Consider the following 144,179-nt stretch of genomic DNA (forward strand, 5'->3'; position numbering starts at 1 on the left):
ACAGACGCCCCTTGTCTGATTTTTACTAAGGGGAGGGGGTGGTCTGTACACAGGCTAACAGGGATGTCGTTAAGAGCTGGCTGCCAGCTAGTTCAACCAGCTGAAAAAGAGCTTACCACCAGCTGAATTTGCAAACCAAACCAAAGACATAGGGAAATTTTAGAGATGCAGTAGAGCAAAAAAGCCGGCTTGACCTTTAACAAAACCTGCTTATCCATATATTTCATTAACGAATCGATTATTTTAAAAATAATGATATCCTTTTGAGTGGTTTGCATCATCAAAACCATTGTTTTATTATTTAAGGATGGATCAAATATTCTACATGAACTCTTGACATGATTCTGCTGTTAATTTTGTTTAGATATTGCTGCATTTCAATATTCATTGTATCACTGTGCTTACAAGATGGATCTGATGGCTGAGGCAACAACAGTGATCATGGGTAAGATTTACATTTTTTTGTTATTGTAACACAACAACTTTAGTTTTCACGTAAATGATTTGTCTTGTACAGCTGTTCATTTGCTATTAGCTAAAATAAACATCTGTATTGGCCTTGAAAATGAGCTTTTTTTATTTCATTGAAACTTGTCCAAACTAAGTAGGATGGAACCCTTGAAATTTGTTGTTCATTTTCAATGGTGAAATTTGGTACGTCATGATTGTAGCCTGGAGAGGAGATACAGTACATGTATTCCAGATGTTTTTTTTGTATTGCAATGACACTTTTTTGTCATTAATGGCCTTATTTACACTGTAGTACACCATACTAAAGTGCAGTCATGTTAAAATGCAGACTGCAGACTGTGCAGACTGAAGATTTTTTTTTAAATAAGCCCTGAGAATAGTAATTAACAGTTAATGAATGAGGCTGAGTATCTTATGAAGAATAATGGAGATCGAGGAGGGCCGAGGCGGATAACACCCTCCAAGATCTCCATAATTCTTCATATGATATGAAAGCCGAATTCAATAACTGTTTTATTGTTCATTCAAAGTAATTCCAAGTTTAAAAACATAGCTAAAACATGCTTACCTCCATCGATCCATCGATGTTCAGTTCATCTTCGATAGTGTGCGTTTAGGTTTGTCCAGCTCCGCAAATATTCTCCAAATAGCAGATGTCGCCCTTCAAGTTGTCTTCTTGCTGTTCTTGCCGTGTTTTTAGCTATTTTTTTGCCTAGTTCTTACTCTTGAAACGAGTGAAATGTCCGCCATTTTTTTAAGTTCACAACGAAAACAACTCAACCTCGTCCCCAGGTCTTCTCGGTTAACGGTGCCTTAACCTGCGAAAACGCTGCATTTTTGACGTCATTTCCTCGTTAAAGTCAAAATTCTTCCAAATTTGGTCATCAGTAACTGGTTATGGTGAATTAAACGTGTGCTTTTAGCCAATCAGAATTGGGGAAATATTTTGAATGAATAATAATTAGGGTTAAGCACTGACTTGAAAAACGGTTAGCTTTTATTTAGGGTTAGGGTTGTTGCTACATGCATATAGCTTCAATTTAACCAGCCAACAAATCCTCAGTGATGTATTTGATTTAACAGTCGAGAGTAGTTTAAGACTAAATTTTCATGGTAGCCATGTCTTTGTCTTTCCCATGAAAAATAAGAGAGGACCATAATTCATGGGTAATGAAAATGTCATCAAAAGCCATTTCATTTTTTCATGACCATTAATATTCGACCGTTCACGGAAAAATCATGGTTTTTTTATGGGGCATGAATTTAACAACCCCATGAAAAACTCATAAATTCCGACACCATGAAAAAAGAGCTTTTTAATTCATGGCTTTTTCATTACCATTAAAAAGCCATGGAAAAAAAAAGCGGGTTTCATTCTATTTCATGGCATTTTCATGGGATTTTTGTTTGTTAAAGTTTTTTCATGGGCCATGAAGCGTTGAATTTTAAGGGGTTTTTTCACGCTTTTTTCATGAGATTTTCATGGCATGTTCCCCGTGAAAAACCAATGAAAATTTTCCATCAAAATCTCCTGAAAAACCTGTGAAAAACATGTGAAATTACCATGAAAAATTTCACTGGATTTTCATGGGTTTTAATTTCATAGTGTTAACCCGCTTGCTGGGTAACCCTAGCGCAAGGGTAACCGTTTCTCCTCGTAAACAGGCCCTTAGAAAACATCAACACGCAGAACATGCTGCTATTCAAACCTCATTTAATATTCTTAATTCCTGGTGATGTTAATTAACGTATGGGTTGTCAGTTCGCAACGGTCACCCGAAGAAAATTTCGCCCCTCCCACCAAACCCTACCTTTTCTGTAGAGCACGGTTCAGTAAGGAACCGGCGTGCTATTCCTTTGTCATTTTTCGACTGGGAGGGGCTATAGCTAGGGCTATATCTTAATGCTAAGAGGGATATTGAACAGTTAGGGTTTGTAAAGAGAAGAGTTCTTAAATGCATAAATGAAGCATATTATCTAAAAAAAACTCGCCAATGTAAGAAATGAACATTTATTGGCTTGAAAAGAGGGGATACAAGAAGATCAGGTTTATAATTTAACCCAAACTGGTTAAACCTGATATTCCCGGATTTTTGAGCTAAAATCCGACAATCTACCAGAAGGGTCCTCGCGCGTGGGAGGGGTTTGCAAAGTCTTTCATTTTAAACCTTCATGATCGGGCTTCGTCATCTTCTCTTCCCAACTTACAGCATTGTGGTCAAAACTATCTGAAAACAGTTTCAATTTTCGAAAACGAATTTAGCTTGAACGTTTTCTTCGCAACAAAAAAAAAAAATAAACAGAAGAAGATGGGGTGTCTTCTACTTTTGGCTTACTGTATGCCGTTTTCTAGTATTTATAGAGATTATTTTGTGGTCGCAGCTAAGTCTATGCAAGAATATTCTCGTAAACGCATTAAATAACTGGAACTCTTAAAACTGGGCGCAAAGTACTTGTTCTTTTACCACCCACTTTCCAATACCCAATTCTCGTTTCTCTCCTTATATCTCATCTTGCCCCTGTATATGTGTGTTTGCCACGTAGGCAGAAAACAGCAGCCAATGGAGAAAGGTTAAGCAGCGTTTTTTCAGAAACTAAACCGAGAGTAAGTTTTTTTATTCACCGTGACGAGAAAAGTGTCCGCTTGGCTGACTTCCGAACGCTCGCCGAGATATTATGATTTTAGTGCAGTGAGACAGGCCATCGCGTGATGCATAGAGGTTTAACTAACAATTTTTAATCAATTCTGGTGCTTCTTGTGTCTTTGCAAAAAAAATCAAGAAGTGCTGCACACTAAATCTGCTTACTATTACAAAAATATCATTTTTTCATAGGTTTAATGCAAGCCAATAATTAAACCAACTCGTGACGGGAATATCTCGGTGAGCATTCGGAAGTCAGCCAAGCATGGTCATTGCACGCGTGCTGAACAAGAATGCTGTATAATGACAGACTAGAAACAATAGACAACTCCCAAAGCACAAACTCAGCCAAAACGCTAAAAATCTTCAATGTTTACTCAAGTTTGGGCTTATAGAAGATAATGTCACAGTTTTTCAATGACCATGAAATTCAGTGTCCGGGTAGTTGGTTAATCAATTGTGGCCCTGAAAAAATTGGAAGGAAAAAAAACTACGAATTTTTTTAAAAAATGCTTTTTTCGTGAGAAGGACTCTTAAACGCTGACAAACGTCAACAAATAGCGAAAACTATAATTTCTATATGTTTGCTTTGCTCGAAATCGCGCGCATTTACAAGGCCCTAAAGCGTTTTGCTGAGTTGCAAGGACCCATCTGCTATAACGATGCCCAAAATAAAGGGATGAATCTCTTGGTTTATTAGATATAATCCGTGTAAAGTTATCATTTTCGCATAAATTATGACCTAAATTTGGAAACCGCTGCATTTCTCGAATTGGGTCTTTGCGATTTTGGTGAAACTCTGTTCAGCGAAAGGCACTAATGCGCACTATGTGTAGCTGAGAGATTTTCACAAAAAAATGCCGGCAACAGCCGATTTTCGACTCAGACCTCAAAGGGGCGTGGCATTATAACCACGTGACATTTACTCCGATCGCCAAAAATTTTATGTTATATTGTAGATTGATCTATATGTTATCCATTCTATGTGTTAGACTTACGATAAAAGTAAAGGTGGGGATACCAGAGAGCTTCAAAATAGGTTGGTACCCCCCAAAAAATCTGGGTCGAGTCACCTTAAACATCTATTTATGGTTAAAATGATGTAAATATTTACTTTACAGAATATTTAAATATGCATACCCTATTTTACGACAATAGTAAAAAGATATAAAAGATGAATTTCGGTCGAACTTATCCTCAAATGCCATAATGGGGGGAAGAGAATAAATGTTGAGTTACCTTATTAGGTAGTCGCAATTGTAAAAAATTTTAAACAGGGGTGAATGAATTCACCGGAAAAAAAAAACAAAGGTGGCTCTTAAGGGCAGCTTGCCACTCCTCATAGACTATTTTTCCTTACATTGTCGAGCACATAGGGGCTGTTTACATAGTGGGAGAAAGATCCTAACACCAACTGAGGAAGTTCTAACAAGGCGGATCATCCTAGCGCCGTAAGTTTTCTACAGTTTACATGACAAAGGTTGTACTTGTCCTCTCTAGCGCAAGGATCTTCGTAGCTGGGAGGTACAAGAAATAGCATAGCACGAGGAAGACCCTAGCACCATGTCAGCTGCTTTTTCTAGGAAGATCCTAGTAGTAGCTATAAGGGACAAACCAGAAAAAAGTTGTGATCACTTTAATTAAAATTGTGATAATTCAGCTGAAAGGTAGTTACATGCTAGGAAAGAGAGCAGAAGAGCCCAAATATTAAATTGCATGTTGGTTATTGTCACTCGCCGTCTTTAATTCCTTCACTTTTTTGGTAACCACATGGACTGAAAAATCATCATGTAAACCGAACGAAAAGATGTCTTACCTTCTAGGATCTTCCTCCCTCTACGAAGCCAGTCCCTTACTGTAAACGCTGGTCAGACGGTTTTAAATATAGCAAGTGTAACCTGGGGAAGAGTATCAAATCTACCAACCCAACCCCTCGAGATGCATACATTTGAAACCAATATGGCCACCCGTTTGAGAAAGCACCCGATCTTGACGATCTTACGGGACTGTAAACAGACAATGTGCCCGTTGTTGAAAGATGGTCGTTGGTATAGGTTCGACAGTAATTTATCAGTTTTGTTTCGGTCTTATGGATCATCGACCAAAATATACAAATCAAACAAGAGCCATAATGGCTCTTGAAGCAAATTAATATTTATTTAAGTCTTTACATTAATTTATTATGTTTTCTTCGTGGTGTACCGTATCTACTAGTTTACTTTGACTTTAGTGACGACTGTTTCCTTTTCCTGACACTTTGAACCATTGTCTTAAAAGAAAAGAAAATATACTGGTTAAAACTTAAGTTAGCTAAAGAGCCAATTATTGATTAAGTTCTCATAATGACATACCGTAAAATTCCAAAAATAAGCCCCGGGGCTTATATTTTTCAAAGACCCTTTTTGATGGGCTTATTTTTGGAGTGCCTTGTATTCGAAGGGGATTATCTATGGAGGGAAATTTGCGTTTTAAAATTGATTGGGCTAGCCTTATAGTTGGAAGGAAATTTACCGTTTTTGCTTTGTTTTACTTTGTATTTCAGGGCAATTTTCAAGTACAAGCCCCTGGGCTGGGCGGGGGGCTTATATTTAGAGGAGCGATTTAACAGAGGGTTTTGCGTTACGAGTTTGGGGGGCTTATACATGGAGGGGCTTCTTTTCTGAATTTTACGGTAACCAAATGGAACCCGATTAACGGTTAAGGGATGGCAGATACCATGACAACAAAAATGAAACGATTTTCCTGATTTTACATGAAGTGTCTGTGTCCGCTATCCATGGTTGAACATTTTGGAAGGGACTCGAATAAAGGGAAAGTCGATTAAATTCAAAACACAGTCGTTTCAGCGGTATCGGAAGCTTCAGACAACATACCGTTTCGAGTTTAAAGTATAAGCATATGGCCATATAGCGTCTATACAAAGTTGATGTTTAATCAGAGTAAAGCACTTCATCGTTAAAACATGTCAAATATCTAATTTTGGAAAATCGCAAGAACTGTTAATCTATGAATAAACATACTAACAACTCAAAAGTAGGTTGAGTTTGATCGTCCGGGTGAACGTAGTCCTGAATAGGACCAGTAGGACTGCGGTTGTTGACATTGACTGTGCGGTAGTCATCTTCAGAGTCAAAGTGGGTTGGATCACGTCAGTTGATAGTATTATACTCTGGTTATTGATCTGATCGGTCAATTACGTCGCGATGTTATTGGTCGTCTGTCAGTTAAGCCGTGATGTTATTGTCTATGAAGACTCGTAATCAGTAATTGGTGCGTTTCGATCCGCCTATTGTCACATTTAAACAGTCGTCTATTGTTAGTCAAATTGTCAGTTCTACAGTCGTTCTCTCGTAATTTTGCTTGATCTCGTAAATAAGTCGTTTGTACGGTGCTGGTAACTTTTGGCTACGACTCTACGACATGTATTACGTATTCTACAGACTACTATCAACGACTTACTTTAGAAAGCTGGTTTCCTAACTTATAGAACAAACGCCACTGTTTATATTAATTTTTCACCTTTATTTTTGCTGAGGATTATCACTGGTGTTTGCCCCTCTGGTGTTCAGATGTTGATTGACCTGCACATATGTTGATTGGATCTCACTTGTTGCTTGCGCCTCGGGTTTTACTGCGGAAACTATTTTTGCTGGGACATCCTCAGGTGTTGATGGGAAAACACGTGTTGCTTGCACTATGGGTGTTACTGAGGAAACTGTTGTTGCTTGGTCCTGCACAGAGATTGGTGGGACCACATGTGTTGCTGGGGCCTCAGATGTTGCTGGCACCAGGGTTGTTTTGTAATGTGGTGTTTTGGAGGTTTGTTCTAAACCAAATGATGGAAAGAAAAAAAAATATGTCATAGGGTTGTCACAAACCACAAAAACTTTCCTTAGTGGCCACAGTAAAACTCAGATCTGTCGCTGTAAACCATAGATGAGGTGATTTAAGGCCCGCGCTTTTCGCTACTAGTGGGCTATAACATATAGCCTAGCAGTAGCTCAACCAATCAGAACGCAGCATTGATAATAGACCCACTAGTTGTATTTTACTAATAACCCTTATGTAACGGCTACTAAGTTCATCATGTAACGTCCCGTTTAATTCTTTTATTCCACTATAAACTTTTGAAACTATGTGTAACAGGTTATAACCCCTGTTGATAATTTGAATCTTAAAACCATGTATGGGGGCTACATATACAGTGCAATTAAACGACAGCATCGTTTGTTTTTTTTAATCGAATCGTGCTATGTATTTGTTTCACCGTATTTACGTCTACAAATTAGTCACACCTAAGTAGTGAAAAGTTGGACATCACACCCTTCCACTATTTAAATAACCTATTCAAGTGACATTCACATGGCCATCCTAGTAAGATATTGAGGTCTCTGTAGTCTCTGTGGTTTTTTTTTTTTCGGTTTTTGTTCATTGAAAACCACAGGGTCACCAGCATAAATTTTGCTGTGAAACCAGGGAAGTCACATCGTTTAAACTTGCAGTTCCATATATTTACAGCTACATCGTTCTCCTACTTACGTACACTTGTGTAAACGACTTATATAGTGTGAAATAAAGAAAGATTGAAAGATTGAAAGATTTGGCTCTGAATTTCGTTTCTTACTTGAACTAGTGGTAGTACTGTAACCACCAGTGACAATAAGACTCAGTTCCTTATAAGTGCATCCCCCTCGGTTAACTGCCTGGCAGAAATATCTCCCACGGTCATCTGGCTGTACTTTACCCAAATTCAGAATGCAGGTTTTATTCGGGCTGGGTTTTTCGTAAGTGCAGATACGCATCTCCAGATACGTTGAGTTGACAAACCAGTTCATTTCATACGGATAGTAGTAGTGCGAGATTGCCCACACAGATGGCTCTTTCGGCCCCTTTGGAGTGCATGTCAAGGTAACATTGGAGTCCTTTTGCACCAGAATATCGTTGTAAAAACGTTGTGGATTTTCTGAAAGCGAACTGTCACCATGAACAGTGGCAAAGAAGTCCACTTGTGGGGCGTCTTACATATATTTAAAAGAAAAAGGTATTTAATAGGATAATTCTTATCAATAATACAATGTCTTAAACAATTTTTTATGTATTCTCCACCCACCCCACACCGCAAGATCAAGCCAACAAATCATCAAGGCCGAATCGAGGAAGCGGTGCGAACGCCAAAAGGTGAGATTATCCCATCCATAAGTCAGTGCTGCTTTTGGGTAAAGAAGGGGTTTGGAATTTTTCGTCTACTTTGTTCTTAATTGTAGCTTCAGGAATTTTAATTAATTAATAGACTGCGAGAGTGTTATATTTAGTTTTCTTTTCCAAGTTACTGGTGTGGGACGCGTTACACATACACGCGAGCGGTGAAACAACGATCTTCATGCGAAGAAGTCGTATATATAATGCCGATAAGAAAAAAGCAGTCTGAAGTTGAACTAACGTGAACGAGGTGACCGCCGATTGCAGACGGCTATTGCCTGTGAGATCGTAGATGGATCACCTTCAGTGTAGCCGCGTCCCAAGAATCTGCCCTTTTTAGAAATGCCATGTTTAGATGCCAAAATAAAATCTCATTGGTTCCTAGGGACCGGTCATTATTTATCGCCTGGGGAAGGGGAGAAGGAGGATTTTGGGGGGATCACTTGATTTTTAGGAGAACAAAAGGGGGGATCAGTCGTAATTGAGAACCCAACAGGGGAGATCACTGAAAACTTTGGAAGGATCATTATAGAGGGGGAACCAATCAAATTTGCTTGGATGGATTTATGAAAAAGAAAGGTCAATTACGTCGCGATGTTATTGGTCGTCTGTCAGATAAGCAGTGATGTTATTTCCTATGAAGACTCGTAATCAGTAATTGGTGCGTTTCGATCCGTCTCCTGTCACATTTAAACAGTCGTCTATTGTTAGTCAAATTGTCGGTTCTGCAGTCGTTCTCTCTTATTCTTGCTTGCTCTCGTAAATAAGTAGTTTGTACGGTGCTGGTAACTTTTGGCTATGACGCTACGACATGTATTACGTATTCTACAGACTACTATAAACGACTTACTTGAAAAAGCTGGTTTGCTAACTTATAGAACAAACGCCAATGTTTATATTTACCTTTATTATTGCTGAGGACTAACACTGGTGTTTGCGCCTGTGGTGTTACTGATGAAACTGATATTGCTGAGACCTGCACAGATGTTGATTGGATCTCACTTGTTCCTTGCGCCTCGGGTGTTCCTGCGGAAACTATTATTGCTTGGACATTCTCAGGTGTTGATGAGAAAACACGTGTTGCTTGCACTATGGGTGTTACTGAGGAAACTGTTGTTGCTTGGCCCTGCACAGAAGTTGGTGAGACCACATGTGTTGCTGGTACCAGGGTCGTTTCGTAATGTGGTGTTTTGGAGGTTTGTTCTAAACCAAATGATGGAAAGAAAAAAAAATGTCATAGGATTGTCACAAACCACAAAAACTTTCCTTAGTGGCCACAGTAAAACTCACATCTGTCACTGTAAACCATAGATGAGGTGATTTAGGAATAGCGAATTACAGTAAATATTAATTTACAATACGTTAGTAGGGCTAATAACCCCTATGTAACGGCTACTAAGTCCATCATGTAACGTCCCGTTTAATTCTTTTATTCCACTGTAACTTTTGGAACAATGTGTAACAGGTTATAACCCCTGCCGATAATTTGAATCTTAAGACCATGTACGAGGGCTACATATACAGTGCAATTAATCGTAAATAAGTAGATTGTACGGTACTGGTAACTTTTGGCTATGACGCTACGACATGTATTACGTATTCTACAGACTACTATCAACGACTTAATTTAAAAAGCTGGTTCACTAACTTACAGAACAAACGCCACTGTTTATATTTACCTTTATTATTGCTGAGGACGACAACTGGTGTTAGCGCCTCTGGTGTTACTGATGAAACTGATGTTGCTGAGACCTGCACAGATGTTGATTGGATCTCACTTGTTGCTTGCGCCTCGGGTGTTACTGGGGAAACTATTCTTGCTTGGACATCCTCAGGTGTTGATGAGAAAATACGTGTTGCTTGCACTATGGGTGGTACTGAGAAAACTGTTATTGCTTGGTCCTGCACAGAAGTTGGTGGGACCACATGTGTTACTGGGGCCTCAGTTGTTGCTGGCACCAGGGTCGTTTCGTGATGTGGTGTTTGGGAGGTTTGTTCTAAACGAAATGATGGAAAGAAAAAAAAATGTCATAGGGTTGTCACAAACAACAAAAAACTTTCCTTAGTGGCCACAGTAAAACTCACATCTGTCACTGCAAACCATAGATGAGGTGATTTAGGAACAGCGAATTACACTAAATATTAATTTACAATACGTCAATACGGCTAATAACCCCTATGTAACGCCTACTAAGTCCTTCATGTAATGTCCCGTTTAATTCTTTTATTCCACTGTAACCTTTGGAACAATGTGTAACAGGTTTTAACCCCTGCTGATAATTTGAGTCTTAAGACCCTGTATGAGGGCTACATATACAGTGCAATTAATCGTAAATAAGTAGATTGTACGGTACTGGTAACTTTTGGCTATGACGCTACGACATGTATTACGTATACAACATGTATTACATGTATTACGTATTCTACAGACTACTATCAACGACTTACTTTAAAAAGCTGGTTTACTAACTTACAGAAAAAACGCCACTGTTTATATTTACCTTTATTATTGCTGAGGACGACAACTGGTGTTTGCGCCTCTGGTGTTACTGATGAAACTGATGTTGCTGAGACCTGCACAGATGTTGATTGGATCCCACTTGTTGCTTGCGCCTCGGGTGTTACTGGGAAAAATTTTCTTGCTTGGACTTCCTTAGGTGCTGATGAGAAAGCACGTGTTGCTTGCACTATGGGTGTTACTGAGAAAACTGTTGTTGCTTGGTCCTGCACAGACGTTGGTGGGACCACATGTGTTGCTGGGGCCTCAGATGTTGCTGGCACCAGGGTCGTTTCGTAATGTGGTGTTTGGGAGGTTTGTTCTAAACCAAATGATGGAAAGAAAAAAAAATGTCATAGGGTTGTCACAAACAACAAAAAACTTTCCTTAGTGGCCACAGTAAAACTCACATCTGTCACTGCAAACCATAGATGAGGTGATTTAGGAACAGAGAATTACACTAAATATTAATTTACAATACGTCAGTACGGCTAATAACCCCTATGTAACGCCTACTAAGTCCTTCATGTAATGTCCCGTTTAATTCTTTTATTCCACTGTAACCTTTGGAACAATGTGTAACAGGTTTTAACCCTTGCTGATAATTTCAATCTTAAGACCATGTACGAGGGCTACATATACAGTGCAATTAATCGTAAATAAGTAGATTGTACGGCACTGGTAACTTTTGGCTATGACGCTACGACATGTATTACGTATTCTACAGACTACTATCAACGACTTAATTTAAAAAGCTGGTTCACTAACTTACACAACAAACGCCACTGTTTATATTTACCTTTATTATTGCTGAGGACGACAACTGGTGTTTGCGCCTCTGGTGTTACTGATGAAACTGATATTGCTGAGACCTGCACAGATGTTGATTGGATCTTACTTGTTTCTTGCGCCTCGGGTGTTCCTTCGGAAACTATTATTGCTTGGACATTTTTAGGTGTTGATGAGAAAACACGTGTTGCTTGCACTATGGGTGTTACTGAGGAAACTGTTGTTGCTTGGCCCTGCACAGAAGTTGGTGAGACCACATGTGTTGCTGGTACCAGGGTCGTTTCGTAATGTGGTGTTTTGGAGGTTTGTTCTAAACCAAATGATGGAAAGGAAAAAAAATGTCATAGGGTTGTCACAAACCACAAAAACTTTCCTTAGTGGCCACAGTAAAACTCACATCTGTCACTGTAAACCATAGATGAGGTGATTTAGGAATAGCGAATTACAGTAAATATTAATTTACAATACGTTAGTAGGGCTAATAACCCCTATTTAACGGCTACTAAGTCCATCATGTAACGTCCCGTTTAATTCTTTTATTCCACTGTAACTTTTGGAACAATGTGTAACAGGTTATAACCCCTGCCGATAATTTGAATCTTAAGACCATGTACGAGGGCTACATATACAGTGCAATTAATCGTAAATAAGTAGATTGTACGGTACTGGTAACTTTTGGCTATGACGCTACGACATGTATTACGTATCCTACAGACTACTATCAACGACTTAATTTAAAAAGCTGGTTCACTAACTTACAGAACAAACGCCACTGTTTATATTTACCTTTATTATTGCTGAGGACTACAACTGGTGTTTGCGCCTCTGGTGTTACTGATGAAACTGATGTTGCTGAGACTTGCACAGATGTTGATTGTATCTCACTTGTTGCTTGCCCCTCGGGTGTTACTGGGGAAACTATTCTTGCTTCGACATCTTCAGGTGTTGATGAGAAAACACGTGTTGCTTGAACTATGGGTGTTACTGAGAAAACTGTTATTGCTTGGTCCTGCACAGAAGTTGGTGGGACCACATGTGTTGCTGGGGCCTCAGTTGTTGCTGGCACCAGGGTCGTTTCGTAATGTGGTGTTTGGGAGGTTTGTTCTAAACCAAATGATGGAAAGAAAAAAAAATGTCATAGGGTTGTCACAAACCACAAAAAACTTTCCTTAGTGGCCACAGTAAAACTCACATCTGTCGCTGCAAACCATAGATGAGGTGATTTACGAACAGAGAATTACACTAAATATTAATTTACAATACGTCAGTACGGCTAATAACCCCTATGTAACGCCTACTAAGTCCTTCATGTAATGTCCCGTTTAATTCTTTTATTCCACTGTAACCTTTGGAACAATGTGTAACAGGTTTTAACCCTTGCCGATAATTTGAATCTTAAGACCATGTACGAGGGCTACATATACAGTGCAATTAATCGTAAATAAGTAGATTGTACGGTACTGGTAACGTTTGGCTATGACGCTACGACATGTATTACGTATTCTACAGACTACTATCAACGACTTAATTTAAAAAGCTGGTTCACTAACTTACACAACAAACGCCACTGTTTATATTTACCTTTATTATTGCTGAGGACGACAACTGGTGTTTGCGCCTCTGGTGTTACTGATGAAACTGATATTGCTGAGACCTGCACAGATGTTGATTGGATCTTACTTGTTTCTTGCGCCTCGGGTGTTCCTTCGGAAACTATTATTGCTTGGACATTTTTAGGTGTTGATGAGAAAACACGTGTTGCTTGCACTATGGGTGTTACTGAGGAAACTGTTGTTGCTTGGCCCTGCACAGAAGTTGGTGAGACCACATGTGTTGCTGGTACCAGGGTCGTTTCGTAATGTGGTGTTTTGGAGGTTTGTTCTAAACCAAATGATGGAAAGGAAAAAAAATGTCATAGGGTTGTCACAAACCACAAAAACTTTCCTTAGTGGCCACAGTAAAACTCACATCTGTCACTGTAAACCATAGATGAGGTGATTTAGGAATAGCGAATTACAGTAAATATTAATTTACAATACGTTAGTAGGGCTAATAACCCCTATTTAACGGCTACTAAGTCCATCATGTAACGTCCCGTTTAATTCTTTTATTCCACTGTAACTTTTGGAACAATGTGTAACAGGTTATAACCCCTGCCGATAATTTGAATCTTAAGACCATGTACGAGGGCTACATATACAGTGCAATTAATCGTAAATAAGTAGATTGTACGGTACTGGTAACTTTTGGCTATGACGCTACGACATGTATTACGTATCCTACAGACTACTATCAACGACTTAATTTAAAAAGCTGGTTCACTAACTTACAGAACAAACGCCACTGTTTATATTTACCTTTATTATTGCTGAAGACTACAACTGGTGTTTGCGCCTGTGGTGTTACTGATGAAACTGATGTTGCTGAGACCTGCACAGATGTTAATTGGATCTCACTTGTTGCTTGCGCCTCGGGTGTTACTGGGGAAACTATTCTTGCTTGGACATCCTCAGGTGTTGATGAGAAAACACGTGTTGCTTGCACTATGGGTGTTACTGAGAAAACTGTTATTGCTTGGTCCTGCACAGAAGTTGGTGGGACCACATGTGTTGCTGGGGCCTCAGTTGTTGCTGGCACCAGGGTCGTTTCGTCATGTGGTGTTTTGGAGGTTTGTTCTAAACCAAATGATGGAAAGAAAAAAAAATGTCATAGGGTTGTCACAAACAACAAAAAACTTTCCTTAGTGGCCACAGTAAAACTCACATCTGTCACTGCAAACCATAGATGAGGTGATTTAGGAACAGCGAATTACACTAAATATTAATTTACAATACGTCAGTACGGCTAATAACCCCTATGTAACGCCTACTAAGTCCTTCATGTAATGTCCCGTTTAATTCTTTTATTCCACTGTAACCTTTGGAACAATGTGTAACAGGTTTTAACCCCTGCTGATAATTTGAGTCTTAAGACCCTGTATGAGGGCTACATATACAGTGCAATTAATCGTAAATAAGTAGATTGTACGGTACTGGTAACTTTTGGCTATGACGCTACGACATGTATTACGTATACAACATGTATTACATGTATTACGTAATCTACAGACTACTATCAACGACTTACTTTAAAAAGCTGGTTTACTAAGTTACAGAAAAAACGCCACTGTTTATATTTACCTTTATTATTGCCGAGGACGACAACTGGTGTTTGCGCCTCTGGTGTTACTGATGAAACTGATGTTGCTGAGACCTGCACAGATGTTGATTGGATCCCACTTGTTGCTTGCGCCTCGGGTGTTACTGGGAAAACTTTTCTTGCTTGGACTTCCTTAGGTGCTGATAAGAAAGCACGTGTTGCTTGCACTATGGGTGTTACTGAGAAAACTGTTGTTGCTTGGTCCTGCACAGAAGTTGGTGGGACCACATGTGTTGCTGGGGCCTCAGATGTTGCTGGCACCAGGATCGTTTCGTAATGTGGTGTTTGGGAGGTTTTTTCTAAACCAAATGATGGAAAGAAAAAAAAATGTCATAGGGTTGTCACAAACAACAAAAAACTTTCCTTAGTGGCCACAGTAAAACTCACATCTGTCACTGCAAACCATAGATGAGGTGATTTAGGAACAGAGAATTACACTAAATATTAATTTACAATACGTCAGTACGGCTAATAACCCCTATGTAACGCCTACTAAGTCCTTCATGTAATGTCCCGTTTAATTCTTTTATTCCACTGTAACCTTTGGAACAATGTGTAACAGGTTTTAACCCTTGCCGATAATTTGAATCTTAAGACCATGTACGAGGGCTACATATACAGTGCAATTAATCGTAAATAAGTAGATTGTACGGTACTGGTAACTTTTGGCTATGACGCTACGACATGTATTACGTATTCTACAGACTACTATCAACGACTTAATTTAAAAAGCTGGTTCACTAACTTACAGAACAAACGCCACTGTTTATATTTACCTTTATTGTTGCTGAGGACTACAACTGGTGTTTGCGCCTCCGGTGTTACTGATGAAACTGATGTTGCTGAGACCTGCACAGATGTTGATTGGATCTCACTTGTTGCTTGCGCCTCGGGTGTTACTGGGGAAACTATTCTTGCTTGGACATTCTCAGGTGTTGATGAGAAAACACGTGTTGCTTGCACTATGGGTGTTACTGAGAAAACTGTTATTGCTTGGTCCTGCACAGAAGTTGGTGGGACCGCATGTGTTGCTGGGGCCTCAGATGTTGCTGGCACCAGGGCCGTTTCGTAATGTGGTGTTTTGGATGTTTGTTCTAAACCAAATGATGGAAAGAAAAAAAAATGTCATAGGGTTTTGCACAAACCACAAAAACTTTCCTTATTGGCCACAGTAAAACTCACATCTGTCCCTGCAAACCATACATGAGGTGATTTAGGAATAGCGAATTACACTAAACATTAATTTACAATACGTTAGTAGGGCTAATAACCCCTATGTAACGCTTACTAAGTCCATCATGTAACGTCCCATTTAATTCTTTTATTCCACTGTAACGTTTGGAACAATGTGTAACAGGTTATAACCCCTGCCGATAATTTGAATCTTAAGACCATGTACGACGGCTACATATACAGTGCAATTAATCGTAAATAAGTAGATTGTACGGTACTGGTAACGTTTGGCTATGACGCTACGACATGTATTACGTATTCTACAGACTACTATCAACGACTTAATTTAAAAAGCTGGTTCACTAACTTACAGAACAAACGCCACTGTTTATATTTACCTTTGTTATTGCAGAGGACGACAACTGGTGTTTGCGCCTGTGGTGTTACTGATGAAACTGATGTTGCTGAGACCTGCACAGATGTTGATTGGATCCCACTTGTTGCTTGCGCCTCGGGTGTTACTGGGAAAACTTTTCTTGCTTGGACTTCCTTAGGTGCTGATGAGAAAGCACGTGTTGCTTGCACTATGGGTGTTACTGAGGAAACTGTTGTTGCTTGGTCCTGCACAGAAGTTGGTGGGACCACATGTGTTGCTGGGGCTTCAGATGTTGCTGGCACCAGGGCCGTTTCGTAATATGGTGTTTGGGAGGTTTGTTCTAAACCAAATGATGGAAAGAAAAAAAAACTTTCATAGGGTTGTCACCAACCATAAAAACTTTCCTTAGTGGCCACAGTAAAACTCACATCTGTCACTGCAAACCATAGATGAGGTGATTTAGGAACAGCGAATTACACTAAATATGAATTTACAATAGGTCAGTACGGCTAATAACCCCTATGTACCGGCTACTAAGTCCTTCATGTAACGTCCCGTTGAATACTTTTATTCCACTGTAACTTTTGGAGCAATGTGTAACAGGTTTTAACCCCTGCTGATAATTTGAGTCTTAAGACCCTGTATGAGGGCTACATATACAGTGCAATTAATCGTAAATGAGTAGATTGTACGGTACTGGTAACTTTTGGCTATGACGCTACGACATGTGTTACGTACACAACATGTATTACATGTATTACGTATTCTACAGACTACTATCAACGACTTACTTTAAAAAGCTGGTTTACTAAGTTACAGAAAAAACGCCACTGTTTATATTTACCTTTATTATTGCTGAGGACGACAACTGGTGTTTGCGCCTCTGGTGTTACTGATGAAACTGATGTTGCTGAGACCTGCACAGATGATGATTGGATCTCACTTGTTGCTTGCGCCTCGGGTGTTACTGGGAAAACTTTTCTTCCTTGGGCATCCTCAGGTGTTGATGAGAAAACACGTGTTGCTTGCACTATGGGTGTTACTGAGAAAACTGTTCTTGCTTGGGCCTGCACAGAAGTTGGTGGGACCACATGTGTTGCTGTGGCCTCAGATGTTGCTGGCACCAGGGTCGTTTCGTAATGTGGTGTTTTGGAGGTTTGTTCTAAACCAAATGATGGAAAGAAAAAAAAATGTCACAGGGTTTGCACAAACCACAAAAACTTTCCTTAGTGGCCACAGTAAAACTCACATCTGTCCCTGCAAACCATAGATGAGGTTATTTAGGAATAGCGAATTACACTAAACATTAATTTACAATACGTTAGTAGGGCTAATAACCCCTATGTAACGCTTACTAAGTCCATCATGTAACGTCCCGTTTAATTCTTTTATTCCACTGTAACGTTTGGAACAATGTGTAACAGGTTATAACCCCTGCCGATAATTTGAATCTTAAGACCATGTACGAGGGCTACATATACAGTGCAATTAATCGTAAATAAGTAGATTGTACGGTACTGGTAACTTTTGGCTATGACGCCACGACATGTATTACGTATTCTACAGACTACTATCAACGACTTAATTTAAAAAGCTGGTTCACTAACTTACAGAACAAATGCCACTGTTTATATTTACCTTTATTATTGCTGAGGACTACAACTGGTGTTTGCGCCTCTGGTGTTACTGATGAAACTGATGTTGCTGAGACCTGCACAGATGTTGATTGGATCTCACTTGTTGCTTGCGCCTCGGGTGTTACTGAGGAAACTATTCTTGCTTGGAGATCCTCAGGTGTTGATGAAAAAACACGTGTTGCTTGCACTATGGGTGTTACTGAGACAACTGTTATTGCTTGGTCCTGCACAGAAGTTGGTGGGACCACATGTGTTGCTGGGGCTTCAGGTGTTCCTGGCACCAGGGTCGTTTCGTAATGTGGTGTTTGGGAGGTTTGTTCTAAACCAAATGATGGAAAGAAAAAAAAATGTCATAGGGTTGTCACAAACCACAAAAACTTTCCTTGGTGGCCACAGTAAAACTCACATCTGTCACTGCAAACCATAGATGAGTTGATTTAGGAACAGAGAATTACACTTAATATTAATTTACAATACGTCAGTACGGCTAATAACCTCTATGTAACGGCTACTAAGTCCTTCATGTAATGTCCTGTTTAATTCTTTTATTCCACTGTAACTTTTGGAACTATGTGTAACAGGTTATAACCCCTGTTGATAATTTGTATCTTAGGACCATGTAGGAGGCTACATATACAGTGCAGTTAAACGACAGCATTGTTTTTTTTTTTTTAATCGACTCATGCTATGTATTTGTTTCACTGTATACATTAGTCACACCTAAGTAGTGAAAGTTTGGATATCAAACCCTTCCACTATTTAAATAACCTATTCAAGTGACATTCACATGGCCATCCTAGTTTGATATTGAGGTCTCTGTAGTCTCTGTTTCTTTTTTTAAGCATTTTTTGCCGCGAAACCAGGGAAGTGACATCGCTTAACTTGCATACAAATTATTGTCAGTTCCAATATATTTACAGCTACATCGATCTCCTACCTACGTACATTTTTGTAAATGCCTTATATAGTGTGAAATAAAGAAAGATTGAAAGATTGAAAGATTTGGCTCTGAATTTCGTTACTTACTTGAACCAGTGGTAGTACTGTAACCACCAGTGACAATAAGATTCAGTTCCTTATAAGTGCATCCCCCTCGGTTAACTGCCTGGCAGAAATATCTCCCACGGTCATCTGGCTGTACTTTACCCAAATTCAGAATGCAGGTTTTATTCGGGCTGGGTTTTTTGTAAGTGCAGATAGGCATCTCCAGATACGTTAAGTTGACAAACCAGTTCATTTCATACGGATAGTAGTAGTGGGAGCTTGCCCACACAGATGGCTCTTTCGGCCCCTTTGCAGTGCATGTCAAGGTAACATTGGAGTCCTTTTGCACCAGAATATTGTTGTAAAAATTTTGTGGATTTTCTGAAAGCGAACTGTCACCATGAACAGTGGCAAAGAAGTCCACTTGTGGGGCGTCTTACATATATTTAAAAGAAAAAGGTATTTAATAGGGCAATTCTTATCAATAATACAGTATCTTAAATAATTTTCTATGTACTCTCCACCCACCCCACACCGCAAGATCAAGCCAACAAATCAACAAAGCCGAATCGAGGAAGCGTTGCGAACGCCAAAAGGTGAAATTTTCCCGTCCATAAGTGAGTGCTGATTCGGGGTGAAGAAGGGGTTTGGAATTTTTCGTCTACTTTGTCCATTATTTTAGCTACAGGAATTTTAATTAGTTAATAGACTGCGAGAGCCGTTTATATTTAGTTTTCTTTTCCAAGTTACTGGTGTGGGACGCGTTACACATACACGCGAGCGGTGAACCAACGATCTCCATGCGACGAAGTCGTATATATAATGTCGATAAGAAAAAAGCAATCTGAAGTTGAGCTAACGTGAACGAGGTGATCGTCGATAGCAGAAGGTTATTGCCAGTGAGATCGTAGATGAATCACCTTCAGTGTAACCGTGTAACAAGAATCTGCCCTTTTTAGAAATGCCATGTTTAGATGCCAAAATAAAATCTCATTGGTTCCTAGGGACCGGTCATTATTTATCGCCTGGGGGAGGGGGGAAGGAGGATTTTGGGGGGGATCACTTGATTTTTAGGAGAAAAAAAGGGGGGATCAGTCGTAACTGAGAACCCAACAGGGGAGATCACTGAAAACTTTGGAAGGATCATGATAGAGGGTCAACCAATCAAATTTGCTTGGATGGATTTATGAAAAAGAAAGGTCCGATAACTGAAAGTTATTCTTTTTAATCAGTTGCATTGTTCAAACTAAAACTTTATACATGATGTTTTCTTGATTCGATGCATGCAGAGGTGACAAATTTATTGAAGAAAATTTCGTCACGTTCGTTTTCAAAAATTCGGCAAGACGAATTAAATTATTAAAATCTAAAATTACATTAAATTGAATTTACTTCATGGCCTTATGTACACGTATCTTGATATTTTTGATAATGGAGATATTTTTCTCCGTTTTAGCCTTCCGTCCACACTTTGTGGTGTGTGCACTACTTACATTTGTACTGCCGCAATTTTAAATTATTCCATAACACCTCATTGAGATTTATTCAACTTACTTGGTTCACATCAAAAACATATTGAATGGTACCCTACAACCAAAGGTGATGACGTCGAAATAATAATATTAATAATAACAGTCACTTTTAAGGGTTGTAACTCCTTCTTATTATCTTTTAGAAAGAGTCGGAGAAAGATTCTGCAAAAGAGAATAATTCAAAAACAAGAACGCTCTTTGTAGCGTTGAGTCTCCGCGAGCGGTCGACGTCCTTCTTTCCTCACAGCCAAGCGCGGTGAGTGAGAAAGTAAAATTATGCTCTCGATCTACTATGACATAAAAGAAAAGCAAGAGACTGCTCGCAGTCTAGCAGGCAATCAATTCTACACGAAACAGGATTTCCTCGCTAGGAGTTTTTCAATTCCTACTTTATCAACGGTCAAGCATTCTTCATGATATTTACTTTTTATATCGTATTCGATGATTTGTTTCTGAATTGATAAGTAAACGAAAATCATTGTGATATTTCAATCATCGCCGAAAATATATAAACCGTATGCTCATCACAAGAATCATTTGCAAACAATAAAAGTATACAACACCCGACTAGTTGGCCTTACTTGTATGCAGTTTGGGTGAAGGTGAGCCGCCAAGACCTTGGAACCCTTGACCCTGTCTAAGATTGTAGCCCATGCGCTATTTAAGAGGATGTTTTCTTTTCGGATAGTAAATACGAAACAAAATGGGATAAGCGTTCTCAGTTATAAATACTCATCAATCACCAAAGACCTTGGTCACGTGGCCTATGTAAAAAGGACCATCACATAATTATCCTGCATGACAGGCGCTTTATAAGGCGATTTAACAGAGGGTTTTTGCGTTACGAGTTTGGGGGGCTTATATTTGGAGGGGCTTATTTTCTGAATTTTACGGTAACCAAATGGAATCCTATTAACGGTTTAGGGATGGCAGATACCATCACAACAAAAACGAAACGATTTACCTGATTTTACACAAAGTGTCTGTGTCTGTTATCCATGGTTGAACATTTTGGAAGGGACTTGAATAAAGGGGAAGTCGATTAAATTCAAAACACAATCGTTTAAGCCGTATCGGAAGCTTGAGACGACATACCGTCTCGGGTTTAAAGTATAAGCATATGGCCATTTAGCGTCTATACAAAGTTGATGTTTAATCAGAGTAAAGCACTTCATCGTTAAAACATGTCAAATATCTAATTTTGGAAACTCGCAAGAACTGTTAATCTATGAATAAACATACTAACAACTCAAAAGTAGGTTGAGTTTGATCGTCCGGGCGAACGTAGTCCTGAATAGGACCAGTAGGACTGCTGTTGTTGACATTGACTGTGCGGTAGTCATCTTCAAAGTCAAAGTGAGTTGGATCACGTCAGTTGATAGTATTATACTCTGGTTAATGATCTGATTGGTCAATTACGACGCGATGTTATTGGTCGTCTGTCAGTTAAGCCGTGATGTTATTGTTTATGAAGACTCGTAATCAGTAATTGGTGCGTTTCGCTCCATCTCTTGTCGCATTTAAAGAGTCGTCTATTGTTATTCAAATTGTCAGTTCTCCAGTTGTTCTCTCTTATTCTTGCTTGATCTCGTAAATAAGTAGTGTGTACGGTGCTGGTAACTTTTGGCTATGACGCTACGACATGTATTACGTATTCTACAGATTACTATCAACGACTTACTTTAAAAAGCTAGTTGACTAACTTACAGAACAAACGCCACTGTTTATATTTACCTTTATTATTGCTGAGGACTACAACTGGTGTTTGCGCCTCTGGTGTTACTGATGAAACTGATATTGCTGAGACCTGCACAGATGTTGATTGGATCTCACTTGTTGCTTGCGCCTCGGGTGTTACTGGGGAAACTATTCTTGCTTGGACATCCTCAGGTGTTGATGAGAAAACACGTGTTGCTTGCACTATGGGTGTTACTGAGAAAACTGTTGTTGCTTGGTCCTGCACAGAAGTTGGTGGGACCACATGTGTTGCTGGAGCCTCAGATGTTGCTGGCACCAGGGTCATTTCGTAATGTGGTGTTTTGGAGGTTTGTTCTAAACCGAATGATGGAAAGAAAAAAAAAATGTCATAGGGTTGTCAAAAACCACATAAACTTTCCTTAGTACCCACAGTAAAACTCACATCTGTCACTGTAAACCATAGATAAGGTGATTTAGGAATAGCGAATTACACTAAATATTAATGTACAATACGTCAGTACGGCGGGGGGGGGGCACCTGGGTATTTTTTGGTGGGTATGTGCCGCCCGGGACTCCAAATTGGCACCCCGTTCTAGAAAAATTTTTCCCCTAAAATTGATACCCCGTTCTAAAAATGGGCCAATTTTTTATACCCCGCTCTAGTATTCACCCTAAAACTGATACCCCGTTCTAGAAATGGGCCAATTTTTTATACTCCGTTCTGGGGTGCAACAAGAGTACAACAGTTTGCTTGTTAACGCATTGAACCGTACAGTTTTTAAAAGCAATCTGTCCTTGAATACTTTCAAATGGCTGCTTACAAAAGTGGAGCTTTCGTGCGTTCGAAATTTTTATACCCCGTTCTAGAAAACGCCTCTGAAATGGATACCCCGTTCTCAATCAGGAGCTTCAAAATCACGACCCCTTTGGGCGGCACATACCCGTATAGGTAATGTATGGGAGTGCCCCCCCCCCCCCCGGGTAATAACCCCTATTTAAAGGCTACTAAGTCTATCATGTAACGTCCCGTTTAATTCTTTTATTCCACTGTAACTTTTGGAACTATGTGTGACAGGTTATAACCCCTGTTGATAATTTGAATCTTAGGCTATGTATGGGGGCTACATTTACAGTGCAATTAAACGACAGCATTGTTGTTTTTTTTTAATCGACTCATGCTATGTATTTGTTTCACTGTATTTAGGCGTATACATTAGTCACACCTGAGTAGTGAAAATTTGGACATCAAACCCTTCCTCTATTTAAATAACCTATTCAAGTGACATTCACATGGCCATCTTAGTACGATATTGAGGTCTCTGTAGTCTCTGTGGTTCTTTTTTTTGTTTTTGTTCATTGAAAACCACAGGGTCACCAGCATTTTTTGCCGTGAAACCAGGGAAGTCACATCACATAACTTGCATACAAATTATTGTCAGTTCCAATAAATTTCAGCTACATCGTTCTCCTTCTTACGTACACTTGTGTGAATGCCGTATATAGTGTGAAATAAAGAAAGATTGAAAGATTTGGCTCTGAATTTCGTTACTTACTTGAACCAGTAGTAGTATTGTAACCACCAGTGACAATAAGATTCAGTTCCTTATAAGTGCATCCCCCTCGGTTAACTGCCTGGCAGAAATATCTCCCACGGTCATCTGGCTGTACTTTACCCAAATTCAGAATACAGGTTTTATTCGGCGGGTAGGGTTTTTTGTAAGTGCAGTTAGGCATCTCCTGATACGTTGACTTGACAAACCAGTTCATTTCATACGGATAGTAGTAGTGGGAGCTTGCCCACACAGATGGCTCTTTCGGCCCCTTTGCAGTGCATGTCAAGGTAACATTGGAGTCCTTTTGCACCAGAATATTGTTGTAAAAGTGTTGTGGATTTTCTGAAAGCGAACTGTCACCATGAACAGTGGCAAAGAAGTCCACTTGTGGGGCGTCTTACAAATATTTAAAAGAAAAAGGTATTTAATAGGACAATTCTTATCAATAATACAATGTCTTAAATTATTTTTTTTTATGTACTCCCCACCCACCCCTACACCGCAAAATCAAGCTGACAAATCAACAAGGATGAATCATGGAAGCGGTGCGAACGCCAAAAGGTGAAATTTTCCTATCCTTAAGCCAGTGCCGATTCGGGGTGAAGAAGGGGTTTGGAATTTTTGTCTACTTTGTCCATAATTGTAGCTACAGGAACTTTAGTCAATAGACTGCGACAGTGTTGTATTTAGTTTTCTTTTCCAAGTTACTGGCGTGGGACGCGTTATACATACACGCGAGCGGTCACCCAACGATCTTCATGCGAACAAGTCGTATAATGCCGATAAGAAAAAAGCAGTCTGAAGTTGAGCTAACGTGAACGAGGTGATCGTCGAGAACAGAAGGCTATTGCCAGTGAGATCGTAGATTAATCACCTTCAGTGTAACCGCGTACCAAGAATCTGCCCTTTTTAGCGGTGCCATGTTTAGATGCCAAAATATAATCTCACTGGTTCCTACAGGCTGGTCATTATTTATCGCCTGGGTGAAGCGGAGGATTTTGGAAGGGGTGGGTGGATCACTTGATTTTTAGGAGAACAAAAGGGGGGATCAGTCGTAACTGAGAACCCAAAAGGGGAGATCACTGAAAACTTTGGAAGGATCAAGGCAGAGGGGGAAACGCTCAAATTGGGTGGGGGGATCGTAAAAGTCATCAAATGTTATTAGGGAGATCACAGTCAGTGAAGTAACACTGAAACGGGGGATGTTTGTCGTCACCCACCAATTCTAAACCAGGATAGAATATTTTGAGGAGAATCCGCCTAAATTTTCCATAAGTAGACGAACTTTTTCCCAAGATTCAGCAGCACCACCAGTATATCAAGCTGAGTCGAGAGTCTAGCTGAAGGCGGGTGGAGGTTGCGATATATTTAGTTTCAAAAACAAAGCACTCTCTCTCCGTTTTATTTGGGAAACTGATCGAAGCTAATATGCATGTATTCTGGAGCTGAAGAGGAAGCTTTTTAACTTTCCAGCTCCGCTTTTAGACTACCGAGTATCTAGCCTGTGTGAAATCGTGCCCGTGAGTCACGCGCTGCTACTCATGAAAATTTTTTGAAAGTGTCGAAATAGCGTCGACTCCGCTCTATACCCAACAAATCGCAAACGCTCAGCTGCGAAGCCAGTTTTGTTTACCTGATCGCTTGGTTATTCTAAATTAAGAAAGAATACTACTGTCAAACAATTAGAAGAAAGGATTTTGCAAAAATTCCTAAAAATTCTCTGACTGATGGGCATTTAGTTTTTTATATGACCCTTCTCTGCTGCCGAGTATATAGCCACAGCGTATATACATACAACAAAGTAAATCTATCTAACCGTAGAGTTCAGTAATTGCACCAATAGAGAGCTTAAACAACGAATTTTAACGTTGATCGCGATTTCTTAGCCGTCGTTGTACGACTACAACGTGAAAATGGAGAAAATTACATCATTGCCAAACAGCGAACACAGACGTGATCAACTTAATGCCCTGATTTCAGTCATTGCCGAAGATTACACGAGACTCATTTGCATACAATGAAAGTCGTGACGATTCTTATCCCCAGCCTTTACGGTCTCCGCTAGAAATGTCTCGGAGTATATAGCTTACCATTTGCGTCGGTCACACGAAAAAAAAAACAGAAAAAAAGAAAAGCCTGCATTTTTAGAATCTCGCTCACTTACGGCAAGCTTATCAATTAATCAGTTCTCTTACTTCCATATGCTTTTTTCCCACAGTGCTGTCCCCAACTTTCCAATACGCTCCACCATACCACGAAAATTACCAAGAACGTGGTAGAATGCAATCTTCGAGAAGTAGCCATTTTACATCAAACTCAAAAAAAACTCAAAAATTCAGTAGTACAAATTACTCGTTATAACATTTCAATTCCTTGCTTTAGAAAAGTTCAATATTTTTATAGCTTGTTTATCCATCATATGTTTTTTCCAAATAGTGACTTAATAATAATAATCATAATCATAACATATTTTAACAGAATGATTAATAAGATATAAAAATAACAATAATAATATTATAATATCAACATGGGTCCTGACTTCACCCTTACCTATTACTCAACGGATATTTTTTCCCCTTTTGAATCGCGTCATGCCTTTCTTTTTTTAATTTGCGGACGAGAATCCTCATATCACTTTCGGAGAGTAAGCAAGGACTTGCTGCGGTTGACCTTGTTATAATACAAACCTCTTTCCTTTCTTATGGAAATTATGTAACCTGAGATCAGTCTCAGTTTTCGTTTCGCTCTGTAAATAACATTTTGCCGGGGAAGGCGAAACGAAAAGAGAGCCTGATACAAACCTTCTACGAAACGTCTGCGCCCACTTTTTTGATTGATTGACATTTGCTGAATCAGCCAACCAAAATTATTTCCGTTGCTTGTTTTTTAGTATGCAAATTTTTCATACGTGGGAAAACTGCAAACTGGCTGCGATAAAGAATAGCTTAATTACCTACTAGACATAAAACAGTCAGCACAATTGACCACCCCAGAAAGTACCATAACATACCTAATGCTCTTTGTTTGTCACCCCAAAATTTTGCATAAGCATTGTTTTCAGTTTCTCTTGGGGCCATTTTAACTCCCAAGAGAAACTGAAGACAATGCATATGCAAAATTTTCGGGCGACAAGAGCATTATGGTATGTTATGGTATTTTCTAGAGTGGTCAATCCCATTTAACTTCTTGGGAGATTAAAGGAGATGTCGAAGGTTATTTCTGTTGGGGGCGTAGAAGGCAAAAAGTTTTCGAAAAGACGGCGACACGATGTTCTAGTTTTAATATTTTAGCTAGGCGCGCTCGAATTTAAAATACTGAAATTTCTATTTTTCTGTTGCCTTTATATTTTCCTCTGCACTTTTCTCCTATTTTCGGTACATAAATCCTTCAAAATCTTGGAGAAATAATTCGTGAACTTTATTTTTCAAAGACTGTACAAATGTCTCAGAACAAACCAAACGAGTGCATTTAGTCCCGTGAGTCACTTGCAATTTGCGAATTTTCTAGAGAAACAAACGTCTAAAAAAGTATTTTTTTATATATAAATCCAGGTAAATATTATCTGCCAATTTGGAAAGACGAAACGACACTACCAAAAATGCATGCTCAACTCACCTATAAATAAAACGAAAAACAGTATTAGAAACTGACACTTTGTAGTTCTCTTTAGTCATCTGTTTAGTTGTGCCTACAAAAATTCGGCTTGAACAGCGATGCGATATTTTTGGTCTAATGCGTCACAGTGGTGATTGAGGTTTCTTTCGCAGTAAGCCTCCGCTTGCGCACCGCGTTCAGAGGAGTGATTCCCGGCTAAACTTTCAAATGAAACTATTTTTAAGATGAACAGTGTTTTGATTGCACTCGTTTATTGGTAAATACAAAGGTACATTGTTTGCGGTCAACAACTTAAAATAGAGATTTCAACTCTGCGATACACTCACATTTATAGTTCCGTAAATAAAGCAAATCCTGAGAAGACATGAACAAGCATCTGAACTTTCTGAACTTCCATATCACATATAAAGGTATATTTTCCTACTACAAGACCATAAAAAAATAAAAAAAGGCACCAAAAACGATCCTCAACTCCGCCGACGGCTGATCATTCGTGAAAACAACCACGCCAGGAATAACCGCTTTCAACTTCGGTTGATTCCAACAGCCAATCCGATCTTGTGGCATTGTTCTAACAGCCACTCAGCGTTGCGGCCAAAATCTGGCCGCAGTGAGCACAAACTTGTGAGAGTTTGTATCAGGCTCGCCCAACTTTTAGCGGTAGCCGTTTGAGAGAATGTATGAGGGCCTGATGTCAGGTTAGAAATTATGCCGAAAAAATATAGTTACCTTATTTACACAATATGGCAGGAAGGTGTTGTATCACAAACAAGGTCAACTCCAGCCTCGTTTCCACCTGTAACTGTTCCTATCATTTTGGGGGAATTGTCATTCTTTTTGAAAGGGGTGTTTGTTACAGGGGGTCGAGGGGCCTAATACGCACTTAAAGACATAAGAGGGGTGCGTTACTTACTAGACAGGGGGCGTTTATTTGAGAGCGGGCTTCTATTGTATCATTTAAAGTAAGCAAACCAACTCCATAAATTTACAAATTTCATTTCTGTGACGTCATCATTTTCTTTTTCTATTAAATGTATAAAAAAAGCAAGTGCAAACCAACTCTCCAGATTAAATTTGTCTTAGGATAAACAGCGCTTGAGGGTTTGCATTTGGATGCTTAGAGGCCTGCATCCCATCCACTAACATAACCATGCCAGTGCTATCATATCCCAAGAACTTTGTGTTGTCCAACGAGTAGCGGAAAAAGGTGAAGCTCCAGTAATAATCGAAGTTAAAGCGAGAATTGGGAGGATATGGTCCAGATACATAAAGCTGGAATTTATGCAGAGAAAGAATACAATTATTGATACTGTACATAATTTAAATTGGCTAACGGAATCAGTTGAGTTGACTAAGGATATTAAACGAAGCTAATGCAAACTTTCGATCGACTCCTTCTGGAGCCGTGGTCTTATGAATCATCATAATAATAATTTTCATACTCTACAATCGAGGGCTTTCTGGCTTTGTTACCAACTGGCAGTATATTCCTATGCATTGGACAGGTGGTAATGCAGACAGAAAAAATGTCATTGATTTCTTTGAATGTGGATGGCTTCCTTGGTTCCCTGATTTGACTATCCTTAACCTTCAAATAATTAAACGTTCTCTACCTCCCACACGCAATTATTGAGCTGTCCCCTGCGAGTATGAGGACCTGTGGTAGCATAAAAACACCATAGGCCCAATTTCCGCCGTCTCCCGAGTCCGGTCTATGATCCTCTCCGAGGTTTTAATTCGGGGGGATGTTTTCCTGAACATTGGCTAGTAACCCGTGGCACTGTCTCTCTTATTTCTTACTTGGACTGCCGGATGGAGGGTAGATAGGTACCCAATAGTAGACAGATGTAAACAATTCAGATTCTGGGTAAAAGGACGTTCTAAAAGTAGTAAGTGGGGCGTTTGGGGGTGGGGGAGGGGGGGAGGGAGAAGAGGAGAAATATTACACAAGTGATCAAAGGAACTGTAGAAAAGAGATGCAAACTAAGCTAATTATAAAGTGATTAGCACCAAGACGCCAAAACGCAAAGTAAAGTAATTAATCAATGAGAGGGAATACAAAATAAAGAAAGATCAAAAAGTGACCCTGAATAAATTAATAAAGTTAAACCTTCAGCGGCCACCTATTAAGTGGCTACCCCCTATTTAGCGACCAGTATTCAAAGTCCCCAAATAATTGAGTAAAGTATGGAGAATTAAACCTAAGTATCTTAAGCGACAACCTTTGGCAGTCCGAACGAGAGTTCTTCCATTAATTTTATCTCTATTAAGCGGCCATCATGCAAGAGCTTGATACACTTAGTTTGGCTTTATTTCAAGAATGTGATGAAGGAAAATAAAGTTTGAGATACTGAAGGTGGCGAGCAGTTCTGGTCCAGTTATGCTGCTCACTTCGCGTATTTGTTTCAAAAATAATGAAGTGATGTTTCTGCTAATTATGCTAACTTATGACGAAACCTTTTTTGAGCGGCCTACCAGGTACCCCAAGGGTGGCCACTTGATGGAGGTTTAACGGAAGAAGATTAATTATGAAAATATACATTTATTATATCGAAGGACCCCCTATCCAAAACACAAAAATTTTTCCAGTTACAGCCCTATCATTAGAACCTTTCATTAATGAACCTGAGTTGAAGAACCTCCCAAATTAAGCGGCCGCACCCACGTGGGACCGGCCAGTGGCCGCTTGATGCAGGATGGCCTCTCATTAGGGGTTCGTCAGGGCATAATCTTTTGAAGAAACATCACTTTATTTTTAAACAAATTAAATACTCGACGACTGCTTTAACTTAAAGGTTCTACTGCACTTTAATGGCTCTGACTGTGAGTCTTGATTATATGTTTTACAAGATAATTATTGCAAGTGGGTGAATGGGAGGGTAACCCTAGTGCTAGGATAGCTCGCACATTTCTTCTTTCTTTACACGACGTGTTTACAAGGCAGGTAATCCTACCTAAATCGTAAATGCTCTGCTAGGGATAACTCGCCTACCCGGGACAACTTTCCTCCGTCATGCGTGACCAGCTTAAAACGGAATTATCCAATTTCTAAAATTAAATTAAATTAAATTAATTTAATTCATTAAATTACAAAATTTCTGAACGATCTAAGATATTGATCATGACTGCATACGATGATAATATTTTCACGTTTTTTTCGTGAATGTAACATGTTTTCCATAGAGACCTTCAAGTTTTATTTCAAATCTTGGACGTTACAAGGAATGTCACAGTAAAGGCGATAAAGTTGACCCGGGTGATAGAGTAACCCTACCTGTGAAATTTGCTTGTAAACAAGAGCTAACTTTAACCCGCTTGCTGGGTAACCCTAGCGCAAGGGTAACCCTTTCTCCTCGTAAACAGGCCCTTAGAAAACATCAACACGCAGAACATGCTGCTATTCAAACCTCATTTAATATTCTTAATTCCTGATGATGTTAATTAACGTATGGGTTGTCAGTTCGCAACGGTCACCCGAAGAAAATTTCGCCCCTCCCACCAAACCCTACCTTTTCTGTAGAGCACGGTTCAGTAAGGCACCGGCGTGCTATTCCTTTGTCATTTTTCGACTGGGAGGGGCTATAGCTATAGCTAGGGCTATATCTTAATGCTAATAGAGATATTGAACAGTTAGGGTTTGTAAAGAAAAGAGTTCTTAAATGCATAAATGAAGCATATTATCTAAAAAAAAAAACTCGCCAATGTGCGAAATGAACATTTACTGGCTTCAAAAGAGCGGATACAAGAAGATCAGGTTTACAATTTAACCCAAACTGGTTAAACCTGATATTCCCGGATTTTTGAGCTAAAATCCGACAATCTACCAGAAGGGTCCTCGCGCGCGGGAGGGGTTTGCAAAGTCTTTCATTTTAAACCTTCATGATCGGGCTTTGTCATCTTCTCTTCCCAACTTACAGCATTGTGGTCAAAACTATCTGAAAACAGTTTCAATTTTCGAAAACGAATTTAGCTTGAACGTTTTCTTCGCAACAAAAATAAAACAGAAGAAGATGGGGTGTCTTCTACTTTTGGTTTACGGCATGCTGTTTTCTAGTATTTACAGAGATTATTTTGTGGTCGCAACTAAGTCTATGCAAGAATATTCTCGTAAACGCTTTAAATAACTGGAACTCTTAAAACTGGGCGCAAAGTACTTGTTCTTTTACCACCCACATTCTAATACCCAATTCTCGTTTCTCTGCTTATCTCGTCTTGCCCCTGTATATGTGTGTTTGCCACGTAGGCAGAAAACAGCAGCCAATGGAGAAAGGTTAAGCAGCCTTTTTTCAGAAACTAAACCGAGAGTAAGTTTTTTTGTTCACCGTGACGAGAAAAGTGTCCGTTGCAGCAAGTTGGGCGGTCAGCTAGCAGAGTTTACGACGGTATATAATATATTATAAAATTATATCAAATCAACTCAATTAATAAACGAGTAGAAGTCATTATTAACAGAAGTTTATTGGACACCTGTAACTTCAATTCTTTTCTAGACCAGTAGCCATTATTTCAATAATTGCTTGTCAGTTTTTATTGCTTAACAGAGAAAACTCATGGATCTAGACATTTTCTGTTTTATACCAGTTAAAACATCTATTTATGGTTAAAATGATATAAATATTTACTTTAGAGAATATTTAAATATGCATACCCTATTTTACGACAATAGTAAAAAGATATAAAAGATGAATTTCGGTCGAACTTATCCTCAAATGCCATAATGGGGGGAAGAGAATAAACGTAGAGTTACCTTGTGGGGAAGTCACAATTGTAAAAAATTTTAAACAGGGGTGAATGAATTCACCGGAAAAAACAAAGGTGGCTCTTAAGGGCAGCTTGCCACTCCTCATAGACTATTTTTCCTTACATTGTCGAGCACATAGGGGCTGTTTACATAGTGGGAGAAAGATCCTAACACCAACTGAGGAAGTTCTAACAAGGCGGATCATCCTAGCGCCGTAAGTTTTCTACAGTTTACATGACAAAGGTTGTACTTGTCCTCTCTAGCGCAAGGATCTTCGTAGCTGGGAGGTACAAGAAATAGCATAGCACGAGGAAGACCCTAGCACCATGTCAGCTGCTTTTTCTAGGAAGATCCTAGTAGTAGCTATAAGGGACAAACCAGAAAAAAGTTGTCATCACTTTAATTAAAATTGTGATAATTCAGCTGAAAGGTAGTTACATGCTAGGAAAGAGAGCAGAAGAGCCCAAATATTAAATTGCATGTTGGTTATTGTCACTCGCCATCTTTAATTCCTTCACTTTTTTGGTAACCACATGGACTGAAAAATCATCATGTAAACCGAGCGAAAAGATGTCTCGCCTTCTAGGATCTTCCTCCCTCTACGAAGGCAGTCCCTTACTGTAAACGCTGGTCAGACGGTTTTAAATATAGCAAGTGTAACCTGGGGAAGAGTATTAAATCTACCAACCTAACCCCTCGGGATGCATACATTTGAAACCAATATGGCCACCCGTTTGAGTAAGCACCCGATCTTGACGATCTTACGGGACTGTAAACAGACAATGTGCCCGTTGTTGAAAGATGGTCGTTGGTATAAGTTCGACAGTAATTTATTTTGTCTTACGGATCATTGACCAATATACAAATCAAACAAGGGCCATAATGGCTCTTGAAGCAAATTAATATTTATTTAAGTCTTTGCATTAATTTATTATGTTTTCCTCGTGGTGTACCGTATCTACTAGTTTACTTTGACTTTAGTGACGACTGTTTCCTTTTCCTGACCTTTTGAACCACTGCCTTAAAAGAAAAGAAAATATACTGTTTAAAACGTAAGTTAGCTAAAGAGCCAATTATTGACTAAGTTCTTATAATGACACACCGTAAAATTCCGAAAATAAGCCCCGGGGCTTACATTTTTCAAAGACCCTTTTTGAGGCGCTTATTTTTGGAGGGGCTTGTATTCGGAGGGGATTATCTATGGAGGGAAATTTGCGTTTTAAAATTGATTGGGCTAGCCTTATAGTTGGAAGGAAATTTACCGTTTTTGCTTTGTTTTACTTTGTATTTGAGGGCAATTTCCAAGTACAAGCCCCTGGGCTGGGCGGGGGGCTTATATTTATATTAGAGGGGCGATTTAACAGAGGGTTTTGCGTTACGAGTTTGGGGGGCTTATACATGAAGGGGCTTATTTTCTGAATTTTACGGTAACCAAATGGAACCCGATTAACGCTTTAGGGATGGCAGATACCATGACAACAAAAACGAAACGATTTACCTGATTTTACATGAAGTGTCTGTGTCCGCTATCCATGGTTGAACATTTTGGAGGGGACTTGAATAAAGGGGAAGTCGATTAAATCCAAAACACAGTCGTTTCAGCCGTATCGGAAGCTTGAGACGACATACCGTCTCGGGTTTAAAGTATAAGCATATGGCCATTTAGCGTCTATACAAAGTTGATGTTTAATCAGAGTAAAGCACTTCATCGTTAAAACATGTCAAATATCTAATTTTGGAAACTCGCAAGAACTGTTAATCTATGAATAAACATAGTAACAACTCAAAAGTAGGTTGAGTTTGATCGTCCGGGTGAACGTAGTCCTGAATAGGACCAGTAGGACTGCGTTGTTGATATTGACTATGCGGTAGTCATCTTCAGAGTCAAAGTGGGTTGGATCACGTCAGTTCATAGTATTATACTCTGGTTATTGATCTGATTGGTCAATTACGTCGCGATGTTATTGGTCGTCTGTCAGTTAAGCCGTGATGTTATTGTTTATGAAGACTCGTAATCAGTAATTGGTGCGTTTCGATCCGTCTATTGTCACATTTAAACAGTCGTCTATTGTTAGTCAAATTGTCAGTTCTCCAGTCGTTCTCTCGTAATTTTGCTTGATCTCGTAAATAAGTCGTTTGTACGGTGCTGGTAACTTTTGGCTACGACTCTACGACATGTATTACGTATTCTACAGACTACTATCAACGACTTACTTTAGAAAGCTGGTTTCCTAACTTATAGAACAAACGCCACTGTTTATATTAATTTTTTACCTTTATTTTTGCCGAGGATTACAACTGGTGTTTGCGCCTCTGGTGTTCAGATGTTGAGTGACCTGCACAGATGTTGATTGGATCTTACTTGTTGCTTGCGCCTCGGGTGTTACTGGGGAAACTATTCTTGCTTGAACATCCTCAAGTGTTGATGGGAAAACACGTGTTGCTTGCACTATGGGTGTTATTATTATTATTATTATTATTATTATTATTATTATTATTATTATTATTACAGAGGAAACTGTTGTTGCTTGGTCCTGCACAGAAGTTGGTGGGACCATATGTGTTGCTGGGGCCTCAGATGTTGCTGGCACCAGGGTTGTTTTGTAATGTGGTGTTTTGGAGGTTTGTTCTAAACCAAATGATGGAAAGAAAAAAAAAATATGTCATAGGGTTGTCACAAACCACAAAGACTTTCCTTAGTGGCCACAGAAAAACTCAGATCTGTCGCTGTAAACCATAGATGAGGTGATTTAAGGCCCGCGCTTTTCGCTACTAGTGGGCTATATCATATAGCCTAGCAGTAGCTCAACCAATCAGAACGCAGCATTGATAATGGACCCACTAGTTGTATTTTACTAATAACCCTTATGTAACGGCTACTAAGTCAATCATGTAAAGTCTCGTTTAATTCTTTTATTCCACTGTAACTTTTGAAACTATGTTTTAAAGGTAATAACCCCTGTTGATAATTTGAATCTTAAAACCATGTATGGGGGCTACATATACAGTTCAATTAAACGACAGCATTGTTTGTTTTTTTTTAATCGAATCGTGCTATGTATTTGTTTTATCGTATTTACGTCTACAAATTAGTCACACCTAAGTAGTGAAAAGTTGGACATCACACCCTTCCACTATTTAAATAACCTATTCAAGTGACATTCACATGGCCCTCCTAGTAAGATATTGAGGTCTCTGTAGTCTCTGTGGTATTTTTTTTTTCGGTTTTTTTTCATTGAAAACCACAGGGTCACCAGCATATATTTTGCTGTGAAACCAGGGAAGTCACATCGTTTAAACTTGAATACAAATTATTGTCAGTTCCATATATTTAGAGCTACATCGTTCTCCTACTTACGTACACTTGTGTAGACGACTTATATAGTGTGAAATAAAGAAAGATTGAAAGATTGAAAGATTTGGCTCTGAATTTCGTTACTTACTTGAACTAGTGGTAGTACTGTAACCACCAGTGACAATAAGATTCAGTTCCTTATAAGTGCATCCCCCTCGGTTAACTGCCTGGCAGAAATATCTTCCACGGTCATCTGGCTGTACTTTACCCAAATTCAGAATACAAGTTTCATTCGGGATGGGTTTTTCGTAAGTGCAGATACGCATCTCCGGATACGTTGAGTTGACAAACCAGTTCATTTCATACGGATAGTAGTAGTGCGAGATTGCCCACACAGATGGCTCTTTCGGCCCCTTTGCAGGGCATGTTGAGGTAACATTGGAGTCCTTTTTCACCAGAATATCCTTGTAAAGACGTTGTGGATTTTCTGAAAGCGAACTGTCACCATGGACAGTGGCAAAGAAGTCCACTTGTGGGGCGTCTTACATATATTTAAAAGAAAAAGGTATTTAATAGGACAATTCTTATCAATAATACAATATCTTAAATAATTTTTTATGTACTCTCCACCCACCCCACACCGCAAGATCAAACCAACAAATCATCAAGGCCGAATCGAGCAAGCGGTGCGAACGCCAAACGGTGAAATTTTCCCATCCTTAAGTCAGTGCCGATTCGGGGTGAAGAAGGGGTTTGGAATTTTTCGTCTACTTTTGTCCATAATTGTAGCTACAGGAATTTTAATTAGTTAATAGATTGCTAGAGGGTTATATTCAGTCTTCTTTTCCAAGTTAATGGTGTGGGACGCGTTACACATATACGCGGTGAACCAACGATCTTCATGGGAAGAAGTCGTATATATAATGCCCATAAGAAAAAAGCAGTCTGAAGTTGAGGTGACGTGAACGAGGAGATCGTCGATAGCAGAAGGCTATTGCCAGTGAGATCGTAGATGAATCACCTTCAGTGTAACCGCGTACCAAGAATCCGCCCTTTTTAGCAATGCCATGTTTAGATGACAAAATATAATCTCATTGGTTCCTAGGGACCGGTTATTACATATCGCCTCGGGGGGAGGAGGATTATGAAGGAGATCACTTGATTTTTAGGAGAACAAAACGGGGGATCAGTCGAAACCGAGAACCCAAAAGGGGAGATCACTGAAAACTTTGGAAGGATCACGGCAGAGGCGGAACCGCTCAAATTTGCTTGGAAAATGAAGACATTGGGTGGGGGGATCGCGAAAGTCATCAAATGTTATTAGGGTGGATCACTTAAGGGAAGCAACACTCAAAGGGGGGATGTTTCTCGTCACCCACCAATTCAAAACCAGCACATAATATTTTAAGGACAATTCGCGTAAATTTTCCATAATTAGAGGAACCTTTTCCTAAGATTCAGCAGCACCACCAGTATATCAAGCTGTGTCGAGAGTCTAGCTGAAGGCGGGTGGAGGTTGCGATATATTTAGTTTCAAAAACAAAGCACTCTCTCTCCGTTTTATTTGGGAAACTGATCGAAGCTAATATGCATGTATTCTGGAGCTGAAGAGGAAGCTTTTTAACTTTCCAGCTCCGCTTTTAGACTACCGAGTATCTAGCCTGTGTGAAATCGTGCCCGTGAGTCACGCGCTGCTACTCATGAAAATTTTTTGAAAGTGTCGAAATAGCGTCGACTCCGCTCTATACCCAACAAATCGCAAACGCTCAGCTGCGAAGCCAGTTTTGTTTACCTGATCGCTTGGTTATTCTAAATTAAGAAAGAATACTACTGTCAAACAATTAGAAAAAAGGATTTTGCAAAAATTCCTTAAAATTCTCTGACTGATGGGCATTTAGTTTTTTATATGACCCTTCTCGGCTGCCGAGTATATAGCCACAGCGTATATACATACAACAAAGTGAATCTATCTAACCGTAGAGTTCAGTAATTGCACCAATAGAGAGCTTAAACAACAACTTTTAACGTTGATCGCGATTTCTTAGCCGTCGTTGTACGACTACAACGTGAAAATGGGGAAAATTACATCATTACATCATTGGCAAACAGCGAACACAGACGTGATCAACTTAATGCCCTGATTTCAGTCATCGCCGAAGATTACACGAGACTCATTTGCATACAATGAAAGTCGGGCCGATTCTTATCCCCAGCCTCCACGGTCTACGCTAGAAATGTCTCGGAGTATATAGCCTACCATTTGCGTTGGTTACACGAAAAAAAAAAAAAGAAAAAAAGAAAAGCTTGCATTTTTAGAATCTCGCTCGCTTACGGCAACCTTATCAATTAATCAGTTCTCTTACTTCCATATGCTATTTTCCCACAGTGCTGTCCCCAACTTTCCAATACGCTCCACCATACCACGAAAATTACCAAGAACGTGGTAGAATGCAATCTTCGAGAAGTAGCCATTTTACATCAAACTCAAAAAAACTCAAAAATTCAGCAGTACTAATTACTCGTTATAACATTTCAATTCCTTGCTTTAGAAAAGTTCAATATTTTTATAGCTTTTTTATCCATCATATGTTTTTTTTTAATCATAATCATAACATATTTTAAGAGAATGAAAAATAAGATATAGAACAACTATAATAATAGTATATTCGTGGAACGACCCATTCAGAAAACGCTCGACATCTTTTAGTGTGGGTATACTACGAATGGTGTATGGATTTGTAAGTGACATCACCATAATATAATGCTTCAATCCTTCCAAATTTTTCTTCTCAAAAGATAGCATTCTGAAAATTGTACGTTGTTTTCAAACCGTGCAGATGAAGAGAGCATCGTGCCGATTTTCACCCCAGATTCTGCGCTACCATGACTAGTCATAACCAAATTACCATAAGATCAAATTTAAAAGTAGCTCTCTAAAGAGAGCACGTGTACAGTTTTTACTTTTAGTTATGTCTATTTTGCACTTGCAAATTTATCGCCTTGTTATGTCACAAAAGCATGAAACGTAACCTGTTTTGCCGAAAAAAAATGAAGCGTGGTTTCTAATGCATAGAAGAAAACATTTTGCCAAAAAACTAAAACGTGATAGACATTTCGCGTTATTTCAATCATCGCCAAAATTAAACCACACACTGATCACAAGAATCATTCGCATACAATGAAAGCCGTCACCATTCTTATTCTTACTTCGATATGCTGTTTTCCTACCTAACTGTCCCTAACTTTCCAATACGCTCGACCAACCCACAAAAATTTATACCAAGAACGTGGTAGAATACAATCTACGAGAAGTAGCCATTTTGCATAAACTCAATCTTCAAAAATTCAGCAGTATTCATTACTCATTGTAAAACTTTAATTCCTTGCTTAAAAAAAGGTATTTTAATATTTTTATTTTTATTCATCATATGTCTTTTTCCAAGTAGTTACTTAATCATCATCATCACCATCATCATCATCATCATCGTCATCATCATAACATATTTCAACACGATGTCCATTTCAGTTATAATGTGATTGATTTGCCATACCTCTCGCTAGGAGACCTAGAACAAAATGAATTTTTCCCCAAAAGTAAATCTTGAGGATTTCTTGTGCCTTAATTAAGGGTCTGAATGGGGCTTAGTGTTTAGTGTTATTTGCCCAAAATTTTTAGTGTTTGCTGTTGAATTGGCCAATTTTTAATGTTTACTGTTTCCGGAGAAAATACTGTTAAGTGTTTTGGAGGGTTTTTTGTGAAAAGCCCATAGGGTGGGTTAATTAAACGAAATCTAAGTTAGACCGCGGTTTAGGAAATCTTTGGACCTCCAAATCTCTTCTTCAGTGGTTATTTCAAGCGTACAAATGCTTTTCTAGTCTACGCCATATGCTTTCATTAAATTTTTCACGATAAGTGGTGTTTACATAAAAGCGTTCGGCAAACTGAAAATGGCTTAGAACGCGGTTTTGTTAAACACTGGCTAAACTCCGTTTAAATAACTGGCCCATAATCTTTTAGCATTGTCACCTTTCGATCTTATCTGCTCTTGGAAAATCGGTAATAAAATCACTCATGAAGTTTGAACTTCTGCTCAGAGAGGCTGTAATCTGTCTTTTCGACCCATTTTCTGGGCTGGGGAGTACTGTTGACCATCCCGTATCAAGTGTCACGATCCTTTGGTCAGCGTCAGGGCGAAGTCGAATCACGGTAGCATCGACAGGATTTCCCTCCGGTGTTGTTTAAGTTCTAGTGAGCTTTCAGGTATAAGAGGGGAGAATTTCTCTTACTGTTGGCCGGTTTTGAGGGTATTCAGCTTTTTAGCGATGGGGAGGGAAAAGCCCCCTGTTATGAAAGTTTGGTTTCCATAAAAGCGAAAATGGCGAAATATTTTATTCGGCAGTCAGAGTCAAAGGTTATATTAGCGTTTTGGTTAGCGGGTTTTCTAAATCGAGAAATTTAAAGTTTTCGTTCTTTCAAACTGGCGAATTACTCAATTTTCGAAAACCCAATCTTCTACCAAAATATTATCTATTATCGGAGATTAAGACTTTCAGTTTTCCTCGCATCGTGCGATACTGATATATGTTTCGAAAGAATAATAGGAAAATGAAACATGCCAGCGATAGCATTGAAAACAACGTCAAGTTTGCCAATAACTACATTTATTTTTTTTAGTAGTAAGACATGTTTTTCAAATCAAACTTCATTTAAATCATCTTAAGGTTAATGCGCAGCCGTAGATAGATATGAACTGTCTGATAAAAAAAAATGCAGTAAATTCAGATCGTCTGTAAAGCAATGACTTATTTTTTCTTGCGTGACTTTCTGAAATGAAACTTTGTTACCCACAATGACGATAAGTTATTTAAAGTTTGTTAGGAAGAATATCCAACCACATGCATGTGATGAGGCGTCCATTTGTCTCACATCTCGCTCTCTCCAATCACATAAATCTTTCGTTTCTTCCTATAAAAGCTGATTTGTTATACGTTGTAATTAAGTAATTGTCAATGCGGAGGAGATCGAGCCACTCTAAGGTAAGGTTTTACCTTCAAGTGAAATTGCTTTTTTGAAGAGGCATAAAATTGTAGGCTTTCTGATAGTGACAACTATTTTAAAGCAGATTGTAGTGAATTTAAAAAACTACAGCTTTATCTAGTTAAAATGTTATAATAGAAACAATTTTTAAAGCAAGCTTTTTACTTTGATGTCATTTTTAACATCATTTCTCAAATTTATTAATAATTCACATTAAAAAAACAAACAGGATATAAGTTAACGTTTAACGAGCGTTTGGAATTAAATGCAAGACTCCTCATTCCTTTGTCCCAACAGATTCTAGCCGTTTAGTCTTTGTTTCACCACGCAACGTTCTGCCGCGAGGTTCTGCTCTTTACACTTTTTATGAAACATTTTCTGCAAAAGAAGTACCCCCTTTCTTACACCATTCACTGAAATTAAAATGGTGCCTTTTTGACATAGCTAGCAACATGAAGTCTTTTTTTTCTTTGTTCCCCTTTCGGGCGGAGCCTCCCAAGGTATAATTTTGTCCGCAACGGAACGCCATACCCAAGAGAGGCCATTAAAGGAAATCCCCCATCCTCAGTGAGAAACACTCAAGTCTCATGCTTGATATAATTATTATTTCCGTCATCATTCATTATCAACAGGGCAAACGCGCAGTAACAAGATGGAAAAAGTGCATCGGGTGTGGTCACTAAGTAGTCAACGTTTCTTGGAGTTACAGATCAATACTTCAAATACAGGTAACCAAGCACCCAGTAATTAACAAGTATTTTCGTTTCCTTTTATATCTTTTAATTAGTCAAATCCACGTTCAATATACTGACTAAATACAGCTGTCGATAAAGAAACGAGGGGAAAATTCCTATAAACAAATTTGCTCTGGTCAATCCGCACTTAACTACGCTGTGGAAATCTTGAAGGGTGAGGTTGTCACATTCAAAATCTCACGCATGCTCTTTGATTCTTGTGTTGTTAAAATTGCCTTTTGTTATCTTTAATCTTTCTTGCACCAGGCCCCGTCCACACGAATCAGGATACTTTTGAAAACGCATTTTTAGACGGAAGTGCCTTCCGTTCACATGAAACCAGTGAATCTGCACTTAATTCGTGTAATTGTTGTTTCAAAAACAACCGGATTCTTGTTGAAGGGACATCATTCGACGGTTTTTTTGTTGCATGTGTAATACCCACGGTATCAGCGCTATATTGCTTCCGCCTCGACAGCCTCACTTCTTCTCCCACCTAACTCGTTGCCGATAACGGATGGTATTAACCCCGCCACCTCCCAGAAAAAGGGCACAAACAGCCCTTTAATTTAATTTTTTATTATCATTATTTTTGTGCGCTTGGTTGTTTTTTTGTGTGTGTTCCATTCATCAAACTTTATATACATAAATCCACATAACATCTATTCAGACCTTGCAGAAGTCAAGTCGAGCAAAAAAGAGGGGGAAGGAAATTTGGGTGAGAGACACTTATGATGTTATTTATTTATTTATTGTTCATTTAATATTTCTATAATATAGATCTTTATTATCTTTTTATACACTTAATATTTAGTTTGATTTTCCAAATCCAGAATATTTAATATACTGTAAAACTAGCCTGTTAAATTCAGTTAGTCAAAAGACAAATTTTTCAGCACTTTTAGTTTAATTTTGTTAATGATACTAGTCAAGAAAAAAGAGTACAAAATACAGAATAAAATGAAATTTTAACCCAAGTTTGACAGGGTTTTTTTTGCTTCCTGCAACCGGGGGGAGTTGGGGGCCTCCAGAGGCTCCCCTTTATAACTTCAAAACCTCTCATGCTACGGCCACCAAAATAACACAGAACAAATAACTCGCCATTTCCAACTTCCGGGTATATCTTGATTGGCACAGTAACGTAATCTGGCGTCATTATGACGTAATATGGTTGGATTTATTGCCAGAATCCACATTTTCCCTAAATTAAACATGAAGCGGAAAATACTTTAATAAATCGAGAAGTTGGCTTACATATAAATAACCTTGAATAATGGCACTGATGTCATGATGATGTCATTTACTACTAAATAAAAAGTGGAAGCATCCGCTATCTTGGATCCGCCATTTTGAATTATTTAAATGTATTTCATTTTACTTAAAACCGCTATAAATCGATGAATTTTTAATAGAAAACTTGATCCGAGTATAAAGCGATGCTCAGGAAGCCAAAAATCTGCAGAATATGCAATTCCGAGAAAAAATGAAAACTGTTGAAAATTAAACTCACATCTGCCATTTGATGTTAAATCATTTTTTTTCCTAATAAAACTAGTCACAAAAAGGCTTGGATTTCATCAACAGTGACAATAACTTTAATTAAATAACAGTATATTTAAGAGTGATATAACAATTCCATAAATAATTGTAGATACTATTATTTTTAATCGAAATGAACAGGAGCCTATGAAATGAAATGACTTGTAAATAGTGCTTTGACAAATTTTTTATTTTTCTTCAGCGAAATTAATTGTAAATAGGTTTTAGTACAGTGAAACCTGTATTAAGCGGACACCGTCGGGGAATGCTGTAGTGTCCGCATAACACAGGGTGTCAGCCTAATACAGTTTTCGATATGTAACGTCAGATGAGGTGTCATATGCCATACAAATGAACAGTGGAAACGTTTAGAATACTCCCAGAGACTATGACGATATACGTTTGCATTAATTTCTTTATCGAAGTGGACCAATTGATTATACTACCATAAAAATAGATTACAACTCAAATTTGAAGAAATCAATAGTGAAACAATCTCTAAACAATCAAAACGAAATAGAAAACGATACTGTACTGTGCCGCTAATCAAGTAAGTTCGTCAAGTCACGTGTTTTAATGAATCGAAAAATTTGTGGGTTGCAATTCGAGGCAATCTTTCGCATTTCCGGTGTCTGGCATGTTGGTTGGTGGAATTTAATCACAAGTGTCTGTCTAATACAGGTTGGCAACAATAAAAATGACCATTTCAGGTACTTTTTAGGTGTCCACATCCGCTTAATAGAGGTGTCCGCTTCATAAAGGTTTCATTTAAAAAAAATAAGGGAAATAAATTTGGGGACTTCGGCTACTGTCCGCTTAATACAGGTTTCACTTTAGTTAGCTTTGTTGTTAATAAAAGGTTATAATTATTAAAAATAATAATAATAATAATAATAATAATAATAATTCCATAGGTAAAAATAGAATTTAAACCTATTTTTGAGAAACAAGTGCAAATTTTGAAAAACATGGCTGCCAAAACGTGGTTGCCATGGTAACACCAAGGTTGACGTACACGTGACGATGACGTTAAAATGATCCCAGTTAATTTTTAGGGAAAGTCGCTAAGGTTCGCGATGGGGGCTCCAAAAGCCTGAATCAGGTTAAATAAATTAAAGAAGTACAGATTTAGTGGTCTATTCGTTTGACGATTCATTGGTGAATTCATGTTGTGCAATCAAAGGCTTGTTTCCTCGTATATTTCCATCAATGAGAACTCGGTGTTAGTATGTAGAAGTAATATTTGAAGCTGTTGATATCAGCCGTCTGACATTGTAACATTGTTTTGGTAAGTTGTTACACTCAGTCAAACTTCAACAGTGTCTTTATCTAGAAAGCACGGCATTTATTTATTTTACTCTTTGATTAAGGTAAAATAACCTTCACAAAGAGGTCACCGGAGAAGGTATCATATCACTTGGTATTTGAAGAGGCAACAAATGATCGTAATTACAGCCTTGAAATGGATGACAGCGACAATTTATCAGTGAAGGTTAGAAACAATTTCTTCCAAATAGTTCGTTTTGAAAAAATTCTTCGAAAGCACACCTACTCTTTTAAAATAGAAAAATATAGTACACTAACTAGTATAAGTAATTAAAGTTACTGTCTTTGAGAACATACAGGGAAGATAAATTGTTCTAATAAAAGAGAACATGCCAGTACACTCTAGGACGAATTTTCACCTGTCTCTTAATAGCTGTCTCTAATCAACTTAATGACTAAGAATTCAACTTCAGGTAAATTCATTTACATCTGATAAATCAAACAAGTTGGAATAATCGTCATAATCTCAATGACAGAATGCGAAATCACTTTAATCATAAAATTTCCGATGCAGTCACCGGGTTCTGGACGGCTACAGTTAGAAATTCTTCACTGACTATAAAATGCTCAAGCAAGCCACCATGGGCTCTGATCTACTGGGCAAATTACTCAAATTGAAATTAGATGTTTTTTTCTCAACAGGGTTGGCAGAAGGGCAAGCCTCCTAATCCCCCTTTAGAATTTCAACCCGATTCAAAAAACAGTGGACCTTTCACCAAGCTTATTGCATTGAAGCCATCTTGGACAAAAGAAACAGCCAAAGAAAATTCATTCTTCCTTGCTTCGAGAAGCGATGGGACGTTGTCACTGAGACCATATCATCCTTTGGATGAGCATCACCCGGATGAGCTCTTTCTTCTAACATATGTCTAGATAGAACGTTTAAATCAACTATACAAGCTTAAAACTCATTTATGACTGGCGCGTAAACAGCAAATTTGACCATTGACCACACATTTTAAAAAAATTATATCTCCACTGTTATTTACCATAGCTTAAAAAGTTATACCTCATTTGATAGGGCATACAATAACCTTTTCCCCAAAAAATATTTTACCTTCTGAGAGCCAATAATACCTCACTGATAAAATTTACAAGATACATTTTCTTATTATTTATGCAAAAATTCAAATATAAAATGTGATTTTGCAATAATAATACTTGGATTGAGCTTAAAGTTTTAAAAAAAAAATTTCGCTAGTTATCTAGCAAAACAGACCACCAATCAGCTAAAAATATTGAAGGATGCAGAATTTTTTCTTAATGTTTTCCCGTAGCCTGCGAAAACATCCGTTTCTCCTCGCTCTTCGCCGCTGGGGACGTTTCGCGCGGAGAAGCGTCTGCGACTCAGCGACAGAAATTCCATACTGATGACGTAAAATCTGTCCGGAATCCGGTCAGAAGCGCTGATTGGTGGACGGAGTAGTTACATTGTTTTAGCTATTGTTTAAGAATGACAGACAAAATTCAAAAGGCCACAAAGGTCAAATGCAAACGCGAAGAATCTCTAACAAAAACAGCCGATGTTTGTGGAACATAGTCTTCTCTAGGAGAAGCATTTGAGTTTTGCTGGAGCGCGTTGGCAGATAAACACAACACTTTACCGAAATCGACCAGAAGACACTTAAAATTGGACAAATTTATTTTTGGAACCCCATGACTACTGAATTGATTATGTTAACAATGATTTGCGTCATCAGTATGGAATTTCTTTCGCTGAGTCGCAAACTTTCCTCCGCGCGAAACGTCCCCAGCGGCGAAGAGCGAGGAGAAACATGTTTTCGCAGGCTATGTTTTCCCGTTGGTTCCCTATTATGCAAATTAGGCTTTTAGCTTAATTTGCATACTTCAGCGTCACCACGTACTGAGTGATTAGTCACAGAAAAAGTCTGTTATCTTCCTGTTTTCATCTATAAATCAAGCTAAAATAAACAAATACGAATTCGAACACTTTTAATATTTAAAAGCAAGGCCTTGACGGTATTAACCCAAACTAAGAAGCATTTTACCGAATTTGATGAACATGTGTGGCTGAATGAACTCACGGCGAAAAGAACGCTACGGTTATAAACCTTTTCTTACCTCGACTTTTGCATCTATTTACCAGTTTATGATCCAAAGGAAGGACATATTTGGTTGAAATTCATCGCCACAAGTATTTCTTGATGGCTAAAGCTGCCACAAATTCTTTAGCGCGTCGCCATCCATTTTTGTGTGATTTCGTGAAGCCCCGGGCGTGAAGCATATCACTGTGTTAGGGACTGAAACTAGCCCTGTAATTGGTTTCAGCTTTCTACAATTTGGCGGTGATCGGTTTTTACGAACTTTTCGATCATAAGGCCACACGGCCCTCTTTTCACAAGGGCTGTCAAAAATGAGTTAAAATAGAGAATAAAAGCTTAATTATTAAAATAAAAACTTCATTAATGATTATATGTACACACTAAGGTATAAAAACTGAAAAGCTATGTTGTGAACTTTTATATCTAAATGAATACCAGCCAATTAGAGAAGCGATTTTCTTCAGATGTAAGGAAAAACAGTTCGTCAGATCAAAATCGCGTCCTCCTTTAAGATAAAAATTATTATCAAGTATGTGCTTAATAACATAGAAAATATCTTGGAATCTAATAAAAGTAGACACAAGGTTAATAAAGTATTGCCTGGAAATGTTACTATGAACAATAACGCTTTTACTGCTTAGATCAGACACTGCCTAGATCCAACGCGTGCATGCCAAGCAAGGGTTTTCATCGCACCAAATTAAACCCCCAAGATTTCGCATTGGTCCCCGAAATTTGTCAAGCGGTCTGCTTTCCTCCATCGATCCAGCCTATGAAATATTTTCTTATTGTATTACGAACGTACTATAAAGTTATCTAATGTTAAAACGTTGCCATTTTGCGATATCATTTTAAAAAAAGGATGGCACGTCTATCATTACGTTGGCAGTAGACAAAGTGGAAGTTGTGATTCATTTTACTTGGATTTCTCAATTTCCTTCGGACAGAAACCATTTTAGTGGCACAACTGGGCTCCTTATAAGTGCACCTTACCTTTGGTTTCGAAAGGTCGTCTAGTCGTACTTTAACCAAAGGCAGGTTTTAACCGAGCTCAGGGGTTTTCTTATGATTATACAGTTGATAGCTAGAAACACTTTTAAGGTTGCAGAGTTTTTTTGTCCAATAACATTTCAGTCCAGTTTTCTCTTCAAAGACAATGCCAGCCATTGTTGAGAGGGTCTGTGGGAGGTCTTGAGCGGAGTGAAGGCCTATAAGTGGTTAGGTGTTTTGGACTCCGTATCAAGAGGTCCAAGTTCAGACTGTGTCGAGGTCATTAGGACCATTTATTCGAAAGATGAGACGAATTCTTACCTAAGACGCGCCATTTCTTAAAGGCTCAGTTGACACAACAAAACAAAACAAAAAAATGGGGCTCTAAAAATAACGCATGTGTATTATGCGTTTCGGCTTACCATATTTCTTAGAATAATCGTCCCTCGAATAATCGCTCCCACCCCACCTCTTTTGTCATCTCTTCTCTCTTTTATCCTCTCCCTGTTAAGTTAAAGTGGAATCTGATCAAAAAAAAATTGATGAGTGACGATTCAAGCTCTGAAAAATGGTCAAGGAACTAAATTTAAACGATTAAAAAGCCCATGTTCATTTTATTTGATGTGATAATTTTTTGATTTAATAGGATAATAAAACAAGTTACTGGGCGCGACTTCCAGTGAGCAATATTTGAAGTAAACGCCTTCCATCAAATAATCATCCACGGCTATTATTCGAGAAAATAAGGAATGTCACAAGTAATATAAAGGTTATTTTTACGAGGTTTTCTGCGCCTTAGGGTTGATTTTCACAGTCGCATAATTTTTCACGTGCTTAAATACAATAGAGACGATGTATAAAAGGTCGCAGGCGGCGCGTAAACGCAAGAAGTTGAAATACTTTGATGAAGGAGAAGTGGGTTTAGTTTAGAAGGATGAACAATCCTGCGATTTCTAGGGTAATACGCCTTGTAAAAGGGTTTTTTTACGATGCATTCAAATGCAGCCATGTCAGTCAGCAGCCATTATTTTACCAGTAAAATAGTCTTGTTTTGCGGGATCAGGTAGGAATTGAATTTACCATTATTTTATTATGCAGGAGTAACTTGACATCCGAAATAGTTACTGTTCGGGACAAATCTAACTTAAGAAAATCGGACATGAAAATTATCCGAAAACTGTCAGGTTTTTTGATAGGGACATGAGCACTGGTCACGTGACTTCTTTTTCCATGTGACTAGTGTGTTGATCTGTGATAGTTGTTGCGTTGTTTGTATGGTAGAGAGAGCACAGAACTTGTAAGTATTTGGTTCGTTTTTCAGTTCTATTTTGCTCTCTACCTACATGTTTTGTATTTTTATTCTAGTTTTCATCGTTTGAGTCGAAGAAATCTGTGCTTATCCCCAACAGTTACCTTTATTTGATACTTACTGCTTACATATATAACGAAAAAGAAAAAGGCAAAAAACGAATAGAAATTTACGCATTTATTTATTTATTTATTTATTTATTTTCCACCCTTGTTCTTTTTGCCCGCTTTCTTGGCTTTGTTGCGCATAAGCCTCCTAAACTGGTATCCTCGCCAAACTGCTTGTATGGCTGCAGCAGCTTTGTTTTGCTTTCTTTCTTCTTCCAACTTTCTCGCTTTGGCTTCTTCTAAGAGTCTTCTTTCCTCTATGATCGCATTATATTTCCTCTCTAAAATGTCAAAGCGAGCTTGCAGCTGCGATAGTTCAGCTTTATCGGCGTCGTACATTCGTGTATATAGATCGTATTCGTCCTGAGAAGTCAATAAATACACCTCCTTCTTCAAAATCCTTACTCAAATAAAAAATCTGCAATACGTTCAAAAAAATCCACACACTGTTCTTTAAGAACAGAGGACTGAGTCTATGTGTGTGTAGTGCTATAGCATAGCTAACAATAAGTACAGTGCTCGCTCGACTAGTAAAATGAAGTCACTGTCAAGACAGAGGTATATATTCACAGACAAATTGCATTTCTATCTTGATCCTTATATAACTTCCATGTCTGTCATCACTAAATCAGTGAGTAGGTTCACTTTTTTGGCGGAAAAGGCTTTGAAAAGCAGGGGCGGATCCAGAATTTTTTTTTTTTTTTAGGAGGGGGTGCACTCGTCTCTTGCTCTACTTCAACACCAATAAACCACATAGTTTTTGCAGAATACCAGTTGTATTAGAAAACCGCAGGTCATCTCAGGGGGGGGGGGTGCGCACCCCCTGCACCCTCCCCCTAGATCCGCCCCTGAAAAGGATCCCATTCCCCTCCGCGGTTGGCTAAAAACTATTTACTAGTTAAAAGCTATTTTGTTCTTGTCACTGACCTGTCTGGTATCTAGGTCTGCATCATACTTCTGTACCCAGTTATACACCTCGGTAGCCATCTTGAATGTTCGCTGGTGGTCAAAGACGATAACAAACAGTAACCATTGGCGTTTCCGCGAGATTCGCTATAGCCAATTTATGATTGTGGGACAAAAAATGGAGATCTTGATACCGCCTCTAGCTATATAGGTACGTGCGGCGCCAAACGGTATGAATTTCGGTTTTTAAAATTTAAAAAAAAAAACTAAATATTTTGAAAAGATAACCATTACTATTAAATGAAAATCCCACCAACTGAAACCAAGAAAAAAAATGTCCATAGACATTGACCGTGAAAGGGACCGACGAACTACCGTCAGACTCGGAGGACGTTTATATCCACCTCGGGCTTCAGCCTCGGAGGATAACATCCTCCTCGATATGCATAATATTATTCTTCACATCCTACATAGCCTCATTCAATGATTGCTATTATCAAACCTTTCTAAGGTAGGTTTCATTCTCTCGATGACTTTTCCTGTCTTCTTGAATCTTTTTTCTACAGGCAAAGATGTCTTCATAAAACCTGGCCTCTCTAGCGTTTGAGGCCTTGTTATCATGGGATGTTTGTTTGAGAGCTTCTGTCAAGGTTCTCGTCTGTTGCTCAGTGTTTATTTTTTCGATGAGTTGTAATTCGTTCTGCAGTTGAATGGTTATGGCATCTCTCTTTGCGATCTAGAAACATGTTAAGCTAAATTATTAACAAAAAAAATAATATATATATGCGCTTGCAGTCGAAAAAACCGGTTTGACGAGTAGAAAGAAGATTGACTCGTCAAGAATTTTGTATTGCGGCGACTTCAAAGGCTAGACCCCAATCAGGAAGAGCATCCTTTTCTCTTCCTCGCTCAAGAAGACAAAAGGAAGCTCTGCTCACAGGAAGTGTTTATTTCAAATTGCTTTTTCCAATTCTGTGGAAAATCCACACATTTCCTTAGGAGAATTTGTTTTCTTTAGGTGATCATTTTATTAATTCTCATAACCCATTCTCTTGATTGTGTATTGGTATTGTTAGGAGAAATTTGATGTTGGTCACTTTAGGAACTTGAGAAGTTTAACTTCAAGGCCCAGTTGTTAGAAGGCCGATTAGCGCTTAACCCACGGTTAAATTTAACCCGGGTTTCTTTTTCTTGTGTTCAAAAGCATTTTCTCGGATAATTTTCTCTGTTATTTTTAAAGGCATCCAATCAACAACTTGCTGACAGAAAGAATTAAATTGAATTTACTTTTTGAGCTTTCAAATAAGACTTCAAATTTCGCACTAACCCTGGGTTATCTTAACCCAGCTTTGAACAACTCGGCCCAGATTTTATGAAATCGACAGAAAAATAGATACCTCTACATCTTTGCCCTTAACGGCTGCATTGTATTTTAGCTCGAGTTTTTCCCGAATGGCATTTGTTTTCTTTTCCCTCTTGATAACATCTGCCAAATACTCTTTCTTCGCTTCTTGCTCAAAGGGTGACGTCAGTAGCCTCTCTCTCATGATATTATCCAGTGAAGTAAGCGTTTCCATTAAAAGCACATGTTCCTTGACACGGACAGGTTTAATACCTTCGAAGAAAATAATATGAGCTGAGTGCGTACTAGAGGTACAGATCACTTTGCTTTTAAGAGAGAGTTGGCACATTCCCTAATTCTCTTAAATGAAATCAAAACAATGTTCTCCCAACTTACGAAGCGATCGTCAAAGGTTTTGACAGCGGATTTGGGTACTGATCATACGCATTACGTCAAAAACCAGGATCAATGGATTTGAGAAGGAAAAATCATGGCTGTCGAAGGCGGGACTGTTTTGGGTAATTCGCAAATTCATTGATTTGATGTCGCTTCTCAGACATAGTGCGTAGTTTCCTTTTTCTTTTAAACAATTTTCCTCTGCAGAGATTGGAATGTAGCATTAGTTGCGTATAGCTGATAAGAAGAGCTGAGTTTTTATTAGGATCGTTTTAAATTTTAAATTTGAATTCAAGGTCAGTTGACTGATCGTAATAAAAAAAAAATGAAATGTTACGTAGACTTACTTCCGATAAATTTAACACTTTCTCCACATTTTTACCAGCATCATAACTTCTATAATCTTCTGATGTCCTTGCCCGGCGAAAACGATGTAACCTATATAAACTCGATCGATAGTCCAGCGCGCGTTTTTGTCGGTTAAGAATTTACACGGTTGCCTTGAATGTCTTTTGCGTTTGGTTACCCTCGCTATTTCAGTACCAATGACAAATATGTTATGCGAGAAAAACAAAGAGGTATCACATATGTTTTTAAAAATATATTGACTTATTTCCTCTGCCGGCTTCTCGCTTCAAATATGTACTTTGGGCAAAAATATTGCAATCATCCGCTGACCACCACGCAGTGTGACCGATTTGCGCGGAGATCTGAAAGCGAGCTTCATTGATGGCAGAGTAGTAGATAAAGCACTGGAGGGTCGCGTTCAGTCTCGCGTTATCATTTGCCCTCGCGTTGTCATTTCTTATTGGACACCTTAACATTCCAGGACGAGAACGACTGAGATGATGAGATTTAACTTAAGGTTTTTTTGCGTCGTCTCAAAAACAAGAAACCCCGAAAAGCTTATCAAGTTTTCCCGCCATAATGACGCTGGTTCACGCGCGTTCGTGGTTTAGTATTGAGAAAATCTCGCAAATCGTAATTGTCCCCGTCTTAGAATCTAAAGGCCTCTAATACCAGACCACTTTGAACAAGTTACTTAATTCTACTTGGGTCCCACTAAGTAACGGCCGATCGCCTACTGGAACTGACCCTAGAACATAGAGAATGTGTTAACCGTCACATAGGTCACTCAGAATAGACTGCAAGCAAGCGACACTTCGTTTTTTTTTATTTAACTTAACTTTAACTTTATTATTCCATCGCTCATATAGTACAAACTCAGTAAAACCAAAGCCGGGGGCTTATACGGCCGGTGGTCAGAATGACAGAAATTATTTTATATAGAAATGAAGACTGTAGGCTAAACTACAAAACTAAAACAAGATACAAAACTGAAATTAAATAAGTTTACATGCATGAAGTCCTATAACAGTCCTACAACAGTCCATAACTAGGGACAATTAAACTAACAATAAGCTATGAGAATCCTGAGCTAGTTCAATTTAGGCTTAAAAAGTGAAGTTTTAGTTTCTTTTTGAAGTTACCAGTGGTAAGGCTGTCACGAACAGTCAAGGGAATATCGTTCCAAATTGATACCTGAGGGACATTTTATGCAAGTTGAAACGAGAACGAGTTAGATAATCATGAAAATCACGATTAAAGTGGAGGAGGGAGGAAAGAGAGGCAGGTAAAAGGTGATTAAAGTATGAGAATACAAAACAAGAAACATGAAATTTATAAAGTGAATGGAGAGAAAGAATATTAAGCTTCGAGAAAAGAGGCTTAGAACGAGTTCGTGGAGGAGAAACGGTGATAATTCGAATGGCTTTCTTTTCGAGTAGATAGAGGGGTTCAAGGTAGGAGGCATATGTAGATGCCCCGATGAGGTTACAATAGTTGATATAAGGTAGAAAGAGGGAATTATATAAGGTTTTTAGAGTGACCGAAGGTAAGTATCGTCTCGATTTAGACAAAATTCCTATAACCTTTGCGACTTTAACGCAGATGGAAGTGATGTGCGGTTTCCATGAAAGGTTTTCGTGAATAATTATTCCAAGAAATTTATGTTCCTGTACCCGTGTTATAGGGGTGTTGTTTATTAAGATGTTTAATTCTGAAGGATTGATCTGTTTACGTCGTGGATGGAAGATGATGAATTTCGATTTATCAGGATGAACAGCAAGCTTGTTTGCGTTAAACCAGGAGGAAACATGAGAAAGCTCTTGACTAACCATTCTAGTTAAAGTAGCCAAGTCTTTATGACGAAGAAAAATATTGGTGTCATCAGCAAAAAGAATAAATGAAAGATAATTTGAAGAAAGATAAAGATCATTAATGTATAGGAGGAATAATAAGGGGCCAAGAACAAAACCCTGAGAGACCCCACACACAACAGTATTATTAGAAGAAACATGACCATTCACCATGACATACTGTTGTCGGTTGTCTAAATAGCTGGTGAGCCAAGCTAGAGGAATACCACGGATACCATAAAAGTTTAATTTGTCAATAAGAATCTGATGATTCACAGTATCAAATGCCTTCTTGAGGTCTAAGAAAATTCCAATAGTGCATTCATTACTTTCAAAGCCTTCATATATATTGTTTACAAATTCGAGGATAGCCATAGTTGTAGAATGATGTGGTCTGAAGCCATATTGATGGTGACTAAGAATGTCAAATTTTTACAAGAAATGCAGACAATCTGAAGTAAAAGAGTTTTTCAAAGACCTTGGAAAGACAGGGGAGAATAGAAATAGGCCTGTAGTTAGAGAACAAGGAAGAGTCATCACATTTGAAGATGGGAAGGATCTTGGCTGTTTTGAGCTTATCTGGAAAAACACCTTGAGAAAATGACAGATTACAGATATGGGTCAAAGGGGCAGCTATTAAATCAATAGTATCTTTTATAGGGGAAATACAGAGGCCATCAAACCCCTCACATTTACTATTTTTAGAGAATGGACTATATTAGCAACCTCAGTGGGAGAAGTTGGGTTAAGATAGAAACACTCTGCGTAATGACCAATCAGAAACTCTCTATACGTAATTTGAGTGGGAGAGATTTTATTTGCCAAAGAAGGACCAACATTAGCAAAGAAATTATTAAACTTTGTAGCTATCTGAGTAGGATTTGAGTATGAACCAGAACTATATTTCATGTTATTGAAACGTTGCTCAGGTTCCTTTTTGGAGATAATCTGTTTTATGACTGACCATGTCTTTCTTAAACCTGAACTGACAGAGAGCAGTTTGTCATGAAAGAATTTTTCCTGGCAAGTTTGATGAGAAAATTGTATTTATTACGGTATTTGTTGTATCTCAACTTGTTGAGTGCAGTTGGGTTTAACTGGAACTGTTTGTAAAGCGAATTTTTCCTTTTACAAGAAGTAAAGAGACCATTTGAGAACCAGGGTTTTGAAGAGCGGTGAGGTTTAGAACATGCAGGTTGAAGAGGAAATGACATACTGTATGCCGAAGTAAGAAGACTAGAGAATGTGTCATAAGATTCATTTACAGAATTAATAGAATAGACTGAAGACCAGTCGACACCTTCCAGTTTAGACCTGAATGCTGACATAGTTGTTGAGTTAATAAGACGTACAAACCTCTTTTGGCGTGGTGGCTCAACAATCATTTTCAAGAGGGTAACTTGAAAAACTGGGAGGTGATCAGATAAGTCAGTTGGTTTGGAGATCAAAGGATAGAGGCTATTAGATGTCATAAGATTAATGAAGTCATTTGTTGGTTGATGAGAATGAGAGTTGAGGATGTTGATATTAAAATCACCCATAATATAAGATAGCTTATTCTCAAAACTGATGGTTGACAAGATATCTTCAACAGACCTGTTAAAGTCATTAAGAGAGGCATCGGGAGGTCTATAGAGGCAGCCAACAATAATATTTTTACCATGAGGTCGCATGATTTCCACAAAGACTGATTCGTACAATGAATTGTCAGAAGACTGAAGATCAATCCTAGGCTTAAAATTCATATCAGACTGAATGCAAACACCAACTCCACCACTAATTTATGTTCTCTTGAACTGGAGATAAAATGGTAGCCAGGAATATTAAAGAGATCAGAATTAGACTTCTGTAACCAGGTTTCAGAAACGGCAACAACAGAGAACAACATATTAAGTGAAAGAAGATATTCCGACAGGTCATCAAAGTGTTTACGGAGGCTCCGGATATTAATATGGAAAGCAGAAAATGCATCAGGAGGAAAAGAAATTTTATGAAATTCTGAAGAGGTTAGATATATGCAGTTTGAAAGTAATTCTGAATTTGTGGTAAAAAAATTGGGGTTAAGATCCAGGATTTTAGAGTTCATTAGCAGATGAGATGTCTCAGGGTCATCAAAAAAGGGATTAAACACTTTTTGCTTAAGAAGTTCAGGATCAAAATTTCCTTCAAAATTAAAGTCAAACAGTGCAAAGAAGAAATCAGTATCATCTTCAAAATGGTTAAATGGAAAGAGAGTGGCAAGACAAACTGAGCAGAACCAATGTTCGTTAGTATTAGATAAAGCAATGTATTGCACATGTAAAAGGAGTGCACTTTAAATGTGTCCAGTTCTGACATATGTCACATAAAATGGCTTTGTGACTATTACGGACGCTAAATTTACACACGGTACATGGGTACTTAGGGAAAGTTCATTTAATATGACAAGGGGGAGGGGATGAAGATATTGAAACTCGAAGCTTGAAATTTTAGCAGCCCCCCTCGCTAGCGGTTCAATTTTTTAGGAGCCCCCTCCTTGGTAGTCGAAAAAATTTCAGAGCCCCCCCCCCCCCCCATCCTCCTTCAATTCCTTTGCTCCCCTGAAAAAAGATCGCTAGACTGTATTAAATATATTTACCGTTATTGTCTTCAATGGTTTATACTATGACAAACTTAAGATACAGTTGTCATACAATTTTCTAAAGCATTTTTGGGATGAACAAGAGTGTAATAATTACTGAGACTACATTTGTTATATCTGTAAACCACGTGATATAGCTGAGTTGCACAGGTCATTAAATTGTTGAGTTGAAAACCATCCGATCTGTATGATGATGTCATGTGTTGGTTTTGAAGTATACAAATTTTCGGAGCCCCCCCTCCTAGCGCAACAATTTTTTCAGAGCCCCCCCTTCGGGTGTCTAAAAATTTTCGGAGCCCCCCCTCAATATCTTCATCCCCCCCCCTCCCTTGTCATATTAAATGAACTTTCCCTTAATAGGCATAGGACTACTACTACTACTAAAATTAGTGCTATGTCAGTATCAACAAACAAGTGTAAATAAGTAAGCAAGAAATGTTATGATGCACAAGTCGAACGATGATCGGCCTGGGTGTACGACCTCTCTTGCCAGTGGAAACGGCTTATATGGTCTGAAGACACAGTAATACCAAGTTGATTAGCAAAGAATTCTATTGCTTTCGCGTCGGTATCAGGGTCAGTGCCTGTTGGCTCAGGGATTCCAAATATCCGGATGTTAGTATGACGAGTATACTGTTCTAAGTCATCTAGTTGATCGCGTAGCATGGCATTCGATTCCTCCAGACCGGCGATTGTTTCTTGCGAAGATTTTGTAGTTTCTTGTAAATTCCCAACCTCGAACTGTAGGGTTTCAGGTAGGGACTTTTTAAACTGAGTAGAACACACGTATTCATCAACAGCGGAGCGAGCATAGGACATAATGAGATCCTTTGTAAGCTGAGGAAGAGTATTGGAAATCCAATCATTCAGTTTAGTCTCAAAATGGGACCAAATCCGGTTCATCGCTGACTCAGAAATCAGGTCTTGAGAAGCCGCTTGTTGGTCGTGAGAGGCAGCTCTGGTCTTTCCCATGATGAAGAAGATAAGTAAATCGTTTGGGTAAAAGAAAAGAGACTAGAATGTCCTAAGCCTCTCTACATAATCGTCAAAAAGTTGAGAATTAGAGGAGCATCAAAAACCACACGTCCATCTTGTTCGATAACCGCTATGTGTTTAAACATGATCGCGAAATTTTTTCTATTCATTTAGAAATTTGATAATACTACCAAGGCATCCTTTTCCTCTCCAACCATAAAATGATATGCATTCCAGAACACTTTTAGTCTTTAAGATAAACTTTAGAGACTTACACGGATATTACACTTTTTATTATATAGACACGAGTGTTTTTACTGGAAAATATACCACTCGTAAAATTCATAAAAACTACATCCGGGACCCGAGTGGTTTATTTTCCATAATCTCACACGTGAGTTTATCGATAACGTAATTTCGGTAATTTTCTATCGAAATTTGTAGACGTCTTGCGTCTTTTGAATTTTACTTACACATTTTTCAAAGTTTTGCTTATATTTTGTCATTGTAGAGCCCAATCCAGCTCAGTGTTATTTCTCAAGATTATTGTAACCAATGTTTTATATTGCTGTACTGTAAATCTGAGCCGTCACAATTACTTTTTGGCGAATAAAAATCTATTATTTCATGGATGTCTTTTTGTCTATATAATAAAAAGAACATTACATGACGGCTTGAAGATATGAATTTTATTTTCTCGTGTCAAAAACAATATTTTACTCACTCGCTGCGCTCGTTTGTAAAATATTGTTTTGCCACTCGAAAATAAAATTCATATCTTCGCGCCACCGTGTAATATCCTCTATAAATAGCTATTTAGCCAACATTTCTAACCCGAGACGTAATTGGGATAAAAGAACAAGAACGCATGATAGGTGTAGCTCTCCAGAAACCTAGCCAACGTAAAAGTGGCATGCGCAACATCAAGAAGTTGTTAGTTGTATAAAGTATTTTTGGTTTGTAATCGTCTTATTGACGGGAGTTTCCTCTATAAAGATTAATATTAGTAGTAGTATTGTATACGCGCTAAACACGGTTGTTACATTTCGCTATATGCCGCATTTTGCGTTTATTGTTATATTTTTGTGGCTTTTTAAACAGAAAAATGAGCAAAAATTGATTGAAATGATTTTTTCCAGTATTTAAATTTAAATTTAGTCGTTATTTAAGCAGTAACCGCCAAAGAAGCAAAAATTTAAAAAATAAAACCACCCTCGCAGAATCACCGAATGTCCAGAAAGGTAAGCCTGTTTTCTTGCGAATACTAAATCTCTCTTCAGTGAATTGTGATTTTAAATTTGCTTTGAACGTAAAACTCACCTAGGATGGCTTCGACCGATTTCGGATTTTTCTTAAAATAACGCAGCATCTCCCTCAAAGAGTCTCTTATTGATTGTTCCAGTATCTCTCCCTGTTTGTCAAGAGATTTCCCTTTTTGTATCTCTTCGGGGAAACCAATTTTGTTTCCCACGCAGACTTGAAATTCCGATTCATTCGTATCACATGACTGACTCTCCTCAGTGCGTCTGAAAACATCAGACTGTGTTTCCTTTTCTAAAAGCCTGTTTTGCTCACAGATGATCTCCTTGAATGCATTTTGCAATCGCAAGTGCTTTTCCATGTGATTCACCAGCTCTTGTCCCAAAACAACAGAAAAACGAGGCAAGGAATCCAGGACATATGGCAATGCCGTTGTTATCTCCATCCGCTTCACTGCTTCTTGGAAAACGGTCATAATTCGCTCCGCGTGGATCGATGGCAAGGTTTTTCGTTTAGGGTCAAGGATTTTGCAAGGGTCAAAACCGGGTTTTCGAACGTAAGGCGGCTGAGGTGAGTTTTTGCCGCCTTTAGGCCAAATATCGGAACAGCGCGGACTTTCTATTGGAGCCATTTGTAAATCCGTTTTTTTTTACTGTTACTGACGCAACAATAAGTTGTAGTTCGCGACGCATAAATGACGTCACCTTTAGTAAGCGCGTGCGCGCTCAGTGTCAATAGGCTAATTTAGCAACAGAACAGGAACGTCAGTTGACGACGGCGCGCGCAAATCAAATAACTGGCTTGACCAATGGCAGAGCGGCAAATTGAGCATCGGAAGTCGTGTTTAGTCCTTTCCGCGCGCTTTCCTGTCGTCAACTGACGTTCTCGTCCTGTTGCTAAATCAGCCTACAAATGCAGGCTGTTCGTGAGCTGTTCGCTGGTAAGTTTCCACCTAAGAGTAAGATCAATGAATTAATAATATAACTGGAAATTCTATATCAGAAATTAAGGAAATGCTAACAAAGGGAACATAAGTATTGGAAGGACAACTTAAATAAGAAACCTAAGAAAACATCGATGAAGACGGATACATAAACGCTTCGTCAACTGTCAGTATAAGATCGTTAAAATAACTTAGAGAAACTTGCGATATAAGATGATTTAAGGTCGATTCAATAATTTGTGGCATACACTTATAACCATCCCACTCAGCCTCTTAGAATGTTTTGCTAGAATAATAACGATGATGATGCTCCTGATGCTGATGTTAATGCTGATGATGAAAAATGACGCAAAACCTCAAACCTCTTTTTATATTCATGCTTCAGACCTTAACATGTTTAATTATGTGAATATTGTTTCATTGTTTTGCTCGTTTCAGTACGTTATCTTCATCACAGTGAAGAAACATTAGAGAATAACTGGATCAACAGTTTTCCTATAACAGTTCCCAAATTTAGTATGTGCTGCAAGTGCATCGAAGGAGTTGATTTAACCATGTTGTTCTGTTGTCTACAGCTGTACTGTGACTGAGCAAACACAAACCATAACAAGGTGCTGAAAATTCAGAGGACTTTTCCTTTTTAACTAATTTCTTTATTACTAACTGTTCTGTAGTTTCGTCAGAGGTCGCCAATGCGTCGTAAAACAATCCATAATAAACAAACACTCTCATACTACTTCAAGATTTGTCACGGAGGCTTTTCTATACAACGTAGATCAATCACACTACAAGACTATTGAGAAGCATATGAAAGAATTATAGTCCAAAGTTTCTACTGGCGTTGATGGAATTATCAAATTTACGTTGAAAAATTATTAATAAATCTACTTCAATCACCCCTGATGCTCAGTTCCGCTTAACCCTTCACCTGACCCTAAACTCTAACCTATTTACAGCTGGGCTAACCCAATAAATGGCTTACTGCTCTGATACGCTGACTCTGATCTTGTTACGGGAAGGTCACGTGGGCCACCCACGCTGACGTCACCTGGAGTGTTTACCATTTGTACAGAAATTTTGGTGCATAATTTTCGTCAAATGGTACTGGTATATTTTTTGGCAACGACAACAGGAACGGGATTGAGTTGTACCATTTTCAAACTACCGGTAAATTTTTCGCTTTCTCTCAACATGAAGCCTGGCACTAGGTAATCCAAACAAATGGTACAGAAAATTTCGGTCGTTTCCGAAAAAATGGGAAAAAGGTAATACCTCGAAAGGTATTATTTTTTTCCGGAAAATTTCCACCGGAATGAACAGTTCCATTTGACTTCTTTTCCGAAATTTCCGGGTTTTCCATATAAATGGTAAGCGCTCCTATTGATCGATATCAATGTGCCAAGCAGAAGCGCATTTGTTCTGGAAACAAAAGATTCTATGGTTTTATTCGATACCAAATCATCCTCCCCGGAGACCCAGGGACGGTCAGTTGGGTCAGGAAAAACGGCGGGGAAAGTTTTCAAGAACGGGCAGGAGAGGCCCTGGGATACTGCTCTTCACGAACCAGATTTACGAATTCTTGTCCTTGATTGGGTACAAAAAAATATTTTTTATGCCCAATCAGAGGCCAGGATCTAAATGTATCTCGCTGCTTTCGTGATCTTCTTATACGAAGGAGTTCACCTACAGCGCTTTCTTGGAGAAGAGCTTTCAGTTTTTCAAGGAAAATGAGCCCCAAAGTTTAATCTACCAGTTTCATTTGATCCTCTTGCAGCATTGAGGAGAAAAATTTAACAAATTTATAAACTTTAAGGGGCGAGAAATATTTTCCTGTACGTGCCTGACAAGTATGCCGAGCAGGCACGTGAAGTCAAAGACGTAGACAATTTCTCATGGACCTTGAGAGTGGGCGCTTATTCGAGGCGGGCGCTTATTCGAGGCTGGGCGCTTAGTAAATTTTCACCATTTTCAGCAAGTGAAGTATGTTTATTTTGCAAGAAAGAAATAAATGCTCATAACAAAACGCGAAGAAGTAACAAAGCAAGGTTTCTGTAAAATGCTCTGAAGAAAACTCCGTCCTCGGAGTCTCTTATTACAATTTATTCACTCAAGTAGGTGGGGTGGGGGAGAGCGCTTATTTGAGTTTGATTGGGAAGAGGAGGGGGTGGACGCTTATTCAAGGCTGGGCGCTTATTAACTTTTTCTGCCTTTAGGATGGGTGCTTATTCGAGGTGGGCGCTAATTCGAGGTTGGGCGCTTATTCGAATAAATATGGTACTCTGGTGTTTACGAATTTACCTTCGATCAGTCCGCAGTCAGCTGATTTCTCTAACTGATGCATATTTCGCTTCCTTTTTGTTTTGCTGACAAGCCAAATTATGGGGTAGGATTTCCGTATCATGAACCCCATATATTTATTTTACATGCATGTATGCAATCTATTCATATTAACTACTGGTGTAGAATAGTATGAAATTGTAATCTATACCCAGCCGAAACGCTAGCTCAAAAAAGGCCTGGGGACTCAAGAGAAGGTGGTTGGACTAGGCCAAGATAAAATTAGGGGGAGGGGGGAACAGATGACCCTCCCAGGGGACACCCCCCTCCCCCAGAAGTGGACACCGCAGGAATCCTCTCATCTGGCACTTGCAGCTATCGTGAACAAATTCCCTTCACTCCCGAGGGAGATGACCTGAAAATACAACTCTGGCAAGTAATTGGACAGAAATGAAGGCCCGTGTTGCACGAGCGTCCACTGGGAATAGCTGCGTTTATCATAAATGTATAAGTTTATGAGAAACATTTACCAGTTATAGAACGTTTTCACTCATGTGGCCAGCATCTATGCAAATTTTTGGAGCAAAAGAAAGCGTTTTCATAAGAAAACAATTCAACTCCGGGCACACAACGCGCAGCAAACAACGTTCTTTTGAACGGTTCTTTTCTGAAGTGACTCGATCATCCGGGAACTCTAACACATACATAAGTAGTGATCTCACTTGTGTATTTTTAATAAAAATACAAGGCGTGTCAGCGCGAGTCACACAAAAGAGTTTGCAACATCATCGTCCTTTTTCCACGTAGCTTTCTAAAGGAATACCAAGATCTGTACAATGAATTGCCCCGATCTTATGATTTTAGCATGTTTGTTGGTCGGGTCTCTTCCGAGTGGTGAGTGGTTAAATAATTTAAATGTATTGGACCCCGGTGAAACACCGTATTTAAGTTCGGTTGATTGTATTTTAACGCCTTGGCCGATCCAAACACAAACAGGTGACCTTAACCGGCTCAAACGCCGAACTTAACAAGAAAGAAACTCAACTTATTTGAAGTACGGCGTTTGAAGTGGACCTTAATTTGAAGCTCAGCTCGTAGACAAATTCTTGACGTACAAGATTAAAGCCGCTCCATTATATTATTTACGAGACAGATGTATTATTGTGCGCTAAAAAACTTAATTTTGCAATCGTAGAGCAATTCTCAACAGTTTTTTTATCCATTTCTTTTATCCGTTTTTATCTACCAAAGAAATAACAAAATAAGCGCTATATTTGCATGTTTACGGATCACTGACAGTTTGGTTTGGCGGCAGTGACATGTCAGGAATCGTCTCATAGAGACGCAAATCTCAATGATAGAGCGTAGTTTTTTGCGCCAAATACTCGCATGTTGACTATGGGGAATACCAATTGTGTCTTTCTTTTCGTACTTTTGAGTTAATCACGGTGTTTGCGAGACTCGACTTTGCCCTCTATTAAAAATTCAAAACGTTCTCATTGTTGTTAATTTTTTGAATACCATATGCGCTGTTATGCTCGCTTACAGCTTCATCTTGCACGCTCAGAGCATTTTTATTGAAACTCTAAATTTGTAGGGAACAAGAAATGTTATAATTCATGTGTTAAGAATATCAGTCAGCGACAAATCGACAGGTGGATATTGTTTTTAAAACTCTTAAATGTTATCCCGCTTTACTCACGCAAGACCACCCAGAGTCAGTCAATACTGAGGCGGTAGGGGGAGGGGGGCTATGTGATTTCAGAAAAAGATCTTGCAAGAAAATATCTCGGGGGAAAATTCCTTCACTGATAGTGAGGTAGGAAAAAATCCTACCGAGAACTATAGGTCATTACGCCATTGCATTGAAACTAGTGTGTTCGCTCGGTTACATCAGTGTTCGTTGTAATTGGAAATAAACTTGGAGCCCCTGGTTAAACCAGAATTTGCCTTTAGTTACTTCTTGCTCCCTGCTTAACCATGGGTTAGAAGACAGGGTATTCCTAAAAAAAATAGTTTGTTCTTGGTGGTGATGGAGTGCTTTCATACTAATATACTGAAATTGTAAATTCTATTGAAGCCTGGTTTAACCTCCAATACAGGATACAGTCATGCATGACCAAACCTCAGTTTACGGACACCCACTTTATGCGGACAGCTCGTTATTACGAGACAGTTTGCCTTGTCCACGGGAAAAGAAAGCTCTTACATTTCTCTAAATTCAACCCGCTTTACAGGCACCCCGTTAATACGGGTACTTTCTATGACCCCTTAGATGTCAGCATTAACGGGGTGTGTCGCAGCATTAACGGGTTGGCTTTGTGCCTAGTTGTTTTTTCAAGGGCAAGTTTAGTTTTTCTCTTTTGTGGCGAGAACGGTACAGCCGTCCTTTCCACTGAGCTTTGAATTTGGGCATTAATACCCGCGTGTCGGATCGAGCGGCAATCGAGCCGAACAGAACTGAGAGTCAAGTCAGAAGTCGGAAGTTAGAACTCAGAAGTTGGAAGTCAGAAGTCGGAAGTTGGAAATCAGAAGTGGGAAATCGGAAGTTGGAAGTCAGAAGTCGGAAGTCGGAAGTCGGAAGTGGGAAGTGGGAAGTGGGAAGTGCAAAGTGCAAAGTGGGAGGTCCGAAGGTCTAGCCATTCAGCTCTGAGTCTGAGCGGTCAGAAATCAGAAATCCGGAGTTCGCACTTTGTCAAGTCTGAAGTCTGAAGTTTGAGGTATGAAGTCTTAAGTCTGAAGTCTGAAGTTTGAAGCCGGAAGTCAGAAGTCGGAACTCTGTAGTTGGAAGTCGGAAGTCAGAAGTCGGAAAACCCTCCTCGGCTTTCGTAGTTATACATGATAGTCTTGATTCCTGCGATCTTATCTTGAAACATTTATAAGTCATCGTGACGTGTATGCAACATAAGTTTACCATGGCAACCTAGTTTTGACAGCCAGGGTCCAATTGTACGAACGCCGGTTACCGCTAGCCCGTAGTAAAATTTTAACCCGGTTTTCTTTTTCTTTTTATCAAAAGCACTCTTTCGGATAATTTTCTCTATTCTTTTTAGAGTATCCTGTCATCGAATTGTAGACAAAGAGAATTAAACTGAATCTGCTTTTTAAGCTCTCATGTCTGAGTTCAAATCTCGCACTAACCCTGGGTTATCTTACCCCAACTTCGAACAACCCGAACCAGGTTTTCAAAATTTGCATTTTTTCTCCAAAGTTACTATTTTCACATGTATTATAGCTGTTAATATAGGCTTAATATAAAAAAAAACCACAATAAATTTCAAATGACCAAATAGCTGATGCTAGGATCAGTTATCAGCAGTGTTCATTGTTTTGCTTTCAAAGCATCCTTTTATACACAGATTGCGTAAATTTATACGGGTTTTAAGTAAAATGGAATACATTTAACTAATGGCACCTTAAAAAATTTTTTTGCTTAATGGCTACTTGAAGGTGGAAATTGATGAAATTTAGATACTGCCAATAAATTTAGCAATCAGACATCATAATGACGTCAAATTACGTCATTATGTCAATCAAGTTATTGTTAGATGTTGGATTCTGTATAATAATGAGCGGTTTCAATGAAGTAATCAGTGAAGGTATAGAGGGGCAGCCTCCAACCCTCCCCCGCCCCCGGTCGCAAGAAGCACAAAAAAAACCCTATTTGAATAGGGTTTAATATTGATTCGATCCAATACATTCAAATTTCAAGCTAAGCGTAGTCTATGAACCGGCCAAAAAACATGCGTTACAATTTAATCTAACGTTTTGACGTTACTTTCGCATGAAAATTCAGGTATAGCGATCGGACAAGAAAAAGGTATTGTCCCGGAAAAATGTACCGAAACACCTTATAAACATAAACCTTAACAAATCCTTAAAGAATTCTAAGTGTACGATTTAATCACTGATTTTGAATTAAAGCTTCTTTCAAAAAATGTTTTACATCAAAACTGGGTAGACTTGGTTCAGTTTCTTTACAACTAGAAGCCGTAACAGTTAAAGAATGCTAAAATGGCAACCCGGTCTTGCAGTTTCCAGAACGTTGTTAGATGCGAGTCATAAATTCCACACTTCCAGAGTGACTTTCGCTTTCGAATTTCAATTTTCGAATTTTCGCTTTCACTGAATTGACAATTTTTTCCTTTGCCTTTTCTCTCAGTTTTAGGAATTATGTGCAAAAAGTGCACCCCTTCAGCTAGTCCCTTAGTACTCTGCAACGATCCCTCACAAGTAACCGAGGTAAACTGTGACGACGAGGCTGCTCTCGCTCCAGATGTAACATTCGACGCTTGCACTTCAGGAAAGGTAGTGGCCAGCGCAGGCACTACATTTGTCTATGAATGTACGGTCAAGGTAAGCTGAAAAGAATAATAAGGTCACGTTTTGCAAAGCGTCCACCTCTGACTGTTAACACCGAGTACCCATCTAAGGTATTAATCTAACCTGGAGTACGAACCCCTCAACCTCTCGCTGCGCAAACTCGATTTGCAATGGAAATTGAATATACCCTGGGAATTATGCGAACAAAAGACCTTTTTACCGATCTTTCCGCGGCAATATTGAATAAGTTTGATTTAAGGAGTATTATAGAATGCCCAGGGGGGCATGAGCACAGTACGTTTAGTATTTACGAGCGCCTTTCGGGGCATATAGAATAAGATTGTCATGGGAAAAAATATCGTTGTTCCGTGTTTGAATGTAATAATGATCGCCTTTTTCCCGAGAAATATACAGTGAAAGACCAATTTCTAATATTAAGCAAGTACAGCGGATCGTGTTCTTTCTCCCTGGCCATCCCATAATACTCCGTAAATCGAATTAATTCAATATAGCCGCCTTATCGGCAAAGAGGTCTATCAAAGCTATGGAAGAGATTACACGAATTGACACGTGCTTCCTTCTTCATCACCGCTCTATACCCGTGGCTGCGAACGTAAAAAGCCTACTAGCAACCTACTCTCCCACCTGACATGCCCAAGGTTTGATGTTGCCCGGCCGTTCCTTCTACTGGCCTTTGCATTGTCCGAGGCCAGAGCCATTCCTCGTACTTCATCACCATGTCATGAATAACAATACCCAGAGGAGAATACCAAATCAAAATACAGTAATCCTACCTCTAAAGAACCCTTCAATCCCACTACTTGGCACTATATAGACCAAGTAATTTGACCTGTTATTTCATTAACATTGTTCAAAATAATAGCTCAAGATTTACTTAAAATAAGTGCAAGTGTTTGGAACCTATGGCCTCCCAAAAAAATGGGAGTTTACTGGGAGGGCGCTCTACCCATTGAGCCACGGAGGAAAGACACCCTGAGGACAGTTGTAGAAAATGCCTAAATGTAATAAACGACCCTAAATGTAATAAAGTCCTAAATGTAATAAAATTTTGTCCTAAATGTAATAACATTTTGTTCTAAATGTAATAACATTTTGTCCTAAATGCAATAAACTCTTAAGTTGCAAATTACAGTAATTGCTCAAATACGCGCCGCATTTGGGGGAGGTGGAATTTAATATTTAAGCTCTCTAGCACTTATTCGCGTAAAAACGGTGCTAAGAAGTATTACTATGGTTTTAAGCGCCGCCCTCAAATAAGCACCGCATTTTTGGAGAAAAAATTTAATAAGCTTCAGTACATTTCCTTATACACTTTCCTTATAAATTGCTTGTAAAAGGACAAAATATAAAAAAAACTTGTAAGCCTTAAAAAGTTTTTTTATACTTCATTTTTGTTAAAGAAATTTACTGCGAAAACCGTGAACGAAGGTCCTGTTGCTAGTCAACGTTGGATCTCTAGAAAAGAGATCTAATCAGCTAAAATATTAAGAACAATAAACGAGAAGTCTAAGGGCCTGTTTACATGGAGGTGGTAGGTGAGGTAACGCGCTTTGGTGGGTAACCCGCCTGTCCACATAATCTCTCATTTTAATTTGATCACGTTTACATGATAGGTGGGGTGACCCGCCGCATGTTACCTCACCTACCTGGCCGTCCCCCACCTCCATGTAAACAGGCCCTAAAGACTACTGCACAGCTGACAACAACGCGCGCTCTGATTGGCCGAGAGTTGTGTTTGCATGACAGTATGTAAACATGTGGTGAGTCAAGATGTTTTGCTCTTCACGCGGTAATCACGCAAGCGCGAATTTTAAAATGTTTTTGCGTTGAAAACTCGACAAATTTAATTTATTTACCCATTCCCTCGTCGGATGAATCTTGGAAAATCTTCACAAACATGCTGTGCCAGATTTTTCTTTCGCTTAAGCTGACATTTTAAGCGAGAAAAACCCTTTTTTGGAAAGCACCTTTATCAACCTCGTCCCTAGGGCGCTTTTCCCTGACCAAAGCCAAGAAAAAGAGCCCTGGGGACGAGGTTGCATCTTTATTGCCAAACAAGAACTTATTACACGTACATTAAGCTTAGCGTACAAGACTTCGCGACTGGTAAGATTCTCTTTTAATCAGTAACCTAAACAAAGAGTTTTTCTTTTTTTCGAGAAAGTTATTTCATAAAACCAATAGAAAACTTTCTTCCAGTGTTTGCATAGCCTCGATCTTGACAGTTATGCAAACCCGAAACGACTTCGAGGGTTTGCATTTAACTGTCTCGAATTCTGCCAACCCCTCGAGTGTTTATATAAGGCTATTCAAACACAGGAAAAAAGTTTTCTACTTCTTAAATATTGCTTTTTTAGAAAGATACTGTTACTTTGCCGTTTACAAGCAATTTATTTGTAAACGTTAAGTTTCACAGTGCATAAGGAAATGTACCAAATTTAGGCGAATTAGCGCCGCGGCGCTTATTAACTATTTTCTCCAAAAATACGGCGCTTATTTGAGAGCGGAGCTTAATACCATAGCAATACCGCTTAGTACCGTATTTACAACAATAAGCGCCGCGGCGCTAATTAACCCCCCCCCCCCCCCCCCGCCCAGTGCGGCACATATTTGAGGGCGGCGCTTATTCCAGCAATTACCGTTATTGGCAGCTTAAGAGTTTATTACATTTAGGGCAAATTATTATTACATTTACGACTTTATTACATTTTGGACAAAATGTTATTGCATTTAGGACTTTATTACATTTAGGGTCGTTTATTTAGGCCTTCTACAACAGTTGTCCAATACACACAAATAGACTCCATTGGTGTGAGTGGGAGTAACGAGAATGTCGATCGGAACCAATTGTACGATAAGCACCAATAGGCTAATGCCATTGGTGAATATGCATCGCAGTAAAAAGACTTAGCTTATTCCCTCATGTGGCCTTGCGGGGTTCAGGAGGATTCCGATGGTCTATTGATACCAAAGGTACGATTGGAACTAACTTGTGAAATTGATATTATTCTTAAGGACGTCTATTGGTGAATATGAATCTTATTAAGGAGCCTTAGATTATTCCCCCATGTGCCCTTGCAGTGTACAGGTGGGGAAGGGGGGGGGGGGCAGGGAGGGACTCCAGTGGTCCATTGGGGCAAATTACGATTGGTACCAATAGAAATTGTTGTAATTCCAATGGTCACATTGGTGGGTATTACGGATATACAACTCATTAAGGGGAGAGGGGCGACTAAGGTTATTCCCTCATGTGGCACTATTATGAAATTCCTTTAATAATAATAATAATAATAATAATAACAAAATAGTAGTGGTGATGGGAGTAATAGTGGTGGTGGTGGTGGTAGTGGTACTGGTAGTGGTAGCAGCAGCAGCAGTAGTAGTAGTAGTCAACGTGTCTTTCGTTCAAGTTTACAAGGAACTATCTAGGATCATTCGTGAATAAAAACTGCGGTCATACAATCCCTGCTGTTCGGTGACTCAAAATTCTTTTCTTAGTCCTGCGGTCGTGACATGATGATTATATTTTTCTAGTTCCTCGCCAAGCTTAAAGTTTACCTTCTTTCTGCCTATCTACCACAATCGCATTTTGACCTGATCTCGTGATCTAGAAAAGTGACAACGATGCTTGATATCCAAGTTCACCTAGAGATTCGATACTGATTAGTTTTTTATTCTCCTTTTGTTCTTTTAGAACTCCTCTGATTCTTCCCTTTTCGACTGTACCACCACGCAAGAACGCATCTGCTTGGATGCACAGAGCAGATTGTCCTCACTGCCTATTCCGGGAGTCACAATTTCCTCCTGCATAGCAAAGTGCTGCGACACAAACAACTGTAACGTACCGGAACTGATTGACTCGGCCCCAACACCCGACAGTCCAACCACTGTAGGCCCAACCACTGAAGCCCCAACAAGTGTGGGCGGAGTGGGAAAAATTCAGTCGCTTCCTCTTCTCGTTTCTTTCCTGATTTTCTTGACATTCTGTTGGTTTAAACAGCTTGAGTAACGTTAATGATTTGACATTGACAGCAGACTATTTTTTTGTTGGCAAAGTTGTTTTGTTGTTGTTGTTGTTACTAAAAGAAAAAGTGATTGACCAGCGTATTATCTTCTGGCAGTGTCCATGACGGTGTCAGAACTAACACTAGCTAGTAACGGAAAAACAAGTTACAAAAACTTATGAGCTTATGGGGTGTTTCCTGGAGGTGCAAAAGCTATTGATAGGAAGCTCTTGTGACGTCAATTTTCGGAAAATATCTGTTCGGAAGACGATTTGAGATCTGGAAATTTGTTGTAAAATTTCTTGCTTGCCTGCCTCTCCTAGGATTTTCGAACATCTAAAAAATGGTATAATTGCCCATTTTGAAGGGATTGACTCGACCCCAACACTCGACAGTCCAACCACCAAGGCTAAAAATGGCTTGGGCCAAATTCAGTCGTTTACTCCACTCGTTTCTTGCCAGATTATCTTGACCTTTTGGTTCAAACAGTGCATCTGAAATCATCATCATTATTGTTTTAAAGCCCTTTCGGAGATTTTGAACTCTCAGCGCGTGATAACTGAGAACATTCTTGTACGGTGTACCTGACCATTTAAAATCGTCATAAACCGGGAACGTATTTATCACCAAACTTCATGTAAAACAATATTGTTTCAACTGAATGTATTATCATTGTTACTTAAAAATCGATCCTATCAGCGATTTCGTGCTCTCAGCGCGCGACAAACAAACGTCCTTATGCAGGCTTCTTGTACGTGACTATATCATCCGGGAACTATGACACACACACACACACACTTGAATTTATTAAAGGAGAACTGAAGTAAAAAAATAACCATTTTTTTGAATTAATGCTTAAGACCCGAACATTAAAACAATTATTGGCTTCACACTAGAGCTCTCAAGTATAATGTAAGTGTACTTGGAACGTAGTTTTGAGTGTGAAGGGGTAAAATGTACCTACTTCAACTTTACTTGGTGACCATGGAAACGTTCGTAGTTCAAAGAAGCCAAACTTCGCCGCCAAGTATGGGCTACACCCAGGATACACCACACTTGAACACACTTGACCATAATAAGAATGTAAGCCATGTGCACGATGTGCACGTGCAGCGGTTCCACGATTCTAATGAACGGAGAGATTGGAGGCTTTTACTTTAAGTAATATACTTTTTTGTAAACGAGTGTCAAGCCATATTTTCTACAAAGCAACTTAAGTTTTTCAAGGGCACTTGAATCCCCGGGGGGGGGGGTATTCCTGGGAATTCTTGGTGGGGGTGTGCCGCCCGGTTCTCCAAATCCTGACCCGATTTCAGACCAAAAAATGCAATTTTCCGCACCCATTTTCAGACCAGACCTCTAAAATCCATACCCGTTTTCAGACCTGGCCTTTAGGCAGAATTTATGTTGTCATTACGTACCGGATTAGAGCGCAAACAAGCAAATTCATCAAAAAGATCCAATTCACATATTTCTCTTCCTTTCTTACTCATTTGGAATTGAAACGATAAATACGTTCATACACTTTTATCTATAGGTGCTACCTTTTATTTATGTATTTATTTATTTATTCATTTCATTTTATTTTTGCTTTCTCCTTACTTACGTTTTTTTGCCGACTTTATAGGAGACAATCAGTAATGTATTGTTGCCCGCCTAGAATAGCTCCGCTAATTGTGTGACATAGAGTTTAATTATTTGACAATTGAATAAAAAAACACTCCCGTAGTTCCCCCAAAACCATACCCGATTCAAGACCAAAATTGGGAAAATGTATACCCGTTTTCAGACCAAAACGGCGCAAAAACCCAACCCGATTGGGGCGGCATATACCTATATAGCTCAGTACCCCCCCCCCCCCCCCCCCCCTCCCGGGCTCCAATCAAAAGCTAATTGAAACTCACTTCGCTTCTGGTGTAAAGCCAACAAATATCGGTTCACCTGAATGTATTATCATTGTTATTCAAAAATCCTTTCAGCGATTTCGTGCTCTCAGACAAACCCACGTTCGTGTACGTGACTATATCATCCGGGAAATCTGATACGCACCCTGGTCACCTTCTCATAAAGAAATTAAAAAACAAGGCGCTGTCTGCATTCGTTCGTTGTCACAGAGCTAGGAAAAGGCCTCGCAACATCGCTTTCTCAACGTAGTCTTTTCTTTTTTCAAGAAAGTTCAGGATTGTACTATGAATTGCGCCAATCTTATCTTAGCTTACTTGATGGTCGGTTCTCTTCCAAGTGGTGAGTAGATTATACATCGTATTATTTTACAGCTCTGTTCAGGAACGTATGAGTCACGCCGGTCATCATGCAAACTGCGTAACACATAGTCTATAACTGCATTTTCAGCTTACTTCAAGGCTAGTTATGAAATCAACGAATACGTTTGGAATTTTAGTACAATCAAGGACAATTTCTTTTCTTTTATTCTTTTTTCAGTAATTTTTATATTAATAAGCGAAGGTTTAGTTATGAGAAACAAGTAAAAAACAACGCGGACAAGAAAGAACGACGTTTAGGTTATGTTTAGGTGTCATCTTGACAGTTTCTCAGCAAGCATTTTGAACTTGAAAATGGCGTCAAGATGGCACCGAAACGTCGTACTTTTTATTTCTTGTCTGCGTTGATTTTTAATTTTTATATTCATCTGTATTTTCTACCTAGAGATTGCAAGGTTCGCGCTGATTTCATGAATTTTTATACTTACATGGTCACAGTCGACTGATATTGAGCGGCAGTTAATCACATGAAAGGAAAAGTGGCGAATTTAAACGAATAATAAGTAAAATTTTGCAGCAAGAACTCAAATGTTCACTGAGGAGAATACCATGTGTCACGTTGTCTGCAAGAGTTGGTTTTGCTTGCTATTATTCACTGATTATTAAATCATTCCAAAACGTTTTATTGCTTTTGTTTTTGTCTTTTAATACTCGTACTTTGCCCTCATGCTTGCTTATAACTTCATCTCACACGCTCACAGCATTTCATTTTCAAGTTCTAAATTTAAGCCGAAGGAAACGAGAAATTTCAGTCCGCTATACAAACCAAACAGGTGTATTTTAGTTTCAAAATCATGAGAAATACATTATCAGACCACCCAGAGACAGCCAATAAGGAAACCAGAAAAAAATTTCCCATGCATGGCAAATGTAGTGTCAGTAGACTCAGTAAACCTTCCCTTGCATAACAGGCGTTTATAATGGACTTCATCGACACACTCAAAATTGTTTGGAACTAGGGCTCTGATTTGTTCATACCGGTTTACAAGAGGATCTCTAACAGTGGAAGAGTTGATGAGAAAGTTATTGTCTCATTCTAATTTATTTTTATACCACCATCATCTTCCCGCCCAAGCGAGAGAGGAGAGACCCGGTCTCTCCTCTCTCGCTTGGGCGGGAAGATGAGAGACCCTGGGAACGAGGTTGGGGGAAGGTGGGAAATTTTTGAGCGGCAGGAATTTTTTTTCGTTATCAAATTCCCTGAATGAATTTTTTTTAGGCCGTAGCATGAATATTTTTTAGAGTTAATTGGCGTGCATGAATTTTTTTTTTCATTTAATTTTCCCTTAAGCGAATATATTTTTTTGTACTTCGCCCGCCCCCCTCCCCCATAACTTTTCTAATGGTCCGTCACGCAATATACTACGACAGCGTCAAATATAATAGGGATATTTTACTATTGAGTCACACTTTCATAGTTTTTGTGCCAACCGGGTTCTAACAGGAGGCTAATATTGCCTCTTGAAGCAACGGGCTATTGAGTGTCAGTAGATAGCACATTCGAAAACCGATAAAAATGTTTACAAGCAAAAAATATCGCTATTTGCGCGGAAACCCTTAGCTTATTAAGCAGGCTAAAACTGGCCAAAAATCGTTCTAAAAATTCTCGATTTGTTTTCTTTAAAAAATCCCAAAGGTTTTCCTTGAAACTTTTCTCCGCGGGCCTGAGAGAACTAGCCGCCAAGCGGCCCCGGGGGTATTCCCTATCATGGCCTATACGGGAGGGCTCCGCCCGAAAGGAGTACCTTTTTCTCGAAAAATAGCATATAAAAGGGTAAGGCTGGACACAAAAATTTGTTGAGTAGCCCCTCCCCCCCCCCCCCCCGGGAAACGGTGGCAACGAGTCGCGACTCTTTTTACCAGGGCGGATAAAGGTTGGGCGGTGAAACGAGCGCTCCGCTCTTCATTTAATATGTGATGCGGAGTAGGACTGGCACGAGCGCTCTTTCCGCGGTTCCGGTGCGATTGAAGGCCGGCGAAATTTTCCTTTTTGCAAACCGGAAATCCTATTTTCTCTCTGTAATTTCAGGCTACAATGTTAAATAGATAAATTCGTTTCATAACAATATCAATAAACAGTTTCATATGTTTGTGTCTGCACGTCTATAAGTCAAACTTGTTGGTCGTATAATGCCAAAATTTGAGTTTTATTTGAAAGTGTTGAATACCTCCCCCTTCCACTAAATATCACCTAATCGTCTTTCACCGTTTCGTTTACAAAAGCTTAACACTTCTTAACCTCAGTTTTTTACATATGTTAAAGGGGGATAAATTTTATATAACATAACAAAAAATTAGATTGATATATATTGATATAGTGGCGTTGTACTTCTTCAAACTTTGCTTCTCGGGTGCAACGCGCCATGGCGATCCGCGCAATGCGTTGCAAATCCGGCAACCGCATATAAACAAAATTTATTGAGGTTAGTTGTAAGGTTTTTTCTCCGTTTTTTTCTCTAAAACAAAACAAGGTAAACAATAAAAACTGAGGGGAAACTAATTTTGAAGTTTCGAAGAAACAGAAAGACGTAGGAGATGTTTTTTTCAAAATTAAAGAGAAGGATGATGGTGATTGAAATTAGCATAATTTCACCTTGCACAAGCTGCACGCATTTACAAAATACACGTCATCTACTGCTGTCTTTTAGTCTTGCCATGGAGGACATGGATGAGATTTTCCTTCGTGTTTTAGACAGTACTTAGTTGTTTTTGTTTTGGAATAACATCGACATTGGCGAGTAGCAGAACGAAAATATAATTCAGTGGTAGAGTCATGGAAGTAATAAAAGAAACCATTTGAAAGAGATGTTTGTCTACTCCAACTAAACCTCCCGCAAAAAATAGCAACATTTGCCTCTCGGAGACAGCGTACCAGCACAAAGGAACGAGGAAGAAGTGCAAGAAAACAAATCAAGCTGCCATAATTCAGTGACAGCGGCAGTGTCTAATGTACAAACCACATCGCAAGCCCTGACCGAAGTCGAAAACAAGCGACATTTCTAAGCAGAGTCCAAGTCTACTGCATCACACCTTTTTGCTCGGACCCGCTCGTTTCACCGCCCAACCTTTATCCGCCCTGCTTTTTACCGTTTTTGCGCGGTTTGACCTCTCTCACGTGGAAAAAATTTCCAAGAAAACCTCAGGGACCAGAAGGTAGAGAAATGCCTTCGATCTTAATCATTATTGTGCAGGTGATGACACTGCGAAACAGAAAATTTTATCTCTTTCGACCAGTGCACGCAATTTTTATTTTTTTATGAGGCGGTTTCAAAATAAAAACTGTAACCATCAAAAATATAAACAAACGGCTGCAAATGAGGTTTTATAAAAGAAAGTTATTTTCAAGCTTTCACTAGACAGCGAGAATCCAATCCCAAGGATAATCTGTGTCACTCTCAGTGAAATACTGCAATAGTTGTAACCCCTGCCAAACTTCCGTACCAAGCAAAGCTGTAGGAGTTCAAGTCTTTTCTCATGCAAACGCTTTCTTTGTTCCAAAAAATTGCAAAGATACTGACCAAGTGAGTGACAACGCGCTATGTAGCGTGGCTGAGAAACCTTTTTATTCTGTCTCAATTCGATGTGAAACCTTTCTTTGTTAATAGGCTGCGGTAATGTTCAGTTCAAAAAGTCAAGACCTTCATCGAGAAAAAACAAATTGACCCATAACGGGTTGATCACCTGTTCAATTACCGACGGAAGAAAAAGTTGTTGTTCTCGTGAAACTTAGTAGTGCTTAAGAATTTCTTGAAACACAAACAGCTTAAAATATTAAACTATAATTGTTATTGACGCCGAAAGAAGAATGACGATTGGTACTAAAATATTTGCAACTACAGATATTAAAAGGCGTAAACATTTTTTCATAGGTAATCGGAAATTATAAAATAACTGAGATAGTACGCGTGATCTGATTGGTTAAAAACCTATGGTTTATTATACCGGTAAACCCATAGAAAAAGGCATCCGGACCACGAGCCATAAACAAAACCGGCTATTGATCTGCAAACAACGATTTTAGAAAGGCTAAAAAATAGAACAAGTTACTTACTCAGCCCTTCTTAATATTAAAAGCGTTGGTTTCCACATTTTATTACTGAGCACAATTCGCTACTGCCATAGCTTTAGAAGTTATAAAGTACAAAGCTGGAAAACAGTTTACATTTCACGACGATGCCAAATCGCAGAGAAAGACAACAACTGTGTGAATTTCTGGTGTAGAAAGTCTCTAGGAAAACTTAACCATGTGCCAACAAGCAACAAAACGGATAGTTTTAGCATTCTTGATTTATTTTATCTAAAACTTAAATTTCTTAATGAAAGAAATTGTTCCAAAAAGAGATCTCCGATCAAGATATGGTACAAAATCGGCCGCTGTAAGTTGTAAACAAGCTGCCAACGATGATGAAAAATGTCAGAGTTTCGGACTGGTTTTTTTCAACATTTGCACAAATTATTCGGTGATATCGATGCCATAATTAACCTACCTCAAACCACCTCACTTCACGAATCGACAAATATTAACGCCAATATGTGGCTACGGCAAAGAAACCTTTCTCCACCACTGACATATTTCCATCGGTCGCTGTACGTGCATATAAAGTTACATGCGACAACTTCGCAAATGCAGCCACGTCGTTACCGCAGCATTTCTTCATCATAATAAAGTCCAGAAAACAGATCTTAAACCACTGCGGCTTGTTAAAAGTGAATGAAGTCCTCTATTACAATAGCTGCCAGTTCCGTCTGTAACAACGAAATTCTTACGGATCGACTGAACAAAATACAGCTGCGTACAGTCTGATGTTCAATTAATTTCTACTTCTGTAGTAAACAAACCATGAACGTATTCTTTCATTTAACGTTCGCATGAATATGTGTTGACTTTTCCTGTAAAACAGCTTTCATAAGTTATCATGTAATGAGTGCAAAAACTCGTGTTTTGAAGTGCTGCTGTTTGTTGTTTGACTGAACTGAGTTTTGAGAAAGTTCAACGCTATTAAATCGTGAGTCATGATTGGCTTATGATGACTTTAGAGAGAAGACGTGACTTGATCACGGTACTAGAACCATATTTTTTACCTAAAATACTCCATTCTACTAAAAGTTATTTTATAAAAGCAATAGACCACACTTTCTATGGGTTTACCGGCGTGATAACCCACTTGGGATGTTGGGAGAACACTCGAAAAGCTTGTAAATCACTCGCCTTCGGCTCGTGATTTACAAGCTTTTCTCGTGTTCTCCCAACATCCCGCGTGGGTTATCACGCCGGTAAACCCATAGAAAGTGTGGTCTATTGCTTAAATAAACCATCATCGGAAGCTAGATTTAGTCTCCTAGAGTGAAATCGTATAAACTTTGCTCTGTACCTCACTGACATACTTTTTTACCGAATACGTGTGCGACTTCACCACTGATTTTGGTTTTAAACGTCGTAAACAATGTTATACATCAAAACTGGGTAAGCTTAATTTAGTTTCTTTATAACTTGATATGAAATGGTACCCTAGTTCCCCCTCCACATTAGAGCCAAACCCCTCACCTTCAGAATGGTTTTCGCTGTCGTTAACCCTTTAAGACCCAATAGTGACCAACATCAATTTTCTCCTAACGATATCCATACAATGTCAAGAGATTAGGTTATGAGAATTAATTAAATGATCACCAAAGAGAAAATGCTTTGATCTTTTCTCAAATTCTCTCAACTTATTCTTTAAAGAAATGTATAGAGAACAGTTTGGAGAATTTGCTTGTGGATATTGGGGCTTAAAGGGTTAATTACCCGTGTTCCTTATAATTTAATCTTTCGCCTTTCCCTTCAGTTTTAGGAATTATGTGCAAAAAGTGCACCCCGTCCGAAGGTCTCCCACTAGTACTCTGCGACCGTCCTTCACAGATAAAAGAGGTAAACTGTGACAACGAGACTGCACCCGCACCAAATGTTACGTTCGACGCCTGCACCTCAGGAAAGATCGTGGCTAACTTAGGCACCACATATGTCTATGAATGTACGGTCAAGGTAAGTTAAAAAAAAAAAGAGTTCAACTTTTGTGAAGCGGGCACCTCTGACTGTTAACCTCTCACGGGAGGATAACATTGGGTGGAAGATCATCGACAAATTTCAAGAACATTTTTTTTAGATGGACACCAAGTCCTCCATCCAGATTAGAGTGCGCGCTTGACGCATAAAATGGGCGTAGCTTTCTATGCAATGTGGTCGGGGGGGGGCTAACGACCGCCGAAGGCGGAAGAAATTAGCGGGGCCTTGTGGTATTCTTCCTCAGGAAATTATGAAATAAAAACTCTCGGAAACGCGATTTCCAGCGCTTTAAGGTGCATTTGCGACATATTTATGGCATTCAATTTCATGAAAGTTTGCTCATTGTGTTAATTAGAAAAGGAATTTGTAACCGTGATGACAATAAAAATTTTAATAAAGTAGCCAACGTCACAGAATTATTTGCAGGTGGATCGACGTTTAAAGAAGACTAACGAATATATGCAAGAACTCTAACGAACTGAACTAATCCTGCCGATGAATTTTAAAGCGCTATTTACTTGTCAGTTACCGTTCGTTTTAGTTTAGATCAAGTAAATTCCAGAAAGAATAACAAAAGATCCAAAAAGTAGACTCCAGTGAAATTTGATCCGTTGTAAATTCAAACAAGCATAAAACAATAAATCCCGTTGAATATTTTCGCTTAAGATTTAAACATCACAATTTTATTGAGTACCATGTGTTTTGGACCCTAGCTATAATACCTCCCAAAAACCGGACGGGCGCTTTACCCATTGAGCCAGGAGGAAACTCGATCAGACTCGTAGACATAGATATTGTTGAAGGTTAAATTGTCGAATCTGGTCCTGGTCCTGGTTGTTCAAACGTTGGATAGCGCCATCCACAGGATAAGTATTATAAGTATTAGGGAAACCAATTGCGCTTTTCAGTGGATGGAGATTTATTCAGTGGATAGCTTTATCCACCTTTTGAACAAATGGGGCCCCGACTCAACTTATTTTTTTGTCCTGCGCTCGAGATATGACGGTTACTAGATCTCCTTCATTCATCAATTACTGAGCGAAACGTTTACCATCTTTATCTATCGAAAAACATCTTTTTGCCACCCGGCTAGCAAAGCAACTAAGATGCTTGATATCCAAGTCCGAGTACTAACTCATTGCTTTCCTTTCGTTCTTTAAGAACTCCTCTGATCCTTCCACTTTCAACTGTACCACCACGCAAGAACGAATCTGCTCGGATGCACAGAGCAGATTGTCGTCATTGTCTCAGATCACTATCAACTCCTGCCAAGCAAAATGCTGCGACACAAACAGCTGTAATGTACGAGAACTGATCGACCAGCCCCCGGCAACTGATGGCACAACCACTGAAGCCTCAACCACTGAAGCCCCAACACGTTTGGGCCCAACCGCTGAAAGCGGAGTGGGAAAAATTCAGTCGTTCGCTCTTCTCGTTTCTTTCCTGATTTTCTTGACATTCTGCTGGTTTAAACAGCTTGAGTAACGTTAATGATTTGACATTGACCGCAGACTATTTTTTTGTTGGCAAAGTTGTTTTGTTGTTGTTGTTGTTGTTGTTACTAAAAGAAAAAGTGATTGCCCAGCGGTTTATCTTCTGGCAGTGTCCATGACGGTGTCAGAACTAATACTAGCTAGTAACGGAAAATAAGTTACAAAAACTTCATGAGCTTATGGGCTGTTTCCTGGAGGTGCGGAAGCTATTGATAGGAAGCTCTAGTGCTGTATTGTATGACAGGGGCACCCAACGTCAATTTTCGGAAAATATCTGTTCGGAAGACGATTCGAGATCTGGAAATTTTCGGAACATTTGTTGGAAAATTTGTTGCTTGCCTGCCTCTCCTAGGATTTTCGAACATCTAAAAAATGGTATAATTGCCCATTTTTAAGGGATTTTTACCCTAAAAAGGTCACCTAGAATTTTAAGGAGCCTTTTTTCTGGCTGAAATTTTCGAAAAGCTAAGTTTTGATTTTTAGGATCACTAGATTTTCAGCTACGAAATCCGAACAGATGAAAAATTTTTAGGGGATAAAAATATGCCCATATCTACCGTTTAAATACTAAAATACGCTTTACAATGCTATGTTTAAGTGGTTTTGAACTATATTCTCGTTGGGTGCCCCTATTGTGAGCATTGTGCAGAGTCTCAACAACAGGAAACTACCCATTTACATTTTCGAGCCACTAAATTTTAATGGCTCGACGTACGACACTATCTGTGAGATCAGCTACTAGGAATAGCCCGCGAGCAGGCTCATTTGAGCGAATTCAAGGAAAATTATTATGTCTAATCTAATAATTATATAAAAAGCTAATTGCTACAACATTGTACGTCAAGTAAAATTTTATTGAACCTTAAATGTTTACAATATTTTTCTCACTAAAACTCTTCAGTGTACTAAGTACTCTTGCAAGAATTAATTAGGGCCCAGTTCAAACGTCTAACCTTTCAGGTACCAAACCTACATGAAAAGGTCGACTTTTGAATCAACTTATTTGGGTCGAGTGGCTTACATGGGAATTTCGACTGTGGAGCGGTTTCGTTTCAAGCGTCGAACTTCTTATGTGCCGCACGAACCTAAAGCGCAAATTATTATAATTTTTTTTTTACTGGTAAGCATTGTTGACCATTGTACATCGTGAAAGTGAATTGAGGCCGACTAACCTGAAATTTTGACGTCTGAATCAAAAATCGAACTTGTATCATTTGGGTCAACCTAAACAGTTCTTTAGTTCGTTCGACGTTCGAACCGGGCCTAAGACTATTATAATAGATATAATAATTATAATAATAATAATAAAGCCTTTACTTATCAAAAGATAAAAATACATATCTTTTGTTACAAGTAAGTATAAGAAATTTTAAAAAGGTAAAACGGTAAGAATTAAAAATCTGGTACATTACATAGCTAATTCATGTTTAAAAAATAAACGGTCAATAAAAGAGTTTTTAAAACGCATAGTATTAATCTTACGTTTAAAACAAGTTTCTTTCCTAAGATTGTAACTGGACGGTTTAACACGTGGCATAATAGATAAAAGTGGATTTTAGCATTAGAAACTTTTCTGACAATTTTACGGTCTTGCCACTCTGAGAAATCATAAACACTTACAGGCTTAGACGTATATTTACTTTTAAAACAGCCGTCTTAGAAAGGTTGTACAGGTGTAAGGTCAAAATAAGAGTATTAGAAAGGTCTATTTCTGACCGATTAAATTCCTCTTAGCGCAGCTAGCTTTAGCATTCAGATCTGATACGTATCAGACTGTGGTGAATAAAAGAAGTAACAGCCTCAAATGCTAGCGCCTACACTGGTGTACTTCAATAGATTACTGGTTCCTGGGAAATTAACTGACTACCCTCCCCTCCACTAAGTCAGCATTAACACTTCTCACTTAAGGCAAAATTTTGCCTTAGGGAAGGGGTAGGTGGTCAGTTTTCCAAAAACCTAAATTGATCCTAAACCTTCAGTTAAAGTCCCTATTCCTATTTTTTTTGAATCTATATAATGTGATAGGTTTGCTATCTCTGGAGTAAAGCAGTTCGCCTTGTCATTGGTCATATGTGAATTTTACTTATACTTGGCCTCGGGGCTAAACCTTAAAGTTTCTACATGTACTGCCGGTAGAACTAATGCAGTCGTTAGTGCGCATGACTGCAAAAGAGGAGGTCGCGGTTTCGATCTCCGTGGCAGGAATCAGGGTCTTAAAATAACTGGGAAATGAGAGTAATGCATTTGCCCTGTTTTTGCCCAGCCCTTCCCGCGGATCGAGTGACTAGGTAAAAATGGCGGTTATAAAATCAAGGAAAGAAGAAGATAAAGCGGCGAATTTTTTTTCAAGAGATTTGTCAAATAAACATCTGAACATTATATTTTAAACTCATAGGACCGGTTATTTAAACGAAGTCTAACTTAGGCCGCGGTTTAAGAAATCATTGAACGTTCAGATATCTCTTCCTTAGTGGGCTAATTTAAGAAAATGAGTGCTTTTCCAGTCTACACTATATGCTTTATTGAAATTGTTCACGACAAATGCGTTGGGCAAACTGAAAATGGCTTAAAACGCAGTTTTGTTAAACACGGGCTAACCCAGGGCTGTCAACTCCCCACGTCTTCAAATATTGAGAATTGATAGGGAGAGGATAATAGATGACCTCATATCGCATGGTATAAGACGTCATTTGTGCAAGAGATACTCGTTGACCCGAAATCGTCACGAATTTGCGATGTTTAACATTATTGCGTATCTCTTGGTACACTGCAATAGCATACCATACCGAAGTTTATGAGGAAACGTTCCATGTTAACAGTAAAATAGCTCAAACAACGCAAAACATTTAAAAGTTTAGGGTCGGAGAGTCGAGTCTACAACTGAATGGCAAACTTCGGTGAATATTTGGGAGATTTCATACTCTAATCTGGAGACCGGGAGATACGGTCCAAACTCTGAGTTTCCCGGATTATATGAGGGAGTTGACAGCACGGGGCCTAAACTCCGTTTAAATGACTGATCCATACTGTTCCAACTGCCTAATGCAAATTAATGAACGTGTGATCAAAAAATATGATTTTACGTGTTGCTGGTGCGTAAAATGTCTTTGGAATCAACCATCTCTGGAAAGATGCGAGTCAATTACCCTGGCTTCTGAAATAATTCCGAGAATAAGTTTGGGTTTATTGTTTCACACCAGGAATAAGCTTTACAAAATATGTTAATCACCATCTACAAATGTTTAAACTATGAAAGTTTTGCTATGGTTTTGCTAAATACCTTAAAGACATGCACATTCTTACTTTGCGTCAGTCGCTAACTCTTCTAGAAGAACTAATATTTCATCACTATGTAAACCTGCCACTACTACTTATGGGCTCAACTCTTTTCGTTGCCTTGCATCTAAGAAATGGAACTCCCAACCTAATAATGTGACACCTAATAATGTAACACCTTCTGGTGTTAGAAGACTCCTGAAAGCAATCTCCTTTCAGACGTAACGGTATATTTAACATTTTTCATGTATGTATTATATATTTTTATGTATTTAAATAGATTTATTTGATGTATGTAAATAGATTTCTTTCTTTTCTTTTTTTTTTGTTTCAAAGATATTAGCCTTTCAGGCTACTCTGAAATTCGAGTATAAATAAAGTTCATGTTATGTTATGTTGTCTGCCTCGTACCCAGACGTCTCTCTTTTAAACGTGCGCGCAAAGGAAGGCGGGAAGGAGACAACGGGCGAGACGTCTGGCAGATGTTGTTTTCAACATGGCGGGAAGAGTAATGGCACTAGCAGCTAAATACAGGAATTGCACCGACCTGTGATTGGAAGATAAAAATAGTATGTCAGTGGCGATGACGTGACAATTCGTTACGTTAGCCGTTTCAAGAGTAACGGTTTTTACACGAAAAAGACAGTCCACAGGAAAATACAATATAATATTAAATATTTCTCAAAGACAAACAGTGCAGTATTCTTTTGAAGTCGGCTGACTCGCTAAGAGTTAATGTCTTATCGAAGTTGAAGTTCAACTGTCGCAAATCGGATAACTTCCTTAAGTGATTCTGAGATGAAACCTTTTGTCTGCATCCACATTGATCTTAGATTTTACCACTTACATATTGAAGAAAAGCCATAAACAGAGCTTCAATGTCCATGTACACCCGACTGAACCTCGGTGCGATTCCTGCAGATACCGCTGTTCATACTAAATGCAGGAATTGCACCGGACGCGTTCTCGTCCCCAGAGTCACTCTAAGTTGTAACAAAAGAGCACGTGACCAAGAAAGACGGGCTCTGGGAACGAGAATACACCGGACGCTCATTGGTCGAATGCGCAACTCGGCATAAATGAAATAAAAATTGTAATAAGGAAACGGAAAACTTGATACACTTATTTTGGAGATGAGAAAAAACAAAAAATTTTTGGGATAGTCTTTTTAAGTGGATGCAGTCTTGCCAACTTTCTTTAAGTGAACATAATTACTTACACATAAATACGGCTTTGGGTCTGAGGCCAGATAGATCTAAACACAAACTCCAAATCAATTTTTGTTGCTTACTTGCCAAGCACCATATCTGGCTTTGTCGCTCAAAAGAACACCCCTCCAATTTAAACAACTTTTTACATTATTTGAAACACATTTATCAAATAGAAAACAATGCCTCCACTGTCAAAAATAAATGGGAACCCTTGTTGCCTTATATAAGCCTTTTGACCTGAGTCTCCAAAACCTAATTAAATATAAATATCTTCTCTACATCTCTTTTTTGTTTTGGTTTCGACTGTGCTCTTGTACTCAAGGAAAAAAAAAGGAAACGAAAAAGTAGGGAGAGAAAAAAGAAAAAAGGACCAGATGTATCAACTTCGCTATTTGCTTTTAGCCTGCTGCTCTCCTCTCAATTGATGTTTTTTTTTTGTTGTTGTTGTTGTTTTTGTTTTGTAGTTTTTCTTTCTTTTGTCACTTTTAACTTGTATTTAATTTGTTGTTTGTTAAAATAAAAAAAATAAAATAAATAAAAAAAAATAAAAAAAATAAATAAATAAATAAATGAAATAGCCGCGGGAAACTTTAATTGATTTTCTCGGGTTTTGATTTTCGCTTGATAGGACAAGACTTAGGCCACTGGAAATAACACATCACTTGTATTCGAAGTTAAATTATACTAAAGCAGGGGTTATAGGATCCTGAATAAAGGTCATCTAAACCTCGGGCTGATTGTTCTTTGCCTTTTTTTCTTTTACTGCTTGACTTTACAAGTGTAACATGCTCTCCTTGGTGAGTATATCGAATCTGAAATACCTCAGCAATGTAAAAATAATGGTCACCTAAACAGCCTGGTTAAATCCCATCATGTCCTTTGGAAGAAACAAAAATCCCCTTTTCAGCAAACCGAATAATCATTGCGTTTCAGCACGTAGCTGCGAGGACCATTTGATCGTTTGACCTGCCATAGGGGGTGGGTAGGTGGGGTTGAGTTTTCGCAGAAAAAAAAGGGGAAGAAACTAAAGACGAGTCAATGCTTGCTTTAAGCTAACAGAGTTAAATGTCATGTTTACTGAAATTTAGGGAAAAGGCGGTCCACCTGTAAGAGTTTGCTGAAATTAGCTCTTGTATTTACACTTTGTGTACCTGTGGATAACATTTCTACATTGATTTATATTTTTTATATTTTTTTTGGGGGGGGGGGGGGGGCTGGAGGGAGTTGAGGGCAGTCAATGACTAAACACTCATCTGAATGAATCTGAACTCTATTCCATGCATTCTGTATTCTGTATTCCGGTGTATTCTCGTTCCCAGAGCCCGTCTTTCTTGGTCACGTGCTCTTTTGTTACAACTTAGAGTGACTCTGGGGACGAGAACGCGTCCGGTGCAATTCCTGCATTTAGTATGAACAGCGGTATCTGCAGGAATCGCACCGAGGTTCAGTCGGGTGTACGTGGACATTGAAGCTCTGTTTATGGCTTTTCTTCAATATGTAAGTGGTAAAATCTAAGATCAATGTGGATGCAGACAAAAGGTTTCATGTCAGAATCACTTAAGGAAGTTATCCGATTTGCGACAGTTGAACTTCAACTTCGATAAGACATTAACTCTTAGCGAGTCAGCCGACTTCAAAAGAATACTGCACTGTTTGTCTTTGAGAAATATTTAATATTATATTGTATTTTCCTGTGGACTGTCTTTTTCGTGTAAAAACCGTTACTCTTGAAACGGCTAACGTAACGAATTGTCACGTCATCGCCACTGACATACTATTTTTATCTTCCAATCACAGGTCGGTGCAATTCCTGTATTTAGCTGCTAGTGTAATGGCGGACGAATATGCAATTTTCAAATAAGTTCACCCCTGTTCATTTTGCGAATTTTGAGCAAATCATTGCCTATCTACGTCGTGTGTATCAAGAGGAAGCTGTTTTCACCCCACACATTGGACTCAAGCATCATAATGTTTACTACCGAACTTTAAATCGAAAAACTACTAGCCGCGGACGGGACAGTACTGCCTTTAATTTTAATGAAATTCCGCACGCCAAGGTAACAGCCGGTCAGGAAAGTTAGTAAGTTAGTAATCGTTTCTGTTATTTTCCCAAGTGATGAAACGATCTCTTCAGTCGAAGTGAAAACATGATGGCGAGCTGAGAATTGTTGCAACAGCCAAATGAAGCCAAATATTTTGTAAAGCTTTAATACTATTTGCTGCACGCTGTATCTTGAGTACTCGAAAAGGCAACAAACCAGTATGACTAGTCTCAAGACGTCTAAGTTATGTTATTAAATAGATAATAAATCTGTTAAATTTTTGTCTCAGGATTTCGCATTGTGTATCATTTGCTCGACAATGTAAGCTTATGTACTTACAGGAAAAACAGCCACAAAACTAGCTCTAGGTTTTTTTTTACTTGCATTTTTTTATCGTTCGATTACCTCACTGGGTACTAGACTTGTCACTGAATGCACAGCCCGGTGTAAATAAATCCTACTTACTTTTTATTTATATGCCTGGTCTGTACTGTTTTTTATTTGTTTTTGTGATATTACACAGTAGACCAATTTAGTTTTGCCATGCTCTTTTATAACACATCATTTGTGTCTTAAATTATTGGTAACTTTGATTTTAAGTTGATAGACAATTTTGTTACCCTGATGGAAGAGGGCGATGTGGTTGATGAGATACCATCGTAACTACCATTTAGCCAGTAGGAGACGTTGCCCTAGACACTTTTCACTTTTTTAAAAAAATAATTGTGTTTGAATAGTTCAAATTTTATGGCAAACAAGATACTGTGAATGCACTTTTAGAGAAGGTAGGAAAGACTGAGTATTATGAAGTTCTTGGGATCATTCTACCCAGATTCAACATTGTTGTTCCTGTGATTGCTTATACATGGTTCCTTTCTTGGCAAACCTGTGGTAGCATAAAATTCCCCTAACAAGTCTTCTGAAGGGGTAGTTTTTGACCTGCTTTGGAGTTGCAGAGGAATACAAGATCATATAATAATTATCAATGGACCCAGAATTGCCAAATGCAAAAAATATTAAGATAAGTATAGATGGTTCTGCAGAACTACTAAACCCCAACCCCCTTCCTAGAAACTTTAACTACAAAATTATAATCAAGATACAAGCATCGAATGGAAAGAACAGGAAAAACAGGCCCCTGGACAAACTGGAAGAATATGCAGTAAAAAACACTACACTACACTATTAGTAGGCTAATGTCCGGTCCATTAACAGTGTCAAGCAGTGAAAAATGCCAGCTGTTTTAAGTATGGACCAGAAGCTCAGCCATGCAAAACCATCACCCCTTTCCATTGCTTCCACCTCACCCAGAGAAATAGAAAATATTGCTCCTATTCCTTAAATTAGTGTCACTGGACATTGAAATGATGTATGCTTTATGAACTTCTGCCAAGATTATTGAACTGAGATGTGCTCAGGTCATTGAACTATGGTCACCAAAAGAGAAAACCTGCACCCCTAATCAAACTTAAACTTGATCTAGCTGCCTTGCCCAAAGTAATAAAATACTTTGGTCCGGCTATAATTCTTTCGTTTTGGACGATGAAAATTGGGTTGATGTGTGTTTTTTGAACTAATACTGTGACAAAAGCATGTGTGCAGTTGCCCCTTCCCCTGCACATGGGCTACTGAGATTATTGAATGGGCATGTTGTCATTGAACTGACTTCTGTTAAAAAAGGTTTAAGCCCATTCCCCTTCTTTTACATTTGTGTGTCCCAATAAAGTTACATTGAGACTATAGACCTGGAGTTTGAGTGAGATGTAGTAGTGTGGTCATTGAATCATTGTGTTTTAACTGAACAAAATACTTTATTCAACCTTCATTCAAACATTTTTAGTCTTGCAATAGGGGTGCCATCATGCAAGACATCTAGCTAAATAAAATTAGTAGTGTAACAATCAATCAAATTCTCGAATAATTGTGATTATGACCGTTCAGTTCAATTCAGGATTGTTTGCTTCCATGTTTCGATTTTGGTTCGACTTTTGTACACCTTTTCCGGGGTGCCCTCAGTGAGTTATTATATTCTAAAATAAGAATCCATAACTCTTTAATATGTGTTTTTGGTTGATGAGCAAAGACGATAGCAGTTCGTGCGCCATTTTGTGTTGCCTGGTAAAAATGTTGTCCTTCAACCTCCCCTTGAGAATTTCCAAATAGGGCAATTAATCATGTGCGACACACTCTTTGTCAGGTTCTGAAACATGGCGAAGAACCAATTGCAAGTGACTGTGATTCCTCCTGTCCTGTTACTGTTCTTATATTGAGGGTTTAGGGTTGCATGCTGTTTACATTACATGTTATGTATAAGAATTAAGAAACATTTACATAATCGAACCGAAATCATCGAAATCGAAAGGCAATAATCGAAATCGAATCGCAAGGAATATGAATCGTTACACCCGTAAATAAAATGAAATAAAGTTAAAACTAATGATAGCAATAACAAAGTCTCCTACAAAAGATAAAATCGATAAAAATATTATGGCATTAATAATTGTACAATTTTACAAAATACAAAAAAAATAAGCTAGAAAAGACTGCCTTTATAGCTGGAGATTTTCGTCTCCCTCATCAAGATTGACAGAGGTAGTCCAAAATGATGGATTGATCAATGCTGGCACCTTCCTTCTCTTCAACCCCTTCCCTGATCCGGAAATAAAGTTCATTACTTATCTCTCGAGAATCTAGGGATCTTATACCGAGAGTCAGGTAATTGTAAGCTTCAACAAGTTATGCATTTGTATTTATTTTGTCAAAAGCATCAACTTAAATGTATCCATCTGTCCCTGGTTTCATAGTTAGTAACGTCGCAGACTTAAATCTTGGTGTAAGCACATAATGTGGTCTTGATAATCAACTCCTGACCTTGCACAATCTAGCTAGGCCTTGCAGTTCTTTCAGTTCACAAGGTTACTTGCTCGTTGTTCGGTGGATTTGACCTAAAAGAGCGAAAAATAGAAACATGGTCGCCTGCGCCGTACTTTACTAATCCGGATTCTGCAATAAACGACAAGTTAAATATTAAAATATAAGACTTACCCGATACCGTCAAGTCATCAAATATTTTGTTAGAGGTCTTCGATTCGTAAGAATCCGACTCCTTTGCAGCCTGTCGATTATTTCTACCTCAGGTTTTTGGAAATTTTGAGCCATTCAGCTGTCTACTAAAAGTTTACAATGTTTACAACAATATGCTACTAAAACTGATCGCTCCCAAGACTTAAAAAGACCAAAAATTAGGCCGTGCCAAGAAAACGACTTTTTTGCCAAGAAAACGACACAAGATCTGGCAGGCGTTTCGCCTGCCGTCTGTAACCTTCCCATGGTCCCTTGCGGTTCATCACCAGACACTCGTTTCGCGCTCGCCTCAGCCATGCGAAAAACGAAGCGCCTGAGGAGGAGGCTGTTATGTTGTTATGTTATAGAAATTTGAAGAATTACTGCTAGGCAACCTGAAGAGCATTATATTTCAAACTGACTACTGATTACAGTATTTGTCCAGCTGATAAAAAAAGTAGTAAATAGAGCTGTAATGTCATCAACAGCAATAACATTTGTTTACTTTTAAAGGTGGCTGCTTACTTGATGTACTCATTGCTGGATATGTGCCGCTGGCCTCTCAGAGCCCCTACCCCATTATAGTCTATTTTGCGACCAGTTATAGACATCTTAGTCACTTTTGCGCGGATGTTATTTTTGAGACCCCAATTTATAGTCAACCCAGGTCTTGAAAATGCAAACTCATTCAGTGGCACATCTCAATTAGCCTCTCGTAAGGAAGTACCCCCCCCCCCCCCCCGGCTGTCTTCACGGGCACACCTCAAGTATTTTTTTAAATGACCAAAGGAAAGTTCTACTAAAAAGCGTTTAATTGGCTTAATTGGACATTGAGATTTTGAGAATTCGTCTTACGAACATTATCGTTTCTACCGAGTGACTCAAGAAGAATAAAAGACACGTCAGCGCGGCAGTGGAAAGAACTTTTTTCTGACGTAACTAAACTGAGCAGCAAGTAGTGAAACTAAAAGAGCTGTCCTCAGTCGAGGAAGTTACTAAACTAACGCAAGCACAGTATTCTTTAGTGTGTGGTTGGTCGCCTTATTTTGCTCACTGAATGGTGTTTATTTATAGTCATTGGGAAACAGGTCGACACACCCGGACGGCTGAAATACGACTGCGTTCGCAGGCTAGTTTACGGGCTCGTTATTCAAATCATGCATCTACCAGAATATATTTTAAAATTAATAAAAGTTACTTCCTTTTGCATTTTTACTTTTAAGTATTCCCGTAAGAAGGTTGAAAATGGGTTTAATTTGCACAAGGAACTAAAACAGTGTGAAGAATTCAAGTAGCGGTAGGAAAATGACGTCATCGAGCTGAACAATAATCGCTTATTACCGGAGCTGATATATGGCTGATTGATGAGTTGAAATCTGTAAAACATGCATGTTTATCACATAGATAGCAAGCGCACGAGCGTGCTTCATTTAACAAATCGACCGGTCTACACTCTAAAAGACCATAGAAATGACTTCATAAAATATTCAAAACCCAAGTGGAACCACGAGCCGTAGGCGAGTGGTTTCACTGCAAAGTTTTGAACAAGTGTAGACAATGGAAGATTGTGGTGGATTTGTTTTTTACAATAACATTTATTTTTAGCTTCCTGCGAAGTTTCTCTGAAAATGTTACGTCACTTCCATGGTCCATACTCTCATAGACCTTAGCTCTCGACCAATCAGCGCCCGAGGATTCGCTCAGTTGTTGTAAAAATTCCCATTGAGCACGCTGATGACATCAATAAACTATACCTCGAGTTCTTGTGAGCTTAGCAACCCTCCCATGACGTCTCCCAAGTGCATCCATAACTCAGTCGGTAGAGCGTTTGACTGCAGAGCGGGTGGTCGCGGTTTCGATTCCTGAGGCCGGACCAATACTCAGGGTCTTAAAATAACCGAGAAATGAAGGTACTTCCTTTGCCCTGCGGCTAGACCTTCGCGTGACTCGGATGACGACGTAAAATGTCAGTCCCTTAGCCATAAGGAGAGGTAAAATATAGTGTCCCCAATTAGCACGTTCGTGCTAAATACATTGACACTCAAATAAAGTGCATTTTTCTTTTTGTTTGTTGCTGTTGTTGTGAGTCATCTGCTTGAGCTGTGCGGGCTATGACGTGTGCAATTCATTCTTTGAAAAGTTATTTCGGTGAATTAATAGTTTTCTGTCACCTCAATATGAATTTTACAATCCTTTTTAATGTTACCTTAAGCGACTTGAGTAAACTTTCTCTCAGTTTCAAAACATAACTGTGAGGTCAAAAAATATAGTCATGTAATACAAATTTAAGTGAACTGCTACATTGATCGATTTGATAATGTTATTAGTTCATGCTTCAGCGGTGCGTATGTCGAGATATTCAGCACTTGGGAAGTTTGGAGAGCACTCAAGAGGCTAGAGTAGCTCTCGTCCGCGCCTCGAGCAACTCTTACACCTCTTTGCTCTCCACACTTCCCGCGCGCTCAATATCTCGATACGCACGCTGAAGCATGAACTACTTGTTTAAAAATGACAGCAAAATTCAAGCAAGTTCATTACTTGTTCCTTAACGTCTCACTTGTCTCAGTATAGAGTGGGCAAGTACTGTCAGACTGGTGACACTGCAATATCCTGCGCACCGTTAGGACTGGTATGTCCGTATCAGTTTAGCATTTTGGCATTGATATATCAGTGATCACGAGAGGAAGTCTACACTGATCGTGCGGAACGGGAAGTAAACAGTAATCATTGATTTTTTGTATTATTTTATATACTCAGCATTCAAAGAAAGTCGTGTCCGATAGCCCGGGGCCAGAAGATTTTACTGTCGGGCCAGTGATTTTTGTTCTTAGCTGGCCGACGGGCAAGTGCTGTTTTTTAGGGAAATTCAAATTACAGAAGGATTGTAATCAATCCTGCTAATCAAAAAGGGTTTTGGGGCTAGTTGACTTGTGGGCTAGTACATGCTAGCTACAGCTTGCCCGAATGGCAGGCTGTAAAACTGACTTTCTTTGCACCCTGATACTGTAACCGTGTATTCTATTCTCACTTAGCCTTTCCAGCCCCTGATTAAGACTAGTTTTGTCTAGTCGAAATATTGGGAAAATATATTTGTACGCCTTAGCTGTCCGATCAGCTTTGCCTTTAATTTTAAGTATCATTGATATATGCAGCTGTCGATGACAGAGACAGCGAATCGTTATTAAGACGCTTGGATTTGTCACGTTCATATTTTAAGGTTACCAAGAAAGGCTCCCCCTGAGCTTTTCAGTTGAAACTGGGACAAAGGTAACTCCTGTGGGGTCCTGTGTAGCTACGCGCCATCTCAAGATTGACGTGGATCGAGCTAACCGAGGCTACTTGACCAGTGCAACATGTCGAATCGTTTTGTGTTTGTCTTTGTTGGTTTGGCACTATGCACCTTCCAAAGCGGTAGGTACTGCTTGTAAATTTTTTGCAGTTTTTTAGTTTCGTCGATTTGGCTTTTAGGGTTAGAAGAGACGCTACATTGATCTCTCTCCCCGGAATGAAGAAAAACAATATGTCCGCCAAATATATCCTTTTATCTTTGAAAGTTCTCCTTTATTAACAAATGTTGAACATTTATTGCGGCAAACAAACAGTTAAGTTGAAAAAGAATTCACAAAAGTCTCAAAAGTAGGTCTCCTTTTCGATTTTAACGCAATAGGTCAATTTACGCAGCGTTTAAACGTCTGGCTCAGTTTCTGTTTGCTTTTGCTTTAAAAATGGAATAATAATTACTAAGAGACAATACAGTGTAAAGAATTGTTGAGAAAAACAACAAAAACTTACCAATTTAAGACAATAAAGATACTTTAAAAAACAAACTAAAACATTCAAAACGCTTTGATCACGTGCCTGATTACGTCATGTCCCTCTTTTGGTCATGAAAACAATTATCAGGTAGAATATTACTTTCCTGCAAATTTTCTCTGCCGTGTGATGAAAGTTTAACTCTCTACGGCCCTCGGCCTAGTCTCCCGACTTTTCTCTTATGTTCATTACCCACTTAACTTTTAAATGCCGGACGTCAATTGCTTATTTTTAAATGCTCCACACAACCAAAACTTCAAATACGCTCACCCTATTTTATTTTAACCCAAAAATGAAATCTTTTCACAGCAACAAGAAAACCTAATTCAGCAATTGTCACGTGACGTGTAATTATTATTTATTATTAATTAAACACTTACGTTTAATGAAAGCGAGGTTTAGCAAGGCTCAGTTACATCTGAGCCTAGCGCATGTTCAACTAGGAAAGTCGAGGCGCCTGGCACTGCCCGATTTATCTAGGAAGATCCAAGGGCCTCTGCTCGCAGGGTAACGTTAAACTTTCTTGAACCGTTTTTACGTTCTGATTTACATGAGATGCTAAGTAAAGTAGCTTGAGATTTTAGTAGAGCCTAATTACTAGTTCTTTATACAACTTTTATTTGTTACAGCAAAACCTAGCATCTCTGTAAATGTCTCACTTAAAAGCTTAAGTGTAAAGACTAAGGATGGGTGGTTAAAAACACCAGTAAACATTTCCACAACAACAACAACATGCTGCTATAAAATAACTTTCCCAAGAAAAACGGAAAACTCTTTGTTATAGCACTGATTAAAAGAGAAATTCTTACCAGTTGCAAAGTCGTGTACAAGAAGGTTTGCACGCGTAATCAGTTCTTCTTTTGCAAAAAGATGCTTTCCAAAATACGGATTTTTCTCGCTTAAATTGTCAGCTTAAGCGAAAACAAAATTGACACAGCTCGTTTGTAAAGATTTTCCAAGTTTCATCCGACGAAGGAATAAGTAAATAAAGTAAACTTGTCGAGTTTTGAACTCAAAAACGTTTTCAAATTTGTGCTTGCGTGATTAGCGCTCGAAAAGCAAAACATCTTGACGTCACAACCATCTTTACAAACTCTCATGCAAACACTCCTCTCGGCCAATCAGAGCGCGCGTACTATACTTTAGTTATTTTATAAATAAATATGTATATATCTGTGTGATTTTGCTAAAAGGTGCCCGCTAATTTTGAATCTTGAACACGGGCATCACCTGTGTTCAAGCCAGTGTAGCCGGAAAAAAACCAGTGTGCTTGCTGTTTTGCTAGGTCAGCAGAGAACCCAGGACCAGACCTATCCGTGGGTGGGTGGCTGACTTGTTTTGTGTGAAAACCAGGGGCTAAAGAGAGGAGATTTTGTCACTTTGATTAGAGTTTCATGTCAGAAAGCAGTGCAAAGTCAGAGAATTGTTCCTGCGGGCTAGCCCGGCCAAATCAATGCTGTGACTCATAGACATAACTACTAGCAGAGCTTGGGAGAAGTGATTGACCAGTCATAAGCTTCATGGGTGGGGAGGGTGAGTAGTTGCTCCTTGGACTTGGCAGTCTAGAGACTCAGTACAGGCACCTTGTATGAAATCTACACAGATATACATTAAATGCATTATAAATAATAATAATAATAATAATAATAATAATAATAATAAACACATAAAAGAAAAGAAAATATTATTTATAATTCACAATTTTAAGTACAAGTTTGTACAAGGAAAAATAATCTACGTGAAGGTAACATCCTGTATTTTGGTCTTTAAGTCTGCAAAAAAACTAGTACGAAAACATTCCGGCAATGCATTCCACTGCTTAGCTGAAAAGTAAGAAAAGGAGTTAAGACCATAGGTTAAGACCATTGTTTTAGGTTTACTAAGTGAAAGAATGTAGTTGCCACGAAGATCATAGGAAGAGGACCGGAGTGAAAACATATTCTTCATATAAGAAGGAAAATGAGTGAAAAACAAACTCTTATGTAACAATGTGAAGAAATTTTGGGTCAGGGAGAAGCGATTTCGGGTCAGGGAGACGTGCGTTAAAATGAGTCACTTTCTTCTCGTTTAAGTTTTTTATGAATAGAACAATAGCATGACGTTAAGAAAAATAGACAGTTTCATATGGAATCTAATGACCGCCGGTTTCGAAAGTGGTTAATCAAAGTACTGGAACAGTTTGAAACAATACATGGAATGTTGATAAAGAAGTGTCTCGTAAAGGGTTCTCAAATGCCGTCGATGTATATGCGCATGCGGTGAATGTTCCGCCGGGTAACAGACAAAATAGGATCATTACCACACATTTATGGTTCATAGTATTTCCTTATCATAGATGAGAATTAAACCCCGCCTTTTTTCAAAATGATTTCTGCCTTCTGAAGCAGCCAGTTTTGTATTTATCTTCTTTTCATAGTTCTAGGAATTATGTGCAAAAAATGTATCCCTTCAGCTTATCCCCGTATAGTACTCTGCGATATACCCGAACAGATATATATCCTTTATTACATATTGTATCTTCTGCGTAAAAACGAGGATACTATTGTTAAACAAGCCTTTCGTACTTCGCTAGAACTTCAATGTAATGGTAAAAATAGCTTTTACCATAATCTTATAAAAATATCTGAATATTATGACCTCCCTGATTTTGATCCTAATAATTTAAGTGAAGCTAAGATCAAACACTATATAGATATAATAAAACAAAAATATATTGCATATTGGCAACATACACTCCATCAAGAAACTACAATTTTACAGCTTATTTAAACATGATTATAAAATTTCAAGTTATCTAGACTTAATTAGAAATTCTGCTAATAGGAAAGATTTAGTGAAAATTCGTATAAGTAACCACAAACTCATGATTGAAACTGGAAGATATAATCAAACTTCCCGCAACGATAGATTCTGCCCTATTTGTAACTCTCTTCCATTGTCCAAAATACTCGATCCCAAGGGAGAAATTCTACAATCAAATCCAACAAAATTTCGTCGACTTTAATCAGCTATCTTACACATAATTAATAATTAAATTGATGAATTCACAGAATTTTTCCGTAAATTCACATTTGTTGAAATTTGTCTCATTATGTAATGATTTACGTAATAATTTGTTATCAAATCATGCTGATGACACTTGATTGACTATAGTAATCATTGCATTGCATTATCATTGTTATGATTCGTTTGTTTGTTTGTTTGTTTTTTTTTATGTTGAAGCTTTTGCAACACTGTAACTACATAATTATAGTCATGCAAATAAAGCTTATGTTGTTGTTGTTATATATTAATTGAATTTAATATAAAGTAGATGTTTTTTAGGATTTTTATACCTTACTATTATTCAATTATATTTAACATAATAACTTGCTGTTAGTCGTTTTAATTTAGTTTTTTTCCTCCAGTCGAGTGTTTTATACAGTCATCGACGCTAAATAAAGTTACGTACTTAATTTTATCTTTTGTCTTTCCTCTCAGTTTTAGGAATTACGTGCAAAAAGTGCACTCCTTCCGCCAGACCTCTAGTACTCTGCAACCTTCCTTCACAGATAACCGAGGTAAACTGTGACAAAGTGACTGCAGCTGTTCCAGGAATAACATTCGACGCCTGCACTTCAGCAAAGGTGGTGGCCAACGTGGAAACAACGTATGGGTATGGATGTACTTTTAAGGTTAGTTAAAAACGAATAACAAGGTCAACTAAGGGATAGCATGCACCTGTTAGTTTAGACTGTTCAAAGTCCTCTATTTTCCATAAGATCGTCGAGATCAAAAAATCTACTTGGAGGGCAAGAGGGCGATTTGGGAGGAAGCCAGAAATCTTTTTCTCGCCTCCAGCTCCCCCCACAGCTTTAAACGCCGACGCCCGCCTATCTTAACATAAGAAACCAAGCTGGCCGCCCATAAGCAGTCCATCCTGACGATGTTACGAAAAAAATGCTTAGCCCAAGCAGTGGTTGGAAAATCATCGAAAAATGTTACTTATCTGTATCTGAATTACATTTTTTGTTTTTGTAACATTTTGACCTGATCTAGAAAAGTGACAACAATGCTTGATATCCAAGTTTCACTTACTGATAGTTTTTTATTCTCCTTTCGTTCTTTTAGAACTCCTCTGATTCTTCCCTTTTCAACTGTACCACCACGCAAGAACGCGTCTGCTTGGATGCAGAGAGTAGATTGTCCTCATTGCCTTTTAAGGTCACTATCATCTCCTGTCGAGCAAAGTGCTGCGATACAAATAACTGTAACGTACAGGAACTGATCGACCTGCCCCCAACAACTGAAGGCCCAACCACTGAAAGCCCGACAACTCAAGGCGCAACCACTGAAAGCCCGACAACTCAAGGCGCAACCACTGAAAGCCCGACAACTCAAGGCCCAACCACTAAAAGCTCAACCCTCGAAAGCCAAACCACTGAAAGTGGCGTGGAACAAATTCAGTCAGCTGTTCTGACCGTTTATCCCCTGATTTTCTTGACCTTGTGGTTTAAACTGCTTGATTAAATCCTGATTTGTCGTTTATCGCAATTAATTTGTTGTTAGCAATGCTATGTTTAGCGATGACAGTGTTCTTAAAAGAGAGGAAACAGGACGAACACTAAAGCTATTATTTTTAACCAGCTCGGCTTCAGACTCAACTAGTTTTTTCAGACATTTAATATCGCTACCTACGGTTAAAATAATGCAAGATATCTGGGCCATGTCATATGATCGAAAGTACTGTAGATCGGAACATTTCTAGAAGGAAATATTTTAAAATTGTGGATCAGTCCAATATGCACCCACCTGGGCGGAAAAATTAAAAAATTATCATCTGTGCTGTAGTTACACTGCTGCCAATTTTAAACTAAAACAGCACAAAACAGCATATCAGTGAACGTTGATTTAAACATAAATTTAACCATGCAGAGATTAGGGGACAAATAGCCGCAGGGTGTTAGTGTATTGTTGAAGATGAAAAAATAAATCATTTACGGGTCCATTCCAAAGGTGGCTCCTACCACTTGGAAAAGGGTATTACTCTACTCTCCAGTTTTCTGGAAATGTCTACAAGAAAGCCTCCCACGCCGGCGTTTTTAGGGGAGTGGTAGGAGGAAATACGATTCCCCTGAAAACGCCTGCGTGGGAGGCTAGCAGGACGTCTGCATATTTGAAACTGGGGGAATTGACCATTTTACAGTTGTGCGTAGTATCCTAGCCTTTGAGTGAACATGAGGCTGGGGTTGACCTTGTTTTGATACAAGCCTCTTTCTCTTTCTTATGGAAATTATGCTTAAAAAATACAGTAGCATAAGAACGACGTATAATTTGCATAATATAGCGGGAGGGTGTTTTATTACAAACAAGGTCCTCAACTCCAGCCTCTTTTCCACCTGTAACAGTAAAATGGTCTATTGGCGGCCGCCTGACACTCCACCAGCCAATATACAACACAACCAGCCAAGGGCCTCTTTACATAGAGTTGAGGGACCCCAGGTAGATGAGGTAACCCGCTTAGGTGGGGTAACCCGCCTGTCCATATAATCTCTCATTTTAATTTGATCATGTTTACATGATAGGTGGGGTAACCCGCCACATGCTACCTCACTTACTTGGGGTCACCCACCTCCATGTAAACGGGCCCTAAGGGCCGGTTCAATAGTCGCATTTTACATGTGCCAAATTTAATGCTAATGAAGAAAATCTGTTTAATTCTCGCTCATTTATATTATATTAAAAAATAGGCTATGTTAGGCTATGTTATGGCTATGCGTTGGGCTATGTTCACACTTAACAGGACAGTTTGTCCCCGGCGTGCCGCGGGGGCGGCGGGGGGGACAAGAAAAGCTCTTCGGTGAAGTATGAACAGCATCGGCACAAAACTGGAACAAGTCGTTCAGGGGCACCCAACGAGAATATAGTTCAAAACTACTTAAACATAGCATTCTTAAACGAATTTTAGTATTTAAACAGTAGATATTGGCATATTTTTATCCCCTAAAAATTTTCCATCTGTTCGGATTTCCTAGTCTAGTGATCCGAAAATTATAGGGATCAAAACTTACCTTTTCGAAAGTTTCAGCTAGGTAAAAGGCTACCAAAAATTATAGGTGATCTTTTTAGGGTAAAAATCCATTAAAAATGGACAATTATACCATTTTTTAGATGTTCGAAAATCCTAGGAGAGGCAGGCAAGCAAAAAATTTTACAGCAAATGTTCCGAAAATTCTAGATCTCAAATCGTCTTCCGAACAGATATTTTCCGAAAATTGACGTTGGGTGCCCCTGGTCGTTCACACACATCGAGCAAAGTGCAGGGCGGAGCAGTTGGCCTTGAGGGTTTGGTTCTTCAAATCCAACCCTGACACCTGAATATTTACTTCCTTCGTAGTGGGTCCAGTCCTCTTTCCTACTTATTCACCTTCGCCACTGTGCGAATACCTGTTCATGCTACGGCACCAAAGTGTGGCACCCACTCTATCCGATATGTGACGCTCCACTTTCGAGATCGGCGTGGCGCAGCTTCGGTCCGTTACAGAAATCGCGCCGAAATTACCGTTCTTATGTGTGAACAGAAGCCCTATCCAGTATTGTTTTCGTGCCGGCGCAAAAGCTATCTGGGATAGTGAGAAAAAAGTCTCAGTTGACTATTCCCAGTTTCCTATTGAATAGATCATTACCCTTGGTACCAGAGGTTTTTCTCGCGTGCGGCGGGAATTTTCCGTGTTGGCAGAAGCCACGAGTTGCGAAGCCGCGAGAAAAAACGGGAAACCGCGCTAGAAAAGTCTCTGGCACCCAGGGTAATAGATCATTGGCCTCGGAGAGATATATCGTAATGTCCACGAAATGTTTGGCTACGATTTTCTTGGACCAATAAAATCGCTTCTGGTGAGAACATTCAAGGAAAAGATATTTGCAAAATAAAAATTGAAAGCTAAACGCTATAAAGCTCAGACTGTTCGACTGCTCATTATGAAGTCTTTTATTTCTTGTTCCGTATACTGTATCTTCTTGAGAATCGCCTATCTATGAAAGAAGATGCTTTTCCACTTTTCCGCGGGCACTGGTAGCTCCGCTGCCAAAATAGACTGTTCACAGTCCCCGATTTTTTCGTCACATCGTCAGGAGCGAGAGCTGACACCGAGAGGGCGGGATATGACACTCATCCAAGATGGCCGCTATTAACGCAAAGCGCTTATGGAAAAACAGGGGACTCTGAACAGTTTACCGCCAAAATGTTTCCCGAATTCACACAAGTGAGCCCCCCGGGGGGGGGGGGGGGTACTCGATATATTCCTGGGTGGGGAGGTGCGGCGCGGCCCCTCATACCCTGACCCTTAAGACAAATATCGCTGTTTTTCTTACTCTGTTTAAGACAGAATTCCGATTTTTGATACCTTGTTTAAGACATTTATCCTGTTTAAGACAAAAATTGATAAATCGATACCCTAATTAAGACAAAAAATGATAAATTCGATACCCTGTTTAAGACAAAAATCCCGAAAAACATACCCTGGCTGGCCGCACGTCCCCATTAGACCTTTATAAGGGAGTACCCCCCCCCCTCCCCCCCGGGAAGTGAGCTTGCTCTCAGGCTTGTGCGGATACCGTAAATTACATCGTAAAGTTAAATGTTTTCAACAACAGGCGATGAAAATGCTTATTGTTGAAGGAATTTATTAGGGGTTATTAAATTTCGTTCCCATACTGTTTCACAACAGGAATGCGTCTTTGACAATAGAAATTGCAATAGCTGCTTCCATAGCACCCTACAAGACGACTGTTTTCAGAGTTAGGAAACCTGCACGCCAAGGTTAACTACGTGAAATTATTGAGACAATACAACTGCGACGGTCATATCTTCATTTGGATTCGTTCGCACTATTTTCATTCTAAATAATAAATAGAGTTGCAATATCATTAATAACACACTTTTTATTGGTATATTTAATGCTCAAATGACACAATTAAATGCAACTACACAATATCCAACTGGGCGTTCCATTCATTAAAAACTACAAAATTAAAACTCTGCATAAACTCTGCACAATTAGAGTCTAATCTGTCTAATTAACGTCAGTAAATACCTCATTTCATTTTTCAGTAGTATTGGTTAGAGGAACTCGTCGCGCTAAACTTCCAACTACTGAACCCTCACAACAAAACGAAAGTTTTCTAGGTATCTTGAACTAAATTCAAATGATACGTTATTCGACGAGTTCGTCGGCTGAACGATTTGGATGAATGAGCTCAACAGATTGAAAATCGTCCGCGTTAGCGGCTAAAAGGCTGCATGAACGGCCCAAAAACTTGCATGGTCGTGGCCCCGTTCAAGCGCAAAAGGTCGTGAAAACCGACATTATAGACATAAACAAAAATACTCTTAGAAGCTTCCAGTTCGTAAATGGCGCAACTGCCTTCCACCGCAGGTAAAATAATATAATAAAATGCACTACTTCGACCGCTTAAAAGCAGTATTGCCCACTATAAAGGCCTTTTGAATTCTTATTCAATAAAGCCTCAATAGCTTTTATAATTACCACACTTTGACATTCAGCCTTCTAAATAGTTCATCCGTTCTTCGACTGACGCGAACAGTCTAGTTAATTCACTCTTAATTGTCCTGAGTGTTTATTGTAACCACATAGGATGATAACAACCGAAAAATTCTTGTGAGGCCGAATAATAGACTCACAGGATATGGTGAGAGTTAAGAATGTCGTCCAGAAATAATAATATTGTTTGCCTTCTTATACGACTGAGTGACTCAGTGAATGAAAGAATTAACCCTTTATGATGTCAAGAATGTTATTACGGCCAGTGGTAATACCAAATAGAACTACGTTATTATCTCTCCACGTCTGCAATTAGGGTTCTAATTGACAACTTAACTGTGAGTTGGAGTTTTCCGCTATTAGTAAATAGACAACGAGACGGGAAGCGGCTCGATGACTAGATGCAGTCAACGAGAACGAGTAGTCACTCAAATTATTCATAGTGAAAAACAACTAACACACTCCTTCGCTTCTATAGAGCACTTTCACTCACGTAGCCAGCAGCCACGCAAATTTGTTATAACAAAAGGAAGTTGTTACTTAAGAAGAAGGTTAAACTCCCACAGTACTGGTTTGGAAAACCATCATGGCTGCTGTTTTGAGACACCAATATGGCGGACGTGACAACATGAGAAAACACTCTATGAATAAATTTTAATAATACACAACTTGAATTCACGAAAACTTCTATTGTTTGTCACTAAGAAATGACTAAAACTTTACTTTTTAGCGTTAAAAATGTTCATTCCGTATTTTGTGGCAGCTTTACTTGTTTTTTTTTCCTCCAGAGATGGCATCGTTTATTTCACGAGAACATCGCACAATGATTTGTTGAAGAAGTCGCCATTGTTTTGCCTTATTTAAAACACCGGCTCGTTACTGACTCACTCTCGAACACGCAACAGTAACTGAGTTAGCCAATAAGATTGCAGAAGAGGATTGATTGAGGGTTTTTTCGCAAGAGGGTTTCTACTGACTTATACTGAGCAGCAACAAGGCAAAGTAGACTGATAATAGCCGTTGGTTCTTGGTGATGTCATACGCGTTGGCACAGTATTCGTCACGGCTGTACCTCACACCATACCGGATAGCTTTTGCGCCGGCATGAAAACCATACCGGATCGATAGGGCTTCGGTTTTCAAATAAGAACGGTGACTTCAGCGCAATTTCTTTAACGGGGCGAGGCTGCATCGCGCCGATCTCTAAAGCGGAGAGACACATATCGGATAGGTCTTCACACTCTACCGGATAGCCTTTTCTTGTCGCTATAGAGCAATGGCGGATCCATACCTTCAGATAAAAGGAGGGGGGCGGTTACCCAGACCCTGAGATAAGGGGGAGGCCCGGTCTCAAAACAAATTTTTTTCGGCCCTTCGGGTCTCAGTTTGGTCTAAACGTAAGGAGGGCCCCTTCCCTGGATCCGCCGCTGTAGTGTGAACATAGCCTAAGTCAGTAGCGAGTTGCATATCACTGCTTCACATACTGTGCTGTTCACTTCGTTTATTTTAACTGTTTGAAGTAATTCCACCCCTCGGGCGTTTACCGATAGAAATGCGCAGGAAAAGGAAAAGAGAAGCAATTTGACTTCCTCGTTACCTTGAACTTTCGAAACAGCCGAAGGGAAGCATGCTTTACTGACTTAACTTGCCCTTATTTACAAATGAGGCCCCATCATAACATTGTTTTCACACTATAATACACCCTCGGGCAATGTAGTTATGGAAGGCTGTAATTAGTGTACGGTGATATATCCATGGCTAACACCTGTTTCAAACGTCGTGTTGTTACTGCCTTGCTAAGCTGGCTCGACTAAAAGCACGACGGTCATAGCTTGACTTAATTAATTTGAAACATCAAATTTTGTTCGGTCAAATTATTAATAGCTGTTGCAGAAAACACAACATGATAATTTGTCAACTCTTTTTACAGCGGACACTGTAGGGACCTCAAGTTAGTGTCCTCATCAGGGGGATTCCGTAATAGCGGGAGCCAGTTTCAGTCAAACGTCTGCAGTTTATCTTTGCCGGGGTTTTAGTTGCTGTCCGTATTATCGGAGTGTCCGTTATAGCGGAGTGTCCACTACACGGCATTCTCACGGCGTTTGAAACGAAATCGTGCTACTGCCGTGTAGCACAGTACGGCACGACAAGGTGGTTTCAAACGTCGAGCTGAAGTCCAATTTAATCGAACAATTGAGTTTGCAACGGCAGAGGCAGGACGTTTGACATTCCCAACACCACTTACGTGATGATCTTATCGACGTTTAGCGCTAATAGTAATATCCAAAAAATTTTGGAGCTTGTATGTGTTAAGATGTTTTGCAGAAGGTCTCTCCATCTGCTAATAATCTACTCTTAGAGTCGTTTTAAATTAAATAAACAATAGACCCGTTTTGATCAGAAAGAAGCATCCACTAGCGACCATTTTGGGGGGCGAGCCAAATCCGTGACTCGCCAACGCCGATAAAACTCTCTTGAGGAATAGAGATAAATTGAGAGGCACCTCAATCACGTGTAATATTAATCAGTCTGTACGCTGCAGGGCAAAGTGAGTTTCCCAGAAGAAAGTTGGCACAAAATATAGCATTTGCTGGATCAATAGTTTGCTTTCTTTGTAAATAAAAAAAATAAAAAAATAAAAACTATCCGAATGATATCCCGGAACTTGTCAAAGAAATAAGAAATCATGATTTTAATCACAGGAAGTGTGATGTTCTCATTAAAATGTGCTTCTTGTTCTTGCAAAAACCATGCCAGTATATGCCCGCGATTGAGGTGAAAATTGCGGAAAGAAACAGTTCTGACGAATATTACATAAACTATATTGGGAAAACAGAGCATACAAACGAAAAGCTCTGTTTGAAACTTGCGAGTTTGGCATACCAGAGCAACATCAACTTTATTGAATGTAAAGTAAAATAGACTTGAAGAGACCGAATTTTCGGGTGATTTGATTGTCTATTATAATTGCTAACAACTAAAGACAAGCGTAGGTCTTGGACTTGATCTTCCATAGCATTTTCTGCACTTTCTCGCATCGGTGTTTTCTATCAATAATAGCAGTTACAACATCCCACATGCATCCTTATATTTTACGCTCAACTTGCGCTATTGTAAAGCTGGAATCGCTGCGCGTGATAAACATGTGCAAGGAAGCAGTAGTCAGAAACAATTAACTTGATTCAGTGAAAAAGGCAAAACAGTTCTCTAGAGAAATTATTGACAAAAGTTCAAACTGTGGATTTTGTTGACCAGAAAAGAAGGGGTCACGATGGTGAAGACGTGAAAGGCAGAACGTTTGACCGCTCCGAACAAATAGTCTGTTTCTAGACTGTAAATCCAAAATATCTTTTAAGCCCGTATTATTGTTAAGGAATAGTAACAGAATATGTCCGTTGGAAATCTTAAATTAAGAGCGAATTATGAACCTATTAGTAAGCTTTAGGATGAGTGCGGGACAAATATCTAATTTAATAATCGCTATATTTGATTGCAAACAAAATGGAAAGTATGCGTAATCAATATTTCTGGGAGCGGTGATTCAATTATCGTGGGTGAAACAAAGCGAAGGAAAGCACAAAAAAAAAACTTCCAAAAAAAACTACCCTCAGGCTAAAGTTTAAGCGAAAGAATCAAACTGTTCGTCTCAGTTTCTGGATGGGATTTTTAAGGAGTAAGCACTCATAAGAAAGCAATTAAGTGACACTTTAACGCGGTGGTGTTTGCCTTTTTAATATTATGGGAAATGTGATTTAGGAAATTGTTGGCCGAGTGAACCTCTTCACTTAAAGAAGTGAGTGCGTGATTGAAAATGCATACAGCGTCTAACAATAGATAATGTGACCCTTGATAGAAAGCGAAGTCCATCCTTCACAATTCCTTTTATGGTGGAGGCGTGGGGCACTATTAATGGCTGAAAAATCCATATTAATAACAACCGCTCTATACTGCATCCGCGCAAATCGAGTTTTATCATAACTAGGCGCTGTCTCAAGGCTGAGGTGGTTTGAGCAGAGGATTAAGCGATCAGTACACAATGAAGTCTTCCCAGTTTCTTTTTGCTGCTTTGGTCCTATGCGCCTTACCAAGTGGTAAGTAAAAGTAGTGAAACTCTTTTTTTTTTTAGATTTTCGCTCCAGTTTCTGTATTTTCGCCCGCTTAAGACATCAAACAGCCGGTAGAAGCGGCGAAGTAATCGCGTGCACGCCTTGCTCACTGTGACATATACAATGCGTCACCACCTTCGCGAGCTACAACGGGTTTTAGAGCTCAATGGCACATGTGAAATCATAGAACTTTCATCCTTTTTTCTTTGTTTGAGGCTACAGTTCGCTATACAAAATTAAGCGACAAATGTCACATGGCGCGACCAAAATGTATTACGTGTTACAGCGAAAATACTCCAGTCGGTATTCAATGTGCTATTGAAAGAAGGTTTTTCGGCTAACATTTACTATCACCCTTTCACCAATGTGAAAGCTGTTTCATTTTCGGTTATACGATGCCTATCCTTTGCGGAGGAAAAAGATATCCTACAAAAATTGTTATTTTTCGCCGCTTGAATCACACCTGGCAGATGCTTAAACCGGCGGGAAGCAAACCTGCACTTTCGAGTTCCGTGTCTCCTTAAGCGAAATCATTTCAAGGAAGATGTAGCTATGACATCGTTTACTTTAGCAACATGGCAGCCTTCCATTGCACTTGTCGAAATCCACTCAGACAATCTGTACTAGCGGCCCAGAAAATTCCTGAGTGTTCACGAATGTTTATTAAAAACACTGCATGCGCGATAAAAGAAGAACACCTAATTCGCCTTACAATTTGTGCCAAAACACTTACGCCCAAAACTCCGCTAGATGAAAATAAAATTTAGGACAATCAGTTACTCTCTATTGTAAACTTGGTCGATATTGGGCTTATGAAACACTTGATCGTAGAGAACATGATCATTTCATCCCGTCTCACTTCACATGCCTCGTCTTAGAGGCCTAAAAGAAAAAAGCAGGCGATCCAAGCTAACCATCGGAAGATACCAAACATCAATAACCCAAGTGGCATTAAACAATGAAAATTGTTTGAAAGTTTCCACAATTTTGGATTGCTGTAACTGAAAAAACGAAACTTCAACTGATTTTAATTAGCTGGGTGTGAGATAAAGATCTTTGTGCTCGGCTCAGCGCGAGATAATAATATGCAGATTTTGAAGGAAAAAAAATTAGTATTCGCCCTCTCTCAAATATAGCCCCGGGCTAAAATCATTGGCGCCAACCAGCCATGGTATTGTTTTGCTATTACAACGCTTCAACCATATTACTGACAGCTTCAGCGCGTTGGTTTTAAGAGACTCTGAGTCGTTCACACGAATACTGAGAGACAGGGAATCGAGCTTTAGCAACGACGACGGCGACGGCAACGAGGACGTCAAAAAACAATAGGCTAAGTCAAGAGCTCTTGGTTAGGTAGGCAAAACAACAACTTTGCACCACACTAATTTGTACATTTCTTTGCCGTCGTCGCACGACTACGAAAGTGAAACTGCCTAATTACACGTTTAACGGAGAACGTAAACAAGCGACGTAAACGTAAACTCGAAAGCGGTCCCCAAGAAATCAACTCCTGGTAAATTCGCCTACATTTTACGTTTTCAGCGATTTGGAATAAACGCGACAAAGTTTGAAACAACGCAAATTCATTTTAAAAGTCACGTTTGTCGTCGATGCTAAAGCTCCAGCGCAGGGCGGATAAATGCTGGGTGGTGAAACGAACGCGTCCGAGCAAAAAGGTGTGATACAGTGGACTGGGACTCTGTTTAGAAATGTCGCCTGTTTCGCCTGCTTTCGACTTCGGTCAGGGCTTGCGATGTGGTCTGTCCTTTAGACACTGCCGCTGTCGCCGAATTATGGCGGCTTGAGAATTGAGTTGTTTTCTTACACTTTTCTTCCTCGTCCCTTTGTGCTGGTACGCTGTCTCCAAGAGGCAAATGTTGCTATTTTTTTGCGGGAGGTTTAGTTGGAGTAAACAAACATCTCTTTCAAATGGTTTCTCTGGTTACTTCCATGACTCCACCACTGAATTATATTTTCGTCATATTACGCCAATGTCGATGTTATTCCAAAACAAAAACAACTAAATAGTGTCTAAAACTCATCCATGTCATCCATGGCAAAACTAAAAGACAGCAGATGGTTTTTCATAACAAGATGAAACATGTATTTTATAAATGCGTGCAGCTCGTGCAAGGTGTAATTATGCTAATTTCAATCACCATCATCCTTCTTTTTAATTTTGAAAAAAACATCTCGTACGTCTTGCTTTTTCTTCGGTACTTCAAAATTAGTTTGCCCTCAGTGTTTACTGTTTACTTTGTTTTGTTTTAGAGAGAAAAACGGAGAAAAAAACCTTACAATTAACCTCAATAAATTTTGTTTACATGCGGTTGCCGGAATTGCGACGCATTGCGCGAATCGCCATGGCGCATTGCTCCTGAGAAGCAATGTTTGAAGCAGTACAACCCCACAATATCAAAATATATCAAGCTAATTTTCTGTTATGTTATGTAAAAATTATCCCCCTTTAACATATGTTGGCATTATACAACCAACAAGTTTGACTGTTAGGTATACAAACATTAACATATGAAACTGCTTATTAATATTGTTATGAGACAAATTTATCTATTTAACATCGTAGCCTGAAATTACAGAAAGAAAATAGGATTTCCGGTTTGCAAAAGGGAAATTTCACCGGCCCTCAAGCGTACCGGAAGCGCGGAAAGAGCGCTCGTGCCAGTCCTACTCCGCATCACACATTGAATTAAGAGAGGAGCGCTCGTTTCACCGCCCAAACTTTATCCGCCCTGCTCCAGCGAGGTAACAAGAACCGCTGGTTTCAAAAGTACAGAAGCAGCAGGGGCAAATTTATCAGAATTGACGTCGGGTCGGGATGCACACCGCCTGACGTCGCACAATACAATAAAACGTAACGCAATTAGGCAAACTCCTCTTAAACGATATTTATAGATATTTCTTGACTTTTATATCTTATCTGAAAGTTATTTCTAGTACACAGACTGTATTGAATATCGTATCTTTAGGGCGGGGCTGGTCAGCCTTGAAAGAGGATTCAGTTGTCCTCTGTTGGCACCCTTTTTGTATCCATTCTTCTGTTTACCATCTATTTTAAATGCAAATAAAATTGTCAAAAATCGAAACCCTTGATTCAAAAGGAAACACCCCAGGATTTCTTCCATAGATTCAAAAGTTAAAAACTACTCGCTCGTTTCCATCGTACGCTGGGAACAAAAGGGTTAAAGGAGCTGTGTCACGAAATTCATCAAAATTCAAACGGCGAGAATGGCCACCAAATTTAGTGAAACGTTAAAAGTGTCATTTTCCCTTTATTGTATGTTACGAAAAATTGTATTGCGTCAATAGCGTGACTTTCTAGAAGCTTCGCGAGAATTCATAGTTTGTTTATTTTAGGATCTTGTGTAAGCTTTTCTAAAGCGGTATATTTTGTAATCTTTCTATAATTAGACTATTTGGAAAGTTCTAGAATCTTATTGTAAATGTATATAAGTAGGCAAGTCCGAGCGAAGTTTTAACTAGTTTTCACAAACGAGAGAGTTTGACGTTATTTATCGAGTTACGTGCTGTTATGGAGTTTTACTTCGTGGAAACTACGTTCATTGTTGGAATAAATCTTCTTGTTACTGTTCCAACAACCCTGCGTTCAGTTTGGTTTGCAAGCTGCCCGTACTCTAAAAGATTACCCGCGTAACATTGTAACGTCGCCTTATCTTTTATGTTATGCGAGTCAGGATTTTTGACGAAGTACTCAAGTGTCCGCTATAGCGAGAGAAAAAACAAGTGAAATGTCGCGCTTGGGGGCAGGGAAGTGTCCGCATTTCTGTAATAGCAAGAGTCCGTAATAGCGGGAGTTTGTTTGGGTCATTTCTTTATGCGTTTCGCCGGGGGGCTGCCTTTTGTCCGCATTAGCGGGGAGTCCGTAATAGCGAGGTGTGCGCAAGGCGAGATGTCAACTTTATTTGTATTATAATGCTCGGGAGACATATTTTGTTTGACACAAAGCTGCGATTGTCGGTCATTCACAGATAATTCAGTCTGGAGTTTCATAGCGAACAAAGACGCGTAACAGGCATTAAAAACAAAATGAACAAAGCAGCCGTGACGCAGCCCCTTTTTAGCTGGCCCCGCGTCCAGACGCCGTAAATCACCGTAACAAGATTTCTTTTAAACGGCCACCTTCAAACCGCCCCGAGAAGTAAAGCGACCAAGAAAGTAGTGGTGTAACGATCAATCAAATTCTCGATTAACTCTTTAAGCCCTAAAAGTGATCAGCATCAAATTTCTCCTTGCAATAACAAGACTATCAACGCTTTGTAAAACAGAGTGGTCATGAAAATTACGGACATGATCACACAAGATGAATTTGCTTGGTATTTTAACAACCTCTCCCCACTACTATTGTAGGAAATGACTAGGGCCACAAATGATAATTCAGATTTTGATCTTAGGGTTTAAAGGGTTGATAGGCCATTTTATAGTTATGGATGAAAGCGAGGCTGAGGGTGGCCTTATTTTGATACAAACCTTCCTGCTTTATTATGTAAATCAAGTTATTCGTATGCTAAATACCATTCTTCAAGAACAATTTCCATAACAAAGCAAAGAAAGTTTGTATCAAAACAAGGTCACCCTCAGCCTCGGTTCCATTCACAACTGTAAAATGGCCTATTATGACCACTGTTCGGTTCGATTCACGATTCTTTGCTTCCACGTTTCGATTTTGGTTCTGTTTTTGCATACCTTTTCCAGGGTGCCCTCAGGGAGTTATTATATTGTAAAATCAGAACCCAGAACTCTTTAAAATGTGCATTTCTGGTGGACAAGCAAAGACAATTGTAGTTGCGCCATTTTGACATTTTGTGTCGCCTGGAAAAATGCTGTCCTTCGAGCGCCCCTTGACTTTCCAAATAAGGCAAACTGTGCGATACCCTCTTAGTCAGGTTCTCAAACATGGCGACGAACGACCAAGCGGCTGTGAATCCTTCTGTTCCTGTTACTATTCTCAAACTGAAGGTTTAGGGTTGCATGTTGTTTATAGATTACGCACTATGTCATAAGAATTAGGAAACATTAACATAACCAAATCGAAAGGCAATAATCGAAATCGAATCGAATCGCAAGGAATATGAGTCGTTACGTCCCTACAAGAAAGTTTAGTTTGGCAAAGATGAGCACAGTTTAAATAAACAATTGGTGAAAACCAACCTTTTTACTCTCAACACTCAGGGACTTAACACTTGGGTCTGTGAGGTAATTATGTCACTGTCGCGTTTGTAGTTATACTAAATTATGAAATCGGTTCACTTTGTTTTCGGTTCTCTTTATTGAACGGTCAACCAAAATCGCCAACAATCAACACCGTGTTGATTTCCGACGGAGATAATTTGATTTTCTCTTGTCATTAACGTTTTATCACAAAAGTTAAAACCAGTTCCTTTTGATTTTGGAGCAGCGTCTTGTCTTTTACTGTAGAGTACCTAGAGGCCTCGCGCACAAACAGGAGGGGTTGGTTACGCCAGAATACTCCTTTTTCTGCGCGCATTTTTTTAAAAAATCCACTTTGAGTTTTAACTTTATCTTTTTAAGCCCTTGGATCAGTATGGTGTTACCACTGCACGCCAAACATGACCACAGGAAGTTTATGCAATATGATGAGCCAGTATATGATGACCATGTGCGCGAACGAGAACTCTACTTGTTACAGGTCTTCCATAATGTCCGGCTCAGTGAAGTCGTACGTTCTGGGTTGTGTTGACCCCCCGGTGAGTAAAGACAATCCTCTACATACTGCACTATATTTATTATCCGAGGGAGGGGGGTACTCCCCTATATGGCGTACACGGGGATGTGCCGTTGGACGATATTGTTTTTTACCTCTCTGTCCTAAACACAGTATATAATTTCGTGTCACTCTGTGATCAGGGTATTGCCTGCACGTTTGTACTCCAAGTACTCCAAGCATACAAAAGCAATGACTCGGATAACTATAACGTAAATTTGTTGTATTGCATGTCAATTGCAAATAAATCGCTTTAAAGCAATACGGCGTGCAGTTTGCGCTTTGTCCTAAACAGGGTATAGTAATAAAATTGAGGGTGTTGTCCTAAACAGGGTATGTATTTTAGGATTTTTTGTCCTAAACATGGTCAGGTAATTAAATCCTCAGCGGCTCACCTATACCCAACTATTGATCGAGTATCCTCCCCGGCTTCATGATCTTCTTGCAAGAACACTAGTCTAGTTATTTTCCGTTACCTTTTATATTTTGCTCGCCTACAGGTGGCCTAAATTCTTGGTAAAACAAAGACAATTACTGCATGCCACTGCATGTTTGAACTGTAATATCAGTGTTGAAGACGTTACGTCAAGTAAATATGACGAATTTGAACACTTTCGAAACGATCGCAGAAAAGAAAAGATATGGAAATAAACAGAAGAGAAATACATGAAATCCAAAATGGGTAACAAAGTTAAGGAAAACTGAAGAAGATCAAACCGGGCTCTAATTCTTTTTTTGTTGTTTTAATTTGTAAGATGTGACTTGAAATACCCAGGAATCGGCTATACAGTATTTGTTTTTCGGCGATTATTTCGGTCTTTGTATTTCAGGCACATAGTCAGCAAAAATAGGCAAAAATGAAATGCAAAACATCGTGACATTGACGGTTGGCTATTCTAACCAAGAATTATTTCATGTAGTTTCCTGTGTTGCTGTTTTTTATTCGAAAACTACCTTCCTGGTTGTAGGAAGGCATATTGTGTCAAGTATTCATATGAAAGCTATTGCTTAGAGGAAGTGTTTCGGTAGAACCACAGGTCACCCAATCTCGAAATATGAGCATCGGCATTGTTGCGTAACATTGGAAACATAGCGGAAATGTAAGGATTTGCATGGGAAAAAAACCTATCGTTTCTGTAACCTACGAAAACGAAAGGATTTAGATAAAAAAACGTTTACCTTACTTAAAATGTGTGTTACGTCTCTCCTGTGTGGTCCACGGGCCGATTTATAGAGAGAAAACCGTTTACATTGCAACCCATAAAACGGCCATAAATCGGCCCGTGGACCACACAAGAGAGACTTAACACATATTTTAAGGGAGGTAAGCTGTTTTTATTATTATTATTATTATTATTATTATTATTATTATTATTATTATTATTATTATTATTATTATTATTACTTTTTTATTGAAATACTCTCACTTTCGTAGGTTACGGAGACGATAGGTTTTTTCCCCATGCAAATCCTTACATTTCCGCTATAGTATGAATGTTTCGTAACAATGCCGATGCTCATATTTCGAGCTTGGGCTACCTGTGGAAGAACTGACTGGCTTATTCATTCTTATACTAATCATGTCAGGGGAGGGAGGTACACCAGGGTTATATGGTTGGGGAGGTAGGCGGGAAATTTTCGAGGAGAGGGAGGGGGTTGTTTTCCTGGGGGGGGGGGGGTACTTTTCGGTATTCAACGAGCCCTGTTTTTTTTTTTTCTTTCTTTTTTTGCTTTAATTTTCATTAAGATGGTTTTGGGGTCTTCCTCTAGGTTGAAGGGTTTATTTCGAGTTTTAGTTAGGGATTCTATTGGCACCCTTCCGTCACCATGATCTCAGTGTAACCTCATCTAATGGGCGGCCCGCGACCTGGGGGGGGGGGGGGGGGTCATCACCTCAGATTAATAGCATTTTCATTAAGAAATTTGTAGGTACGTCCAAAGTGTAATTCTCAGGAACTTTGATGAAGTTGGCGATGGTGAATTGCATGGGAATGTTAACTAGGGTATCTTTCATAATCTCTTATTTTTGCAACAGGTTATTTCAATTTTTGTGATTGTGGCAATTCTGTTTATTTTGATGCAGGCAACATGTGATGCAACGAACTCCAGTGTTTGTCAGAACGCCATTGATGGGGCAATGGCATTGAACGCGACAGTAGATATGTGCATGATAGAATGTCCCCTGGCAAACTTAACTAACCGCCCCTCAGCCATGATGAGTCCGACACCCACTACGATGACAAGTATGATGTCCGCTTCTGTCACTTCAACAACACCAACGACGAAGGACGCTGCAGAAAAGCTTTGCCCGAAATTCCTCGGTGTTCTATTCATTATCCTCTTTACTATACTCCGCCAATAATTAAGCAACAAGGCGGCGACATAAGCTAAGGAGAACTGATGCACTTGCTGCAAATTAAGGCTGGTTTACATGAACGGCAGAGTAAAAGCAAGTAACCTGTATTGTCCTGCAAAAATGCCCAACCTGACTGTTTACGATACCTGTGCTTTTTGCTTGTAGACACTTTATTTCAAAATGGTGCCGATGTTACTTTGCTTCCATATTTATGCTAATTAGCCCTCTATGCCTTGATTGCATCTTCAGAATTCCAAGAAAGTTTTCCTCGAAGCGAGGCATTCAGGGCAAATTATCATGAGTACAAAAGACTAACTCAATTTGTTTTGGAATAAGGTGTACCGTTCATGTAAACCAGCCTAAACACGTATGTAAAGGACGTCTGCGTATATTTCCTGCTCTTAAGCTTACCAAAGGATCCCTTTAAAGGTCGGATATTACAAGAATACTCATTAGGATGCGCTCTAAGAAACTGTGGGCAATCAGTTGATAAAGGAGTTTTTGTGTTATAGCTTTTCTTGGAAAAAAAGCTATCCTAAAGAACTAATGCTTTTTTATGCTTTAATAGTAGGTGTAAGCCAGAGAGAACAAAACGCGGTGTAAATGCAATAGCAGTTTATACAAGGTTTACGTCGCGCCCGCGTGTGTGTGTGCGCGCGTTGTTCTTTAATTGATAAGATTTAGGAAGAGTTGCACGATATTCAATATTTCCTTTTTTTGATATTTGCTGGCGATAATTTGTATCAGTTATAATAAATCACTTTTGTTATTGGTATGTAAGCGTACAGGTATAATAAATAGTAGTTGTCTTGTAGAGTAGAACGCTGAACAAGGATGTACGTGGCAGTAATCATGTTTAACTCCGACTGAATATAGAAAAAATTGTTGAAAATCAAGTGACTGACTTGACTAATTAAGACCGGGATTTCGCGTTTTATTCTTGGGGGGGGGGGGGGGGGGGATTCAGAAAGGATGCCAAATTCTACATTTGAACTAGGACATAGACTTGCTTTTCTGAAGTGGTGAAAAATGTAATTATATAACCTCTGTCAGAGCAACTCATTTTGACTTGAATAGGAATGTGACCGTTTCTTCCTTTCTTTGACAAAATGCCTAAGCCGTTGATCGTTCACAGACGTCCGAAAACTATCAACATTCTGTGCAAGGCGGTCGACTGGAATATCTCTCGCCAATAATCCGGCCTTGTTTGACGACACCCAGTAGCATGCTTTTAAAACTCGGGAGGAGTGGGTTGGGGACCAATGGGCGGCTTGCTTCCTACCCTGGTCAACAATGAGACCATAATATGTTATTTTCCTACTCTTTTTCTGACCTAAACCACTACTCAAAAGATACGAATGACAGAAAAGATAAATAAAGAATGATGATAAACTTTAAGCTCGGTGAAGAAATGAGAAAAGATGTGATCATCATGTCACGACCGCGGGACAAAGAAAAAATCTGATTCCCCGACAGAAATTGAACCTATGACCTTCCACACCCTTGTCAGACTGAGCTACGAAGGACTCATGGCAAACTAGGCCATTTCATGTCTAGGTTCATGTATGACAAGATCTCTATTTCCAGGTCTTTGCTCCAGTGGGCAGAAAAGACTTATCCCTATTTCAGATAATTCTCTGCCCAGTTTCCGAGCAAAAAGGGATAAAAAGCCAGACCCTTCAGAAAACCAAAACCAAACCCTTCACACCACTATAAAGCTAATAAGGGGACACGCCTTTGCCTTGCACTCCTGTTATCACAGCAAAGATTTCATCTTTCTCAATGGGAGGCCCTCTTTTTTCTCTGGTTGCTCCCTTTAGCCCTTTTTCAGTTGCAAAATAACGAAAAATTAAAACATTAACGCATAATTTCCCCTAATTCTCCCACTTTCTTCCCTTTTAAAACCTTCACCTCCTGCTCTTTTCCCTTCCACCTCCCCTTCTGCCTCCTATTCCTCTGGGCTTCCACCCCCCCCCCCCCCCGCCCCCTTCCCCCTGTCCTCTCCCACAATGGGATTTGAAGGTTTCCTGGGTTGGCTGATTCGTCAGCATCATTGAAGCCTTTTGCCATGACTGCAATTATGATTGTTTCAGACACATATTTTGCTGACTGGATCTGAGAAAACATTGTTGTCAATAATTTTATCACCTTACCTTCTGAAACAATTTTTCCAATTTTAGCGATACACTCTGAACTCATGCCTCTGGGACATCTTGCCATATTAATGGGCGCCCCAATGATATGGACAGCAAATGCATCACTGACAAAAATCAAGTTAAGATGTTTGATATCATTAAGGACACTAACTTTTGGTCACAATGCTGTTCACAATAACAATAGTGTTTCCTTTTTAACAGGGCCTTTAAGTATGTCTGTTATCAAAGAATATCCTGTTGTAAAAAGAACAATGCAGTTCATCTTGTAACACAAGGGAAAATATTAACTGAATTTTTGTATCACTTGTGCAGTTACAGATGGTTTGTGATTTTTCAAAGACCACAAAGTGCAGCCCTATGGGCTCGTGCACCTTTGTTAGTCCTTGAAAAATTTACATAATGCTCATTTATAGACTAGAAATCGACTAGAAATCAAGTGATTACCTATCCTGAACATAACAGGGTAAAAAATCCCATCTGACAAGAGACAAACCAGTTGGCTATTTACAAACATGACTGGGGATTTGTCGATCTGGTCAGGCCAGAAATTGAATTTGGGGCCTCCAGCTTACAAGTCAGGTGGTCTTACCACTTAACTTAATTTTGATACAAACCTTTCCGTTTTTCATATGTAAATTAGTCTTATATCAGTAATTTTGATACAAGGTTTTTTTCATTGGCCAAGAGCCCACCACGTGAACTGCAAGTAACTGCCTAGAAATAAAGGTCTGCTTATGTGCAACATTGTCCAACTGTGTTTGACTGCCAATAATATTCCACTGATACGTAAATGAAATCATGCTCTTCTTCTTCTAGAGATTGCTCTTGCTTGGAAATGGCAGATTGCTTTGCTCCCCAAAGATATTCATTAAAAAACAAATTTGGTGATCAAAAGATAAAACAATAATTTGAACTCAGTTATCACAAAATATGATGATTTGTCAGCATCTTGCAGATCATTTATTTACCTCAGTTTTTCGCTTCAGCAAATAATTGAACTGCTCGGCACCGACAAATCATTCTATTTTCCTCAACCTCATAGATAGATAGATAGATAGATAGATAGACAGACAGACAGACAGACAGACAGACAGACAGACAGACAGACAGACAGATAGATAGATAGATAGATAGATAGATAGATAGATAGATAGATAGATAGATAGATAGCTTTAATTAAAATCATATGGCAGCCCTCCAAGGCTGAATTGCATGAATTTACAAATACAATTGATACAAAACTTAAAATATGAAAATGTACTAATTAAAAAAAAAAACAAAACAAAACAAAACAAAATCTACAAAATTATACTTTAAAATTCTAATTTATAAAAATTATACTTTAGATGAATTAAGCTTTATACAAAAAGTGCTAACACCTGCACATAGATGGCAGAAATGTGCTAGAAAAACGCTTGGTACGCATGACTGGATTTGCAAATTGGCGTTGTCTTCTGAGGTTATAATGACAATAGTTCTTGGTAGGGAGAAAATGATGCAACTTAAGATCTGGATTAGATACAATAGAATCAAACAGTTTTTCACATTGATCTATGCGTCTGTCCTCTAAAGATGCCATGTTGAACATTGACAGGCTGTCATCGTAAGAAAGGCCTGGCGAAATAATTGATAGTGCACATTTTTGAATGCGATCAATATCCTTACTTAAGTAGTAAGTGCTAAGTTGCCAGAGTCAGTTACTCTAGCAGAGTCAGATACACATAACTGTTATTGAGGGCTAGGCTATCATATTATATGAAAAAAAAATATGCAGAACAAGGAGGTTTTATCCAGGACGTGGATAACACCTCCATCTGCATATTTTTTCATAGGATACTCGGTCATATCCAATAATTATTGTATTGGAAGGATTCCGGATTCCCGCATTCCAGATTCCATATTTTTGTCAAAGCAACACCGATAATTAAGATATTGACTCTACATGATGATGATGATGATGATGATACCTTTATTAAAGTGTCAAACTGTAATAGCGGTATATAACCACTAAGTGGGGACACTAAAATAAATTTTAAAAAATAAATCAATTAATAAATTAATTAAAAATTAAGAAAAACTATGTACAGTATAAGCAAGTGAGAAATTCGAGAGAACTATATACAATATGTACAAATGTATCCATTACTTATTAAAAAAAAAAAAGAAATAAAAGATTAAGAAGTGCAAAGAGAGCAGTTAGAGCAGTTATTGTCATCTAATAGCATGCTAAGATCCACTTTTCTGATGTTATATTTGAAGGAGGACAACGTGGAAGCTTTTTTCACATTACTAGGAACAGAACTCCAAACCCTGAGTCAGAAAGTTCTTTCTTTAGTTATAATGAAAACATTATACAATACAGCGTACATTAATGTTACACCTTAAGATTGAATTAAATTCGCTGAAACAATATGATAACTCAGGTGACAACTGACCTCATTTTCGACCGTATGATTCCATGCAGCTTAATCCGTCGGACGTTTTCAGTTGTTAAAAGACTTAAAACCATATACAGTTTCAGGAACAACGAGGTTTTGCACTGCCGTTTTATCTCTTTTTAACGTGGGTTCTGCGCTCCATAAGATTTGCTTTGAACAGTTCAAATTCTTGGCATTTTAAAAGAGCAACCTGTTCGACCACACTCCCGCTACCCGCCATCTTCCTATTTGGTCTTAATCTTGTACCCAGATCTCCTAACGACATCGGTCACTGCAGACAAGGAGACTGGATCCTAGTTTTCCCGTAGCTAATTCATGTATGGGAACATATACTACCCGGATCATACATGAAGGCAGGAGCCGATGATGGGCTCCTGATGAAGGTTACAACAAAATTACCTTGAAACTGATAATTAATGACAAAGGAAAATGGATGACTCTGGATGGTGAGGATTGTTTAACCGAGCTCACAAGAAGGCTTCGTTAGGGACCAGTCATTATTTATCACCTGGGGGTGGGGGGGGGGGGGGGGGGCGGTGTGAGCAAAGCTACAAAGGCTGATCTATTACACTATAGATGAAAATAAAAAAGGAGACAGGAACAGTGGCCGATCCTAGCCCTTCCAGATGGCCGAATTGTCGCTAAATATGACCTGCTGATAGGGACTTGGCGGACTGCTATTTGGCACTCTAAAAAAAAGTAACTTTGCAGTTTCAAGCACTGATTGCAGTTTCAAGCACTTTGCAGTTTTAAGCAAGATTGCTTGTATGTCAACTGAATTCAGATGTCTGGATCCAGACTAGAAAAAGACACGGATCAAGAGACACTTTTAAAAAAAGACTGCGCGATAACGACTTTATTATGCTGTAAGTACATCATAGTTAGAAATACTACCTGTATATGAACGTTTAAAACACTAAATATACACGTCGAAAGGTGAATATGGGTACAAAGACATGGGGGGGGGATCACGAAAGTTTTATATAGTTATGAGGGGGGATCACTTCAATAAAATAACATTTAAAGGAGGGGTCGGCTAAATTTCATCGTGTTTAACCCAAAATCTTCCGACCCCCCCCCCCCCCCCCCCCCCTCCCCAGGCGATAAATAATGACCGGTCCCTTAACTATGTGAGTGTGTGACCGTCGATTTACAAGAAATGTATGAGCAGATATGGAAAAGGTTCTTCTTACCGTTAAAAACTACGTAGAATAAATGTGATGGATTATCATTCTTGCAGGTAAAAGAGACGAATTTTAGTCAGATTTGAATGGTTTTGCGGGTGAAGTTTTTACTGAGGCTATGATCAAAGATAAACGAGGGACTAACTGAACTCAGCGCGCCATAGCGCTGGACCTGTTCAGATGATAGCAGGGCGGATAACCTATAAAGGTTACTGTATCCGCCCTGGATGACGGTGACGAAGGCGTGCGCTAAAAGTTGCCTGGACTAATGGCAGAGCAGCAAAGTAACGTTCAGTCCTTTCAGTGCTTTCCGTGCGCTTTTGCGTCCTCATTTGACGTTGAGTTCTCTTAGTCTGCGACCAAGCTCTCCATTTTGAGGATATCGTGAAAAGTAAAGGAGCGAGCGGCACGCGAGAAAAGACGCGTTGCGAGGGGCGGGAAAAGTCCGTCCTCGCGCGGCTCGCTTCACGCGCCCAAATGGAGAGCTTGCTCGAAGGCTTGAGTTCTCTTTGCTAAATCAACCTTTCAAACATTTATAATCACATGTTACGGCAAACGGGATTCGCTAATTTGCACCACCTTTGACCAAGTTATCCTCGAACTTGTCGTTCACTATTCATGTTAGCTTCCCACGTAGACGTTCTTTTGACGAACCCCTAAGATCGTCTGTGTGGTAGGCTATATGTTCATGTACATCTACAGAAGAATAAAATTCTTGTCAGTTTCATTCATAAAGACTGCTTCGAATAGTTATCTGCTCATTTCTTGATTTAAGAAATTCTCAATTTGAATTAGCAGTAAACTTGACTGACTCTATCGGATATCAGGTCAATTGCGGACCTGGTTTCATGGCTTACAACTAGCTTATTCGCCCATGTAAGGGGATCCAAGATGGATTCTAGATTCCACTCAATTGATTCTGGATTCGAGTTAGTGGACTCCTGATTGTTGGATACCAGATTCCAGTCATTAGTGTATTCCGGATTTCAAAGTCCAGGATTCTGGATTCCAAAAGCAAAAATTCCTGGATTTTGGATTCAACAAGTAAAATTTTACCGGATTCCGGAATCCGGATTTCCTTGCATGCTTATGGTAATGATCATGCTTATAGTCTTCAAACTCGCCGTCGTTTTTTAATTGCCACGCAACGCTCCTCGCTTCGTGACGAGACAAGACCAAGAATGGCTACGACAGTATCCTAAAGAATCATAAATATACGCTTTATTCTGATATGGTACAAACAGGCCCAAACGCGAGCACTCTAAGAGGTTATTAATATTTACACCATAAAATATTTACCTAAAATGACTTCATGGTCATAAGTACCATCCCTGAAGACAAGGACGATAAAATTACATTTGGAAGGACATAATTTTTTTAATGATTAATGCTATTAATGCTATAAAAAATAAGGTTGACTTTCATCGAAGTAAAAAATCATTAATTTGGATCATTGGGCGTGAAATTTGGCGGGTCGGGTCCAATTAGAAGCGTTTTCATTTGTTTGTCAATTCGCTTGTTGCTGTTATTACTCATTTCATTTTCCGTTCTAAATTTGTGCCGAAGGTTTCTTCATTACATAATTTTCAATTTTATCCGAAAACGACGAAAAAATTCGTCCTCTGTTTCATCTAGCCTCAAACAACCATTCTCGTCCCCAGGGTTTTTCCTAGGACCTGGGACAAGGTTGATGGAAAACTCAACTTCAGTTGAATCCGTTGAGAACCCGAGGTTTTAAAAGACAGGCCAGAAATTGAAGGCAGCGGTTTTCCTTAATACGCAACTACAGTCGTCTCTGCTGGTTTGCAACACTTTAAGGAGCGCGTAGAGCACGATACAAAAAATACGGTTATTCATCTACTGCATTTTTACGTCGTCTCTTGTGGTCTTGAACCTATCCTGCTGCTGGACCCTGACGAGTTTTGCACGAGAGTGAGGTCGACAAATTGCGCAGGCGTTCCTCAATTTCAACTAAGTCACTGTGCAAGTCACTTTAAGACTGAACTGATCCTCGTCGACTGCATGGGCGAACACATTACATCCACAATTTGTTCCATAGTCAATGGTGAGATAAGCAACTGAAATTGCTTTTTTCTGATCAAGAACAATTCATTCTATACGTTTTTATATTTGCGTCGTATGCTATAGCTCGGTTATAGGCGTCTTTCTCTGCGCCCCTTGTGACAGTCGAAATAGTTCATCTTTTATGGACTTTATAAGAGGTTGTGGAGACTGTCCCAATGTTGCTCCCCGCTGGTCAAGAGTACTGTTGGCTGACATGTTCAGTATTGTATCGTGTGGTGGCGCTGCTTGAAGTTGCGAGAGGAAACTGGTGTCTTTTGGAGGAGTGGTACCTAAAGCCCCAGGATAGCTGGCCTAAAAGACAAAAATAAATGGAGAAAAATTAGGAGACATCAAAGTATAGTAGTATTATTGCGCCCTCAAATTTACCTTATAAAGCTGAATTCGGAGATATATACGAGTTTGATTGAAATCATAGTTTTATGCGCATCGACAAGTTCCATATTCCTAACCAACTACTGCGCCCATACAGAGCCGCAAATATCTTGACATTCGTGGAGGGATATATGTCCCCGTAAATCATTATTTTGGTCACGGTGAACAAAACAAGAAAGGTGGTCGGACTCAACCAAATTATCATGGGCGAATAATGATCTCTTAACAAAACCTGTGTTCCCACTGTGCATTTTAGTCCCACTACTGTTTTTCTACTGTCAAGAATAAAAAGTTATGAGATGAACGAATAACTGTTGTGCGTAAAATAAACTACCGGGAGCACCTTAAGGTGTCATCAAATACTTGCGCCCAAGGAGCCAAGGTACCTTTTTTCTCTTCTTGTTTGTTTACGGTCTACGTTTAACCGAAAGATCGTCGAGAACAAGCGCTTTTTCGTGAAGGGCGAGGCCATCTTGAGGGGCCCGGATAGCGCCCATTAACGCCCTCTAGGTATATTTGATACTCCCCAAGTTACACTTACATTCGAAACAAAGATGACTGTCCGTTACAGTATTTAAAAGCTCGATGTTTGCCATCTAACAGAAAAATAGAGGACAGCAAATAGTCTACTGTATTCTTCTTCAGCCAAATCTAGCAAATCTAAGTATGCGGCTACAACGTGCTTAAATGAGGGCAAACTAGTGTAACGGTAATTCCTAGTAAATTATATGACCGAAGTCTTTCACAGGTCTTATGAAGCGCGACTCCATGTACTTACTTGAGCTAAATCAGGGTAAAGCGCATCCATGGTGTCCTCTGCAGCATAAGGACTCCATACTAGACCACCCTGACAAAGCGACAAAAAAAAAGAGAATATAAGCACCCGTCACAGATCAACGATCAGGGCAAGGGGTGTTATATTGTTTGTACCTTATTGCTTTGCTGACTTCGCTTGTTCTCTGAAACCAACCTTTTTTGTGGAAAGTTAACCAAGGCCAAACGTGGGGGAAACTTGATAAATATATATATGTGCTTCAAAGTATAGTCGTATACTAATTGTACTTCAAAGCTAATAGTGTCATCGTCGATATTCAAATTTGAAAGCTAACCAGCCAACTTCTGATTTGCTTTAGGCAACGTGCAAACGGGCGCAACAACTCCCAACAATTCTGGGAGTTGCATGTAAGCCAACAATGTTGCGTCCGTTTGCACGGGGCTGAAAGTTTGACCCCTTTCAAACTTTGCGCAACAACACGAAACAACATCCAACAACATGCAACAGGGTGAGCAAACGGACGCAACATGTAACATCCGACAATGTTGGGAGGTGTTAGTCAACAATGTTGCGTCGGTTTGCACGCAGCCTTAGACTCTGAGACCACTCTAAATGGGTAAATGAAATGGACTATGAAAAGAACAATACTCGAATAAAACCTTACGAAATGAAAAGAGTAACAGCCCAAGAAAATCTGTAGACAGGCTGATAAGAATCAAGCAGTAAGAAAGTAAGAAAGTCAATGATTGAACATTCGAATGAATCCAGACGCGCTATTCAAGTGCATGCGGCTTACCATTTCATCTCTTTGTTGATGAACCGGTGTAATGTACAAATTCTGACCACTAGGATCTTTGTAAGCATAAGTTGGAGGTGGTGCTCGCTGATTTAACATTCTGTGAATTCAAAAACGTAACCATTATTCTTTTTATCACAACAGTTACAAAATTCTCTAATCTCATTGGCTATCACTAGCCCTAATTTCATCATTAACAGCATAGTGTAATAGGAGAAATACGTTTCACGGTCAGGCTGCTCTTGAAAGCCTAACTCTCGAGGGAACGATGAAATTATCAAAACTTATTAACTTTTTTTGTAAGCTATCATTAAATGGTAAAAACTTGGAGTGGATTGATAAATAAATTGGTTGATTCACTGGTTGATGAATGGATTGATTGATTCATTGATTGAGTGAGTGATGGATTGATTGATCGATCGATCGATTGATTGAATGACTGATTGATTGGTTGATTGAGTGAGTGAGTGATCGATTGATTGATCGATTAATTGAGTGAGTGATTGATTGATTGATTGATTACCGTTCTCTATCTGCTGGGTCCCAGACCACTATGGGATCACGAGTCACAACCGGTCTCACAGGAGGGCGAACTGGGTAACCTGGCATACCGATAGGAGTATGAGGCATCCCTACAGGGTAACCAGGCATAGGAGGCTGAACGCGCCTGCGCTGTCCAGGTGTTGGTTCAGTTGCCCGTCCGTGTGCAGGGGGTGGTTCTGGCAAAGCCGGCTGACCTCCAATGTACCTAGTATAGACAAAAAACAAGGTCACTAAAATAGGAAGTCGAAGACGAGTTTTCATGTAGCCTGGAACGCTAGCCGGCGTCAAAGACGTAATTTAACTTCGGTTAGTAACGTCTGCGAAGTCGCGCTGATACACTTGTTCTGGGCCCAATATTTTTATTAAATAAAGTTGAAGTTAAAGTTGGGCCCCCAACGGACTCAACAAGTAACTGGAAGTGCCTTTCGAATTTCCTTTGATCCTAATTGGCAAATTGACAACGGCTTTTTTAACAGACCTATCATGGCAGGTACTCAAATCTTGGTACACAGGTAGGGGCCAAGAACAAGGATTTCAGCGCTGCTTCGCAAAGGGATTTAACCAAAACTTAGCTTCGTTGGTGCCACTGGCTAATGGAACGCCTGCGCATAACGATTTGGGGTTGTTAAGCATAGTAGTGTTTTACATGCAGTTAGATTGGGTAAGTTCGGCAGGTGCGGTGGAGAGAGGTTGGGTTTGGTTGTGGCAAAATAATAGCAAGAAATATGACAGCTACAACCTTTCCGTGTTTCGTGGATGCTACATGAAAAATCGTCTTCGACTTCCAATTTTAGTGATCTTGCCACTCTGGACGTTCCAACTTCTTTCTATTCTAATCTAGCATAAATAAACAACGTCGACAATTTTGCTAAAGCACCAAAGCATCTAGCCCAAAGTAGTATTTGGAGATATTTAAGCTGCACAACACTTAAAGGAGTTTTAACCAAAGAAGGAACTTCCTATTGTCTAAGACCATGCTTTTCACTTGTGAGGGAACAAGCGCAAAAAAGCGAGTTCTGCAAGGCCCTAGTTGAGAGAGCTCTCTCGCAGTTCTTATCCAATTTAAGGACCTAAAACTAACAGTCTTAACCCCACCTTGGCACTACAGGGGTCCGTTGGATAGGAAAGGGGTATCACTGGGGTTTTAAAGAGAAGTGCCCGAGGTAGAGCTCTGTCTAACCGGGCTCTTGAGCAGACGGCCAGAAAAGGTTAGAAAGCTCTCTCGAAGTTCTCACCCAGTTTAAACGATCTACAACTTACAGTCTCAGTCCTACCTTGGCACTACAGGAGGTCGCTGAGGAGGAATGGGGTATCCCTGGGGTTGTGGAGACATTTCCTCGAGGTCCATGGTTGGTGGCTTCTTAGCGGACTGAGGCCCAAGTAGGGCAAACGCGTTATCCAACATCGCGTGCATGCGCCGACGTGTCTCATTCATATCGATCTCAGATTCGTCACTGGATGCGTTGGAAACTGAGTCCGCAGATTTTCCCGATTTATTTCCACGGTCCTAAAAAGTAATATTTAAGCTCTTGTTATGACAGGAAACTAGCAGAGGCCTGAAAATGATTATATCATTTTACTGTAACTTTCCCCGCACAATTTTCTCTCCACGGACTTACTGAAATGCTGTGAAATGCCGTTAAAAAGAAGTTCAAACCGATTTTGAGAAGGGGTTTTAAGGACGCCACCCTCCGGCCTCGACAGGATGCCAATTCGTCATATGGTTATCCATATGGTTATCCATAGCCTGCACCACGAACGAAACTAAATTCTAGTCAAGTCCGTATGAGAAACAGCGCCGGAATCCTTGTTCTGGGCCCCAACTTGTGTACCAGGATTTGAGTTCGCGCCATGATTGGCCTGTTAAAAGAGGCATTGTCATTTTGCCAATCAGGATGAAAGGATCTTCGAAACGTACTTCCGGTAACTCGTTGAGTCCGTTGGGGGCCCAGAACGAGGATATCGGCGCTACTTCGCAGACGTTACTAACCGAGGTTAAATTACGCCAGCGACGCAGGCTAGGTAACCCGCTAACATTTAATTCGCCGGTACCCGTTTACACACTGACACTGAGTGAGGTACTGACTAGCCTAAGAACACAATACAATGACCGCAGCTGGGCTTGGGCTTGGGCTCGGACCTCTTGATATAGAGTCCAAAGCACTAACCTTATAATTGGACCACCACCTTTATCAGGTACCAATTTTGTTGTTAACAACAACAAATTAATGATTTACAGGTCTCTATAACCCGGCAATTTATTAACAAATGAACGTGTATATAGGAAACTGTACCCGTGTGCTTGCGTTTGAAGATGTTTTTGGACTTTTAAGTTTTCTGTAGCTCTTCAGGCGAGGCATTTCTTCTTCGTCTGTAGCCACAGAACTGCTTGGGGGTCGCCTCCTTCTGCGCTTTGCCTTTTTGCCACTGAAAGAGCAAGTTTTAAAATGCATGAAATTAAAGGAGTTCAAAACTAAGAGTGTCTTCAGTGCTAGTGGTCCGCGGTCTGTCTGCAAGCACATTCCCGGTAATTTAACCTTGGAAATGGCTGCCATAAGTAGAAGCCCCTTGATACTCCGGGCAGGCATCCAACCTCAATTTAGCGATGCAGTTGTTAACAATTGTGATAGGACAACGTCATATCATTACAGACTACAGAGGCATGCTTGCATTTAGCGCCGGTTCTCAGCCGCTTATTTATAGGTAAAGGCCGTATCTTCGTCCACGTACATCTATGATGAAATTTTTAACGACTGCAAACTCACGTGATCACTCGCTCAGCGGTTTCCTCCTCTCCAAGTACATCATCAAAATCATGCTGAGCTCTGTCCCAGGCTCTTCGCTCAGGAGGAACAGCAGATATTTCACTATCGCGCCTTCTCTCACGCAATCGTTGTTTATTCTTCTGTCGTTCGAGGTCTGCTCTCTGCTCCAGCTCTTGTCTCGTGCCTTTTCCTCTTTTGCGACCTCTTGGTGCGTCGTCTTCGGATGGCACCTATCAGTGTATAAAAACATTAGAATTTTCCTCTGAAATTGGAGATTTGCATAACAAAGAAGAGGAAAAGCGCTTTTAAAACTAGGAACAATAAACATAAATATGTTTATAAATTGCAAGAGTTATATGAGGATGAATAAGAAACAAAGGCAAATGAGTAAGAAATAGACTTTACCCCAAAATTAACCTTTCCATCTACAGAGGTTAGTTTTCTATCATTTTGGTAAAAATGCCAGGCTGGATCAGTCTTTTGAAGCAATATCACAGAAATTTTTTTTGCGCAGCTCCGCACGTTTGGAAATGAATTTGTTAACGGATGAATCAATTACAAGAAAAAAAAAGCACTACATTTACCTCAACCCGCCCTCCAACCAGAGAGGTCTGCTTGGGATTTAATGGTGGCAGGCTCGGGGCTGGATGCACTGATGAACGGAACCGCACAGGAGGGTATCGCGGGGGACCAGTAGCCTCACTCATAACAGCTACAGTGGGTACTTGGGCCGCGGAGTGTTTGGCCTGAAAGAGAACATCAATCATCGTCATCATCATTATTACTAATATTATCAACGTCATCATCATCATAACCATCGTCATTATTATAATTATCATCACCATCACCATCAACGTCATCATTATCATTATCATCATCTTCATCTGCATCAACATCATTGTTACCATCTCCATCACCTTGGTCCAAATCAGAGGCTGACCAACCACCACCACCATCATCATAATTATCATCATCATCATCATTATCATAGTCATCATTACCTGTGGTGGTGGCGCTACACTTTCGGGTTCAGTCTCAGTTTCTTCACCGGAATCCTCGCTTTCTTCTTCACTCTCGTCCTCTGATAACTCTTGGGCTCTTTGTTGTTCCTGGCGAGTCTGTGTTTCGCTGGATCTCTGTGGCGGAATGGGAGTACTCTTGATGACTGATGGCGGTTTTCGCCTTTTCGTTCCTATTAAACTCGCCGTGCTTCCAGTAGGCGTCACAGATGCCACGCTTTCGTTTTCTTCCTCCTCGTCTTCTTCGTACGCGACATTTGTTCTGCAAGAAAATTAGACTTAAATGGAAAACATGTTATATTTGCAGGTCTTCGAAACGTTTCGAAGCCGCGGATATTCAGTTGTATAACAGGCTACTTTCAGTTATATATATATTGTAAAGGGCGCAAGATCATTATATGGAATGCGCGCAATAGAAGCAATAAATTTATTGGATGGAAAAGTTCTTTTTTTCGTCACATAATGATCCTTCCCAACGTTGCGTGACAAGGAAGTACAATGGAGTCCGGATATGATCAAATGCCGCTGGCAAGGGACTAGGAAAATCGAGTTATATCGGGAACGTTATACCGCGATACTGTCCCATACATTTTCTTATAACTTTCCTGAGGCAAATAATATCACCAGATATACCGGGGTGTTCGTTATATGGGGGTTATGCTGAACTCTATCTAGTGGGCCAGTATACGCGTATCACACATACAGTTTTTGCTCCCTCGTGGGTAACTTCTGCACTGGTGGTTTGCCCACTTTTCTTCGCAGGGACGTCTCGCGTGTCCGTCGGGTAGGCTTTTCAGTTTCTTCTTCCTCGTCACGCGCAGTGCCAGACATAAATGAAGTTGTCTTCATGCTTGACACTCCTGGCTCCGTGTGCCGCGCTACATCAAAACCATGAACTGGAGGATCCTGAAAATTACAATTTGAATAATGGAATCAATATGTGGAGCATGTTACACCTCAAAAAGGCTGAATAAACTCAAGTAACAAGGTCTGGAAGGGTACTTCTCCCGGGATCGGGGATTTGACCAAAACACAGTGCGGGATTCGGGAAAACGTTAACGGGATACGGGATTTGACCAAAACACTTTGCGGAATTCGCGAAACGTTAACGGGATTCGGGAATCGACTACAACCTGTAAGGCAGGATTCGCCAAAATTTGGGCTCGGATGTTGGATTGGAAAAACAAAAGGACAACCGGGATAGCGATGACAGACGGTCGGGATGTGGGATTCTCGTGAAAAAAGTGCGGGAAGGCGGGATCAGGAACCCACTTTCCAGATCGTAAAGTAATCGTACCGCACTGTCAAGAGATGGGTGGCAACGGATCAAGTGTTAAAATCCTGAGACTTTGCGACAAAACTTTTGAGATGTTGGACAGTAAACAAGATAAAACGAAATCATAGACAATTCAGAGGTTTACGCATAAACATATCTTCTAATACTTGAAATAATTATACTGCTGAAAATAAAGAGGAGAGACTTGTTTTTCAACGAGACAGCATTCCTATTTTGGCGTCACGCACTGTGAAACCCCGGAAGTTCAAATTGCTGTATTTTCGAAATGAAGCAAGCTAGGGGAATGGAAACTTGTACAAAGATTTATTTTTTGTTCATCTTTAACCTAGTGTAAATAAGAATTCGTAAAACGTCGCTATTTTGACTTTACGATTTGATGACGTCACTGTGAAAACCATCTATTTAGAAGCCCCATTGTACTGAACGGCTCGCTTGTGTTCTTTCGCGCCCGACACAAACTAACCTAAGATATAAAAGATCTCGCTTACGTTGTTTTTGGGCTTGTGGTTGAATGTAGCTGGGCCCAAATAAAGCATAAGACTGACAGGACTAGACTACGAACAGGAACCTCTTTTTTTCTTAATTCGTCGAGCGAAACGCGCGAGACACGAAAACGACAACGTGCGTGACTGAATGCGCGAGGCGGGAGAGGCTCTTTCTTCTTCTCGGGTTGCCGCCCTTGTTTCGCGCGCCTGCACTCTCCGAGCTAGATCTGAAAGCAGTCTAGACAGGACGGAATTCGAAATCACTTAGTGAGATGACAGTACAATCTTAGGAGAGACAGAGGTGCCCCTCACCCTTCGTCTGTTGGTCTCCAGCATTCTGATGGTGTCCGGCTCCACTTTTGCTTTCGGCGCGCCCTTCTTCCATCGCCAGCATATAAGCAAAATAATGACGACAATGAGAAGAATGGGACCGAGGACCGCAGGGATAATCCACCACTTGATCGGCGTCGAGGCGACGGTGGGAATTACTTCAGTGGGCGTTGTTGGTACAACTACAGGTTTAGGTGCTGTAAGAACCTATAAAAAATAAGATGACAGGAATAAATAAAGTTCTTCGTGTTGATATCACAGCTTGGTCCAACTTCAGCGCGCGTCCTGGTCGCTGATTATGAACGATAGTTAATGAACGATTCCTAGAAGGGTAAAATTAAAAAAATAAGCGTATCCCGACATTGCAAAATTGAATATCAGATCACAGGCTCATACGGCTCCTAATCTCAATTTTACAATCAAGTCGACAGGAAAATAGCTCAGAGTTTGTCCCGCGAGAAGCAGACGGGTCTTTTTCGACTCCCTATACTTTTATTCCTCAGCTTTTTTATCAAAAACTTTATCTTACACCTACACATTGATGCAAAACTAGCTTTCCAGACCCGAAGGAATATTGAGTCTTTCGGTCAAAAAACCTTGGGCCTGAAATTATTGAAAGCCCATATCAATAGTTAGGTTCCACTGGGATGATCTGAGTGAGGATTGGTGATACTCGGATCATGATGCGTCAAAGAAACCGACGGACCCACCCTGTGGAAGGATTATTTGGTTCATTTGATGTGCCATGATTCGAGTGCTCTCGGATCACTGATCCTGAACCGGATCCCAAAGGAATGCACACAAGTGTACAAGTCAGCACGGCAAATGAAAGAACGCAGCCCAGGCGCCCGACCAAGGGTTAGAGTTGCAGTTTTTAGGAAGCACAAAATTTTATCTAAAGATGCCCTAGAAACTTGCTTTGTGACGTTTAGGAAAATCTCTCTTACCGCGTAAGGCATGGTAAATGTCGTCATCTCGCCTGTGCTGAGCCGATTCATTACAGACGCCACGTAACTTCCGTTCACCACTGAGCCAGAATCAAACACGAAAAACGTCGCATCTGCTTCAGAATTTGCTGAGTCTGACTTTCTCACAACGTCTAAAATCTACAAGTAGAAATCATCCGTTGAATGAGACAATGAAAACCTTTGGTTACCTAAAACATCTTATTCGACTTTACCTCAGTAACGAGGTATGTGCATGAACCCTTAAAGCGAATATATGTTGTGGGTAAAATGACTTGGAAAATGAGGCCTTGCATGACCTGTAGGCCACTTTGAGGTTGCGATTAAGACTGGGTCGGTATTGTGTTGAACTGCATTGTGGGACTGTTATAGGGGACCAAATCCCAGTTTCCGGTGCAACCTTGTAACAGCCAATAAGAGAAGCAATAGCATCTCCAAACCCCTCCTATATGCACAGTGCAATTCGACACAACATTAGCCTGTTCCAGGCTCCAGGACAAGAATGTGAAGAGATCGTAAAAACTGTTGCGAAATCGCGCGGGAGCTGGGGGAGAGATAAGGCAGTGGAGCCTCTTTCTCCTTCATTTCCTGTCACTGCTCCTTTCCCCAGATCACGCGCGTCATATTTTCGCTTGGCTTGTTTCGTCCCTACGACTGTCTGACAACATTGCAAAGGCTATAATTAACAAATCGACAACAATTTTCCATGGTCTGTACTCTTATCGACCACAGGAATGACGTCAAAATGTTCAAAACTGAAGTAGAACCACCAGCCGCAGGCGAGAGGTTTTAGTGCAAAGTTTTGAACATTTTGAGTAATTTGTGCCATCAACAAAGAGTTTTGCTTTTTTCTCGGAAAAGTGTTTTTTGTGAAAGCAGTAGAAAACGTTTTCCTGTGTTTGCATATCCTGATATAAACACTCGAGGGGTTGAAAGAATTCTCAACAGTTATAACTGTCTTAAATTCTTCCACGGCTACCCAAACACGGAAAACGTTTTCTATTGCTTAAATCGACCATAGCTGTCGACCAATCAGTGCGAGAGAAATCGCCCAGTTTTTGTGAAACACAACATCGACCCAACTCTCCAAACGACTGATAAAAGGAGTAGTGAATGGTAACTTACAGTAGCACTGGTACTGCCGCTTCTCCTCTTCCTTCGCGAAGTTGTTCTTCCTTTAGCTTCCACGTATAATGCAACAAGCTTATTGGCCAGATCGCTTCTAAATGAAGAGTTTGTCAAATCTTGATTCTCACCAACACTGATACCTATAATCACGTGGTCTGTTTCTGAGTTCGCAAGAGAGTCTGGGATGTACACTGGAACCAACACCTTAAAGAAAAGGGAAAAAAAAAACAAACGGGAAAAGTTCAGACAAAATCAAATAAGCTGTCATCCGATGGGAAGGATCGCCGCTAGACTTGCCTACAAGTCGAGGTCAAATTTTTTCACGAGTGCGAGGCGCGAGCGATAGTTTTTTTAGGTTTTCTTCTGCAAACGCGAGCGAAAGAGTCTAGATCGCAGCCTACGGTTAATTATATTGCGCCAGAAGGTGGATCACCACTGTCGCTTAATCTCGTACCCATATCTCTTGTCGACGAAGGAGCGCATGTATGAAGTAAATTCTAAAAATGGTAGCCGTGTTTCGACTTATTAAACAGCAAATTTGATAGTGTCGTGAAGGTTTCTCTGGCAAAACGTGGTTATACGAACAGCTAAAGTATAAATCAACTAATATTTGATATCGTTTGTAACATCAAATTCAACCCGGGCAGTTAACATATTTAGTTATATATATATCTTTTGTTAAAGTTAGTTTAGCGCAAGGTTAAAGCTCAAAGCAGTACGCGTCAACTTTTACGCGGCACTTTGTTTTTACCCATTTCTTTATCTTGATACCGAGAGAGCGTTTTTAAAAGTATTTAAAGATATGATAAAAATGGTTTTACAAGTTATATTGAGACGGAAAACTACTTCAAAATCTTCAGTAAAAACATTAAATTAAACAGACTCTACTAAAGACTTTGCAAAGGATAAATTGCACTAGAAAAACAAACACATCAGGTCTGTTGCGACAAAATAGACTTAATCACCTGAAATCCCAATTTTGCGGTAAGCAGGTTGACATTAGAAACTTTGAATGTTTCCACCACAATTGTCCTGTTAACCACATTTCCGTCAACCAAAACGTAGAATTCCAAGTAGACCTTCTCATTTGGTTCGTGCAAGATGGTAGCAATCTGAAAAAGTTCAACTTGATAAGTAACGGTTCCGACCCACAAGCGTGCGCAAGAAAGCACCATTATTCTGTGAGCTTACTGAAGTATGTAAGATAATTCACATTATTATACATTGAGCTAATTATCTGTCTTCTTATTGGCTAAGTGCCTACAGCTAATTTTGGAAATCAGCGCAACCTACAGATTAGTTAGTTACCTGACTAACCTGTCAGTTATCTGACTAATCTGTAGGTTGCGAAAAGAATGCATGATTTCCTACAACAATATCAATTCAGGTTCCTTGCGACGGTGTGTTTGTCGTTATTTTCCTTTCCTTTTAGGCTCGATTACCAGCCGTTGTTCGGGAAAATGAGCCCGCACTCATCCCTCAAGACCGGACCCGGGAGACGGCGGAAATCGAGCCTACTTTCCTTTGTGATATCCTAAATAATCAAAGCCTCGGTAAGTGTTATCAGCCTCGGCCTTCGGCTCAGCTGATAACACTTACCTAGACCCTAATTATTCCGGATATCACAAAAACTTTATCCAATAATTTTTCATTATCACTGTCCCCTTTGAAACGCATTGAATGCTAACTAGTCATTGGTATGTGACTTTAGGCGCGTCCCCTAAACCTTCATTACAAAGCGTCTTTGATATGAAGTAACTTTGGTCAATAACCACTCTTGAATTCGATTACACTCTACTGATCGATTACTTCTCCTTTCCTTTCCCCTCCTCCCTTAATAAAAACATACACATATCCACTCATTCACAAATCCAAGTTTTTTAGGTAGAAGCTGTTTGGCCGTCGGGACTTGGGGGCACTTTGTTCGCGTCTTTACACGATCTTTCTTTACAAACCACATAACAAACCAATACTCTCAGGTCCTCTCATCATGGTAGATAAACCTTTTTTGCGGTTTTCCGTGCCTTAATTTTGTTTCGATCCAAATAACTCCAAATAACACGAGAAGGAAATTGACCAATATGCAGCCATCTCGATCTTACGCTAGATCAGTGACAATTTTATCTTTAGTTCATTTTTAGCTTCTTCTTTTGTGTTTGTTTTTGATACTATGTACGATAATGAATATAAAGCATGGGAAAATAAAACCTAAATTTAAGGATACTAAAACTGTCACACAAGACATCTATTGATGCAGTGTCTTCAACAAAGCATCCGAAGATGTACTCAATGAAACACACTTTTCAACAGCATTTTAATAATATCACACTTACCGTGGCTGTAACAATAGTTGAGGCTGAAAGTGGTTTCTGGTTCCTATAATATGAAGCCAGATTTCCTTCAAGGGTCTCTTTGTTCGCTGGGATGGAAATATTGTTGTTAGCAGAATTTTGGATGATCAAAGAGACCAGTCCATTTAGTGGTACAGATGTTGTAGGTTGTTGTACCAGAGGCTGTGGCGGGGTGATGACCTAACCAAAGCAAAATATTTTGGGAGGTCAAGAATACAGCATGTCTCAGCATGAATGTTATGGTCCAAACACTCGAAAATAACCTGACCAAACTGAAATTTTTTGAGCACTGCAAACAGAATGGGTTTTCTGATGCGGCTTCGAAAACTTTCCTCAAGCAGTTAGGAACAAGCACTTTCCAGTCCACCTTTATCGTAAAAGTCAATGAACACAACAAGGAGTGGCTACAAAAGGCAAGCGGTCAAAACTATTAGTCCAGGAAAGGACCCACCACTTCACAGAGAGCGTAGAATGGTGGTGTCTTTATGTATTACTCTTACGCACCTAACTTAAAAAAAAAAACACCAGAATACATTGAAATGTCCCCGTACAGGTTTTTTCTGATAATGCAACAAACACGGGCAAAACGTGTAAAGACACATTGCAAAAATACCTTTTTTCCTATCATCCTGGCAAAATGGAAACCGCCGCCAAATGAATGACCATTTCCCCACATCCCCCTCCACTTATTCAATGTTGTTAAGGGTACCAAGAGAATTGTACGCATTAAGTTTTAGACTAACATAACACTAGGGGAAGGGGGCGTATGTTATTTTTTTATTATTATTATTTTTTTTTTTCAGTTTAGAGGAGATGGTACTATGGCGCAAAAGATAGAAAATAGATGGAACCGTCAAACATTTTTAACCTCATCTTAAATTTTTCAGCCAAGAAATTTTCGTCCATCAGGCTCATCAGATGAGAAGTGTTATGTATAGTCCTGGCATGAGTTCTAAAAAGCATTCCTTGAAAACTTACATCTAGATTTACGAAGTGTTTTAATTGGTCCTTGCTGAGCTTGTTGAAGTTCTGAGCAGCCTCAGTTGCCAGGATAGGTTGATTATTTTTGGACACAAAGAATGTAACATTTATGTTATTTCTGTTGCGCTGGATGCTTTGAATCTGCAGAAAGAATGATCAAAATTATCAGTTTTCAGCGCTTTAACAGTTAAATTGGTCGCTTTTCGTCGATGTAAAAAACTGTTTGAAAAGTACCAGCCAAACAAACGCGTTTTTCGAGTGTGTAAAACAGTTGTCAACAAAATGGCGTTACTGCTTGGTATAAAAACTATTAGAGAGATTTAGAGCCACGCTGACGACAAAAGTGAATTTGTACCACGTGACCAAGTTTTCCCCTCACTTGCTTACTTCTACAGCAAAAATTAATAGTTCCACGTTGCCTTTATCCATGAGAATTGTTTTGGACAGTTTTCATCTGTTCATTTTCTATTTTGAGAATTTCGCAACTTGAATCTGACGTTTGCCGTTTGACCTAACCATGACTCTGAATCTCTCTATTGTCTGTAGATATTACGTGAAGAAACTAGTGCCAGCATTATTTGGCTGTGAGTTTGTAGCCAATTAGAACTAAAGGAAGTGTCGACGATGCATACTAAACTAAAAATTCAAATTAGACATTACATGGTTAAAGGTCCAGGCAAGAAACAGAAGGACTTGCTTGCGAATTTGTGGAATTTTTTGGCAATTTTCTTCTCGTATAGATGGCCTCTATTCGCTCAACTACGTCCACTACAGCCAGAAATGGCAGGAGAAAGCTTACATTTATATGTACGTTACAATTACTACTTAGACTGGTATTTAAAGACTGGATGACATTTTAGTACAGCATTACTTACGGTAGCATTGACATCTCCGACTGCTCTCCGCCGCCTTTTTAATGGCAATACTGAAAAAGCATACGCAGTGGCGAGATCACTTTCCAATTCAATTTTAAATTGATTAGTTTCAGTAACTGTATTTGGACCCACTTCAAAAATGGCAAACAACAATCTTGACGGATCCGGAGGTTGTGTCGTTGGGACCGTAACAGAACTAGATACCTCCCGGATGAACGAAGGTGTCGGCGAAACTGCTTGACCTGTTATGGAGGTGGGTGGCACTGTGGATAACAATGGAGTCGACACTGGAGTCGACGTTACAAGAGTGGATGCGGTAGCTGATTTGGTTGTGGTACTCGCTGCAGAAGCAACTGTACTTTGAAAAAGATTGCTTGACTTTGCTACTTGCATGGAGCTCGAAGATAAAACGGTGGAGTTGATATCAGGGGCAGGCAAAGTCGAAAGGACCAAATAAATCGACGAAACCTCAGTTGGACGCAGTGAAGAATTGACAGCTGAAGACTGCGAGCTTGAGGCACTCAGAGTAAGGGTTGACAGCAAAGTAGGAGAGCTGGTATTCAGCGTTTCTGTTGGGAATACTTGAGCAACAGAAGTGGCATTCACCAGGGGAGTAAATAGTGAGAAGCTCAGGGTAGAGTTCACATTAACTGACCCAGAAGACGACACATTGACCTGTGGAGTTGGTATCAAAGTGGGCTGAACTAGTCTGGTAGTGTAAACAACCCAGCAAATTCCCAGACTTGAAATTGTCACCAAGGGAGGCTTGTAAATATTAGTACTTGAAGACGTAGTTGCCCATGAGGTAGGTATAGTCTGTTGTAATGTTTGACTGGCATGATCAGTCCTTAGACTCGATAGCAGTTTTGAAGTTGGAGCGATGAAACTCTGAAGAGTAGCTGACACTATAACGTGGCTGGCCTGAGGAGATAAGGACGACGTTGACAAGGTGACATCTGCAGTTTTGGTGGGGAGTGGTGAGGCAATGATTGTCAAGCTTGATTGACGAGCGTGCTTGGTTAAACTTGATTCGTTTCTTCCCATGAAAGCCGGGGAGGCAGAAGGAACAACAACTTTAACAGTTGATCTTGTTTCCAGCAGAAGACGTGAACTTGAAACAGTAGCACTTGCGTTTGCAAACGAACCAGATGACCGTTTCATATCTGGGGACGCTGTTGTAGTACTGCTACCCATCAGCAGGGATGAACTTAACAATACGACAGACGAAGTGGATCCATTAACAGAGGAGGGGACATCAACTTTAAACGTTGAGCTAGTTTCCCGCAGAAGACGTGAACTTGTAGCAGTTTCACTTGCATTTGCAAACACAGTTGATGTCTTCTTCATATCTGTGGCCACTGTTGTATTACGGCTACCCATCGGCACAGGTGATGTCATCAATACGACAGAAGAAGTGGATCCATTTACAGAAGAAGGAACGTCAACTTTAAGAGTTGAGCTAGCTTCCTGCCCCAGACGTGAACTTGAAGCGGTTGCACTTGCATTTGGAAAAACAGAAGAGGAGTGCTTCACCTCTGGGGCTACAGTTGTATTACGGCTACTCATCGGCACAGACGATCTCATCAATACTAGAGAAAAGGTGGATCCATTAACAGCAACTGTGGACGAGCTTTGTTCGCTTGACATTCCAACTACATGTGACGTACTGCTAATAAACAAGCCCGATGATGTTGTAAGAGCAACTGATGATGTCAAAGGCAAAGTATCATTTCCAATCAACGTTGAGGGAGTAATCGCTGATGTGACGTCCTGTTGGAGAGAGGACAGATTTGCAGCTGTGTGAACGACAACGGAAGAACTATTACCCAACACCACCGCAGATGATTTTGTTATACTCTTTGAGGACAAAGTTCCATTAACAGCAACAGCTGATGAAGACGTCACAAACGCTGAAAGGCTTGACGCTGATTGAAAGGCAGTTGAATTTTTGCGTGGAACTTCAAAAGATGATGTCGTTGAAACCTGTGAGGACAAAGGAGGCGAAGTTTCACTGCCAACAGCAATTGATGAAGTTGTCGCACCTGGCGAGGGAGTTGATTTATGCGATGACAAAATTAATTCTGACGTGGAACTATTATAACTAAGCAACAAAGCAGATGATTTCACCACATCTGATAAAACGATAGAAGACGACGTTTCATTGCCAACCTCTGCTAATGAGGTTCCTACACTGGCTGAAGGAGTCTGCTCAGGTGATGAAGTAACAAACAATGAAGTAGAACTACTGATAGCCAACATCGTCGATGACTTTATGGATGGCATTTCTGACACAGTTTGAACGATGGATAATGTAGAAGTGTTAGAAGCCACACTTGAAACAGTTCCTGATGACTTCAAAATCGATTGAGCAGTGCCATTAGACGAAACTGCACTATGAGATGGTGAATTTCCTCTACTGGTCCCAGCACCTGTTGTCAGAGCACCTGAAAATGAAGTGCTTGTAGTATTGGCAAAACTGCTCCTTCCTTGACTTGAAGATAACACTGCTGTTTGAGAAAGAGGTTGTTGTGATGAGGATGCAGTCTGTTGAGATAAAGCCTGGATGGTAGACACACTGTTCGTTTGGCTAATGACCGATGTAGATGGTAAAACTGCGGTTGATTTACTGGAACTCACCTGAGGCGAGGACGCCTCATCAACAGCAGCCCTTTTCTTTCTACGCCTTCTTGTAGGGGGCAGAGATGAAAAAGCAGCAGATGAAGAAGTTTCACTATTAATAGTAGATGACGATAGGTTGTTCGTTTGAACTGAACTCGATAAAGTTCTTCGAAGACTGTTACTAGTAGGAGTGCTTGAAGCACCATCTTGACTTGAACTAGCGGTAGGTGATGCTTGCAAGCTTGATGAAGATGGATGTACATCGATAATTGTGAAAGACGAATGATTGCTTGCTGATGACAACTGGCTTCTCGTAGATACTTCAAGTCCAGAAGTAATCGGAGAGCTGATAACGCTGGTATGAGGCACGGCCGTGGATAAAGATGATACCAATGATGGCAGTTCTCCAGTGGTGGAAGCAGAAGACGGAGTTGTGAAACTTGACGCCACCACTTGAGACACCCTAAAAACTGAGGTACTAACCGCACCAACTTGGGACACGTTCAAGGATGAAGATGTCGACGATGGTGAAAGCTGCCCGCTAGTAATGGGAGTAACCTGTGGTGAATGAGTTTCTGCTGAGGTTAATGCAACGTCTGGTGACAGCTGTCCGCTAGTAATGGACGTAACCTGTACTGAATTAGTTTCTGTTGAGGTTAATGTAACTTTTACATTAGTTGAGGTTTCCACACCTGACATTCTCTCAGTATTGCTAGAGTTTGACAATGGTGTTTCCACAGACACACCAAAAGACGATCTTGTAGTTACCATATAAGAAGAGCTAAAAGAATCAACCTGTGGTGTATAAGAGTCTGTCGACGTCATGGACAAGTCGTATGTGGCTTGCACTGTTGATGACGTCACAGCGGTGCTAGCATTTGCCAATAATGTGTTACTGGACACAGTGAAAGACGAGGCTACAGTCGCACTACTATTTCTTAGCTGGGCTACTGATTTACTTGAGGTTGTAACAATTAATCCTTCACTTGAGGTTTCAATCCGTGTGTTAAACAAGGTTCTATTTGGAAGAATGCTTGGTTTTGGACTTTCAGACGTGGCAGCTATCGTCTGAAAAACAGACGTTTCCGAGGCTTGAATTGTAGTGGTGGTACCACTTGACTTCATCTTGGAACTGATGATAGACGTTGGGGCAAAGGTGAGACCGCGCGAAGATAAATTAAATGATGAAGAAACAGTGGGGACAACATCTTGTACTGAACTTGTCATCTCCATGGATGAATCTCCACTACTAGAATGGACAACAACTGTGGTTGATGAATTTGAGAGTGTAACAGAACCTATGGACAGAGTCTGCGAAATATTGGGTGTTGCAGCAGTTGATGACGATGCTGATGTGGCTGCAGGGGAACTCAGTGTCCTATCAGTGATGGATGAACGTCTTGATTCACTCGCAGAATAAAAGACAAAAGCACTGGCTAAAGTGCTAGTCTGTTGATGAGATGAACTTGGCTGCAAACGGGTTAAAAGTGAGGCTTCTTTAACAGTGTTGACTGTACTACTGCTTGAATTAGGTAGACTGGAAATGGACAGTGACGAAGATATTAAAGACCCTCTGGAACTGCCAGTGGGAGCGACTTTATCAGAGACTGTGCTAAACACTTGTGCGAGCGTCGCAGATGGCAAAAGAGGTGGTTGAGAAGGCACCAGTGTTGATTTAATACTGCTTTTTGGCGACGATGACATAGGCAAAACATTGCTGCTTGTTAAAACTCCTTCGGATGACAATGATGCAATTGAAGTGGACTCCAGCTGACTGTGCAGCACACTTACTTGGTTTGTCATGGTACCTGGATATGTCAGAGTAACTGTTGGCGTAAGGGAAGGCATATCTGTAGCACTACCGATGTTCACTGTCATCTTTGGCACCGTTGCTGGGATAAATGTTTGATTGGCTGAAGCTGCAGGGAAAACGGTTTTCTCCACAACATAGTAGATGTAACAGGGATAAGAGGAGGATAACACAATCAACCCATCACCAGAGGATGTCTTGTTTGGAAGAACAGGTGTCGAGACTGAGGGTAATGAAAGGGTGGGTACACCAGACAAACTTGATGGCACTACTGGCACAGAACTTGGCGCTTCTATTGCAACTGATACCGATGATAAAGGAGTTACCACCGTGGTTTGCATTGGAGAAGTAGCTGATGACACTGAAGATGTTTTTAGTGACTGGCTTGTAATATTCTTGGACGTTACTAGACTTGGCAATACTGAAAGTGGTCTTGAAGATTCCATAGGAACTGCTGTTGATGATAAAATCCCTTCATAGACTGTACTTGGAAGTCGTGTAACATTCTGTGAGGCCACTAGAGTTGGTAATACTGAAAATGGTCTTGAGGTTTCATTAGTTATTGCTGTTGATGATAAAATCCCTTCATACACTGTACTTGGGGGTTGTGTAACATTATGCGATGCCACAACAGTTGGTAATACTGAAAATGATCTTGACGTTCCATTTGCAACTGCTGAAGATAAAACCCCACTATCAACTGTACGAGCAGGTGTAGCTTTGGAAGAGGTGTTTGAATGAACGCTACTTAGTGACTGGCTTGTGGCATTTTGTGAAGTGGTAAGATATGGTGACACTGCAAGTGAACTTGAAGATGTCCTTGGTATTTCACCCGTATCATTTGTTGCAATTGAAGACCCACTTCCTAGTCCTGCAAAACTTGGATTTACAGTAGCAGCTGTTGATGGCAATGCAGCTGGTGTAGTCATTGCAGAAACAACAGTTCTATTAAGTTCTTGACTTGAAGGCAACAACAAGGCTGAAGTGACTGTGGAAGAACTTGTACGGTTGACACTAAGTTTAACTGAGCTTACAACTGCAGGTGTCTGAAATGTAAAATTCAGCACAGAGCTTGAATTTGGCAAGACTGGAGTATCAGATGACAATGTAACAGTAGGAGAGTCAGCTACCTGTGACAATGACAGTGTTGTTACAACAACATCTACTGAAGGTGTGCTGGAATTCACCATTCCTTCCAAAGACTTACTCATCAAAGATGACACTGAAACAGTTTCATTTATAGCTCCTGAGACAGATTTTGCAATTGTATTTGTCAAGACTACTGTCATGGACACTGAATCAGCTGACAAGCCTTCCACAACAGACCGCGTGGCGTACGTGGACATGCTTTTGGTACTGTTAGAAGAAAAACCTGTTAACAACGTTCTGCTTGTTGCCATAGCAGCTGATGATAACAAGACCCTATGAGTGGTTTCTAATGGTAGTACTGATGTTACAGCTATTGACTGACTGGACAGCCCTACTGATGAGCTATTCACTGCTGAAGTCTGAGTCAATGGCAAAGTTCTTGTACCAGAAGCGGAACCTGATGGGTCCACTGTTGGAAAAACAACAGAGGTCAATCTTGTTGTGTTTACTGGAGCCCTAGTACCCAGCACGGATGCAGTTGATTGATTTCCTTTACTGCTAGATAAAGGAGACAAAGCCTTTGTTGTCCTTGATTCACTGACAATATCATTTGAACTTTTTGGTCCCGTAGTTAGTAACACAGAAGGTGTTAAGAACGATTCAACAGAACTATTTAAACTATAATTTGAACTACTAGTACTTAGAGCACTTTTTGTGCTGGTTTGACTTGCATTGATAGTTTGAGAACCAGACAACACAACATTTGTTGAATAATTGAATGTCTCTGTTGTCAAGACCAAGATATCTGAAGTCTTTGTCTTCAAGCTACTGTTGGTAGAGACTGCGGGTGTGCTACTTGATGCTTGAACTGGTAGAGATGTAACAGTGTGCACTATAAAAGTAAATTAAAAATACAGTTATATGTCACCAATTGTGTTAATTACTAGCTAATTATTAGCCTGCACCACAGAATGGAACTTAAACCCTGGTTAAGACTGTCTGCGAACCAGTGCCGAAATCCTTGTTATGGGCCCTGACCTGTGTTCCAAGATTTGAGTACACAACATGATTGGCCTGTTAAAAAAGCCATTGTTGATTTGCCAACAAGGTTGAATGGAAATTTGAAACCCACTTCCAGTCCATCGGGGGTCCAGAACAGATGCTACTAGCTGCGGTTAGATTACATCTGCAATGCAAGCTAGCATACTATCACACTATGACAAACCATGAACACCTAGAATATTTCAGGAATGTTTACTAAGTTATGACCACACATAGCAAATATCAGTAAAGTTAACATAATGAGCAGTCCAACCAGAAACTACCATAGCTGCAAGCGGTTTATAGTTTTTCCATGCCTTATCAGCTTTTTCCATGGACACAATAATATTCCTGGAAATATATTTCTAATGCTAACTTTTTTATGAGTTTCACAATTAAGGGATAAAGAATAACCTAAGGTTGGTCCATATTGTCCAAAATATTTTATAGTTGCAGTAAACAACTAATTCAAAAAAATCACACAAAAGGCTCTTAAAAGTGGGAGATGTTTATGCTTAGTACAAAGTACCAGTCAAATCGAAGCTTCAACATCCCCTCCCGGACAACCCATAGGCATCTGAATTTTTTTCAAATTAAATAAGTATTCAAAATGCAAGCCTTGCCTACCCAGAAAGCCATTCAAATGTTCCATGATCAATGATAGGTCCATTTTAGGTCAAATGCCCTACCGCGAAAATTGACTCTTTTAACTCTGTAGCCCTCTAATGCTCATGAACCCAAGTCTGCAGGCAGGTTTCAAATGAGAACAAGAGAGTGCTTCCATTTTTTGCACAGTATCTCAAGTTTCACATGCAAATATACGAAAGCGAGATGTCAAAACTGCCTTTTCATTTGTCGAACAACAACAACTTTGACAGTAAAATGTTTTGCATCTCAGAAAACACCATGGATTTATTTGATACACAAACAAACAAAACTCTTGTGTAAAGTGGCTGAATTTTAAATAATACCAAAAATATCACATTACAGCCCATCAAAGAAATTGATTATCTATAGAAAATAATTTTATAAAGAAATCACCTGTATTTTATACATTCATATATTTTTATGCTTTGCAGCCAATCAGCCACAAATTTACAAAAATTCCCTTTGAAAGCCTCCAGTCCAAGTCAAAAGAAATGAAATCAAGTCTACAATTCAATTTCCCATCCATATACATGGGGATCAAGTTCCCCACCCCCATAATACTCCCAAGGACAACAAAGTGTCATATTCCTAGGGTATGTCCTGGAGTGCTGAAGCTTTAATTTGACAGATACATACTTGTAATAGTTTTAACTAATATATATGTTAATAT

General features: G+C 39.5%; 7 protein-coding genes and 1 long non-coding RNA gene across 9 annotated transcripts in view; 4 read left to right on the top strand and 4 right to left on the bottom strand.

The window, feature by feature from the left end:
* Positions 1-4,202: 4,202 nt before the first annotated feature.
* Positions 4,203-8,167, bottom strand: LOC140940920 (uncharacterized). Its single transcript, XR_012166384.1, has 3 exons — positions 7,738-8,167; positions 6,633-6,939; positions 4,203-5,382 (listed from the first exon to the last, which is right to left on the bottom strand). It is a non-coding gene; the product is annotated as an uncharacterized lncRNA (long non-coding RNA).
* Positions 8,168-21,233: 13,066 nt separating this feature from the next.
* LOC140941960 (uncharacterized) lies at positions 21,234-26,069 on the bottom strand. Its single transcript, XM_073390958.1, has 4 exons — positions 25,945-26,069; positions 23,750-24,145; positions 22,233-22,550; positions 21,234-21,262 (listed from the first exon to the last, which is right to left on the bottom strand). The coding sequence occupies exons 1-4, from the start codon at positions 26,051-26,053 to the stop codon at positions 21,234-21,236; spliced, it is 852 nt and encodes a 283-aa protein (XP_073247059.1). The 5' UTR covers positions 26,054-26,069.
* A 14,233-nt stretch (positions 26,070-40,302) lies between these two features.
* Positions 40,303-45,497, top strand: LOC140941596 (uncharacterized). Its single transcript, XM_073390614.1, has 5 exons — positions 40,303-40,437; positions 41,071-41,166; positions 41,843-41,890; positions 44,082-44,203; positions 44,680-45,497. Exons 2-5 carry the CDS (start codon positions 41,091-41,093, stop codon positions 44,908-44,910), a joined length of 477 nt encoding a protein of 158 aa, XP_073246715.1. The 5' UTR covers positions 40,303-40,437; positions 41,071-41,090; the 3' UTR covers positions 44,911-45,497.
* A 3,050-nt stretch (positions 45,498-48,547) lies between these two features.
* Positions 48,548-59,021, bottom strand: LOC140941266 (dynein regulatory complex protein 10-like). The gene is made up of 5 exons (XM_073390247.1): positions 58,264-59,021; positions 50,810-51,027; positions 49,915-50,148; positions 49,434-49,505; positions 48,548-48,869 (listed from the first exon to the last, which is right to left on the bottom strand). Exons 1-5 carry the CDS (start codon positions 58,832-58,834, stop codon positions 48,597-48,599), a joined length of 1,368 nt encoding a protein of 455 aa, XP_073246348.1. The 5' UTR covers positions 58,835-59,021; the 3' UTR covers positions 48,548-48,596.
* Positions 59,022-62,180: 3,159 nt separating this feature from the next.
* On the top strand, positions 62,181-97,843 carry LOC140941005 (uncharacterized). 2 transcript variants are annotated; one of them, XR_012166406.1, is made up of 4 exons: positions 62,181-62,317; positions 65,586-65,779; positions 69,462-69,975; positions 79,787-81,394. XR_012166406.1 is itself a non-coding variant. In XM_073389959.1 (3 exons), exons 1-3 carry the CDS (start codon positions 62,260-62,262, stop codon positions 97,501-97,503), a joined length of 651 nt encoding a protein of 216 aa, XP_073246060.1. In that variant the 5' UTR covers positions 62,181-62,259; the 3' UTR covers positions 97,504-97,843. The 2 variants fall into 2 exon arrangements, 1 of the variants encoding a protein (XP_073246060.1); XM_073389959.1 differs by lacking the exons at positions 69,462-69,975; positions 79,787-81,394 and adding an exon at positions 97,105-97,843.
* LOC140941006 (uncharacterized) lies at positions 71,849-80,465 on the top strand. Its single transcript, XM_073389960.1, has 3 exons — positions 71,849-72,015; positions 77,879-78,075; positions 79,258-80,465. Exons 1-3 carry the CDS (start codon positions 71,961-71,963, stop codon positions 79,579-79,581), a joined length of 576 nt encoding a protein of 191 aa, XP_073246061.1. The 5' UTR covers positions 71,849-71,960; the 3' UTR covers positions 79,582-80,465.
* Positions 97,844-105,464: 7,621 nt separating the features above from the next.
* LOC140941512 (uncharacterized) lies at positions 105,465-113,854 on the top strand. The gene is made up of 3 exons (XM_073390521.1): positions 105,465-105,625; positions 111,209-111,384; positions 113,485-113,854. Exons 1-3 carry the CDS (start codon positions 105,571-105,573, stop codon positions 113,761-113,763), a joined length of 510 nt encoding a protein of 169 aa, XP_073246622.1. The 5' UTR covers positions 105,465-105,570; the 3' UTR covers positions 113,764-113,854.
* Positions 113,855-120,734: 6,880 nt separating this feature from the next.
* LOC140941715 (uncharacterized) overlaps positions 120,735-144,179 on the bottom strand; it is a 25,291-nt gene continuing 1,846 nt past the window's right edge. The window contains exons 2-18 of the mRNA XM_073390728.1: positions 136,303-142,712; positions 135,425-135,568; positions 134,429-134,626; positions 133,061-133,207; positions 132,093-132,299; positions 130,950-131,108; positions 129,985-130,209; positions 128,594-128,796; positions 127,873-128,152; positions 127,456-127,617; positions 126,872-127,101; positions 126,401-126,533; positions 125,381-125,613; positions 124,087-124,311; positions 123,564-123,663; positions 122,771-122,839; positions 120,735-121,911 (exon numbers count right to left, since the gene is read on the bottom strand). Coding sequence (XP_073246829.1) covers positions 121,678-121,911; positions 122,771-122,839; positions 123,564-123,663; positions 124,087-124,311; positions 125,381-125,613; positions 126,401-126,533; positions 126,872-127,101; positions 127,456-127,617; positions 127,873-128,152; positions 128,594-128,796; positions 129,985-130,209; positions 130,950-131,108; positions 132,093-132,299; positions 133,061-133,207; positions 134,429-134,626; positions 135,425-135,568; positions 136,303-142,712 — 9,359 coding nt within the window. The 3' untranslated portion in view covers positions 120,735-121,677. The remainder of the gene's footprint in view (positions 121,912-122,770; positions 122,840-123,563; positions 123,664-124,086; positions 124,312-125,380; positions 125,614-126,400; positions 126,534-126,871; positions 127,102-127,455; positions 127,618-127,872; positions 128,153-128,593; positions 128,797-129,984; positions 130,210-130,949; positions 131,109-132,092; positions 132,300-133,060; positions 133,208-134,428; positions 134,627-135,424; positions 135,569-136,302; positions 142,713-144,179) is intronic.

The sequence above is a fragment of the Porites lutea genome, chromosome 6 (assembly GCF_958299795.1).
Source record: "Porites lutea chromosome 6, jaPorLute2.1, whole genome shotgun sequence".
NCBI lineage: Eukaryota > Metazoa > Cnidaria > Anthozoa > Scleractinia > Poritidae > Porites > Porites lutea.

Bases quoted from the DNA above. Each gene is read 5' to 3' on its own strand.
- LOC140941960 (XM_073390958.1), bottom strand. From the start codon at position 26,053: ATGGCTACTTCTCGAAGATTGCATTCTACCACGTTCTTGGTAATTTTC. The intron at 24,146-25,944 runs GTAAGAGAACTG...AATATTTGTAAG, and splicing joins TGGGAAAAAAGCATATGGAA to ACGCCCCACAAGTGGACTTC. The intron at 22,551-23,749 runs GTAAGTAACGAA...CATTCGGTTTAG, and splicing joins CAATACTACTACTGGTTCAA to AACAAACCTCCAAAACACCA.
- LOC140941596 (XM_073390614.1), top strand. From the start codon at position 41,091: ATGGAAAAAGTGCATCGGGTGTGGTCACTAAGTAGTCAACGTTTCTTG. The intron at 41,891-44,081 runs GTGAGAGACACT...TCTTTGATTAAG, and splicing joins AGAGGGGGAAGGAAATTTGG to GTAAAATAACCTTCACAAAG. The intron at 44,204-44,679 runs GTTAGAAACAAT...TTTTCTCAACAG, and splicing joins GCGACAATTTATCAGTGAAG to GGTTGGCAGAAGGGCAAGCC.
- LOC140941266 (XM_073390247.1), bottom strand. From the start codon at position 58,834: ATGGCTCCAATAGAAAGTCCGCGCTGTTCCGATATTTGGCCTAAAGGC. The intron at 50,149-50,809 runs GTATCTATTTTT...ACATGTTTCTAG, and splicing joins TTAAGGGCAAAGATGTAGAG to ATCGCAAAGAGAGATGCCAT. The intron at 48,870-49,433 runs GTCAGTGACAAG...TTGACTTCTCAG, and splicing joins CAGACCTAGATACCAGACAG to GACGAATACGATCTATATAC.
- LOC140941005 (XM_073389959.1), top strand. From the start codon at position 62,260: ATGAATTGCCCCGATCTTATGATTTTAGCATGTTTGTTGGTCGGGTCT. The intron at 62,318-65,585 runs GTGAGTGGTTAA...CTTTTCTCTCAG, and splicing joins GGTCGGGTCTCTTCCGAGTG to TTTTAGGAATTATGTGCAAA. The intron at 65,780-97,104 runs GTAAGCTGAAAA...TCGTTCTTTTAG, and splicing joins TCTATGAATGTACGGTCAAG to AACTCCTCTGATTCTTCCCT.
- LOC140941006 (XM_073389960.1), top strand. From the start codon at position 71,961: ATGAATTGCGCCAATCTTATCTTAGCTTACTTGATGGTCGGTTCTCTT. The intron at 72,016-77,878 runs GTGAGTAGATTA...CTTTCCCTTCAG, and splicing joins GGTCGGTTCTCTTCCAAGTG to TTTTAGGAATTATGTGCAAA. The intron at 78,076-79,257 runs GTAAGTTAAAAA...TCGTTCTTTAAG, and splicing joins TCTATGAATGTACGGTCAAG to AACTCCTCTGATCCTTCCAC.
- LOC140941512 (XM_073390521.1), top strand. From the start codon at position 105,571: ATGAAGTCTTCCCAGTTTCTTTTTGCTGCTTTGGTCCTATGCGCCTTA. The intron at 105,626-111,208 runs GTAAGTAAAAGT...TATCTTTTTAAG, and splicing joins CCTATGCGCCTTACCAAGTG to CCCTTGGATCAGTATGGTGT. The intron at 111,385-113,484 runs GTGAGTAAAGAC...ATTTTGATGCAG, and splicing joins TGGGTTGTGTTGACCCCCCG to GCAACATGTGATGCAACGAA.